General features: G+C 47.3%; 1 protein-coding gene across 1 annotated transcript; it reads left to right on the top strand.

The window, feature by feature from the left end:
• The first annotated feature begins 16,313 nt into the window (after nucleotides 1-16,313).
• LOC140070299 (vomeronasal type-2 receptor 26-like) lies at nucleotides 16,314-63,192 on the top strand. Its single transcript, XM_072116650.1, has 7 exons — nucleotides 16,314-16,447; nucleotides 19,813-20,104; nucleotides 43,765-44,148; nucleotides 45,570-46,199; nucleotides 53,120-53,350; nucleotides 57,881-58,004; nucleotides 62,276-63,192. Exons 1-7 carry the CDS (start codon nucleotides 16,314-16,316, stop codon nucleotides 63,190-63,192), a joined length of 2,712 nt encoding a protein of 903 aa, XP_071972751.1.
• Nucleotides 63,193-110,323: the final 47,131 nt, after the last annotated feature.

Raw genomic sequence — 110,323 nt, 5'->3', positions numbered from 1 at the left:
AGGTGGCCCTCCAGAAAATTGAATAGATTGAGTGCCTGTATGTGGCACTCCCAAAAATTGTTTAAAACAGAGGACCGGGTAGGTGGCCCTCCAGAAAAATTAAATGCATAAAGTACTATAGCTAGAGCCAGTGGGCCCTGTCAAAAAATAGCCAGTTTCCTCTGCTTTACTGTACAAAGAGGAGGAGAAGGAGGAAAATGAGGAGGAGGAGGAGTGGATAAATTATTCAGGTTGAGCTTCCTTCACCTGGTGGAGATTGGAAATTATGAGAAATCCAGGCTTTATTCATCTTAATAAGCGTCAGCCTGTCAGCGCTGTCAGTCGACAGGCATGTACGCTTATCGGTGATGATGCCACCAGCTGCACTGAAAACCCGCTCGGACAAGACGCTAGCGGCAGGGCAGGCAAGAACCTCCAAGGCGTACAGCGCCAGTTCGTGCCACATGTCCAGCTTTGAAACCCAGTAGTTGTAGGGAGCTGTGTGATCATTTAGGACGATGGTATGGTCAGCTACGTACTCCCTCACCATCTTTCTGTAAAGATCAGCCCTACTCTGCCGAGACTGGGGACAGGTGACAGTGTCTTGCTGGGGTGACATAAAGCTGGCAAAAGCCTTGTAAAGCGTACCCTTGCCAGTGCTGGACAAGCTGCCTGCTCGCCTACTCTCCCTCGCTACTTGTCCCGCTGAACTACGCACTCTGCCGCTAGCGCTGTCAGAAGGGAAATACTGTTTCAGCTTGTGCACCAGGGCCTGCTGGTATTCATGCATTCTCACACTCCTTTCCCCTGCAGGGATGAGAGTGGAAAGATTTTGCTTGTACCGTGGGTCCAGGAGAGTGAACACCCAGTAATCGGTGCTGGAATAAATTCTTTGAACGCGAGGGTCACGGGATAGGCAGCCTAGCATGAAATCTGCCATATGCGCCAGAGTACCAACGCGTAAGAATTCACTCCCCTCACTGGCCTGACTGTCCATTTCCTCCTCCTCCAACTCCTCCAACTCCTCTTCTTCTGCCCATACACGCTGAACAGTGAAGGACTCAACAATGGTCCCCTCTTGTGTCTCGCCAACATTCTCCTCCTCTTCCTCCTCATCCTCCTCCACCTCCACCTCCTCCGATATGCGCTTAGAAACAGACCTGAGGGTGCTTTGGCTATCAACAAGGGAATCTTCTTCCCCCGTCTCTTGTGACGAGCGCAAAGCTTCCGACTTCATGCTGATCGGAGAGTTTTTCAACAGGCCAAGCAGCGGGATGGTGAGGCTGATGATGGCGGCATCGCCACTGACCATCTGTGTTGACTCCTCGAAGTTACTCAGCACCTGACAGATATCAGACATCCACGTCCACTCCTCATTGTAGACTTGAGGAAGCTGACTGACCTGACTACCAGTTCTGGTGGAAGTTGACATCTGGCAGTCTACAATCGCTCGGCGCTGCTGGTAAACTCTGGATAACATGGTCAGTGTTGAATTCCACCTCGTGGGCACGTCGCACAACAGTCGGTGAGTGGGCAGTTGGAGGCGGCGCTGCGCTGCCCTGAGAGTGGCAGCATCTGTGCTGGACTTCCTGAAATGCGCACAGATGCGGCGCACCTTCGTGAGCAAATCAGACAGATTGGGGTATGTCTTGAGGAAACGCTGAACTATCAGATTTAACACATGGGCCAGGCATGGCACATGTGTCAGTCTGCCGAGTTGCAGAGCCGCCACCAGGTTACGGCCGTTGTCACACACAACCATGCCTGGCTTCAGGTTCAGCGGTGCCAGCCACAGATCAGTCTGCGCCGTGATGCCCTGTAATAGCTCTTGGGCGGTGTGCCTTTTATCGCCTAGGCTCAGCAGTTTGAGCACCGCCTGCTGTCGCTCAGCGACGGCACTGCTGCTGTGCCTAGAGCTACCGACTGATGGCGCCGTGCCCACGGATGGTAGTTCGGAGGAGGAGGTGGAGGAGGGGTGGGAGGAGGAGGAGGCATAGTAGGCCTGAAACACCTGGACCGAGGTAGGCCCCGCAATCCTCGGCGTCGGCAGTATATGACCAGCCGCAGGGTCAGCCTCCACCAAGTTAACCCAATGTGCCGTCAGCGATACATAGTGGCCCTGCCCGGCAGCACTCGTCCACGTGTCCGTGGTCAGGTGGACCTTGTCAGAAACGGCGTTGGTCAGGGCACGGATGATGTTGTCTGACACGTGCTGGTGCAGGGCTGGGACGGCACATCGGGAAAAGTAGTGGCGGCTGGGGACCGAATACCGAGGGGCGGCCGCCGCCATGAGGTTGCGAAAGGCCTCGGTCTCTACTAGCCTATAGGGCAGCATCTCCAGGCTAAGCAATCTGGAGATGTGCACATTAAGGGCTTGGGCGTGCGGGTGGGTTGCACTATATTTGCGTTTCCGCTCCAGCGTCTGGGGTATGGAGAGCTGAATGCTGGTGGATGCTGTGGAGGATCGTGGAGGCGACGATGGGGTTTTTGTGGCAGGGTCCTTGGCAGGGGGCTGACTATCAGCTGACACAGGGGAAGGAGCAGTGGTGTGCACGGCCGGAGGTGAACGGGCTTGTTGCCACTGAGTGGGGTGTTTAGCATTCATATGCCTGCGCATACTGGTGGTAGTTAAGCTAGTAGTGGTGGAACCCCTGCTGAGCCTGGTTTGGCAAATGTTGCACACCACAGTCCGTCGGTCATCCGGTGTTTCCTTAAAGAACCTCCAGACTTCTGAAGATCTAGCCCTCGCCGCAAGAGCCCTCGCCACGGGAGCTTCACTAGTTGACACATTTGGCGCTGATGCACCAGCTCTGGCCCTGCCTCTCCGTCTGGCCCCACCACTGCCTCTTCCAACCTGTTCTGGTCGAGGACTCTCCTCCGTCTCAGAAGCACTGTGTTCACCCGGCCTCTCAACCCAGCTTGGGTCTGTCACCTCATCATCCTCCGATCCCTCAGTCTGCTCCCCCCTCGGACTTCCTGCCCTGACAACAACTTCCCCACTGTCTGACAACCGTGTCTCCTCATCGTCGGACACCTCTTTACACACTTCCACTACGTCAAGAAGGTCATCATCACCCACAGACTGTGACTGGTGGAAAACCTGGGCATCGGAAAATTGCTCAGCAGCAACCGGACAAGTGGTTTGTGACTGTGGGAAGGGTCCAGAAAACAGTTCCTCAGAGTATGCCGGTTCAAATGCCAAATTTTCCTGGGAGGGGGCAGACTGGGGGGGAGGAGGCTGAGGTGCAGGAGCTGGAGGAGTGGCGATTTCGGTGACATGGGTGGACTGCGTGGAAGACTGACTGGTGGACAAATTGCTCGAAGCATTGTCAGCAATCCACGACATCACCTGTTCGCACTGTTCTGGCCTCAACAGTGCTCTACCACGAGTCCCAGTAACTTCAGACATGAACCTAGGGAGTGTAGCTCTGCGGCGTTCCCCTGCTCCCTCATAAGCAGGTGGTGTCTCACCCCGGCCAGGACCACGGCCTCTGACCCCTGCAGTAGTTGGACGCCCACGTCCCCGCCCTCGTCCTCTACCCCTAGCCCTCGGGTTAAACATTTTTAAAATGAGAGTTATAACTTTAATTTTTTTTTAACTTTTTTTTGTGTTTTTTGTTTTTTTTTGTGTTTTTGAGTTTTTAAAACCAAACGATGCTATCCTATTGCTATGGCTATTTTCTAGCCAAGTATGAAAGCACACTACTATGCCAGATGAGATGACGCAGAGTTATGAAACAAAATAAACGTAAAATAAAAAAGGAAAAATGGCAGACTGTGCCTAATTGAAATCCAACCCCTACTAAATTTTCCCACTTCGGTCTTTGCAATGGATATGTGCGTCACTAAGCGCAAAACACAGCGGTCGCAAGTCTCACTACAAATTGCTCACAATTGGCTAGTAGATGCACTGCAGCAAGTACAGCCACCAGCAGATCAACCAGAAATCAAATATATATAACGCTACTGTAGGCGTAAGTAAGCCGTTTAGATTCTCCTATGGCTATTTTCTAGCCAAGTATGAAAGCACACTACTATGTCAGATGAGATGACGCAGAGTTATGAAACAAAATAAACGTAAAATAAAAAAGGAAAAATGGCAGACTGTGCCTAATTGAAATCCAACCCCTACTAAATTTTCCCACTTCGGTCTTTGCAATGGATATGTGCGTCACTAAGCGCAAAACACAGCGGTCGCAAGTCTCACTACAAATTGCTCACAATTGGCTAGTAGATGCACTGCAGCAAGTACAGCCACCAGCAGATCAACCAGAAATCAAATATATATAACGCTACTGTAGGCGTAAGTAAGCCGTTTAGATTCTCCTATGGCTATTTTCTAGCTAAGTATGAAAGCACACTACTATGCCAGATGAGATGACGCAGAGTTATGAAACAAAATAAACGTAAAATAAAAAAGGAAAAATGGCAGACTGTGCCTAATTGAAATCCAACCCCTACTAAATTTTCCCACTTCGGTCTTTGCAATGGATATGTGCGTCACTAAGCGCAAAACACAGCGGTCGCAAGTCTCACTACAAATTGCTCACAATTTGCTAGTAGATGCACTGCAGCAAGTACAGCCACCAGCAGATCAACCAGAAATCAAATATATATAACGCTACTGTAGGCGTAAGTAAGCCGTTTAGATTCTCCTATGGCTATTTTCTAGCCAAGTATGAAAGCACACTACTATGCCAGATGAGATGACGCAGAGTTATGAAACAAAATAAACGTAAAATAAAAAAGGAAAAATGGCAGACTGTGCCTAATTGAAATCCAACCCCTACTAAATTTTCCCACTTCGGTCTTTGCAATGGATATGTGCGTCACTAAGCGCAAAACACAGCGGTCGCAAGTCTCACTACAAATTGCTCACAATTTGCTAGTAGATGCACTGCAGGAAGTACAGCCACCAGCAGATCAACCAGAAATCAAATATATATAACGCTACTGTAGGCGTAAGTAAGCTGTTTGGATTCTCCTATGGCTATTTTCTAGCCAAGTATGAAAGCACACTACTATGCCAGATGAGATGACACTGAGTTATTAAAAAAATAAACGTAAAATAAAAAGTAAATGGCAGACTGTGCCTAATTGAAATCAAACCCCTAATAAATTTTCCCACTTTGGTGTTTGAGGTGGATATGTGTGTCACTAAGAGCTAAACACAACGGTAGCAAGTCCCCCTGCAAATTCCTCACAATATGGTACTAGCTGCAAATAAAAAAAAAAAAGTACAACGTTATTGTAGCCCTAAGAAGGGCTGTTGGGTTCTTGGAGAATCACTCCTGCCTAACAGTAAGCTAATAGAACACCCTAACGCTTTCCCTGACCAGCAGCAGCTCTCTCCCTAGCGGCATCCAGACACAGAATGATCCGAGCAGCGCGGGCAGCGGCTAGTCTATCCCAGGGTCACCTGATCTGGCCAGCTAACCACTGCTATCGACGTGTAAGGGTACCACGTCATGCTGGGTGGAGTGCAGAGTCTCCTGGCTTGTGATTGGCTCTGTTTCTGGCCGCCAAAAAGCAAAACGGCGGGAGCTGCCATTTTCTCGTGCGGCCGAAGTATTCGTCCGAGCAACGAGCAGTTTCGAGTACGCTAATGCTCGACCGAGCATCAAGCTCGGACGAGCATGTTCGCTCATCTCTATTCTTTATCAATAAAGGACCGTGACTTCATCTGAATATTTACAGTTATAGGAGACATCTTGTCTTTATTATTGTACAAAAAGAAGAAGAGAGATTGTGTCTTATCGGGATTTCCATCATGTTACCTGAGTATACAATGTATATAGACATTCTCTAAGGTGGGAAAAACATGTCCCAAACTGGTCTTTTTAACAGGGAAGAGCAAAGTTTTAGAAACAGATGTAAAGAATTTGAGAACTTGGGGGAGGTTTGTTTCAATGTGGCAATGATGCATATCTCTGGGAATTACTTACATTATGCCCCTGTACATACCTCAAATTATTACCATACAAGATATAATATAAAACATATAGTAGATTTAACACTTTCCACAACATTCCCTCCATTTAAAGAGGATTTATCACTAGAGATGAGCGAGCACTAAAATGCTCGGGTGCTCGTTATTCGAGACAAACTTTTCCCGATGCTCGAGTGCTCGTCTCGAATAACGAGCCCCATTGAAGTACATGGAAGACACAAACATTTTTCAAGGGGACCAAGGCTCTATACAGGGAAGCTTGGCCAAACACCTGGAAACCTCAGAAGATGTTGGAAACACCACGGAAATGGACAGGAAACAGCACGGGCAGCATGCATGGATGCCTCTGAGGCTGCTTAAACGCACCATTATGCCAAAATTATGGGCAACAGCATGGCCATGACAGAGTGACAGAATGAGGCTAGATAGCATCTAAAACATCCAATAATTGACCCTGACACTATAGGGGACGGTATGCAGAGGCAGCGGCAGCAGCGGCAGGCTAGAGAGTGGCATGGCGACATACCCTAAATGGACTCAGGCTTCAAACCAATGGGTGGCAGAGAGGAACCAAAGGAGGTGAGCAAGAAGCGCTGAAATGATTTCCTCTGTCAACAAAAGGTTGACGGTATATTTAGTCGATAACACAGCATGGTGGCGACATAGTGACCAAGTTCCATAGCGTATCTGATGAAACACCCGAAAAATGCGCCTGACACAGCTCGTTTGATAAGGGGACGACATGTGGAGGCAGCCATGGAGACGACTTCCATGATTAAGAGTGACTACTGGGGCATCCATATTGCTTCTATGATTGAAACTTCAGGTCTCCAGCATGGCGGCGACAGATGGTCCGAGTTCCACTATGTATCTGGTGAAACACCTGAAAATTCTGCCTGACACAGCTCGTTTGATAAGGGGATGATGTGCTGCATATCCTCTCGTGCTCCAGCGTCTGGGGTATAGACAGTTGAAAGTTGCACATGGAGACATTGGTGGACGCTGTGGAGGATCGTGGAGGTGAAATGGACAGGAAACAGCAGGGGCAGCATGCATGGATGCCTCTGAGGCTCCCTAATCTTGGGATGGAGCTGGCGGTCCGCTGCCAGGCGAGCTTTCGCCTGTCCAAGCCCCTGTCTCTCGGCTCCTCTCCACCCAAAATGGGCCTGGGGGCCAGAAGCGTTTACTTTGAAAAAATTATAATTTTAAAAGCAGGCGGGGTCGTTTGAAAATTTCACCTAGGAATAATAGAATAGCATAGTGGTTCTATTTTTAATTGTTTTTCGGAAATGGTTCCATGATTAAGAGCGACAGTATGGGGCATCCATATTGCGCTGCTATGATTGCAACTTCAGGTCTCCAGCATGGCGGCGACCACAGCCTGACACAGCTCATTTGATAAGGGGACGATGTATGGAGGCAGAAAGGTAGTAGTAGTAGATTAAAGGTGCTGCAGTTAAAACTATGTTAGTTGGATCTTGGGATGGAGCTGGCGGTCCGCTGCCAGGCGAGCTTTTGCCTGTCCAAGCCCCTGTCTCTAGGCTACTCCCCAAACAGCACCTCAAAGAACCTTTTGTATAAGATCAAGTGTAGTAGTGTTCTTATAAGTTTGGGTTATGGCGGGTGAGGGGAATGTAAACAGATGCGCAAGAAGCGCTGAAATAATATTGGTAAATGATAAAAGTTTGCCAGTATATTTTGTGGATAACACAGCAGGGTGGCGACAAAGTTAACAAGTTTGATGTGGAAGCCATAAAAACAACCCAAAATTCTGCCTGACACAGGTCGTTTGATAAGGGGACCATGTATGGAGGCAGTGCACTAGTAGTAGATTAAAGGTGCTGCAGTTAATACTATGTTAGTTGGATCTTGGGATGGAGCTGGGGCTCCGCTGCCAGACGAGCTTCCGCCTATCCAACCCCCTGTCTCTCGGCTACTCCCCAAACAGCACTACTAAGAACCTTTTGTATAAGATCAAGTGTAGTAGTGTTCTTATAAGTTATGGCGGGTGGGGGGAATGTAAACAGATGCGCAAGAAGCGCTGAAATAATATCGGTAAATGATAAAAGTTTGCCAGTATATTTTGTGGATAACACAGCAGGGTGGCGACAGGGTGAAGGCTGCTATGGAGACAATTTAATTTGGATAGTGCCTGTATGTGGCAGTCCAAAAAAGTTTTCAAACCAGAGGAGCAGGTAGGTTGTCCTCCAGAAAAATTAAATAGATTGAGTGCCTGTATGTGGCAGTCCAAAAAAGTTTTCAAACCAGAGGAGCTATAGGTTGTCCTCCAGAAAAAAATAAATAGATTGAGTGCCTGTATGTGGCAGTCCAAAAAAGTTTTCAAACCAGAGGAGCAGTTAGATGGTCCTCCAGAAAAATTAAATAGATTGAGTGCCTGTATGTGGCAGTCCAAAAAAGTTTTCAAACCAGAGGAGCAGGTAGGTGGTCCTCCAGAAAAATTAAATAGATTGAGTGCCTGTATGTGGCAGTCCAAAAAAGTTTTCAAACCAGAGGAGCAGGTAAGTGGTCCTCCAGAAAAATTAAATAGATTGAGTGCCTGTATGTGGCACTCCCAAAAATTGTTTAAAACAGAGGACCGGGTAGGTGGCCCTCCAGCAAAATTAAATACATAGAGTACTATAGCTAGAGTCAGTTGGCCCTGGCAAAAAATAGCCAGTTTCCTCTGCTTTAGTGTACAAAGAGGAGGAGAAGGAGGAAAATGAGGAGGAGGAGTGCATAAATTATTCAGGTTGAGCTTCGTTCACCTGGTGGAGAATGGAAATTCTGAGAAATCCAGGCTTTATTCATCTTGATAAGCGTCAGCCTGTCAGCGCTGTCAGTCGACAGGCGTGTACGCTTATCGGTGATGATGCCACCAGCTGCACTGAAAACCTGCTCGGACAACACGCTAGCGGCAAGGCAGGCAAGAACCTCCAAGGCGTACAGCGCCAGTTCGTGCCACATGTCCAGCTTTGAAACCCAGTAGTTGTAGGGAGCTGTGTGATCATTTAGGACGATGGTATGGTCAGTTACGTACTCGCTCACCATCTTTCTGTAAAGATCAGCCCTAATCTGCCTAGACTGGGGACAGGTGACAGTGTCTTGCTGGGGTGACATAAAACTGGCAAAGGCCTTGTAAAGCGTACCCCTGCCAGTGCTGGACAAGCTGTCTGCTCGCCTACTCTCCCTCGCTACTTGTCCCACATAGGTACGCCCTCTGCCACTAGCACTGTCAGAAGGGAATACTGTTTCAGCTTGTGCACCAGGGCCTGCTGGTATTCATGCATTCTCACACTCCTTTCCTCTCCAGGGATGAGAGTGGAAAGATTTTGCTTGTACTGTGGGTCCAGGAGAGTGAATACCCAGTAATCGGTGCTGGAATAAATTCTTTGAACGCGAGTGTCACGGGATAGGCAGCCTAGCATGAAATCTGCCATATGCGCCAGAGTACCAACGCGCAAGAATTCACTCCCCTCACAGGCCTGACTCTCCATTTCCTCCTCCTCCAACTCCTCTTCTTCTGCCCATACACACTGAACAGTGAAGGACTGAACAATGGTCCCCTCTTCTGTCTCGCCAACATTCTCATCCTCTTCCTCCTCCACCTCCACCGATATGCGCTGAGAAACAGACCTGAGGGTGCTTTAGCTATCAACAAGGGAATCTTCTTCCCCTGTCTCTTGTGACGAGCGCAAAGCTTCTGACTTCATGCTGACCAGAGAGTTTTTCAACAGGCCAAGCAGCGGGATGGTGAGGCTGATGATGGCGGCATCACCACTGACCATCTGTGTTGACTCCTCAAAGTTACTCAGCACCCGACAGATATCAGACATCCATGTCCACTCCTCATTGTAGACTTGAGGAAGCTGACTGACCTGACTACCAGTTCTGGTGTAAGTTGACATCTGGCAGTCTACAATCGCTCTGCGCTGCTGGTAAACTCTGGATAACATGGTTAATGTTGAATTCCACCTCGTGGGCACGTCGCACAACAGTCGGTGAGCGTGCAGTTGGAGGAGCCGCTGCGCTGCCCTGAGAGTGGCAGCATTTGTGCTGGACTTTCTGAAATGTGCATAGATGCGGCGCACCTTCGTGAGCAAATCAGACAGATTGGGGTATGTCTTGAGGAACCGCTGAGCTATCAGATTTAACACATGGGCCAGGCATGGCACATGTGTCAGTCTGCCGAGTTGCAGAGCCGCCTCCAGGTTACGGCCGTTGTCACACACAACCATGCCTGGCTTCAGGTTCATCGGTGCCAGCCACAGATCAGTCTGCGCCGTGATGCCCTGTAATAGCTCTTGGGTGTTATGCCTTTTATCGCCTAGGCTCAGCAGTTTGAGCACCGCCTGCTGTCGCTTAGCGACGGCACTGCTGCTGTGCCCAGAGTTACCGACTGATGGCGCCATGCCCACGGATGGTAATTCTGAAAAGGAGCCGGAGGAGGGGTGGGATGAGGAGGAAGCATAGTAGGCCTTTAAGACCTGGACCGAGGTAGGTCCCGCAATGCTCGGCGTTGGCAGTATATGAGCAGCCCCAGGGTCAGACTCGGTCCCAGCCTCCACCAAGTTAACCCAATGTGCCGTCAGCGATACATAGTGGCCCTGCCCGGCAGCACTCGTCCACGTGTCCGTGGTCAGGTGGACCTTGTCAGAAACGGTGTTGGTCAGGGCACGGATGATGTTGTCTGACACGTGCTGGTGCAGGGCTGGGACGGCACATCGGAAATGTAGTGGGACGGCTGGGGACCGAATACCGAGGGGTGGCCACCGCCATGAGGTTTCGAAAGGCCTCGGTCTCTACCAGCCTATAGGGCAGCATCTCCAGGCTAAGCAGTTTGGAGATGTGGACGTTGAGGGCTTGGGCGTGTGGGTGGGTTGCACTATACTTCCTTTTGCGCTCCAGCGTCTTGGGTATGGAGAGCTGAACGCTGGTGGATGCTGTGGAGGATCGTGGAGGCGAAGATGGGGTTTTCGCACGGCAGGTGTTTGGGCCGGGGTCCTGGGCAAGAGGCTGACTAGCAGATGACACAGGGGAAGGAGCAGTGGTGTGCCCGGCCGGAGGTGAACGGGTTTGGTGCCATTGAGTGGGGTGTTTAGCATTCATATGCCTGCGCATACTGGTGGTAGTTAAGCTAGTAGTGGTGGAACCCCTGCTGATCCTGGTTTGGCACAGGTTGCACACCTCAGTCCGTTGGTCATCCGGTGCTTCTTTAAAGAACCTCCAGACTTCTGAAAATCTAGCCCTCGCCACGGGAGCTTGACTACGGGAAACATTTGGCGCTGATGCACCAGCTCTGGCCCTGCCTCTCCGTCTGGCCCCACCACTGCCTCTTCCAACCTGTTCTCGTCGAGGACTCGCCTCCGTCTCAGAAGCACTGTGTTCACCCGGCCTATCAACCCAGCTTGTGTCTGTCACCTCATCATCCTCCGATCCCTCAGTCTGCTCCCCCCTTGGACTTCCTGCCCTGACAACAACTTCACCACTGTCTGACAACCGTGTCTGCTCATCGTCCGACACCTCTTTACAAACTTCTTCCACTACGTCAACAATGTCATCATCACCCACAGACTGCGACCGGTGGAAAACCTGGGCATCGGAAAAGAGCTCAGCAGCAACCGGACCAGTGGTTTGTGACTCTGGGAAGGGTCCAGAAATAGTTCCTCAGAGTATGCCGGTTCAATTGCCAAATTTTGCTGGGAGGGGGCAGACTGGGGGGAAGGAGGTTGAGGTGGAGGAGCTGGAGGAGTGCTCACTTGGGTAACATGGGTGGACTGCGTGGAAGACTGACTGGTGGACAAATTAGTTGAAGCATTGTCCGCAATCCACGACATCACCTGTTCGCACTGTTCTGGCCTCAACAGTGCTCTACTACGAATCCCAGTAACTTGAGACATGAACCTAGGGAGTGTAGCTCTGCGGCGTTCCCCTGCTCCCTCATTAGCAGGTGGTGTCTCACCCCGGCCAGGACCACGGCCTCTGACCCCTGCAGTAGTTGGTCGCCCACGTCCACGCCCTCGTCCTCTACCCCTAGCCCTCGGGTTCAACATTTTCAAAATTAAAGTTTAAACTGTACATTTTTTTTTTTTTTTTTTAAACAAAACGATGCTATCCTAATGCTATGGCTCTTTTCTAGCCTACACGTAAAAGCACACTGCTATGCCAGCTGACGTTGTTATAAAAAATAAACATAAAAAAAAATAAATCAGCAGACTCTGCCTAATTCAAATCAAACCCCTAATCAATTGTCCCACTTCGGTGTTTGAGGTGGATATGTGTGTCACTAAGCGCTAAACACAACGGTCGCAAGTCTCCCTGCAAATTCCTCACAATATGGTAATAGCTGCACTACTAATGCCAGCAAGCCCAGCCACAAGCAAACAAAAAAAAAATAAAATATATAACGCTTTTGTAGCCCTAACAAGGGCTGTTGGGCTCTTGTAGACTCACTCCTGCCTAACAATAAGCTAATAGAACACCCTAACGCTTTCCCTGACCAGCAGCAGCTCTCTCCCTAGCGGCATCCAGACATCAGGGTCACCTGATCAGGCCAGCCAACCACTGCTATCGACGTGTAAGGGTACCACGTCATGCTGGGTTGAGTGCACAGTCTCCTGGCTTGTGATTGGCTCTGTTTCTGGCCGCCAAAAAGCAAAACGGCGGGAGATGCCATTTTCTGGAGCTGGCGAAATACTCGTCCGAGCAACGCGCAGTTTCAAGTACGCTAATGCTCGAACGAGCATCAAGATCGGACGAGTGTGTTCGCTCATCTCTAATTAGCACCAATGACGCCATTGTCAGCTCTACCATCCCCATTTTTTACCTGCTTACAAAAGTTCTTCAGACTATGATGGAGGAAGTAATGACACACAAGGAAGAAGAGGAGGAACAAGTGCCAGGGCAGACCACACTAGGCTTGAAGGTTGGTGGTCTGCCACTGCACTGTCCAGCCAAGTGTCATCACCAACAACAAGAGTGGACATCCTAAAATTTATTAAAGTATGGATCCCACGCAACCTGGTTTTGCCTGCTTGCTGTAATGTCTGTGTTTTTCTACTGCTTGAACCCTTCAAATCATCTGTCCATCTCTACTTAGCCAGTATATGTTTTAATCTAATTCTTCTTACTAAAGTTTACAATCCCTTTTGATCTTCTTTAATTAACTGATCCCTCTTGCCGAAACTTTCTCCCATGTGTCCTGCAGTTGAGTTAATTGTTTTACAATCTGAGATTGGCCTTGCCCCTTTCCTTATAGGTAGATTTCCCTAGATTGCCAAGCATATGGCTGCCTATTGCCTGAGTGCCTTACACACGAGTGTCAAGCCATATTACGATAATAGCAATAATAGAAACAACAATAAGAAAGGGCAAGAGAAAGGTAAACCTACAAATACCAATAAATCCCCATTCTCACTATCAAGCTTTTTTGTCAACCTCTTTCATGTCATCACACTTATGTTATCTGTTTTTCTTCTCTCCTTCCATCTACTAATTTCCTCAGTGACCACCATCCACATAATCTCTTCTATTCTTTCTTCATCTTCATACACCTCCCATGTACTCTATACTTTATCTGACCCCCATATTCTATCTGAGTCTGCTGTGAAGCAGAAATTACCCTCTCATAAAACAGTTAACCATCTCCTTTCTCTTCTAATCCTCCTCCTACTTATGGCAGAGAATATCTCTCCTAACCCTTGTCCTCTTTCTGTCAACTCCAAATTTCCACCAAATCAATATCCAGTGCATCCCTTCTTTTATCTCCCTCCCTCCTATAGCTTCATTCAAATGTGCCCAATCAGTGTAAATTATAATCTTGAGTACATTCACAACATGTTTCTATCTAAGTCTCTCGACCTGCTGGACATCACTGATACTTTGATAGAGCAGGGTGACTCTGCCTCCCCCGTTGCACCGTACTATAAAGGTTTGAAATTCTCTCACTCCTCCAGACCTGAGAATAGGCAGGGAGGCCACTGTGATCTTTCTAGGTCATTGCTCCTGTACTCTCTCTCACTTTCCTTTCTTTTGAAGTCTACACCCTCAAGCATTCCCACCCATTCTTCCTTTTTGAGGCTTTAGTATACTGTCCTTCTAGCTCACCCTACCAGTTCCTCAACCGCACTCCTTATTAACACCAAAGGTGCAGCCTCCTGTCACAGGCTGAAGATCTGGCCAATTACTTTAAAGAAAATCAACTGTATTTGCCAGGAAATAATTTCTCAATCTAACTCCATGAATCCCCTTTCATCCCTTCTCCCTTCATCCCTTCATCCCTTCATCACTCTCTTCTTTTGAGCCAGTCAACGAGGATGAAGTGTCCATGGTCTTTAACTCTGCTCATCCCACTACTTGCATCCGAGCTACCTACCTATGTACCTACAACATCCCCTCACGACTTATAGAGTCACTCTCCCCAGCAGTCACTTCTCACCTGACTTACATCTGCAACCACTTTCTAAAGTCTCCAATGATCTCCTCACTGCTAAATCCAAAGGTTATTATCCTCTCCTCATTCTTCTGGATTAGTCAGTAGTGTTTGATTCTGTGGACCACCAGTTCCTCCTCAGGATACTTTGCTTCATTGACCTAAAGGACACTGCACTCTTGTGGTTTTCTTCCTATCTCTCTGACCGCACTTTCAGTGTCTCTTTTTCTGGATCTCCCTGGTACTCTTCCTCTTACTGTTTCCTCAGGTTTCCTCAAGGCTCAGTCCTAGGTGTTCTCCTCTTTACCTTCTATACTGCCCCCATTGGACATCTTTGCTGATCGTTGCTGATGATACCCAGCTGTACACTTCTGCACGTTACATCACCCCTGCCTTACCCCAGGACACTAGTGACTGTCTCTCTGCTGTCTCTAACATCAAGTCCTCTCTTTGAAACTTAGTCTAAGGCTGAACTTCTTGTCTTTCCACCATCTTTTAACCCAGTGTACTCTGACCTCTCCATCTCTGTCTGTGGGATTACGATAATACTCAGTCAGCAGGCCCGCTGTCTTGGGGTTGTGCTGGACACCAACCTCTCCTTTGCACCATATATTCAATCTCTTGCTCGCTGTTGCCACTTACATCTCTAGAATGCAGATATTTCTTACAATTGAAACCTTCAAAATGCTACTGTAGCTCTTATTCACTCTTGCCTGGACTACTGTAACTCCCTACTGACTGGTCTTCGACTGACTGTTCTCCAATCTCTGATCTCTCTCCTCCAAACTCTCTCCTCTCCATCTATCCTTGATGCAATAGCCAGGCTTGTCTTCCAGACCAAACGCTACACACATGCCTACTGTTTGTGCCAGTCACTGCACTGATTGCCTGTCTCCTTCTGAATACAGTTTAAAATAATTACCCTCATCCACAAAGCTCTGCACAATGCTGCACCTCCCTATCTCTCTTCTCTCATCTGGGTCTATTGCCCAAACCATGTTCTTTGATCTGTCAGAGATGTTAGATTATTCTCAACCTTCATCTGAACCTCTACTCCCCAGTTGCAGTTAGTGAGTGCGAAAGGCGTGGTAAAAAGAGGAGTTTTAAGAGCATGTTTAAAAGTTTGGAGGTTGTGTATTAGATTGATAGTCCAGAGAAAGACAGAAAACAGCACAGCATGGGAGGAATTTAATTGGAGACAACATCTATTCAGCACCACTAGCTGAACCATCTGAGCCCTAAAGAAAAATCAAAAGGAGAGGTGTGGAGGAATTTAGTTAAGAAAAGGAGGGGTGAATTAGGGCAGAACACAATGAACATGTTATACTTTCCTCCGCCGGTGCCCCAGTTCACTTGTGGTCCCACCCTACACTGCCAAGTCTTTGTTAACAGAGGCCGTTAGTGTTTCCCTGGCAGAGTAGGGCGGGGCCACTGGAGTAAGAAAGCAAAAGATGTTTTTCTAGCCCCTCCCACCCAGCCGTATGCATAATTTTTTCTCCGTCCTGCACAACACCTATAAGAAACATACTCTTATCCATATACTGCATTCATGTCTCTGCAAGTGTTAATGAAATCCTTCTTCTTCTTATCTATATTTCTATAATCTACTTTTAACTAAGCGAAGAATAAATCTACTACCAGGAGACGTGAGGCCTGAGTGTAAGTTTAGTGCACATTGTGTTACAGTCTCAGCTCCTTCTATAAAATATGAGAGGATTTTCTGCGGCTTCAGTGTCACATGAGATGCTGCAGACGTTGCTGTTCGTTGCTACATTACTGAATGCTGGGAGCCCGGTATTATCCCTCCTTATCACACGATGTATTTTATTCCTTTCATCATTTCTTACGTTTCTGTTTTCTTTTCTTCCACTGAAAACTCTGCAAGGTGTTTTATTCCTGTGTGTGATTCTGTGTATATGCTCATGTCACACTGCACCTCCGGCCTGTAGGCTAAAGATGCAGCAAATACTCCAAGAGTATGAGTATGTACAGGATGGGGACATCATGATCGGAGGAGTCGTCAGTGTCAACCGCCAATTAAATGCAAAGTCTGTGGGTAGTAATGTCCTGGAAGCCATGTTGTGTTCCTAGTAAGTGCAAGGGCGTAATACAACATTCAAGGGTGTAACTATGGGGCCCAGGGTGTCAGGGGGGGGGGGCTGGATTTCTAGAATAGACAACATAGAATAGTAATATGTATAGCATTACTGTATTCAGTCTTCTTCCAGCATAAACATCTGGGGCTTATACATAATCCGTCCATGTGGAGGTAAATTACCGCGAGGTGTAGGAGAACCCAACAACTATTTTCTCATGGATCCCAACCTCTCCAAGGCCACCGTACACCACTAATATTACTAATGCAGGAAATAATTGTGTCAGTGGTGATTGTATCATGTAACAAATATATGAGGTTCTCTATATGTGCCGGAGGGTAAGTAATGGGGTGCACCTGCCGGTACGGCCACAGCCCGAGGCCATCGAGATGCTCATGTGTATTCCCTTTACACTTACTTGTATTTCCTGTAGACTCCTGTAGAAAGGTATAACTTCAGATTTATAAAAGTTGCTTTTACTTCAGCCGTGATCTAGAGGCCGACAGATCAAATGTAACCTGCACCGAGAAAGAGAATTGCGACACAACAGAAGAAGAAAATTATTTATTATTTTTCCATATTTATAATTTATATATTGGGGAGCAGTGGGACTTTTCCAATATTCTGCAATCGTTTTGTTGGCAGCTATTGCGTTGCTTTTGAAGCTTGACCGCACTCTACAATCTCAAAAATGAATAGCTAGTTGGCATGGAGCTCTACAATACAGTTTCTGTAGGTAAATAATAGGTGTCTGTCTCTTAAGGGAACCTGTCACCAAATGTTACCCTATTAAACCACCAGCCCGATCAGGTCAGAGAAGAAATGTCAATTCTAGAATCCTCATTATTCTGTGAAATCTCACATGTTACCTATTAAAAGTCTTCTCCAAGGTCATGTGACCATGAGCCGAGAAGAGTCAGATTTTGCCTGTTATGCGTCCACTTTAGAGGCTGCAGGGGGAGGTCACCTCACACGCCTCTATCTCCAGATGTATAGAACTAATCTAATATTTTAGATGGCATCAGGGTTGTTTTACTATTACCTCCCGGAGATATAGCAAGTTAAAGACAAAGGGAGATAAGGTAAGATATCGTGGGTGCATTGAAAAATAACAAGACTTTGGAGGTTAAGGAAAGATATTTCACATAAAAGGAGGAATTCGAGAAAATACATTGGGGCTCATTTACTAAGGGTCCACCGATAGCACTTTTGTCGGATTTTAGACATTTTGGGGATTTGCACCACTGTGACAGGTATTTATCTGGGGATTGTGTCACACATGATCGGATTGTGGTGCAGCTGCAAAGCTTTCATGCAACAGAAATCGGGGGCGGCCGCAGGACGATCCGACGATTCGGACACTAATTCAAATTGTGTTGCAACTAATGCACTTACATGCCCCAGGAAGAGGATGGTGAACTCCAGGGAACCTGAGCGGGGAAGCGACACATGCAGGATATCGGGCGCACGGTCTTTGCGAATCGTGACACAGTGCATTGACGTTGGAACTCCATCGGCTGGGTAAGTAAATTTGCCCCATTTTGTCCCCAACGGATGGGCTGGTAGATGAATGTGGTCAAACCTGGTGACAGGTTCCCTGTCCATAACTTCCTATGATCTTATTATTTTTCTGAGCATTAAAATACCATAATATACCCTAAAGCAGCGATGGCGAACCTATGGCACGCGTGCCAGAGAGGGCACGCAGAGCCCTCACTGCTGGCACGCGCCCCATCCTCCTAACCACTGCCAGGTGCGGACAACCACTGTCCACACCTGGTTGTCATGGCTGCTGGCAGTATCGGAGCTGCGCTCCGATACTGCTAACGGCCATGACAGAGCAGGGTGCTGACACTTCCTGCTCTGTCACTCCAATCACAGCAGCGCACAAGACGGTAAGCGTCCCAGCGCTGGCAGCGAAATGATGTCATTACGCTGCCAGCGCTGGGCACCTTACTCCGTGTGCGCTGCAGTGATCAGCCGGAGGAACGCCGAGCCTGAGGTGAGTTTTTTTTTTTTTTAACTCAGCGCATCCACGGGGCATAGATCAGCAGGAGGCTGATTTCCTGCCCGCTCCCGCCCCTCCCCTCCACTAAGCAACCGGCCCGAAACTCACTGCGCCGCTACCACAAGCCCCCGTGCCCGAACCCCAGCCCGCTATCGAACCCCTACCCCCCCCCCCCGCCCAAACTCCGCCCACTACTGCAATTTGCCTGCCCGAACTCCGGCCGCTCTCACTAACTCCCCCCCCCCCAACTCCGGTCACTGCCCCGCATCACCCCCTCCCCTGGAACTCATGCCTCATAACCCCATTGCCCCGAACTCCAGATGCTGCATTACCCCCCCCCAGCCCTAACTCTGGCCGCCCACCCTCTGCCCATCTACCCTACTGACCCCCCCGGAACAACAGACACCTGAACTTCTGCCCGCCAGCATGGCCGCCACCTTGGACAACCAAAGAGTAAGTAACATGTATTTCTATGTATGTATTTATGTATATGCATATTGTATTATATATTTATACCTGTGCATTTATATATATATATCTGTGTGAGGGCTTATTTTTTGCGTAACATATTTTACTTCTCATTTACTATTCCATGTCGTGTACTGGGAAGCTGTAGATTTTAATATTTTCGCTGTGCGCTCCAAATCATTTGTCTCCTTTATTCTTTGGTTCGGTCCTATCACAGTGATACCAGATTTGTAGGTTTTATTGTGTTTTAATACTTTTTCAATAATTAAAACAGTGTACGAAAAAGAAAATAGTTTCGCCATCTTGTGACGCTAATAACTTTAGTGCACGGAGCTGGGGAGGGGTGATTTTTTCTTAATGAGCCGTTGTTTTCATTGCTACCATTTTGAGGACTGCGTGACCTTTTGATAACTTTTTATTACTCTTTTATGTGATGTAAAATGGTGTAAAAGTGGCGTTTCAGTGTGTATAGGACTGCTGGAATCCGAGCTCAGGCAGTCCTGTGTAAATTGATTCTAAACTAAACCGTCAGTTTTCTGGTTAAATTGCCGTACTGGCACTTTGCCATAAGTAATTAGGTTTTGGGTTGCAGTTTGGGCACTCGGTCTCTAAAAGGTTCGCCATCACTGCCCTAAAGAATTATAGAAAGAAATAATGCTTTTAAGGGTCATAAGAGAGAGATGAACAGAAAAGATGACATTCAGGTCGTTGGTATTTTAGGTCTTATTAAGCCACAATACATAAAAATAAACCAAAATTAGAATAAATTGTGATTGTAAACCCCCCAACAAACTATGTACGGAGGAAATGGAATGTTACATAATAATAATAAGGCACAAACTTATCATAAATACTATAATCACTCATTCTCCTTATTTTACAGTCCTGAGATTTATCACTACAAGAATCTTGTGTCTTTCTTTTACGCTGTTGATGAAATCAATAAAAATCATTTCATTCTCCCAAACCTGACTCTGGGATATCACATCTATGACTCGTGTACAGACCCCAGGAAGGCGATAAAGAGCATCTTACTGATATTATCCGGACCCGGATACCTTGTGCCTAATTATTCCTGCACCCGGAAGAAGAAGGTTGTGGGTTTTATCGGAGATCATTTCTCATCCACCACTTTACCGATAGCTCAGCTCCTGGGGATATATCCGTACACACAGGTCAGTCACCCCAAAGCCACAAAATGTCAATTGTATTGAGTCATTTTATTTATTTTTAATCCACAGTATATGGATCTACAGTGTATAGAATACAATGTACAGTGTGTGGATTTTACCTGCAGATTTTTTTTTTTAATTTAATCATTTTTATTGTTTTTGTTATATGGACAAATGCAAAACATAGCCTTGGGTTACTCTGACAGATCGAGAAGGGTAGCAATTGGGTTTTGCTCACGCAAGAGCTTCATGAATGTCAGAGTCATGAACATTTATAAGCATAGGAAAGGAGGGGGGGTGGTAGGAGAGAGGGATAGAATGGGTATGTGCCGCTTTGATGGTCGAAACTGGAGAAGCTTAATTATTGTCGGTGTTCTTTGTAGTCCTGTAGTTTGCTTTATCCAGGGCTGTTTGTTTGGTTGTCCATGGAGAGTGTCTATAGAATTTTTTATAGTCCTCTTAGGTTTGATCTAGTGGGGATGTTGGCTCTTGACTCCAGCTTCAGTCTTAGTGGGTCTCGTGGCGGGTTGGGAAAGAGGGATGGGGAAGAGGGGGGAAGGGTGGGACAAGGGGTGGGGAGGAACTTTAATTATCTTGCACCACAAATGGATATATTGAGATCATAGGGAGATCATAGGACTATGCTTCTGTTGTACTCTTGCAATATCTATTTGTATGCAGGTTTATAACATAAATTAATATAACTTAACAACAATAGGTCCATCCGTGAGTCTTTAGTCGTTCCTAAAGTTAGTTTGAAGTTCTTTTCTTTAGGAGAAGTATATAACGTGATATGGGATCAGGGTAAAGTATGGTGTATCTGAGGTCGTTTTGTGTTGTATGAAAAGATATTAAGGTGAGAATGCAGTGTACTAACCAATTAATGTGCAAATTTATGATGTGAATGGTTTTCCCAGCTAACTAATTCTTCGATCCTACAGATAGTATCGACTTTCTCCTCCCATTCCCCTAAGGTTGGGGGGCTGTTTGTAACCATCTTGTTGGAATTACTAATTTTGCTGCCTGAATAAGCTGGGTAGTGCGATTCTTTATGCTTGGTTTCCATGTTTCGTGGGGTAATCACAAAAGGACAGATTCAGGGGTGAGCACTATTTTTTTCCCCAGAATTTGAGCAATTTGGTTTCCTATTTCCTTCCAAAAAGGACGTATTATGGGGCATCCCCATAGGATGTGGCCAAGACTTCCGGTATCTGTCTTGCAACACCAGCAAATATCTGTGTTTACTAGTTTTTTTTGTTTCAATATGGCTGGTGTGTTATCCCATCTTGTCACTGTTTTACAGGTGTTTTCTTGTAGCCTTACACATTTGGAGAAACCATGTGAATTTCTATGAATAGTTTTAATTTGGGTGTCGGAGAAGTTTGTATTAGGGTCTTTTTCCCAACTCGTGATGTATGCTGGTTTGACATTTGTGTTGTTGTTTAGAATGTAGTCATAAAGAATTGAGATTGCGCCTTTCGGGATAGAGTCTTTCTTTAGCCAAGATTCTAGCCAGGAGGGATCTTTTAAGATTGGGTAGCTTTTAAGAAGGGTTTCATGTGTTGCCTTGAGATCTGCTAATTGAATAAAAGTTAAACCCTCTTGTTGACCTTTTACTGTTTCGTTTAATTCCTCTAATGGCGTGAAGTGAAATTGTTTAAGAGTGGTCTGGGACCATGTGTTCCACATTTTAGAGTTTGCATCGTATTTTGGGTTGATCAGAAAGGGTAGAAGATTGCTAGTCATTAAAGGGGAAGGGTTGTTCAGGAGATTTTTGGGAGCTTAGGGATTGTAACGTGCTGATAGTTCCTGCAGTTATTGGATTTGTGCATTGTGTGATTGATTTAATGTTCCATAACTTTGCTAAATGTCTTGGGTCAGTTGTAGCTAATTCTATTTCTGTGCTTAGGTTTGAAAATTTGGGGTTGTGTAGCTGTGTCCATCTCTTAAGGTGTATTGCCCTCTGGTAGGTTCTAGCATCCGGCAAGCCAAATCCTCCATCCTGTTTCTTACGGATTAATCAGTCTTGTGCTACCCTCGCTTTCCTGCCTCTCCAGAGGAATTTGGAGAAAATAGTTTTGAGCTTGGAGAAGAATATTCCCAGTAGTGCTATTGGGATCATTTGGAATAAATATAATAATTTCGGCATCATGAAAGCTTTGAGCAAATTCTTCCTGCCCATCCATGAAACGAATGGGCGTGCATATGATTCCAGGGTAGATTGCATCTGGCTAAGCAGTGGGGCGTAATTCTCTTTATTGAGAGCTGATACATTTTTGGTTAGCTGAACTTCTAAGTATGTTAACCGTGATGGTTGCCAGTGGAATGGTGTGGTGCTTTGGAGTTTATTGACTATTGCGATAGGGGTGGAGATGTTGAGCGCCTCAGATTTTTCTAAATTAATTTTAAGGTTAGAAATGCTGCCAAATTCCTGAAATAACTTCATGGTCTCTGGGATTAATTGGGCCGGCTCTGTTGGCATTAATAATAGGTCATCTGCAAATGCTGCACTTAAATGGGTAGTTTTTCCGATTTTAAGACCCCGAATGAGAGGGCTTTCCCGTATGGCTTGTAGCAGAGTTTCCATCACTATTATAAAAAGTGTTGGTGAAAGTGGGCAGCCCTGCCTGGTCCCATTCCTAATCTGGAATGACCCTGACAAGGCCCCATTGACTTTTAAGCAAGCTGAGGGGTTCGAATATAATGACATCACTGCCTGTATAAACGACTGTGGGATCCTGAACTTCTTAAGTGCTGCTGTCATGAATTTCCATGAGACCCTATCGTATGCCTTCTCGGCATCAGTGCCAAGAAGGGCTAGGGGGATTTTCTTCATGGTGGCGTGGTGTATTGTGTGAATGACTCTAGTGGAGCTATGGTTCCCTTCTCTTCCAGGGACAAATCCAGTTTGCTCCTTATTAATCAGTTCCAGCAGGTACAGGCTTAGCCTCTGGGAAAGAAGTTTTGCCCATATCTTAATGACAGAATTTAGGTAACTACCGCAACTTTCCGGATTCTTCCACGGTTTGGGCAGGACAGAGATTGTTTCTGAGAGCGCGTGTTTTGGTAGCGGGACCCCCTTCTACAAGTGGGGTTGTAAAACGTTTGAAAATTTTTTATAGTAGCCCCGGAGAGAAACCATCAGGCCCAGGGCTCTTTTTTAGGGGCAAAGAGGATATTATCCTCCTGACTTCCTCCTCGGTTAGGGGTTTAGTCAGGTCTGCTTGTGCTACATTATTAAGAGATCTGTGAAGTTGGGGCATGCTGTCCCGCACCTAAGTTATATAAATCCTGGTAGAATTCACGAAACGCTTCCGCTATATCATTAGTTTTGGAGCATTTCTGAGGGTCTGTAAATCTTTCAATTTATCTCTGTAAAGTAATAATAGGTATTGTCTATTGTTCTGTGTATTGTTAAATGTAATTTGATACAAATAACTATATTTGGTGTCAAAGTGATTATTCCCCAAATACGTCACTCAGGGGACACCAGATGGACTCGATGATACTTATAGAAAGTCTCCTTTATTGCCGTCATCCAGGTTGCAGAATACAGGATACAAGATACTTGCACAGGTTATCAGTCACGTGTCCATGTCAGTCAGTGTATCAGTGAGAGTGTGTTCTGGAGATGGCCGGGAGGTTTCCATCTCTTCCCGTAGCTCTTCATATATCGTTATCCACCTGTTGTCTTTTTCATGTGTCTGTCAGAGACGTCCGATGTGAGAGTTTCAGTAGTGAGAGAGAAGTCCAGCTGTCGTAGCCCCGATGTAACAGCCTCTCAGTATCAGCTCTCGGTATCCGCCATGACACTGTCTGTCTGTCATATATAGTCATAGTAGAGGTGTGTTTTGTAGTGTTGGACGTTCTGTGTCCCTATATATGGTATTCATATATATTTAGACTTGATGCAATGTACACGAGCTCATCCCTTGCACCATATGTATGTATATCTATCACTTTAACTCTTCATGTTCTAATACAAGTGAATATTATGATATATACTTTTTAACAATCTCTGATTTTGGAGCGCTTTGCTGCTGACTCAATGGCAGAGATACGCGACAGTAGGCCCTGCAACTTTCCCGAACATCTGCAATCTGTTCTGCACTGTGTTCTTTCACTGTGCTTGTTCAGTTTGTAATTTTACAGAAAAATGCTCGGGTCTCCCATTGACTTCAATGGGGCTCGTTACTCGAAACGAGCACTCGAGCATCGGGAAATGTTCGGCTCGAGTAACGAGCACCCGAGCATTTTAGTGCTAGCTCATCTCTAGTTGTTACTCCTTCTATGTGTGGTTGGTACACTCAAGATGTTAAAGTGTGCCTATTGGTGTTTTTAAGAAGGTTTTGTTCTACCAATTTCCTCACTAGTTGTGGGGAACTGAGGTGGTGGGGCGTAGATAGGGTGTTGTGGTTCCTGACTGGGAGTGACACAAGTCAGCTACACCTATCTAGATTTGTATACCAAGTTTTCCAACTAACTCACTCCTAATGGGTAAGTGTGTCTGTGTTAACCTAAACGAGGTTGAATTGTAAGAAATTAAAAGTAGAAAAACTTAGAAGACATCATTTCTTCAGAGCCATTGCTTTGGTTCTGTTGTTCCTGAGCCTAGGATGTTATTTTCCTCTTGATTCTAGGTGATTTGGTTTTGCAGACCACTTCCCATTTTCCTACGTTAGGTAGGGCTGGCAGGTCCAGATGTTGCTCTGAGACTGGCATCCATGAGGGAATATCCAATGGAGCTGTTTCCAGAATGTCCCATGTAGAGATGAGCGAACATACTCGTCCGAGCTTGATGCTCGTTCGAGCATTAGCGTACTCGTAACTGCTCGTTGCTCGGACGAGTATTTCGCCCGCTCGAGAAAATGGCATCTCCCGCCGTTTTGCTTTTTGGCGGCCAGAAACAGAGCCAATCACAAGCCAGGAGACTCTGCACTACACCCAGTATGACGTGGTACCCTTACACGTCAATAGCAGTGGTTGGCTGGCCTGATCAGGTGACCCTTGGATATACTAGCCCCTGCCCGCACTGCTCGGATCATTCTCTGTCTGGATGTCGTTAGGGAGAGAGTTGCTGCTGCTGCAGGGATAGCGTTAGGGTGTTCTATTAGCTTACTGTTAGGCAGGAGTGAGTCTACAAGAACCCAACAGCCCTTCTTAGGGCTACAATAGCGTTATATATTTCATTTTTTTTGTTTGCTTGTGGCTGGGCTTGCTGCCACTAGTAGTGCAGATAGTACCATATTGTGAGGAATTTGCAGGGATACTTGCTACCGTTGTGTTTAGCGCTTAGTGACGCACATATCCATCTCAAACACCAAATTGGGACAATTTATTAGGGGTTTGATTTCAATTAGGCAGAGTCTGGCAGTTTCTTTTTATTTAAAGTTTATTTTTTGATAACTCAGCGTCATCTCATCTGCCATAGCAGTGTACGTGCATACTTGGCTATATAATAGCCATAGGAGAATCCAAACGGATTACTTAGGCCAACAATAGCGTTATATATTTTATTTCTGGTTGATTTGCTGGTGGCTGGCCTTGCTGTAGTGCATCTACTACCATATTGTGAGGAATTTGCAGTGAGACTTGGGACCGTTGTGTTTAGCGCTTAGTGACGCACATATCCATCTCAAACACCAAATTGGGACAATTTATTAGGGGTTTGATTTCAATTAGGCAGAGTCTGGCAGTTTCTTTTTATTTAAAGTTTATTTTTTGATAACTCAGCGTCATCTCATCTGGCATAGCAGTGTGCTTTCATAGTTGGCTAGAGAATAGCCATAGCAATAGGATAGCATCGTTTGGTTTTAAAAACTAAAAAACACAAAAAAAACACAAAAAAAACACAAATAAAAAGTAAAAAAAAATTAAAGTTATAACTTTCATTTTCAAAATGTTTAACCCGAGGGCTAGGGGTAGAGGACGAGGGCGGGGACGTGGGCGTCCAACTACTGCAGGGGTCAGAGGCCGTGGTCCTGGGCGGGGTGAGACACCACCTGCTGATGAGGCAGCAGGGGAACGCCGCAGAGCTACACTCCCTAGGTTCATCATGTCTCAAGTTACTGGGACTCGTGGTAGAGCACTATTGAGGCCAGAACAGTGCGAACAGGTGATGTCGTGGATTGCCGACAATTAGAGATGAGCGAACACTAAAATGCTCGGGTACTCGTTATTCGAGACAAACTTTTCCCGATGCTCGAGTGCTCGTCTCGAATAACGAACCCCATTGAAGTCAATGGGAGACTCGAGCATTTTTCAAGGGGACCAAGGCTCTGCACAGGGAAGCTTGGCCAAACACCTGGGAACCTCAGAAAAGGATGGAAACACCACGGAAATGGACAGGAAACAGCAGGGGCAGCATGCATGGATGCCTCTGAGGCTGCTTAATCGCACCATTATGCCAAAATTATGGGTAACAGCATGGCCATGACAGAGTGACAGAATGAAGCTAGATAGCATCTAAAACATCCAATAATTGACCCTGACACTATAGGGGACGGCATGCAGAGGCAGCGGCAGCAGGCTAGAGAGTGGCATGGCGACATACCCTAAATGGACTCAGGCTTCAAACCAATGGGTGGCAGAGAGGAACCAAAGGAGGTGAGCAAGAAGCGCTCAAATAATATCGGTACATGATAAAAGTTTGCCAGTATATTTTGTGGATTACACAGCAGGGTGGCGACAAAGTTAACATGGAAGCCATGAAAACAACCCAAAATTCTGCCTGACACAGCTCGTTTGATAAGGGGACCATGTATGGAGGCAGTGAACTAGTAGTAGATTAAAGGTGCTGCAGTTAAAACTATGTTAGTTGGATCTTGGCATGGAGCTGGCGCTCCGCTGCCAGGCGAGCTTTCGCCAATCCAAGCCCCTGTCTATAGGCTACTCCCCAAACAGCACTTCTAAGAACCTTTTGTATAAGATCAAGTGTAGTAGCGTTCTTATAAGTTTAGGATATGGCGGGTGAGGGGAATGTAAACAGCTGCGCAAGAAGCGCTGAAATAATATCCCTAAATGGTAAAAGTTTGCCAGTATATTTTGTGGATAACACAGCAGGGTGGCGACAAAGTTAACAACTTTGATGTGGAATCCATGAAAACAACCCAAATTTCTGCCTGACACACCTCGTTTGATAAAGGGACGATGTATGGAGGCAGCTATATGGACGACTTTTGGAGGTAGCAATGGAGACAACGTGTGGAGGCTGCTATGGAGACAATTTAATTTGGATAGTGCCTGTATGTGGCAGTCCCAAACATTTTTCAAACCAGAGGAGCAGGTAGGTGGCCCTCCAGTAAAATGGAATAGATTGAGTGCCTGTATGTGGCAGTCCCAAACATTTTTCAAACCAGAGGAGCAGGTAGGTGGCCCTGCAGTAAAATGGAATAGATTGAGTGCCTGTATGTGGCAGTCCCAAAAATGTTTCAAACCAGAGGAGCAGGTAGGTGGCCCTCCAGTAAAATGGAATAGATTGAGTGCCTGTATGTGGCAGTCCCAAAAATTTTTCAAACCAGAGGAGCAGGTAGGTGGCCCTCCAGTAAAATGGAATAGATTGAGTGCCTGTATGTGGCAGTCCCAAAAATGTTTCAAACCAGAGGAGCAGGTAGGTGGCCCTGCAGTAAAATGGAATAGATTGAGTGCCTGTATGTGGCAGTCCCAAACATTTTTCAAACCAGAGGAGCAGGTAGGTGGCCCTCCAGTAAAATGGAATAGATTGAGTGCCTGTATGTGGCAGTCCCAAAAATTTTTTAAAACAGAGGACCGGGTAGGTGGCCCTCCAGAAAAATGGAATAGATTGAGTGCCTGTATGTGGCACTCACAAAAATTGTTTCAAACAGAGGACCGGGTAGGTGGCCCTCCAGAAAAATTAAATGCATGAAGTACTATAGCAAGAGCCAGTGGGCCCTGTCAAAAAATAGCCATTTTCCTCTGCTTTACTGTACAAAGAGGAGGAGAAGGAGGAAAATGAGGAGGAGGAGGAGGAGTGGATCAATTATTCAGGTTGAGCTTCCTTCACCTGGTGGAGATTGGAAATTCTGAGAAATCCAGCCTTTATTCATTTTAATAAGCGTCAGCCTGTCAGCGCTGTCAGTCGACAGGCGTGTACGCTTATCGGTGATGATGCCACCAGCTGCACTGAAAACCCGCTCGGACAAGACGCTAGCGGCAGGGCAGGCAAGAACCTCCAAGGCGTACAGCGCCAGTTCGTGCCACATGTCCAGCTTTGAAACCCAGTAGTTGTAGGGAGCTGTGTGATCATTTAGGACGATGGTATGGTCAGCTACGTACTCCCTCACCATCTTTCTGTAAAGATCAGCCCTACTCTGCCGAGACTGGGGACAGGTGACAGTGTCTTGCTGGGGTGACATAAAGCTGGCAAAAGCCTTGTAAAGCGTACCCTTGCCAGTGCTGGACAAGCTGCCTGCTCGCCTACTCTCCCTCGCTACTTGTCCCGCAGAACTACGCACTCTGCCGCTAGCGCTGTCAGAAGGGAAATACTGTTTCAGCTTGTGCACCAGGGCCTGCTGGTATTCATGCATTCTCACACTCCTTTCCTCTGCAGGGATGAGAGTGGGAAGATTTTGCTTGTACCGTGGGTCCAGGAGAGTGAACACCCAGTAATCGGTGCTGGAATAAATTCTTTGAACGCGAGGGTCACGGGATAGGCAGCCTAGCATGAAATCTGCCATATGCGCCAGAGTACCAACGCGTAAGAATTCACTCCCCTCACTGGCCTGACTGTCCATTTCCTCCTCCTCCAACTCCTCCAACTCCTCTTCTTCTGCCCATACACGCTGAACAGTGAAGGACTCAACAATGGTCCCCTCTTGTGTCTCGCCAACATTCTCCTCCTCTTCCTCCTCATCCTCCTCCACCTCCACCTCCTCCGATATGCGCTGAGAAACAGACCTGAGGGTGCTTTGGCTATCAACAAGGGAATATTCTTCCCCTGTCTCTTGTGACGAGCGCAAAGCTTCCGACTTCATGCTGACCAGAGAGTTTTTCAACAGGCCAAGCAGCGGGATGGTGAGGCTGATGATGGCGGCATCGCCACTGACCATCTGTGTTGACTCCTCAAAGTTACTCAGCACCTGACAGATATCAGACATCCACGTCCACTCCTCATTGTAGACTTGAGGAAGCTGACTGACCTGACTACCAGTTCTGGTGGAAGTTGACATCTGGCAGTCTACAATCGCTCTGCGCTGCTGGTAAACTCTGGATAACATGGTCAGTGTTTAATTCCGCCTCGTGGGCACGTCGCACAACAGTCGGTGAGCGGGCAGTTGGAGGCGGCGCTGCGCTGCCCTGAGAGTGGCAGCATCTGGGCTGGACTTCCTGAAATGCGCACAGATGCGGCGCACCTTCGTGAGCAAATCAGACAGATTGGGGTATGTCTTGAGGAAACGCTGAACTATCAGATTTAACACATGGGCCAGGCATGGCACATGTGTCAGTCTGCCGAGTTGCAGAGCCGCCACCAGGTTACGGCCGTTGTCACACACAACCATTCCCGGCTTGAGGTTCAGCGGTGCCAGCCACAGATCAGTCTGCGCCGTGATGCCCTGTAATAGCTCTTGGGCGGTGTGCCTTTTGTCGCCTAGGCTCAGCAGTTTGAGCACCGCCTGCTGTCGCTTAGCGACGGCACTGCTGCTGTGCCTAGAGCTACCGACTGATGGCGCCGTGCCCATGGATGGTAGTTCGGAGGAGGAGGTGGAGGAGGGGTGGGAGGAGGAGGAGGCATAGTAGGCCTGAAACACCTGGACCGAGGTAGGCCCCGCAATCCTCGGCGTCGGCAGTATATGAGCAGCCCCAGGGTCAGACTCGGTCCCAGCCTCCACCAAGTTAACCCAATGTGCCGTCAGCGATATATAGTGGCCCTGCCCGGCAGCACTCGTCCACGTGTCCGTGGTCAGGTGGACCTTGTCAGAAACGGCGTTGGTCAGGGCACGGATGATGTTGTCTGACACGTGCTGGTGCAGGGCTGGGACGGCACATCGGGAAAAGTAGTGGCGGCTGGGGACCGAATACCGAGGGGCGGCCGCCGCCATGAGGTTGCGAAAGGCCTCGGTCTCTACTAGCCTATAGGGCAGCATCTCCAGGCTAAGCAATCTGGAGATGTGCACATTAAGGGCTTGGGCGTGCGGGTGGGTTGCACTATATTTGCGTTTCCGCTCCAGCGTCTGGGGTATGGAGAGCTGAACACTGGTGGATGCTGTGGAGGATCGTGGAGGCGACGATGGGGTTTTTGTGGCAGGGTCCTGGGCAGGGGGCTGACTAGCAGCTGACACAGGGGAAGGAGCAGTGGTGTGCACGGCCGGAGGTGAACGGGCTTGTTGCCACTGAGTGGGGTGCTTAGCATTCATATGCCTGCGCATACTGGTGGTAGTTAAGCTAGTAGTGGTGGAACCCCTGCTGAGCCTGGTTTGGCAAATGTTGCACACCACAGTCCGTCGGTCATCCGGTGTTTCCTTAAAGAACCTCCAGACTTCTGAAGATCTAGCCCTCGCCGCAAGAGCCCTCGCCACGGGAGCTTCACTAGTTGACACATTTGGCGCTGATGCACCAGCTCTGGCCCTGCCTCTCCGTCTGGCCCCACCACTGCCTCTTCCAACCTGTTCTGGTCGAGGACTCTCCTCCGTCTCAGAAGCACTGTGTTCAACCGGCCTCTCAACCCAGCTTGGGTCTGTCACCTCATCATCCTCCGATCCCTCAGTCTGCTCCCCCCTCGGACTTCCTGCCCTGACAACAACTTCCCCACTGTCTGACAACCGTGTCTGCTCATCGTCGGACACCTCTTTACACACTTCCACTACGTCAAGAAGGTCATCATCACCCACAGACTGTGACTGGTGGAAAACCTGGGCATCGGAAAATTGCTCAGCAGCAACCGGACAAGTGGTTTGTGACTGTGGGAAGGGTCCAGAAAACAGTTCCTCAGAGTATGCCGGTTCAAATGGCAAATTTTCCTGGGAGGGGGCAGACTGGGGGGGAGGAGGCTGAGGTGCAGGAGCTGGAGGAGTGGCGATTTCGGTGACATGGGTGGACTGCGTGGAAGACTGACTGGTGGTGGACAAATTGCTCGAAGCATTGTCAGCAATCCACGACATCACCTGTTCGCACTGTTCTGGCCTCAACAGTGCTCTACCACGAGTCCCAGTAACTTCAGACATGAACCTAGGGAGTGTAGCTCTGCGGCGTTCCCCTGCTCCCTCATCAGCAGGTGGTGTCTCACCCCGCCCAGGACCACGGCCTCTGACCCCTGCAGTAGTTGGACGCCCACGTCCCCGCCCTCGTCCTCTACCCCTAGCCCTCGGGTTAAACATTTTTAAAATGAGAGTTATAACTTTATTTTTTTTTTAACTTTTTTTTGTTTTTTTTTGTGTTTTTTGTTTTTTTGTTTTTTTTTGTGTTTTTTTTTTTTTTTTGAGTTTTTAAAACCAAACAATGCTATCCTATTGCTATGGCTATTTTCTAGCCAAGTATCAAAGCACACTACTATGCCAGATGAGATGACACGGAGTTAGTGCCTAATTGAAATCCAACCCCTACTAAATTTTCCCACTTCGGTCTTTGCTATGGATATGTGCGTCACTAAGCGCAGAACACAGCGGTCGCAAGTCTCACTACAAATTGCTCAGAATTGGCTAGTACATGCACTGCAGAAAGTACAGCCACCAGCAGATCAACCAGAAATCAAATATATAGAACGCTACTGTAGGCGTAAGTAAGCTCTTTGTATTCTCCTATGGCTATTTTCTAGCCAAGTATCAAAGCACACTACTATGCCAGATGAGATGACACTGAGTTAGTGCCTAATTGAAATCCAACCCCTACTAAATTTTCCCACTTCGGTCTTTGCTATGGATATGTGCGTCACTAAGCGCAGAACACAGCGGTCGCAAGTCTCACTACAAATTGCTCAGAATTGGCTAGTACATGCACTGCAGAAAGTACAGCCACCAGCAGATCAACCAGAAATCAAATATATAGAACGCTACTGTACGCGTAAGTAAGCTCTTTGTATTCTCCTATGGCTATTTTCTAGCCAAGTATCAAAGCACACTACTATGCCTGATGAGATGACACTGAGTTAGTGCCTAATTGAAATCCAATCCCTACTAAATTTTCCCACTTCGGTCTTTGCTATGGATATGTGCGTCACTAAGCGCAGAACACAGCGGTCGCAAGTCTCACTACAAATTGCTCAGAATTGGCTAGTACATGCACTGCAGAAAGTACAGCCACCAGCAGATCAACCAGAAATCAAATATATAGAACGCTACTGTACGCGTAAGTAAGCTCTTTGTATTCTCCTATGGCTATTTTCTAGCCAAGTATCAAAGCACACTACTATGCCAGATGAGATGACACTGAGTTAGTGCCTAATTGAAATCCAACCCCTACTAAATTTTCCCACTTCGGTCTTTGCTATGGATATGTGCGTCACTAAGCGCAGAACACAGCGGTCGCAAGTCTCACTACAAATTGCTCAGAATTGGCTAGTACATGCACTGCAGAAAGTACAGCCACCAGCAGATCAACCAGAAATCAAATATATAGAACGCTACTGTACGCGTAAGTAAGCTCTTTGTATTCTCTTATGGCTATTTTCTAGCCAAGTATCAAAGCACACTACTATGCCAGATGAGATGACACTGAGTTAGTGCCTAATTGAAATCCAACCCCTACTAAATTTTCCCACTTCGGTCTTTGCTATGGATATGTGCGTCACTAAGCGCAGAACACAGCGGTCGCAAGTCTCACTACAAATTGCTCAGAATTGGCTAGTACATGCACTGCAGAAAGTACAGCCACCAGCAGATCAACCAGAAATCAAATATATAGAACGCTACTGTACGCGTAAGTAAGCTCTTTGTATTCTCCTATGGCTATTTTCTAGCCAAGTATCAAAGCACACTACTATGCCAGATGAGATGACACTGAGTTAGTGCCTAATTGAAATCCAACCCCTACTGAATTTTCCCACTTCGGTCTTTGCTATGGATATGTGTGCTACTAAGAGCTAAACACAACGGTAGCAAGTCCCCCTGCTAATTCCTCACAAAATGGTACTAGATGCAAATTAAAATAAAAAAAGTAGAACATTATTGTAGCCCTAAGAAGGGCTGTTGGGTTCTTTGAGAATCACTGCTGCCTAACAGTAAGCTAATAGAACACCCTAACGCTTTCCCTGACCAGCAGCAGCTCTCTCCCTAGCGGCATCCAGACACAGAATGATCCGAGCAGCGCGGGCAGCGGCTAGTCTATCCCAGGGTCACCTGATCTGGCCAGCCAACCACTGCTATCGACGTGTAAGGGTACCACGTCATGCTGGGTGGAGTGCAGAGTCTCCTGGCTTGTGATTGGCTCTGTTTCTGGCCGCCAAAAAGCAAAACGGCGGGAGCTGCCATTTTCTCGAGCGGGCGAAGTATTCGTCCGAGCAACGAGCAGTTTCGAGTACCCTAATGCTCGACCGAGCATCAAGCTCGGACGAGCATGTTCGCTCATCTCTACCGACAATGCTTCGAGCAATTTGTCCAACAGTCAGTCTTCCACGCAGTCCACCCATGTCACCGAAATCGGCACTCCTCCAGCTCCTGCACCTCAGCCTCCTCCCCCCCAGTCTGCCCCCTCCCAGGAAAATTTGGCATTTGAACCGGCATACTCTGAGGAACTGTTTTCTGGACCCTTCCCACAGTCACAAACCACTTGTCCGGTTGCTGCTGAGCAATTTTCCGATGCCCAGGTTTTCCACCAGTCACAGTCTGTGGGTGATGATGACATTATTGACGTAGTGGAAGAAGTGTGTAAAGAGGTGTCGGACGATGAGGAGACACGGTTGTCAGACAGTGGTGAAGTTGTTGTCAGGGCAGGAAGTCCGAGGGGAGAGCAGACTGAGGGATCGGAGGATGATGAGGTGACAGACCCAAGCTGGGTTGAGAGGCCGGGTGAACACAGTGCTTCTGAGACGGAGGAGAGTCCTCGACCAGAACAGGTTGGAAGAGGCAGTGGTGGGGCCAGACGGAGAGGCAGGGCCAGAGCTGGTGCATCAGCGCCAAATGTGTCACGTAGTGAAGCTCCTGTGGCGAGGGCTCCTGCGGCGAGGGCTAGATTTTCAGAAGTCTGGAGGTTCTTTAAGGAAACACCGGATGACCGACGGACTGTGGTGTGCAGCCTTTGCCAAACCAGGATCAGCAGGGGTTCCACCACTACTAGCTTAACTACCACCAGTATGCGCAGGCATATGAATGCTAAACACCCCACTCAGTGGCACCAAGCCCGTTCACCTCCGGCCGTGCACACCACTGCTCCTTCCCCTGTGTCAGCTGATAGTCAGCCCCCTGCCCAGGACCCTGGCCCAAAAACCCCATCGTCGCCTCCACGATCCTCCACAGCATCCACCAGCGTTCAGCTCTCCATACCCCAGAGGCTGGAGCGGAAAAGGAAATATAGTGCAACCCACCCGCACGCCCAAGCCCTCAATGTCCACATCTCCAGATTGCTGAGCCTGGAGATGCTGCCCTATAGGCTGGTAGAGACCGAGGCCTTTCGCAACCTCATGGCGGCGGCCGCCCCTCGGTATTCGGTCCCCAGCCGCCACTACTTTTCCCGATGTGCCGTCCCAGCCCTGCACCAGCACGTGTCAGACAACATCATTCGTGCCCTGACCAACGCCGTTTCTGCCAAGGTCCACCTGACCACGGACACGTGGACGAGTGCTGCCGGGCAGGGCCACTATATATCGCTGACGGCACATTGGGTTAACTTGGTGGAGGCTGGGACCGAGTCTGACCCTGCGGCTGGGCATATACTGCCGACGCCGAGGATTGCGGGGCCTACCTCGGTCCAGGTGTTTAAGGCCTACTATGCCTCCTCCTCCTCCCACCCATCCTCCACCTCCTCCTCCTCCGAACTACCATCCGTGGGCATGGCGCCATCAGTCACTAGCTCTAGGCACAGCAGCAGTGCTGTCGCTAAGCGACAGCAGGCGGTGCTCAAACTGCTGAGCCTAGGCGATAAAAGGCACACCGCCCAAGAACTATTACAGGGCATCACGGCGCAGACTGATCTGTGGCTGGCACCGCTGAACCTGAAGCCAGGCATGGTTGTGTGTGACAACGGCCGTAACCTGGTGGCGGCTCTGCAACTCGGCAGACTGACACATGTGCCATGCCTGGCCCATGTGTTAAATCTGATCGTTCAGCGGTTCCTCAAGACATACCCCGATCTGTCTGATTTGCTCACGAAGGTGCGCCGCATCTGTGCGCATTTCAGGAAGTCCAGCACAGATGCTGCCACTCTCAGGGCAGCGCAGCGCCGCCTCCAACTGCCCGCTCACCGACTGTTGTGTGACGTGCCCACGAGGTGGAATTCAACATTAACCATGTTATCCAGAGTTTACCAGCAGCGCAGAGCGATTGTAGACTGCCAGATGTCAACTTCCACCAGAACTGGTAGTCAGGTCAGTCAGCTTCCTCAAGTCTACAATGAGGAGTGGACGTGGATGTCTGATATCTGTCAGGTGCTGAGTAACTTCGAGGAGTCAACACAGATGGTCAGTGGCGATGCCGCCATCATCAGCCTCACCATCCCGCTGCTTGGCCTGTTGAAAAACTCTCTGATCAGCATGAAGTCGGAAGCTTTGCGCTCGTCACAAGAGACGGGGGAAGAAGATTCCCTTGTTGATAGCCAAAGCACCCTCAGGTCTGTTTCTCAGCGCATATCGGAGGAGGTGGAGGAGGATGAGGAGGAAGAGGAGGAGAATGTTGGCGAGACACAAGAGGGGACCATTGCTCAGTCCTTCACTGTTCAGCGTGTATGGGCAGAAGAAGAGGAGTTGGAGGAGTTGGTGGAGATGGAAATGGAAAGTCAGGCCAGTGAGGGGAGTGAATTCTTGTGCGTTGGTACTCTGGCGCATATGGCAGATTTCATGCTAGGCTGCCTATCCCGTGACCCTCGCGTTCAAAGAATTTATTCCAGCACCGATTACTGGGTATTCCCACTCCTGGACCCACGGTACAAGCAAAATCTTTCCACTCTCATCCCTGGAGAGGAAAGGAGTGTGAGAATGCATGAATACCAGCAGGCCCTGGTGCACAAGCTGAAACAGTATTTCCCTTCTGACAGCGCTAGCGGCAGAGTGCGTAGTTCTGCGGGACAAGTAGCGAGGGAGAGTAGGCGAGCAGGCAGCTTGTCCAGCACTGGCAAGGGTACGCTTTACAAGGCTTTTGCCAGCTTCATGTCACCCCAGCAAGACACTGTCACCTGTCCCCAGTCTCGGCAGAGTAGGGCTGATCTTTACAGAAAGATGGTGAGGGAGTACGCAGCTGACCATACCATCGTCCTAAATGATCACACAGCTCCCTACAACTACTGGGTTTCAAAGCTGGACATGGCGCTGTACGCCCTGGAGGTTCTTGCCTGCCCTGCCGCTAGCGTGTTGTCCGAGCGGGTTTTCAGTGCAGCTGGTGGCATCATCACCGATAAGCGTACACGCCTGTCGACTGACAGCGCTGACAGGCTGACGCTTATTAAGATGAATAAAGCCTGGATTTCTCATAATTTCCAATCTCCACCAGGTGAAGGAAGCTCAACCTGAATAATTTATGCACTCCTCCTCCTCATTTTCCTCCTTCTCCTCCTCTTTGTACACTAAAGCAGAGGAAACTGGCTATTTCTTTACAGGGCCCACTGGCTCTAGCTATAGTACTCTATGCATTTAATTTTTCTGGAGGGTCACCTACCCGGTCCTCAGTTTTAAACAATTTTTGGGACTGCCACATACAGGCACTCAATCTATTCAATTTTTCTGGAGGGCCACCTACCTGCTCCTCTGGTTTGAAAACTTTTTTGGACTGCCACATACAGGCACTCAATCTATTTCATTTTTCTGGAGGGCCACCTACCTGCTCCTCTGGTTTGAAAACTTTTTTGGACTGCCATATACAGGCACTATCCAAATTAAATTGTCTCCATAGCAGCCTCCACACGTTGTCTCCATTGCTACCTCCACAGGTCATCTCCATAGCTGCCTCCAAAAGTCGTCCATATAGCTGCCTCCATACATGGTCCCCTTATCAAACGAGGTGTGTCAGGCAGAATTTTGGGTTGTTTTCATGGCTTCCACATCAAACTTGTTAACTTTGTCGCCACCCTGCTGTGTAATCCACAAAATATACTGCCAAACTTTTACCATTTACCTATATTATTTCAGCGCTTCTTGCGCATCTGTTGACATTCCCCTCACCCGCCATATCCCAAACTTATAAGAACGCTACTACACTTGATCTTATACAATAGGTTCTTAGAAGTGCTGTTTGGGGAGTAGCCTAGAGACAGGGGCTTGGATTGGCGAAAGCTCGCCTGGCAGCGGAGCGCCAGCTCCATCCCAAGATCCAACTAACATAGTTTTAACTGCAGCACCTTTAATCTACTACTAGTTCACTGCCTCCATACATGGTCCCCTTATCAAACGAGGTGTGTCAGGCAGAATTTTGGGTTGTTTTCATGGCTTCCACATCAAACTTGTTAACTTTGTCGCCACCCTGCTGTGTAATCCACAAAATATACTGCCAAACCTTTACCATTTACCGATATTATTTCAGCGCTTCTTGCGCATCTGTTGACATTCCCCTCACCCGCCATATCCCAAACTTATAAGAACGCTACTACACTTAACTTGGTGGAGGCTGGGACCGAGTCTGACCCTGGGGCTAGTCATATACTGCCGACGCCGAGGATTGCGGGGCCTACCTCGGTCCAGGTCTCAAAGGCCTACTATACCTCCTCCTCCTCCCACGCCTCCTCCATCTCCTCCTCCTCCGAATTACCATCCGTGGGCATGGCGCCATCAGTCGGTAGCTCTAGGCACAGCAGCAGTGCTCAAACTGCTCAAACTGCAGAGCCTAAGCGATAAAAGGCACACCGCCCAAGAGCTATTACAGGGCATTCCACATCAAACTTGTTAACTTTGTCGCCACCCTGCTGTGTAATCCACAAAATATACTGCCAAACTTTTATCATTTACCGATATTATTTCAGCGCTTCTTGCGCATCTGTTTACATTCCCCTCACCCGCCATATCCCAAACTTATAAGAACGCTACTACACTTGATCTTATACAAAAGGTTCTTAGAAGTGCTGTTTGGGGAGTAGCCTAGAGACAGGGGCTTGGATTGGTGAAAGCTCGCCTGGCAGCGGAGCGCCAGCTCCATCCCAAGATCCAACTAACATAGTTTTAACTGCAGCACCTTTAATCTACTACTAGTTCACTGCCTCCATACATGGTCCCCTTATCAAACGAGCTGTGTCAGGCAGAATTTTCAGGTGTTTCACCAGATACATAGTGGAACGCGGCCCATCTGTCGCGGCCATGCTGGAGACCTGAAGTTGCAATCATAGCAGCGCAATATGGATGCCCCATACTGTCGCTCTTAATCATGGAACCATTTCCGTAAAAACAATTAAAAATAGAACCACTATGCTATTCCATTATTCCTAGGTGAAATATTCAAACGACCCCGCCTGCTTTGTAAATTATAATTTTTTCAAAGTAAACGCTTCTGGCCCCCAGGCCCATTTTGGGTGGGGAGGAGCCGAGAGACAGGGGCTTGGACAGGCGAAAGCTCGCCTGGCAGCGGACCGCCAGCTCCATCCCAAGATTAGGCAGCCTCAGAGGCATCCATGCATGCTGCCCCTGCTGTTTCCCGTCCATTTCGCCTCCACAGCGTCCACCAATGTCTCCATGCGCAACTTTCAACTGTCTATACCCCAGACGCTGGAGCACGAGAGGATATGCAGCACATCATCCCCTTATCAAACGAGCTGTGTCAGGCAGAATTTTCAGGTGTTTCACCACATACATAGTGGAACTCGGCGCGTCTGTCGCCGCCATGCTGGAGACCTGCAGTTGCAATCATAGAAGCGCAATATGGATGCCCCATACTGTTGCTCTTAATCATGGAAGTCCTCTCCATGGCTGCCTCCAAATGTCGTCCCCTTATCAAACGAGCTGTGTAAGGCTCATTTTTCGGGTGTTTCACCAGATACGTTATGGAACTTGGTCACTATGTCGCCACCATGCTGTGTTATCGACTAAATATACTGTCAACCTTTTGTTGACAGAGGAAATCATTTCAGCGCTTCTTGCTCACCTCCTTTGGTTCCTCTCTGCCACCCATGGGTTTGAAGCCTGAGTCCATTTAGGGTATGTCGCCATGCCGCTCTCTAGCCTGCCGCTGCTGCCGCTGCCTCTGCATGTCGTCCCCTATAGTGTCAGGGTCAATTATTGGATGTTTTAGATGCTATCTAGCTTCATTCTGTCACTCTGTCATGGCCATGCTGTTGCCCATAATTTTGGCATAATGGTGCGTTTAAGCAGCCTCAGAGGCATCCATGCATGCTGCCCCTGATGTTTCCTGTCCATTTCCGTGGTGTTTCCATCCTTTTCTGAGGTTTCCAGGTGTTTGGCCAAGCTTCCCTGTGCAGAGCCTTGGTCCCCTTGAAAAATGCTCGAGTCTCCCATTGACTTCAATGGGGCTCGTTATTCGAGACGAGCACTCGAGCATCGGGAAAAGTTTGTCTCGAATAACGAGTACCCAAGCATTTTAGTGCTCGCTCATCTCTAGTCCCATGCTTTATTTAAGTCTCCTGCAGTTTTGATCCATCTTTTTCCACTTTTCATGAATGAGATCCCGAAAGGGTATAGCCATCTAAAGAGGATTCCCTGTTCTCTGAGGAAGTCTGTTAAGGGTCTCAGTAGCTTTCTTTTATAGAGAGTGGATGGAGCTAGATCTTGAAAGAAGGTAATTTGATGTCCCTCAAATTCTACCCCTTTTTTCTCTTGCAGTTTTCAAGATGTCTGCTGTATCTCTATAGCTCAGCAGCCCGCAAACAACATCTCTAGGTGGGTCACCTTGAGAAGGTGGAGGGCGCAGCGCTCTGTGGATTCTTTCTATTATGATAGTTTGTGCTCTTTCCTCTGAGAGCAACTCAGCGAATAGTGATCTGGCTTTTTCTTCTAGCTTGTCTTCTAGCTTAATCCTCACATTTTTCCTCCGGCTCCTGTTTTCCTGGTCCTTGATTTGTAGCAGAGCCATATTTAAGCCGTCTGCCTGAGCGGACATGTTATGTGCAAGCGCTGAGCTATGCTCTATAATGGCGGCTTGCGAGGTTTCCAGCGTCTCCACTCTCTGCCTCGTGGCCCGGACCTCAGCGTGGACCGCGGTAAGCTCTTTCACTACTGGTGCTAACTATTGAGAGAGTACCTTTTTTAGGAAGGATCTGGAGAGCGGAGCCACCTCTGATGTTTCTGCTAGGTCTTCTTGCTCCATTATGCTGTCCAAGTCGGAGTCTTCTGGTGCGTCTGACTCTGGCTGTATGGTCGGCGCCATCTTGGAGCCTCAGTCTTGTGGAGACTGGAGCCATTTCCTCAAGAATTTATAAAGATCTCCTTGTCCTTTTCTAGATCTCGGCATTCCCCATCGTACAGTGGACTTCTCTTTGTTGCTTTTACCCATTTCGGGTGAGTATAGCCGCTAAATTTCTGTGTAGCAGTGCTTGTATCTCCGGAGCTCAGCAATGAGCGTCCTCCATGCAGCTCAGTCAGGCTCCGCCCCCTTTACCTGCAGATTTTGAGTGGACTTTCTCTTCTTGGGTTTCCAGCCTTTAGGCCATAGTCTATTTATATCTGTTTTTGTCAACATAAAGCCTAGAAACATCTTGGAGCATCCATAAAAATTTCACAATCAGCAGGTACAAAAATAAACTTGTATAAATACTTCAAATAAACAACAATCTTATATCATTTTAATTTAGAAACTCAACCGTGTGCCCCTCTGCCTCTTTTACCTCCCGCGGCTTGGCGCGCACGTCCAAATCTCCTAGAACCCCGGCTCTGAATAAATTAAAGGGCAAGTGCACCATTAATTGGTTCTGACCGGCTGTCAATTCTGTTAAATAGCCAGCCCCTTCCTGTGTCCTCTGCCGAATCTTTGTGCCTTGTGCCTTGAGAAAGCTTTGTTCCTGAAGCTCTTTGCTCATGTTCTGATTTCCCATTATGACCTCGGTTCCGTTCCTGACTATGCTCCTTTGCTGCCTGCCCTGACCTGCTACGTCCCTGACTCGGATCCTGTGCTGCCTGCCTTGATTTCCTGCCTGTCCCCGACCACAAGTTTGCCTTACGATTCTGTACTTCGCCTTAGCCACCACCACGGACAAAGTCGTGTCTGTGCAACAACCTGGTGGTACCACGCAGCAGCAAGTACAATCCGCTTTGCAGCGGGCTCTGGTTAAAACTGGGTACCACTTAGACTCCGGTCCAAGGTGTCGGCTTACATCGTCAGTGGGTCCAGGGAGAACCTGCAGAAGGGTTTTATATGCAGTTCTTCATCCCCTGTTATTATTTGTGGCCAAGAAGGATGATTCTCTCTGTCTGTGCTACCCACTACCCCTGATCACGGAACAGTTTTATCAGTTTTATCGTCTATGTGGTGCCAAGCTTTTCACCAAGTATAACCTCATCTGCATACATGAAGGTGATGAGTAGAACACCACCTTCAATACTCGAGATGTGCTCTTTGAATACCTTGTTATGCCATTTTACACACCGGCGGTGTTCCAGGAGTTTGTCAACGAAATATTCGTTAAAGCGAAAATCGTTCCTGCAAGAGGTTAACGCCTCATCCTTTGGTGCTGGAGCCGTACTCACCCAGAAGGGGCCAAGAGCCAAAATCTGTGGGGTCCAGTTTGTTTCCCGTTTCTAGTGAGCCCTGTGTGGTCAACTACAAGTGAATTTGTACTTCTCATCTGATTACCATCCTCAGTCCAATGGACAAGTTGAGAGGGTTCATCAGACCCTAGGCCATTTTGTCTCTGCCCGACAGGACGACTGGTCGACCCAGCTACCATGGGCGGAGTTCTACTACCACTCTCTGGACTCTCCACCTCTCTCTCTTGCTGAGAGCTCTGATGTTCCTGCCGTGGAGGAATTGGACCAAGATCTCAGATCCATCTGGGAAAAAACACCTCTTTCTTTACTCTGGACATTCGCCTGCACCAAAACCCAGGAGGTCATGAAGCGCAGGTCTCCTCAAGTCTTCTCCCCAAATAACAAAGTATGTCTACTATGTACCACCGTTTGAAGATACCCACCTATAAACTTGGTCCTCAATTCCTGAGTCCATTTGTAGTACTGAAGCGTATCAATCCTGTGGAAAATAAGCTTCACCTTCCTTACACCATGCGCATCCCGAACTCCTTCCATGTCTCCCTCCTGAAACCAGTCATCTTGAACCGCTTCTCCCGACAGGTACCTCCTCCCGCTCCTGAGGCTGATGCAACTGATGTCTATGAAGTAAAGGAGGTCCTGGATATGAAGTTGGTCAAAGTAAAGAAGTTCTTTCTCGTAGACTGGAAGGGGTGCGGTTTGGAGGAGAGGTCCTTAGAGCAGAAGGACATAGCCTGGCAGGCACACATCTGGCGTGCTGGAGAGGAGGAGAGGTGATCGCTGCTCAGCCCTCCCCTCTCCATATAGAATAGAGCTACATGGTCTTTCTTATGGCCATAGATAGAGCACGCTCTCTCTTTTGCGGCCACAGCTCGAACCAGCGAGTATCCGTTGTGCTCACCATACCGATTTGCTATACACGCCTATGAGGGAAGTATATCCGGTATCAAATTTGCGGCCAGATATACATCCCCATACGTTCTTGTGAATGTACCCTTATACAGACATGTTTATACAATTACACACATTTATACACTGATATATACACAACTTTATATACTTATATAAACAAAAACAAAGTTCTACACTCGTATACTTGCACCCATACTGGCCGAATGGAAACCCGACGTATTCGGAAAAACCGCCGCATTTAAAAAACGGAAAATGTATCGCTTGGGACACGCTTACCTTCACTTGGTCCAGCTTGGTGAATTCCAGCGCGTTCAGATGCTTTTCAGCGCAGCAGCGCCACCTGGTAGACGGCGGAGGGACTACCTTCATAAATCCCGGCCGGACCCGAATCCAGCGCAGAGAACGCGCCGCTGGATCTCGAATTGGCCGGGTAAGTGAATCTGCCCCATAAAGTATACACACATACAGAAAAAGCACACACACACACATTCAGTATATAAAGCATATGCATACATACATACATACCATATACACCACATATACAAAAACCACATCATATATATATCGAGCGGGGCTGCTTGTTCGGGAGGAGGGGTTGGAGTCTCGGCCATGCAGGGGGATGGGCAGGTGGGGGGATGGTGTCAACTGTGGTGGGGGTGGGCGGCACGCCATGCAGCGGGAAGGGCATTCGGGGAAGCGGTCAGGGGGTGGTGGAGGCTATGCAGGGTTAGGCGATCACCTGTGCTGGGGGGTGGCGCGGCCATGCAGTGGGATGGATGGAGAAGCAGTCATCTGTGCCGCCGGTGGCTGGGTGGCTCAGGAGTGGGGGGGGGGTGCGCAGGGGGTGGGGACCCCTAGGGGGGGGCAAGATAATGAGGGCCATGGGGCTTGAGCCCCGGGAGCCCACCTATAATCCGGCCCTGGATATACTGGTAACACCCACGATCGGTGCTACCCCATATATTTTATAGTATTTGCAAGGATTGGACTAATTCTCTCATTATTTATCACACAGGTCAGTTACGGAGCTACAGACACATTGCTGAGTGACAGGAAGATGTTCCCATCTTTCTTCCGGACCGTTGCCGATGACTACACAACCTATTCCATTATATCTCACTTTGTGAGTTACTTTGGATGGACCTGGGTTGGAATTATATCCTCTGATGATGACGCTGGGGATAGAGAGACAAAATTACTGACGGATCTTCTCGGCAGTCGTGGCATCTGTGTGGCCTTTGTCCTAAGATGTGAAAGAAAGTTTCTCCAGAGAGGAGATGAGACCGTTTTATATAATTATATAGATAAAATCATTGAGGAGATAAAGGAATCATCTGCCCGAATAATTATAATATGCGGAACGTTTCATTTCTTCATGAATGCTATTTTTAATGAAATAGTAAGCGCCCTCCATGACAGGACCTTTATCATCAATCCCACCTTCTCCTCTCAGATTGTGACGATATATAATTACCAGGAGATATTCAATCTGAGTTTATGTTTTCAGCAGTGCTTACATGAAAAGCCTGAGATCAATCGTTACATGAGAAGTTTCCATCCTTTGACTAAACCAAATGACCAAATCCTTGAAGATCTCTGGATAATATATTTTCATTGCGCATCAGGAAAAAGAGGAAAGGACGGATGGTTCTCTGAATTTTATAATATTCCACTTCGTAAATGTAACGGATCAGAGAGATTGGATGACATTTCCCTATTTCTAACTCCTGGAAACATGGACCAAGTGTATCTCGCTGTCCATACCCTTGTCCTTTCAATACATAACACTTATTTTTATTATGGCCATAAATTCACAGAACATCAGATGTATCAACGCACACACAAGGTGAATCAGTTAAGGGGGATGTTTGAAGAAGTTATAGGAGAGGCTTGAGTTATTTGTTGTCCTGCCCTCCGATTTCTGTTGCGTACAAGCCAGCACCAATGCTCCAAAATCCGATCGCATGCGCCAAAATCCCAGGGCAATTCGGTGCAAAACGGAAATCATCGGGAAACCCAACGAAAATGTGTCCGGCGAACCCTTAGTAAATGAGCCCCAATCTTTTAATTATGGTGAAGGGACATGAGATTATCATTTATTTTAACATGTAATTGATAAAGGTTATGCTTTAACCACCCAAAATACTGTCACTACCAAAATCAGTGAATTGTCTAATTGTAGAGAGGTGAACAAGTCAAATACACATTGGCTGCTTGTGACCTGCTGTCTACTTTGGGTGGTTTCATCACTCTTGCCACTTGGATTGATTTTCGGTTTAAGGAGCACATCGAGAAGTTACGTCTTGAGCATACACCCGCAAGTCCGGGTTTGATGTTTGCCTCGCTTGGCACCTGCCTTCCAAGGGCTGCTGCAGCCTCTGGCCATGCCATCTGCAGAGGAACCCATGCAGGTGGACAGAACCCGACTTTCTCTCCAGGAATGCACCAGGCGACTTCAGGAGGACCTCGACCAGGACTTTGCAGATGTGTTCTCCAAGATACAAGCAGAACCTTTGCCACCACAGCGTCCCTACGACTGCCCTATGGATCTCCTGCCGGACGCCTCTCCTCCCTGCGGTCGGGTGTATCCTCTTTCAGTTCCTGACACTGCTTCAATGTCAGAGTATATCCAAGAGAACCTACAGAGAGGGTTTATACATAATTAATCCTTTCTGGCTGGTGCAGGCTTCTTTTTTGTGACCAAGAAGGATGGGTCACTCTGTCCTTGCATTGACTATCACAGTCTTAACAAGGTCACATTTAAGAACAGCTATCCGTTGCCATTGATCATATAGCTCTCACTGACTGTGTGGCTCTAAGGTTTTCTCCAAGCTGGATCTCTGTGGAGCCTACAATTTCATCTGGATCCTCATGAGTGACGAATGGAAGACAGCTTTTATCACCCGTGATGGACATTTAGAGTACCTGATGACGCCTTTCAGACTGTTTAAAGTGCCAGCCGTATTTAAAGAATCTTCAGGGAACTGCTGTATACTTGTGTCACAGTCTATCTTGACGACATTCTGGTATTCTCTCCGGACCTTGATTCCCACCAGTCCCACGTACAACAAGTTCTTGGATGCCTCCGGGCCAACCACCTCTATGCCAAGCTTGAGAAATTTCAATTTCGGCAGTGGAGCCTTCCTTTCTTTGGCTATATTATCTCCGACACAGGTCTCACGATGGATCCAGCCTAACTGTCTGCTGTTCTACAATGGCCACATCCCGAATTTCTTGGGCTTTGCCAACTATTACCGTCAATTTATCTCACATTTCTCGACTCTTGTATCCCCCATAGTGGTGCTCACCAAAAAGGGCGCCAATCCCCGCCTATGGTCTTCATCGGCTGAAGAAGCGTTCTCAAGGTTGAAATCTGCCTTTGCCTCAGCCCCAGTTCTCACTAGGCCTGATACAGAAAAGCCCTTTCATCTTGAAATCTGTGCATCCTCCGTAGTCTTTTCTCTAAGACTTTTTCCTCCACAGAGATTAATTACTCCATAGGAGATAGAGAACTTCTGGCCATCAAACTTTCCCTGGAAGAATGGTGATCTTCTGGAGGGAGCTAACCATCCGGTCTGTTTATATACAGATCATAAAAATCTCCTGTATCTCCAAACAGCCCAATGGGGCTCATTTACTGAGGGTCCAAACGCCACACTTTCATTGGGATTCCCGAATATTTCCATTTTGCCCCAAATTTTGGTGCAGGCGATCGAATTTTGGCACATCGGCGACAGCTTTCACGCGACATAAATAGGGGGCGTCGCCTTCGGACAACCCAACGGATTCGAAAAAAATGCGGAATGTAAAAAATTGTGTCGCAAGATCAAGCACTCACATGAACCAGGAAGAAACAGGTGAACTCCGAAGCACCTCGGCGCAGCAGCGACACCTGCAGGAACTCGGATGCACGACCTTAGTGAATCGTGCCGGACCCGAATCCTCATCGGACAATGCACGTGACGGGACCGGGTAAGTAAATGTGCCCCCAATTTCTCAACCCTAGGCAAGCCCGTTGGTCACTCTTCTTCTCATGTTTCAACCTTCTGATCCATTTCCGTCCTGCAGGGAAGAACATCAAGGCTGATGCCCTTTCCCATGTCTCTGATGCCATTGGAGAAGAGCAGGTTCCTTGGCATATTATTTCTCCTGAACAACTGGTTGTTGCTGCTCCAGACCACTTCTCCAAGATGTTCCATTTTCTGCCTCTGCCAGGTCTGCCATCAGCTCCTTGTCTTGCCAGCCTGTTCTTCACCCACATCTTCCGGCTACATGGACTTCCTGAGCACATTGTCTCTGATCGTGGGGACAGTTTGTTTCCCCGCTTCTGACATTCTCTCTGCAGTCAACTACAAATAAGTTTGGATTTCTTCTCAGTGTACCGCCGTCAGTCCAATGGACAAGTTGAGGGAGTTAAACAGACTCTGATGTTACCCCCGTCTTTTTGTTTCTGCCCGACAGGACGACTGGTCCGATCTGTTACCGTGGGAGTATTTCTCCTATAATTCCTTGGATTCCAAATTTTACGACTCCGCCCTTCTTCATTGTCTATGGGCAGCATCCTCGTCCACCTCACCCTTCTGCTGTGGAGGAATTGGTCAGAGATCTTAAGTCCATCTGGGAGCAGACTCGTCTCTTCCTACTTTAGGCGTCTGCCCAAACCAAGACTCCGGTGGATAAAAAGGGCTGACCCCCTCAGATTTTCTCTCTGGGGGATAAAGTGTGGCTGTCATCCAAGTATGTTCGGCTGAAGATTCCCAGCTACAAGCTCGGTCCTTGTTTCCCGTGTCCTTTTGAGGTATTGAAACGCATTAATCCCGTGGCTTACAAGTTACATCTTCCTCCCACCATGCGCATCCAGAATTCCTTCCATGTCTCCCTGCTGGAACCTGTCATCCTGAATCACTTCCCCAGGCAAGTACCTACTCCTGCTCCCTGAGTCCCTGCTACTGACATCCTCGAGGTAAGAGAAATCCTCCATATGAAGATGGTCAGAGGGAAGCGATTGTATTTTGTCAACTGCAAGAGGTTCAGGCCGGAGTAGAGATCCTGGGAGCCGGAGGATAACATCTTAGACCATGGTCTTCTACAGAAATTCATCCGGTCCAAGAAAGGGAGAAGCTGATGGGGGGGGGGGTGTGGTCACGGGTGCTCCTGCATCAAAAGAATCGGTCACGGGTGCACCCTTGCTCCTCCGTTTGGCCCTGGCACGGCTCTCAACTCTCCTTGATCCAGTGCTTGCTCCAACAGGCGAACGCACGTGGAGATTTAAAGGGCCAGAGAAGCGATAATTGCCACTGGCTGCCAATTCTGATAAAGTCTAGCCGCTTCCCGTCCTCCCTGTTGGATCTTTGTGCTCATGCCTTAGAGAAAGCTGTTACTTGTGACCTGAATTGATCTCCCGTTGTTACCTTGTACCTTGGACCTATTCCTGATTCTGCTCCTCCGCTGCCAGTCCTGACCTCCTGCTCTGTGACAGACCCTGAACCATTGACCCATTACCTATACCCCGACCTTGGCTGCCGCCGTGGACAAGTCGCGCCTGTGGAACATCCTGGTGGGACCACGCCGCAGCAAGTCCAATCCACTTTGCAGCGGACTCTGGTGAAAATCGGGTGCCACTTAGAATCTGGTCCCAGGTGTCGGCTTGTGTCATCGTCCGCGGTGGTCCAGGGGGTTCACTACCCCAGAAGCCTGACAGGTCTGCACACTCTGCAACCTGCGATTCCTGTCCGCGGAGAGACAAACCAGAAATTTGGGGTCCGCTCTGACAAAAGCTGTTGTGGAACATGACGTCATTAGAGAAGATTCCATTAACTTGTACCATTATATTCCATTAACCCAGTCTTTCAGGGGAAAACTGTCATTCTGGTGGTTTGTAACACATTTTATAAGATGTGTCATCTAGTACCTCTCAGAAAATTAACCACTGCTGAACTATAAACATTTTTGTTTATCCTGCATTTTCATGGCATTCCAGAAAATATTGGGGCACATTTACAAAGGGTCCGTGAAACGCATTTTCCCCAATTTTTCTGATTTGCGCTGAATTGCGCAGGAGTTTTTGGAAAACACGATTGGATTTTGGTGCATCGGCGCTGGCTTTTATGCAGCACAAATCGGGGGAGGGGCGTGGCATTTAAAATTTAAAATTGTGTTGCAAGACACGCACTCACATACACCAGGGAGAAGAAGGTGAACTCTAGCGGAACTGAGTGAAGAAGCGACACATGCAGGAAATTGGATGTACAATATCTATGAACCGCGGCAGCTCCGAATCTTCTTTGGACAACGCACCTCGGAGATCGCAAATGGTCGGATAAGTAAATCTGCCCCACTGCCCCATTTACAAAGGGTCCGAATCGCGCAGTTTCGTTAGGTTTCCCGTCGATTTCCGATGTGCATCGAATTGCCCCGGGATTTTGGCGCACGTGATCGGATTTTGCAGCACTGGCTTTCACGCGACAGAAATCAGGGGATGTTTCCTCCGGACAACCCAACGGATTCAGAAAAAATGCGGAATTTAAAAAAGAATTTGTGTCGCAAGATCAGCACCGGGATGAAGAAGGTGAACTCCGGCGGACCTTGGTGGATATCGGGCGCGCGGACCTTAGTGAATCCCGGCAGACCCGAATCCTGATCGGAGAACGCGCCACTGGATCGCGACTGGACCGGGTAAGTAAATGTGCCCCAGTGGGGGTCATTTATTATGGGCCCGATTCACTTTTTCCCGACGCGTTAACCGAATATTTCCGATTTGCGCCGATTTTTCCCTAAATTGCCCCGGGATTTTGGCGCACGTGATCGGATTGTGTCGCATTGGCGCTGGCATCCACGCGACGGAAATCGGGGATCGTGGCCGAACGGTAACCCGACGGATTCGGAAAAACCGCCGCATTTAAAAAAAAAAAAATTGGTCGCACGGCCCATACTCACATGCACTACGATGAAGACGATGAACTCTGGGGCATCTCGGCGGACCTCGGCGCAGCAGCGCCACCTGGTGGACATCGGGCGCAGGACCTTCATGAATCGCCGGAAGACCCGAACGCTAGTCAGAGAAGCCGCCGCTGGAACGCGAATGGACCGGGTAAGTAAATGTGCCCCATTGGGGCAGATTTATCAAGCAGTCTGAAAGTCAGAATATTTCCAGTTGCCCATGGCAACCAATCACAGCTCAGCTTTCATTTCACCAGTGCTCATGAATATTTTAAAGGGGAGCTGTGATTGGTTGCCATGGGCAACTGGAAATATTCTGACTTTCAGACTGCTTGATAAATCTGCCCCATTGTCTCTGATTGGGTTGTGCAATTTGCCTCTAAGATCTGGAGAAAAAATTGTGGCTGATTGGGAATCTCTCTGTCCCTTTATCTGCATTACATCCTGAGACTTATGGGCAGACAGAGAGATTTAATTTAAACGCTAAAGCAGTTCTAAAGGGTTTTTTTTTTTTCCTATACCCAAGAAAAATGGAAGTCAATTCCGCTGCTCGCTGAATTTGCCCTAAACAACAGGGTTAGCAGGGTTGCCGTTTTTCTGCAGTTATGGATTTAGCCTCAAATTCTCATCTTACAGGGACAGTGAGTGGGTTAACCCTGCCCCAAAGGCTTAATTGCATTGCACACATGATTTTGTTTAAAACCTGTTGGTACAGGGCAGGGAATGCCTAGCAAGAAAAGTAGTGGCTGTTTATCTCCATTAATCTGAAATGATTCAAATACCAGCAATTTGGAAATGCTCCTATTAAAATATCAGGGCTTGTACGTGTGATGTGCCAAACGTGCGCTCTCTCCATTACATTGGGGATGGAGAGCTGAATGAATAGTGTGGACAGGCATGGTCATGGTGTCCGTGGTGCTGCTGTTGGTGGTTGTGGTATCACATATTTTCTTGTGACAGGTTACAGGTGTCCCTCTCCGTGGCGGCACTGCCCTGTCCCCCGGCTAGACTAGACCGTGCACGCGTCCGTGCTCCCTAGGGTGCATGTACCCCGGCACTCAAAGATTTAAAGGGCCAGCGGACCGCTGATTAGCGCTGGAACTTCCAGATTTCCCATAAAGTCCGGCGACGCCCTTCACTCCCCGCTGGAACTTTGCGCTCATTAGTCTTAGAGAAAGCTTCCCAGTGTTGTTCCTTCAGACCATCCTTCTTTGCGGCGGGCTCTGGTAAAGACCAGGTGCCACTTAGATTCTGGTTCAAGGTTTCGGCTAGCACCATCTCCTGCGGTGGTCCAGGGGTCCACTGACCTCGAGTACTGACAGTAAGATCCAGCCAAGGTTGTAGGACCCACTAAGGTCCAGCTGGGAGAACACTTTGGAACCACACAGACGGTCAAAGAACTCTGAAATCAACAGTAGGGTGTAGTGTTTTTTAACGCTACATACATCTGAAATGTGTTCTTCACACATATTGTTCTTCATATACTATTGTGAAGAACACCGTTCGGCGCGCGTGTCTTCCGATAAGTTAGCAGATGGAACATCTGCAATGTGTTCTTCACTGTGTTCTTTCAATGTGTTCTATACTTAAATGATCCTGTGTTCACTGTTTTAATTGTATTTTTCACTGTTCTTCACTGTATTTCGTTAACTAAATGCTCGTTATCGAGCCGGCAAGATACTCTAGCCGAGTTTTATAAATACTCGAACAAGCATCAAGCTTGGACGAGTATACTCGCTCATCTCTAATGGTGAAGTTAGAAATGATTTTCTAACGATTCGTTTAGGCCACTGGGGACGAGGCAATTCATTTTGAATATCCAAAACATCTCTCTCTTGCACAGAAGATTAAAATGATCGTTCCCTTCTGGAACTTGTTCAATTGGTGTAACGGATTAAACTAAGAAATTCTGTTGATGGTGTGTGAATTAGGGTGGAGTGGGACCTTCTCTGGAAAATTATGAAAACTATGGTCTTTGGAATGGGATTTACGGGTGAAATTATTATATAGGGGTTTGCTTTAGAGTTGACAAGAATAAACATAATTCTTTATTCTGTCAAGCGCTGGCTATTGCCATTAGAAATAATTAGATTACAGGATTTGGGTGCAGGAGAGATGGAGAGGAAGAACAATTCCTATTGTTAACTTGTCTGAGGAATTTGGATAGGTTTAGTAGGGTCTCTGGTCTGGAAATTAATAAACAGAAATCTACACAGAATTTAAATGTCAAAACAATATTTTCTACCCCTAATGATATGTAAATAGAGCTGTATATGGTCCCTAAGTACAAGTTCCATACAGCAGCATGTCCTAGCAGTGAGACCTGTCTATAAGGAACAATGCAGCAGGGCAATGCAAATAAAATGTAATAAGCAGGACTCCATTAACATCATTGGACTATATAAGTTTATGTCAGGCTCCAGGGGTAGTGGACCCACTTGACCACCGCGGACGATAACGTAGGCTGACACCTGGGACCACAATCTAAGTGGTACCCAGTTTTCACCAGAGCCCGCTGCAAAGCGGGTTGGACGTGCTGCGGCGTGGTACCACCAGGTCGTTCCACAGGTGGGACTTTGTCCATGGTGGCAGCCAAGGCAAGGTACAAAGATAACAAGCAGAATTGTGGTCGGGGACATGCAGGAGGTAGAGACAGGCAGCAGGCGGAGCAGGATCAAAGACAGGAACAAAGCAGGATCACAACGGGAAATGCAGACACAGACACAAGGCAGGGACACAAGTTTTCTAAATGGCATAAGCATGCTGGGAGTGCTGGGAGAGAATGGCTTTTATGCAATTTTCTGGGGACTGCCAACACCAATCTGCAGTGTGCAGGCCCTTTAAATTTTCGAGGTCCGGCGCGCGCACACCCTAGGAGGCCGGATTCTGGTGCCGGTGCAAGGACAGGTAAGTGGCACAAGCCGGCGGGCAGCGAGGGGCACGGTGAGCCCGCGACCCGTGATATGGGTAGTAACGGGAGCACCCTTGACAGCTTACATACAGATTTTTTATACATTGCTGTCAAGGAAAGGATATTTTATCCTTGGTCCAGGCAGAGAGGTTAGGTGAGATCAGAGGCCCATTCGCGATCCAGCGGCGCGTTCTCTGCACAGGATTCAGGTCCGGCCGGGATTTATGAAGGTAGTTCCTCTGCCGCTGCGCTGAAAATCATCTCAATGTGCCGGAATGCACCGAGCTGGACCAGGTGAAGGTAAGTGCTTCCCAAGCGACACTTTTTCGGGTTTTAAATGCCCGGGGCAATTCAGGTACAATCGGCACAAATGGGAAATATTCGGGTAACACATCGGGAAAACGCGAATCGGGCCCTTAGTAAATGACCCCCAATGTTTTAATCACAATTGTATATGAAAATGTAAACAATATGTAAAAAAACTAAAAACTAACCAAATTTACTTGTATCCTTATAAAAGGTCCATAAATATGTCAAATCATTGATGACTGGACCGGAATTTGGGTTTGGGAAGAAAACTTTTACAGACAAAGGAGATTTAGGCGCCAGTTTTGTGATCTATAATGATATTTTGAAAGAAAGGAATTACATGTCTAAGCACTTTATTGGATATTACGATGTGACCTCTGAGGAGGGTCTGGATTTTACCATTTTTAAAGAAAATATAAAATGGAAAAACATAGAAAATAAAGTAAGTTCTCATTCTTGTGCCATTTATTATACATTTTGGACATTATAGGAGGAATACACTGCTATTATGTGATTTGATAGGCAGCAGTTAGATTATGGTGAACATTCTACCATGAATTGGTGAGGGTTGTGATGGTACGGAGGCTGTGATGCAGAAGACAGTCACAAGGGAGGAGGCTGTGATGGGGAGAAGGCTGTTATGCAGAAGACAGTCACGTGGGAGGAGGCTGTGATGTGGAACGAGACTGTGATGCAGAAGGCAGTGATGTGGGAGGAGGCTTTGATGTGGGAGGAGACTGCTCCACCATCACAGCCTCCTCCGCATCACAGACTCCTCTTTCATCACAGCCTCCTCCCCATCACAGCTTTCTCCCAATCACATCCTCCTCCCCATAACAGCTTCCTCCCCATCACAGGAGACTGTGATGGGGGAGGAGGCTGTGATGGAGGAGGAGGCTGTGATGTGGGAGGAGGTTATGATGGGGAAGAGGCTGTGATGAGGGAAGAGGCGGTAATGGGGAGGAGGCCGTGATTAGGTTGTGATGGGTAGGAGGCTGTTATGTGGGAGGAGGCTATGATGGAGGAGAACACTGTGATCTGGAAGAGGCTGTGATGGGGTGCAGGCTGTGTTGGGGAGGAGGCTGTGATGTGGAGGAGGCTGTGATAGAGAGGAGGCTGTGATGAGGAGGAGGCAGTGGTGGGGAGGATACTGCGATGGAGGAGGAGGTTGTGATGGGGAAGAGGCTGTGATGGGGAGGAGACTGTGATGGAGGAGGAGGTTGAGATGGGGAGGTGGCTGTTATGTTGGAGGAGGCTATGATGGAGGAGGACACTGTGATGGGAGAGGAGGCTGTGATGGGGAGGAGGATGTGATGGGGAGGTGGCGGTGATAGAGAGGAGGCTGTGATGAGGAGGAGGCTGTGGTGGGGAGGAGACTGTGATGGAAGAGGTTGTGATGGGGAAGGAGGCTGTGATGGGGAGGAGGCAGTGATAGAGGAGGAGGCTGTGATAGAGAGGAGGGTGTGATAGAGAGGAGGCAGTGATGAGGAGGAGGCTTTGTTGGTGAGGAGACTGTGATGGAGGAGGAGGTTGTGATGGGGAGGAGGGTGTGATGGGGGATTAGACTGTGATGGAGGAGGGGTTTGTGATGGGGAGGAGAGTGTGATGGGGGAGGAGGCTGCGATGGAGGAGGAGGCTGTGATGGGGAGGAGGATGTGATGGACAGGAGGCTGTCATGTCTAGTAGGTTGTTATAGGGAAGATGCTGTGATGGGGATGGATACAGTGATGGTGGAGGAAGCTGTGATGGAGGAGGAGGCTGTGATGGGGAGCAGGCTGTGATGAAGAGGAGGCTGTGATGGAGGAGGAGGCTGTGATGGGGGAGGAGGCTATGATGGAGGAAGAGGCTGTGATGAGGGAGGAGGTGGTAATGGGGAGGAGGCCGTGATTAGGAGGAGGCTATGATGGGGAGGAGGCTGTGATGGGGTGAAGAATGCGATGGGTCGGAGGCTGTGATGGGGAGGATACTGAGATGGAGGAGGAGGTTTTGATGGGGAGGAGGCTGTTATTGGGGAGGAGTCTGTGATGATGGGGGAGGCTGTGATGGGGAGGAGGCTGTGATGGTGAGGAGACTGTGATGGAGGAGGAGGTTGTGATGGGGAGGAGGCTGTTATGTGGGAGAAGGCTATGATCGAGGAGGACACTGTGATGGGGACGAGGATGTGATGGGGAGGAGGCTGTGATGAGGAGAAGGCTGTGACTGGGAGGAGACTGTGATGGAGGAGGAGGTTGTTATGGGGAGGAGACTGAGATGGAGGAGGAGGTTGTGATGGGTAGGAGGCTGTGATGGGGAGGAGGCTGTGATGGAGGAGGTTGTGATGGGGGAGGAGGCTGTGATGAGGAGGAGGCGGTGATAGAGGAGGAGGCTGTGATAGAGAGGAGGGTGTGATAGAGAGGAGGCAGTGATGAGGAGGAGTCTTTGATGGTGAGGAGACTGTGATGGAGGAGGAGGTTGTGATGGGGAGAAGGGTGTGATGGGGGATTAGACTGTGATGGAGGAGGGGTTTGTGATGGGGAGGAGAGTGTGATGGGGGAGGAGGCTGCGATGGAGGAGGAGGCTGTGATGGGGAGGAGGATGTGATGGGCAGGAGGCTGTCATGTCTAGTAGGCTGTTATAGGGAAGATGCTGTGATTGGGATGGATACAGTGATGGTGGAGGAAGCTGTGATGGAGGAGGAGGCTGTGATGGAGGAGGAGGCTGTGATGGGGAGGAGGCTGTGATGGAGGAGGAGGCTGTGATGGAGGAGGAGGCTGTGATGGGGAGGAGGCTATGATGGAGGAAGAGGCTGTGATGAGGGAGGAGGCGGTAATGGGGAGGAGGCCGTGATTAGGAGGAGGCTATGATGGGGAGGAGGCTGTGATGGGGTGAAGAATGCGATGGGTCGGAGGCTATGATGGGGAGGATACTGAGATGGAGGAGGAGGTTGTGATGGGGAGGAGGCTGTTATTGGGGAGGAGTCTGTGATGATGGAGGAGGCTGTGATGGGGAGGAGGCTGTGATGGTGAGGAGACTGTGATGGAGGAGGAGGTTGTGATGGGGAGGAGGCTGTTATTGGGGAGGAGTCTGTGATGATGGAGGAGGCTGTGATGGGGAGGAGGCTGTGATGGTGAGGAGACTGTGATGGAGGAGGTGGTTGTGATGGGGAGGAGGCTGTTATGTGGGAGGAGGCTATGATCGAGGAGGACACTGTGATGGGGACTAGGCTATGATGGGGAGGAGGCAGTGATGAGGAGGAGGCTGTGATCGGGGAGGAGGCTATGATGGGGAGGAGGCTGTGATGAGGGAGGAGGCAGTAATGGGGAGGAGGCAGTAATGGGGAGGAGGCTGTAATGTGGAGGAGGCTGTGCTGGAGAGGAGGTTGTGATGGGGAGGAGGATGTGATAGGGAGGAGGCTTTGGTGGGAAAGGAGGCTGTGGTGGGAAAGGAAGCTGTGATGGGGAGGAGGCTGTGATGGGGAGGAGGCTGTGATGGGGGAGGAGGCTGTGATGGAGGAGGAGGATGTGATGGGGAGGAGGCTGTGATGGGGGTGGAGGCTGTGATGAGAAGGAGGCTGTGATGGGGGAGGAGGCTGTAATGGAGGAGGAGAATGTGATGGGGAGGAGGCTGTGATGGGGAGGAGGCTGTGATTGTGGAGGAGGCTGTGATGGTGGAGGAGGCTGTGATGGTGAAGGAGGCTGTGATGGGGAGGAGGCTGTGCTGGTGGAGGGGGCTGTGATGGTGGAGGAGGCTGTGATGGTGGAGGGGGCTGTGATGGTGGAGGAGGCTTTGATGGTGAAGGAGGCTGTGATGGGGAGGACGCTGTGATGGTGGAGGGGGCTGTGATGGGGGAGGAGGCTTTGGTGGGAAAGGAGGCTGTGGTGGGAAAGGAGGCTGTGATGGGGAGGAGGCTGTGATGGGGAGGAGGCTGTGATGGGGAAGGAGGCTGTGATGGAGGAGGAGGATGTGATGGTGGAGGAGGCTGTGATGGTGAAGGAGGCTGTGATGGGGAGGAGGCTGTGATGGTGGAGGGGGCTGTGATGGTGGAGGGGGCTGTGATGGTGGAGGAGGCTGTGATGGGGAGGAGGCTGTGATGGGGAGGAGGATGTGATAGTGGAGGAGGCTGTGATGGTGAAGGAGGCTGTGATGGGGAGGAGGCTGTGATGGTGGAGGGGGCTGTGATGGTGGAGGAGGCTGTGATGGGGAAGGAGGCTGTGATGGGGAGGAGGCTGTGATGGGGGAGGAGGCTGTGATGGTGGAGGGGGCTGTGATGGTGGAGGGGGCTGTGATGGTGGAGGAGGCTGTGATGGGGAGGAGGATGTGATAGTGGAGGAGGCTGTGATGGTGAAGGAGGCTGTGATGGGGAGGAGGCTGTGATGGTGGAGGGGGCTGTGATGGTGGAGGAGGCTGTGATGGAGGAGGAGGCTGTGATGGAGGAGGAGGCTGTGATGGGGGAGGAGGCTGTGATGGGGGAGGAGGCTGTGATGGGGGAGGAGGCTGTGATGGGAGAGGAATCTCTTTTGTGGATGCACTAGAGCCCTCCCTGGACATTTCATTCACAATCTGCTTGGCTACTGAATGTGCAGCAGTCTCTATTCTATAACATACACTGGGATGTATAATTTTCTCTCTTGGAGCAGGAGATGGAAGGAAATTTCTCCCTCTCTCTGTTATCTGTTAATTTCTTTTACATCTCAGCTTTTTTCCGAAAATTCATTCTTTTTGGGAATGTTGCTCAGTTAGTACAGTACATGTGTATCTCAGCACCTTTATCTGCTCCTGATACTGCAGCCTCACAGGTTGTTGCCTTTCTATAGGATTTTTTGAAACTTACATTTCATTTTCCTGATTTTAAATGATAGAAATCTCTTGAGTAATTATTTGGCACTGAAATGATTGCACATTTTTCTCTAATAATTAGTGTTTATTTGTCATTATCTATTTGACACCAATGCAAAATTTTAGTGCATTCTTGGAACCTTTCTTCTTTCTACAGGTCCCAAAATCCCAATGTTCTCCGAGCTGTTTACCTGGACAGAGGAAAGTGCCGTCTCCTAGTATCCACCTGTGCTGTCATGACTGTGCCCCATGTTCAGACGGAGAAATCTCTAATGTGTCAGGTAGATTCTATGTAACATCTCTGTAATCCAGTGACACAAATATAACACCATAAGGATGAGACCAGCAGTGATGTACACACATTGGGGCTCATTTACTAAGGGTCGCAGATTGCACTTTGGTTGGACTGTTCACAGTTTTCATGGATTACAAGGCTTGGACAGATAGGTAACAGGTGTCTGCACTGGGATTCCGTCACACATGATTGATTTCTGCAGCAGCTGCGCTGCTTCCATGCGACGCAAATCGGGAGAAGGGCCATCGAACGATCCGACTGATTGGGACTGAGTGCGGGATTTAGCTTTCAAATCTTTCGATATTAGTGACTGCTGGAAAAAATTACACATTTTTAATGCACTTTATTTAATATTAAGCTGTATATGAGCAGACCAGAGGTGTAGGTTCGTGTTCCTCCACTTCCGAAGATATTGCTGGATTGGCTGCTAAAAACCCAATCCTGTAATAATTTGATGGCCCTAGTCATGGGTGTGATGGGGGACATCATGGATAATCATAGCCAGGGCTAGTTGTTAGGGACATTACATTATTGCCAGATTGGCTTTTAAGCAGATAAATTGGAAATATGGGATCCTGGGTTGGAAGGAACACGCCCAAACGCTTAAACCCAAACCTACACTTCTGGTTATTTCTTCTACAGCTCTACTCTTATCTGTATAATCACATTGTTTTCATACCCACATGAATATACACACCAACTACTTAGTTATAGAGCTGCATGCTTTAATCTATAGACATGTACAGCCCATTAACCAGTAAATTCCAAATGATCAAACAATCATGAATATACAGCACCAAGGGCGTCGCTAGGTCAAAAGATCCGGGGCCCTCGCCTTGGATCTTTTGGCCAGAGCCCCGGATTTTCCAGGGTGAGCACGAGATTTGTCCTGCTGCCCGGGCATCCTCCCCTCTCTCATCACGATCTGTGTCCTCAGGACATAGATTGTGATGAGAAGCTGCACAGTGCACGCTGCTTTCTCCTGCAGGACCTCTGATGATGTCACAATCACATGACCTGCAGGGAGAAGCAGTGCACAGAGCTGCATGAGTGAGGTGAGAGGGAGAACATGGGGGGATCTGTGTGTGCACATTACTGAGGTACATTACAGGGGGCAGTGTGGGGACACTACTAGTGACCTTACAGGGAGGCTGTGTGGGGACACTACCAGTGACATTACAGGGGGGCTGTGTGGGGACATTACAGGGGGGCTGTGTGTAGGGAACATTACTGAGGGACATTACAGGGGGCTGTCTGTGGTGACAATACTGGGGGACATTACAGAGGGGCTGTCTTTGGGGACACTGCTGGGGACCTTACAGGGAGGCTGTCTGTGGAGACATTACTGGGGACATTACAGGGGGCTGTGTGTGGGAGACATTACTGGGGGGATTTGTTGAGGAGATTACAGGGGGGCTGTGTGCGGACATTACTGGGGACTGTGTGTAGGGGACATTACTGAGGGACATTACAGGGAGGCTGTCTGTGGGGACACTACTGGAGACATTACAAGGGGGCTTGTGGGGAAATTACAGGGGGGGCTATGTGTAGGGGACATTACTGAGGGACATTACAAAGGGGCTGTCTGTGGGGACACTACTGGGGACATTACAGGGAGGCTGTGTCTGGGAGACATTACTGGGGGGATTTGTGGGGGACATTACTAGGGGACTGTGTGGGGACATTACTGGGGGGGGACATTTCTTGAGGCATGTTCACACGTGGCAGTAGGACAGGCCTCGGTTTGCCCTCACATGCGATAACGAGCGTGTGGTGTCTTGTATTTGTTTAAATGCAAACGTGTATTTTAGGAGAGTGTTAGGGGCAGCAGCAGGATAACACTGTCAGGGTGTGTTCACATGTTGCAGTTACAATCAGTTTTGAGGTGGTTTTAGGTGCAGTTTTGTTAATTGAACAGGTAAAAGACCTGATCTGAACGGGTGAATTTGAGTTTGAAGGGGAAACCTGTTCCACATTTGTAACTGTAACATGTGAATGCACCTTCAGAGAACCAAGATTTTGGGACAATGAAGGACATAAGATATCTGTGTGGTGAACTCCACAGGAAAGAAAGATAGCTAAAGAGGAGACATGGTGGTTCCGGGCCTCATAGTGAAATTGACACGTCACCTGCAGTCGCTGCATGTAACAAGTAGGGATTTCTCCTGTGGTTTCTGTAGCTGCATATACCCTCAGTAACGTTGTTATTGGCACAACCAAATGTGAGGGGGTTATGCACAGGAGCAGGTATTACTGAAAGTGCGATACACATGCATTGGGGCCCATGTCCCAGATCTTTTACCGCCCTAACAACGCTCCTGTACAGCACCATTGTATTTTACAGCAAATGAACCAAAGTACAACTGGTGATTAAAAATGAAGCAAAAGAGTGAAACAATATAAAAACTTTACTTAAACCAGTAGCTGATACCAGTCTACATAATTATGTATATAAACCCACTGGAGGAATACTCCTATATATGGCTCACCAACAGACCAATGGATAGATCTAGAGGGCTCACCTTGTGGTAGTGAATATGGTCAGAGGATTGATACTCTATATTGCTCTTTTAAGGCCATGAATGAAGTTATGATTCTCAGCACAGAGTAGTTTTTGTGGTAAGTCATACCAAGAAACAAATGGAGTTGATAGACAAGTAAAAAAAGAGAATGGTGGATAAATGTCAAATTAAGGCAAGGATCCACATGATACATACAGTCCCTGACCCTATATCACCCATTACCATAACAGGAACCTATCACACCCTATGGAAGTGTAGGGCACATAACAAGTTCATGTTGGAACTTTTGGAAATTCATTGACTCACAATTAATTCACTTTTGACAGCAAATTGTACCACCAGCTCAGGGGCACAGCCATGGGTATCTCGTGCGCACCCACATACGCCAACTTGTTCCTGGAATGGAGAGAATGTTGCTGTGTCTTTAGTGAAGGAGGGGAAGGCCAAATAGACACTGATATGCTGAGCCTTTGGGCTCGTTTAATTGGTGATATATTTATAACGTGAGAAGGCACCAATGAACAGTTTGATAAGCTGATAAATGATCTGAGCAGCAATACATCGGGATTTAGGTTCTCCTATGAAATTCATACCTCTCGTATCCTATTTCTTGACACCTTGATTCAAAAAAATGTCAATGGTGAATTGAAAACTACTATTTTGAGAAAACCCACGTCCACAAACTCTTTCCTGAGAATCATACCACCCACCGGCCAGGAAAAGAGGCATTCCCTTTGGGCAATACCTTCTTCTTTGAAGGAATTTACCTTCAACCTTTTAACAGACTAAGTATCTTCATTAGAGATGAGCGAGCACTAAAATGCTCGGGTGCTCGTTATTCGAGACAAACTTTTCCAGATGCTCGAGTTCTCGTCTCGAATAACGAGCCCCATTGAAGTCAATGGGAGACTCGAGCATTTTTCAAAGGGACCATGGTTCGGGAATAAAATGTGTAATTTAATTGAAAAAGAATGTCTTCTGATAAGTTAGCAGATGTATGCAAACATCTGCAATCTATTCTTCACTGTTCCGCGCGTATATTATCTCCCGACAAGTTAGCAGATGTGAAGAACAGTGAAGAATAGAATAAAAACAGTGAACATAGGATCATTTAAGTGAAAAACACAGTGAAGAATAGATTACAGATGTTCGGCACATCTGCTTACTTGTCGGGAGAGGAGATACGCTGTCCCGGGATCCGCTCCTCTTCTTCCACTGAAGTCTCCCCGATGTCTCCCTGCTGCCCGATGTCTCCCTGGTGCCCGATGTCTCCCTGCTGCGCGCGATGTCTTCCTGCTGCGCGCGATGTCTCCCTGCTGCGCCCGATGTGTCTCTGCTGCGCCCGATGTGTCTCTGCTGCGCCCGATGTCTCCCTGGTGCCCGATGTCTCCCTGGTGCACGATGTCTCCCTGCTGCCGTTCCGCGTGTATCTTCCGACAAGTAAGCAGATGTGCCGAACATCTGTAATCTATTCTTCACTGTGTTCTTCACTGTGTTTTTCACTTAAATGATCCTGTGTTCACTGTTTTTATTCTATTCTTCATTGTTCTTCACTGTGTTTGTTTAATTAAATGCTCGATCTCGAGCAGGGGAAATACTCGTCCGAGCAACGAGCCATTTCGAGTACCTTAATACTCGAACGAGCATCAAGCTCGAACGAGTATACTCGTTCATCTCTAATCTTCATCCAAGGTTTCTGAGTAATGAGCTTCTCTCTTTACATTTTGTTTTGTAGACAGTAAAGACTGCATGAAATGTCCAGAAGACGCGTGGCCAGATGACAACAGAACATTTTGTTTAGTTAAAGAGATTGAATATTTATCTTATACTGAGGACATTACAATAGGGTTTTCCTGTTTATCACTTTTTTTCTGTATTTTGACTATTTTCATTCTTTCAACATTTATTTCAAATCGTGACACCCCAATAGTGAGAGCCAATAACAAGAACCTGAGCTTCGTTCTCCTGGTCTCCATCATGCTGAGCTTCCTCTGTGTCTTCTTGTTCCTCGGTCGTCCTGTGGATATAACCTGCATATTACGTCAGATCTCTACTGGAATATTCCACTCAGTGTCCATCTCCTCATTGTTGGCCAAGACCATCACGGTTTACATCGCCTTCAAAGCCACCAGGCCTGGAAGTGTGTGGAGAACATGGACTGGAGTGAGACTCCCTAATTGTGTGCTCCTGATCTGCTCCTCGGTCCAGGTTGTCCTCTGTATGAGTTGGGTGACCCTCTCGCCTCCCTTCCAGGAGCTGGACACACACTCTTATAAGGAGAAGGTCGTAGTTCAGTGTAATGAAGGGTCAGATCTTTGGTTCTACTCTGTCCTGGGTTATATGGGGGTCCTGGCTGCGGTTAGTTTTATTACAGCTTTCTTAGCCAGGACATTACCGGACAGTTTTAATGAGGCTAAGTACATCACCTTCAGCATGCTGGTGTTCTGCAGTGTCTGGATTGCCATGATCCCGGCTTATCTCAGCACCAGAGGGAAATACATGGTGGCCGTGGAGATATTTGCCATCCTGACCTCTAACGCTGGGCTGCTGGGATGTATATTTCTCCCCAAATGTTATAAAATTATATTTATGCCAGAAATAAATACAAGAAATCATATACTAGACCCAAAAAATACAATGTTACATAAATGATTCTGGGCAAACCTATACTCACGGAGGTGGTTTTGACCTTTTTCATACTGACCTCTAATGTTTGGCTTTTAGGATGTAAATGCTTCTCAACTTTTCTCCAGACCTGAGATAAATTAAATGTAATAAAGTAATCACCATATGATGCACATAGTAATGAAATTCTCATTCTTATTTGAGAAATGTTGCATGTTTTCCTTCTTAACTTAAAAAGGTTCTTTCACCCCCTCATACTGTATCACATGCTGTAGAGGCTGCTGCAGAGATTTAGGGGCACTTGTAATTTTCTTATTTTGCATAAATCTCAATCCTAGTATCTGACCATTCTACAAATTCTGCTAATATTCTGTTGACATTGGGGCTCATTTACTTACCCGGTTACGCGGAGTTCACGAAAGTGCATTGCCTGTCGATAAGGCCCTGTGCGGTGATTCATTAAGATCATGCGCCCGATATCCTGCATGTGTCACTTCCCCGCTCAGGTCCCTGGAGTTCACCTTCTTCTTCCTGGTGCATGTAAGTGCATTTTTCGTGTAAAATTCCCCTGTGTGGCGAGTCACTAAGATTGTGCGTCCGATATCCTGCATGTGTCGCTTCCCCGCTCAGGTCCCCGGAGTTCACCTTCTTCTTCCTGGTGCATGTAAGTGCTTGGCCTTGCAGCACAATTTGAATCTTAGATCCCGCGCTCAGTCCAAATCAGTTGGATCCTCCAAAGACCCTCTGATTTCTGTTGCATGAAAGCAGTGCAGCTTCGCCACAGTCCGATCACGTGCCACACAATCCCAGCGCTAAAATCCAGCGCTCAGTCTGGATCAGTCGGATGCTCTGCTGGCTCTCCCCCTAAATTAGGCCGCAAGGAAGCAGTGCAGCTTCGCCGAAAAAGACAGAGTGCGCCAAAATCTCAGTGCAGACAATTCATAAATACCTCTGCAATCCCAGAAAAAGATGCACAGTCCGACAGAAGTGCGATGTGTGACTCTTAGTAAATGTTACCACCCCTAGCTGGAGTAGTAACCCTTTCAATACCAGTAACCTTCAATGAAGAAAATTCTCCTTTGTGTATGTTGTGAAAATGTGTCGATAAGTAGGAGATGTTCCTATCCGTGTGTTTAGAGCCATCTGTAATGTGCTCTGCAATTCTTTTTTTAAGGGGACGAACAGTGCTTCCAATATAATGTATATTGCAGTGTATAAAGTATATAGGGGGTCATTTACTAAGGGCCCGATTCGCGTTTTCCCGACGTGTTACCCGAATATTTCCCATTAGTGCCGATTTCCCCTGTATTGCCCCAAGATTTTGGCGCGATGGATATCGGGGGGCTTGGTCGAACGAAAACCTGACGTATTTGGAAAAACCGCCGCATTTAAAAACGGAAAATGTGTCGCTTGGGAATCGCTTACCTTCACTTGGTCCAGCTCGGTGAATTCCAGTGCATTCAGATGCTTTTCAGCGCAGCAGCGCCACCTGGTGGACGGCGGAGGAACTACCTTCATAAATCCCGTCCGGAATCGATTCCAGCGCAGAGAACGTGCCGCTGGATCATGAATGGGCCGGGTAAGTAAATCTGCCCCATAAAGTATTGCAATGGGCCAGGTAAACTACATGTCTAGTGTTGCAGTTTATATATGTCTTAATATTCCTAGACTTGTTAACATGTATGGAGAAAAAAGATTTTTTATTGGTCATGAAATAGCAGACATTGCACCTGTTGCCCCCAATTGCATAAGATCCTTTAACGCTCAACCATGTGTCTGCACTGTCCTGTACCTTAGAGGAAAAATTAGATGGTGAAACGACATTCCCCACCGCGCGGGCTCTCCGCGAGACAAACTGACAATCTGGGTGCAGATTACTCTTTAGTTTGGCATCAGCAAATAATACCGGTAAGTATTATCTAATTATATCAGTAACTTCATTGAAATCCGCACTGTATGTAGCGGAAAAAATAACTTTATGTGGGATGGACTCAGTATTTGTCAGTACTGCTGCGTTTCCCTAATAAAGATTCTCTGGTCCTGCTCTCAGCAATGTTAATTGCTCTCTTTATATTGCCATCCCAGTATCCTCTCTCTTTGAGCCTATTTGTCGTAGTAATAGTAATTAGAGATGAGCGAGCACTAAAATGCTCGGGTGCTCGTTATTCGAGACGAACTTTTCCAGATGCTCGAGTGCTTGTCTCGAATAACGAGCCCCATTGAAGTCAATGGGAGACTCGAGCATTTTTCAAAGGGACCATGGTTCGGGAATAAAATGTGTTATTTAATTGAAAAAGAATGCCTTCTCATAAGTTAGCAGATGTCTGCAAACATCTGCAATCTATTCTTCACTGTTCCGCGCGTATATTATCTCCCGACAAGTTAGCAGATGTGAAGAACAGTGAAGAATAGAATAAAAACAGTGAACATAGGATCATTTAAGTGAAAAACACAGTGAAGAATAGATTACAGAAGTTCGGCACATCTGCTTACTTGTCGGGAGAGGAGATACGCTGTCCCGGGATCCGCTCCTCTTCTTCCACTGAAGTCTCCCCGATGTCTCCCTGCTGCCCGATGTCTCCCTGGTGCCCGATGTCTGCCTGCTGCCCGATGTCTGCCTGCTGCCCGATGTCTCCCTGGTGCCCGATGTCTCCCTGCTGCCCGCGATGTCTCCCTGCTGCACGCGATGTCTCCCTGCTGCGCGCGATGTCTCCCTGCTGCGCGCGATGTCTTCCTGCTGCGCCCGATGTCTCCCTGCTGCGCCCGATGTGTCTCTGCTGCGCCCGATGTGTCTCTGCTGAGCCCGATGTCTCCCTGCTGCGCCCGATGTCTCCCTGGTGCGCGATGTCTCCCTGCTGCCGTTCCGCGTGTATCTTCCGACAAGTAAGCAGATGTGCCGAACATCTGTAATCTATTCTTCACTGTGTTCTTCACTGTGTTTTTCACTTAAATGATCCTGTGTTCACTGTTTTTATTCTATTCTTCATTGTTCTTCACTGTGTTTGTTTAATTAAATGCTCGATCTCGAGCAGGGGAAATACTCGTCCGAGCAACAAGCCATTTCGAGTACCTTAATACTCGAACGAGCATCAAGCTCGGACGAGTATACTCGCTCATCTCTAATAGTAATACATTCTTTTGAAAATGCCTGTGTGGTGCTACAGTTTATTCGTGCTCAGATAAATTCTCTTACTGGGAGACTCTTAATTACATGTCACGGATGGCAACTCGAGGCTTGTAGTATGGAATTACCACTGGTTTTCTTACAATATAATTCAGAGTCTATGATTCCAGTAGTAATATTCCCCCGTAAAGTAACATCCAAAAACGCTTGAGAATGCCTTTATAGATAAGGCGAAACGTCGCTCTTATGGTGGAATAAAATCTTCACTTTTTCATCTATCTTGGAGTGCTGCTTCATCCTCTTCATTCCTATCCAAAAATGTGGTGTTGGCATTCCTAATGTTGTGGGTAAACTTCAGATTACAGACTTTATTGTTGACATACGTCATGAAATCAGTAATATATGCAACATGACCCCTCCAAATAAGCAGACCATTGTCTATATATCTTCCATAAAAATAAACAAACAATTATTTTTGAGCAATACATGAGTTACTGTAAGTATATGTCTGCATATGATGTTGTAATGCTATAAGTGCTTTTTCATGTGGTATACAAGTGTACAATGCTGAAATGTCACATGTAACCCACACACAATCCTCATGCCAGGTGATATTCGACATTAATCTAAGGACCTGTTTCGTATCCTGTAGGTAACCTGGCATTAGTTTAACTAAAGGTGGGAGTTGTTGGTCTAGCCAGTTGCTAAGACGCTCCAATAAGGAATTAACCCCTGAGATATAAGGACGTAGGGTTGGTGGGAAGGTCTTTATGTAACTTCGGGAGGGCATGAAAAATAGGACAGAGGGGATAATCAGGTATAAGATACCCAGCCTCTTTTTGTTTGTGTAAATTTTATGTGACACACCAATTAATTCAAATTTCTGTGTGGAATCACTATTGAGGTGTTCATAGATTTAGGTGATGCTCTCCCGGGTTTTGGAAAACAAAAATCGGAATCCACCCCATCACCCGAATATTGTCTCTAGAAACTGTTTACTAAAGTAAGCAGCTTGCTAGCCCTACCTCCAGTAATAGCAGTGTTAAATTGCTAGCTGAGGTAATGATGATATAAAAATTAAAGGTATTGCACAAAAGGTACATTTGGACTTCAATAATGGGTTTGTTCTTTTGGAGTCTGGGGCATTGGAATCCACAGATTTAGCATGTGTGCCAATATGAAGATGCTTCAGTAAAGTATGAGATTGAGTTAGGAAGCACTGTGAGTTAAATAATAGTACAAGATATTCCCCACTATGGAATAATTATCACTTGAAAGAGATGTGGTAATTTTACCCCCTAACGCTCTGCGCCGTAGCTCTACGGCGCAGAGGTATAAGGAGTGTATGAAGAGGGCTCAAGGGCTGAGTCCTCTTCATACAAAGGTGGGGGTTTTTGCATATTGCAGCAAACCCTCACCGCTAATAACCACTAATCTGGCTTCTGCAGATTCGTTACAATGAGCCAGTGGCTCATTGTAATGAATGAGCTGCAAAAATGCCATATATTGCAATACAGAAGTATTGCAGTATATGGTAGGAGCGATCTGACCATCTAGGATTAATGTACCCTAGATGGTCTAAGAAATAGTGGAAAAAAAATTTAAAAAAAAGTTTAAAAATTAAAAAAAATTAATAAAATATGAAAAATTCAAATCACCCCCCCTTTCCCTAAAACTGATATAAAACATAATAAACAGTAAAAATCACAAACATATTAGGTATCGCCGCATCCCAATCTATCAAAATATAAAAACGGTTACGGCCGGCGGTGACCTCCGAGGCGGGAAATGGCGCCCAAATGTCCGAAATGCGACTTTTACACCTTGTTACATCACATAAAAAATTAAATAAAAAATGATCAAAACGTCGCACAGACCTGAGAATGGTAGCATTGAAAACGTCGCCTCATTTTGCAAAAAATGACACCTTACAAATCTCCATGCACCAAAGTATGAAAAAGTTATTAGCGCCAGAAGATGGCAACATTTTTTTTCTTTTTTGTACGCATTCGTTTAATTTTTGAAAATGTATTAAAACATAATAAAACCTATATAAATTTGGTATCACTGCGATCGAACCAAAAAAATAAAGCTGAGGTGTTATTTTGAGTGCACAGTCAAAGTCGAAAAAACTGAGCCCACAAGAACGTGACGCATGTGCGCTTTTTTTTTTCCAATTTTTCCACATTTGGAATTTTTTTTCAGCTTCGCAGTACACGGCATGTTAAAATAAATAACATTACGGGAAAGTTATGGATTTTTGAAGGTAGAGAGCGAGAAATGAGCGGAAAAACCCTGCGTTCTTAATTAAGGGTCAGAAATTTCAGGAAGATAGGGGTATTAATAGCACAATTTTTTGTGGACCGGAGACTTGCACAATATAGGGGATAAATATTATTATCAATATATTCAGTTATAGAACTAAAATTATAAGCAAGAGACAATATTTAAGGGTAGATAGGAATCACGTTGTGGAGTATCTAAAATTAACAAATATATTTCTGCAAATTTCTATGATAACAGTAAAATAAAGTGGGAAGAAGACATTGGAGCCCTTTCAGAAACACAATGGGCAAGTATATAGAAGAAGGCTGGAAGTTTGGCTATTTAAGAACCCCTTAAATAATGCACATTAAACTTGTGTACAGATTATATTACACCCCAAAAAAGATTAATAATTTTAAGAGAATATAGACATAAAAGTGCCTTAGATGTCAGGAACTCAGTGCAGATTTTTTGCATATGGTTATGGACATGTAGGTGGGTTTTACAATTCTGGGAGGAAGTTCATGTAGAGGTATGTAAAATCTCTGGATTAATTGTCCCTAAGTCACCGGACGTGTTGGTCCTTGGAAACACCTCTGATATAACTGATTCCAGAGATGAAGTTCAATGGATGGTGGTGGCCCTACAGGTGGCCCTACAGATAGATAGATGTGTGCTGACCTACAGATGGAAATCAACCAGATCTCTAGTGATTAAAGATTTGTATAACAGATTGAATAGAATAAAAAGATTTGAAAAAATTCAATATAGGCAAGGAAAGAGAGTGTCTGGTAAAAGAGATGGCTGGATAAGGAAAGCGAAGAGACATGAAGTTCCCTATCTAGAATTTTTTTTTCTCTCCATTTCTTACCAAGTTAGGCTGGGGTGGGATATAGCGGGGGGTAGATATTATATGGATTAGTGGCAAGAATATGCATGCTAATGGTATTTGAAAGAATTGATGGATACATATTCTTGTTTAAATGTTTAGATATATGTACTAAAATGAAATCTGGAATTATGTATCTAACGCTTGCATAATTAGAGTAAAAGTCATATTCTTGTTTTTCTGGTGTTTTTGTTAATTATTGTATATGAATTTGAATAAAGAATTTAAAAAAGGCACATAATTATCAAAAGAACAAGTAGAAAATTTTGGTAATTTTGCGAAATGAAGGTTGTAGCAGCGATACATGTAACATGCGGATGTTGCTGTATTCCTTGCATCAGAGGACTTCTTAAATAATTTATAGATACATCAGTCATCTAAACTATGTATGTACAGTTAATACCAATTCTGTACAATGAGTGAAATAGTAAGGAATTATAATTGGAAACAAGATATGACCCTTTTACCCTTTGGGGAATTCGGTGAATAAAATTATGTGACAGCTAGAGATGAGCGAACATACTTGTCCGAGCTTGATGCTCGTTCGAGCATTAGCGTACTCGAAACTGCTCGTTGCTCGGACGAGTATTTCGCCAGCTCGAGAAAATGGCATCTCCCGCCGTTGTGATTTTTGGCGGCCAGAAACAGAGCCAATCACAAGCTAGGAGACTCTGCACTCCACCCAGCATGACGTGGTACCCTTACACGTCGATAGCAGTGGTTGGCTGGCCTGATCAGGTGACCCTGGGATAGACTAGCCGCTGCCCGCGCTGCTCGGATCATTCTGTGTCTGGATGCCGCTAGGGAGAGAGCTGCTGCTGGTCAGGGAAAGCGTTAGGGTGTTCTATTAGAATAGTGTTAGGCAGGAGTGATTCTACAAGAACCCAACAGCCCTTCTTAGGGCTACAATAACGTTATATATTTACTTTATTTTGGTTTGGTTGTGGCAGGGCTTGCTGCCACTAGTAGTGCAGCTAGTACCATATTGTGAGGAATTTGCAGGGAGACTTGCGACCGCTTAGCTCTTAGTGACACACATATCCACCTCAAACACCGAAGTGGGATAATTTATTAGGGGTTTGATTTGAATTAGGCAGAGTCTGCTGATTTTTTTTTTTTTTTTACGTTTATTTCTTTTTATAACTCAAAGTAATCTGGCAAAGCAGTGTGCTTTCAGTGTAGGCTAGAAAATAGCCATAGGAGAACCCCAACGGCTTATTTAGGCCTACAATAGCGTTATATTTTCCTTTTTTTTTGGTTTGCCTGTGGCTGGGCTTGCTGCCACTAGTAGTGCAGCTAGTACCATATTGTGAGTAATTTGCAGGGAGACTTGCGACCGTTGTGTTTAGCTCTTAGTGACACACATATCCACCTCAAACACCGAAGTGGGACAATTTATTAGGGGTTTGATATGAATTAGGCACAGTCTTCTGATTTATTTTTTTTTACGATTATTTCTTTTGATAAGTCAAAGTCATCAGGCACAGCACAAAATCCAGTTTTGTGCTGTCAGTGTCGGTTAGAAACTAGCCATAGCAATAGGATAGCATCGTTTTGTTTAAAAAAAAAAAAAATGTTTAACCCGAGGGCTAGGGGTAGAGGACGAGGGCATGGACGTGGGCGTCCAACTACTGCAAGGGTCCGAGGCCATGGTCCTGGGCAGGGTGAGACACCGCCTGCTGATGAGGGCGCCGCAGAGCTACACTCCCTAGGTTCATCATGTCTGAAGTTACTGGGACTCGTGGTAGAGCACTGTTGAGGCCAGAACAGTGCGAAGAGGTGATGTCGTGGATTGCGGACAATGCTTCTAGCCATTTGTCCACCAGTCAGTCTTCCACGCAGTCCACCCATGTCACCGAAATCAGCACTCCTCCAGCTCCTTCACCTCAGCCTCCTCCCCCCCAGTCTGCCCCCTCCCAGCAAAATTTGGCATTTGAACCGGCATACTCTGAGGAACTGTTTTCTGGACCCCTCCCACAGTCACAAACCACTTGTCCGGTTGCTGCTGAGCTATTTTCCGATGCCCAGGTTTTCCACCGGTCGCAGTCTGTGGGTGATGGTGACATTATTGACGAAGTGGAAGAAGTGTGTAAAGAGGTGTCGGACGATGAGGAGACACGGTTGTCAGACAGTGGTGAAGTTGTTGTCAGGGCAGGAAGTCCGAGGAGGGTGCAGACTTAGGGATCGGAGGATGATGAGGTGACAGACCCAAGCTGGGTTGATAGGCCGGGTGAACACAGTGCTTTTGAGACGGAGGCGAGTCCTATAGCAGAACAGGTTGGAAGAGGCAGTGGTGGGGCCAGATGGAGAGGCAGGGCCAGAGCTGGTGCATCAGCGCCAAATGTTTCACGTAGTCAAGCTCCCGTGGCGAGGGCTAGATTTTCAGAAGTCTAAAGGTTCTTTAAAGAAACACCAGATGACCGACGGACTGTGGTGTGCAACCTGTGCCAAACCAGGGTCAGCAGGGGTTCCACCAATACTAGCTTAACTACCACCAGTATGCGCAGGCATATGAATGCTAAACACCCGACTCAATGGCACCAAGCCCGTTCACCTCCGGCTGGGCACACCGCTGCTCCTTCCCCTGTGTCATCTGCTAGTCAGCCCCCTGCCCAGGACCCCGGCCCAAACACCTCCCGTGCGAAAACCCCATCTTCGCCTCCACAATCCTCCACAGCATCCACCAGCATTCAGCTCTCCATACCCCAGACGCTGGAGCGCAAAAGGAAGTAAAGGAGCAACCCACCCACACGCCCAAGCCCTCAACGTCCACATCTCCAAACTGCTTAGCCTGGAGATGCTGCCATATAGGCTGGTAGAAACCGAGGCCTTTCGAAACCTCATGGCGGCGGCCGCCCCTCGGTATTCGGTCCCCAGCCGCCACTACTTTTCCCGATGTGCCGTCCCAGCCCTGCACAAGCACATGTCAGACTACATCACCCGTGCCCTGACCAACACCGTTTCTGACAAGGTCCACCTGACCACGGACACGTGGACGAGTGCTGCCGGGCAGGGCCACTATATATCGCTGATGGCACATTGGTTTAACTTGGTGGAGGCTGGGACCGAGTCTGACCCTGGGGCTGGTCATATAATGCTGACGCCGAGGATTGCGGGGCCTACCTCGGTCCAGGTCTCAAAGGCCTACTATGCCTCCTCCTGCTCCCACCCCTCCTCCACCTCCTCCTCCGAATTACCATCCGTGGGCATGGTGCCATCAGTCGGTAGCTCTAGGCACAGCAGTAGTGCCGTCGCTAAGCGACAGCAGGCGGTGCTCAAACTGCTGAGCCTAGGCGATAAAAGGCACACCGCCCAAGAGCTATTACAGGGCATCATGGCGCAGACTGATCTGTGGCTGGCACCGCTGAACCTGAAGCCAGGCATGGTTGTGTGTGACAACGGCCGTAACCTGGTGGCGGCTCTGCAACTTGGCAGACTGACACATGTGCCATGCCTGGCCCATGTGTTAAATCTCATAGTTCAGCATTTCCACAAGACATACCCCAATCTGTCTGATTTGCTCACAAAGGTGCGCCGCATCTTTGCGCATTTCAGGAAGTCCAGCACAGATGCTGCCACTCTCAGGGCAGCGCAGCGCCGCCTCCAACTGTCCGCTCACCGACTGTTGTGCGACGTGCCCACGAGGTGGAATTCAACATTAACCATGTTATCCAGAGTTTACCAGCAGCGCAGAGCGATTGTAGACTGCCAGATGTCAACTTCCACCAGAACTGGTAGTCAGGTCAGTCAGCTTCCTCAAGTCTACAATGAGGAGTGGACGTGGATGTCTGATATCTGTCAGGTGCTGAGTAACTTTGAGGAGTCAACACAGATGGTCAGTGGTGATGCCGCCATCATCAGCCTCAGCATCCCGCTGCTTGGTCTGTTGATAAAACTCTCTGGTTAGCATGAAGTCGGAAGCTTTGCGCTCATCACAAGAGACGGGGGAAGAAGATTCCCTTGTTGATAGCCAAAGCACCCTCAGGTCTGTTTCTCAGCGCATATCGGAGGAAGTGGAGGAGGATGAGGAGGAAGAGGAGGAGAATGTTGCCGAGACAGAAGAGGGGACCATTGTTCAGTCCTTCACTGTTCAGTGTGTATGGGCAGAAGAAGAGGAGTTGGAGGAGTTGGAGGAGGAGGAAATGGACAGTCAGGCTAGTGAGGGGAGTGAATTCTTGCGCATATGGCAGATTTCATGCAAGGCTGCCTATCCCGTGACCCTCGCGTTCAAAGAATTTATTCCAGCACCGATTACTGGGTATTCACTCTCCTGGACCCACGGTACAAGCAAAATCTTTCCACTCTCATCCCTGGAGAGGAAAGGAGTGTGAGAATGCATGAATACCAGCAGGCCCTGGTGCACAAGCTGAAACAGTATTTCCCTTCTGACAGCGCTAGCGGCAGAGGGCGTACTTGTGCGAGACAAGTAGCGAGGGACAGTAGGCGAGCAGGCAGCTTGTCCAGCACTGGCAGGGGTACGCTTTACAAGGCCTTTGCCAGTTTTATGTCACCCCAGCAAGACACTGTCACCTGTCTCCAGTCTCGGCAGAGTAGGGCAGATCTTTACAGAAAGATGGTGAGGGAGTACGTAGCTGACCATACCATCGTCCTAAATGATCACACAGCTCCCTACGACTACTGAGTTTCAAAGCTGGACATGTGGCACGAACTGGCGCTGTACGCCTTCGTGGTTCTTGCCTGCCCTGCTGCTAGCGTTTTGTCCGAGCGGGTTTTCAGTGCAGCTGGTGGCATCATCACCGATAAGCGTACACGCCTGTCGACTGACAGCGCTGACAGCGCTGACAGGCTGACGCTTATCAAGATGAATAAAGCCTAGAATTCTCAGAATTTCCATTCTCCACCAGGTGAAAGAAACTCAACCTGAATAATGTATGCACTCCTCCTCCTCATTGTCCTCCTTCTCCTCCTCTTTGTACACTGAAGCAGAGGAAAATGGCTATTTTTTGCCAGGGTGAACTGGCTCTAGCTATAGTACTCTATGTATTTAATTTTTCTGGAGGGCCACCTACCCGGTCCTCTGTTTTAAACAATTTTTGGGAGTGCCACATACAGGCACTCAATCTATTTAATTTTTCTGGAGGACCACCTACCTGCTCCTCTGGTTTGAAAACTTTTTTGGACTGCCACATACAGGCACTCAATTTATTTCATTTTTCTGGAGGACCACCTACCTGCTCCTCTGGTTTGAAAACTTTTTTGGACTGCCACATACAGGCACTATCCCAATTACATTGTCTCTATAGCAGCCTCCACACGTCGTCTTTTTAGCTGGCTCCACACGTTGTCTCCATTGCTACCTCCACACGTCATCGCCATAGCTGCCTCCAAAAGTCGTCCATATAGCTGCCTCCATACATGGTCCCCTTATCAAACGAGCTGTGTCAGGCAGAATTTTGGGTTGTTTTCATGGCTTCCACATAAAACTTGTTAACTTTGTCGCCACCCTGCTGTGTAATCCACAAAATATACTGGCAAACTTTTATCATTTACCGATATTATTTAAGCGCTTCTTGCGCATTTGTTTACATTCTCCTCACCCGCCATAACCCAAACTTATAAGAACACTACTACACTGGATCTTATACAAAAGGTTCTTAGAGGTGCTGTTTGGGGAGTAGCCGAGAGACAGGGGCTTGGATTGGCGAAAGCTCGTCTGGCAGCGGAGCGCCAGCTCCATCCCAAGATCCAACTAACATAGTTTTAAATGCAGCACCTTTAATCTACTACTAGTTCACTGCCTCCATACATGGTCCCCTTATCTAACAAGCTGTGTCAGGCAGAATTTTGGGTTGTTTTCATGGCTTCCACATAAAACTTGTTAACTTTGTCGCCACCCTGCTGTGTAATCCACAAAATATACTGGCAAACGTTTATCATTTACCGATATTATTTCAGCGCTTCTTGCACATCTGTTTACATTCCCCTCACCCGCCATAACCCAAACTTATAAGAACACTACTACACTTGATCTTATACAAAAGGTTCTTAGAAGTGGTCTTTGGGGAGTAGCCGAGAGAAAGGGGCTTGGATTGGCGAAAGCTCGCCTGGCAGCGGAGCGTTAGCTCCATCCCAAGATCCAACTAACATAGTTTTAACTGTAGCACCTTTAATCTACTACTAGTTCATTGCCTCCATACATCGTCCCCTTATCAAACGAGCTGCGTCAGGCAAAATTTTCAGGTGCTTCACCAGATACATAGTGGAACTCGGCCCATCTGTCGCCGCCATGCTGGAGACCTGAAGTTTCAATCATAGCAGCGCAATATGGATGCCCCATACTGTCGCTCTTAATCATGGAACCATTTCTGAAAAAACAATTAAAAATAGAACCACTATGCTATTCCATTATTCCTAGGTGAAATATTCAAACGACCCGGCCTGCTTTGAAAATTATAATTTTTTCAAAGTAAACGCTTCTGGCCCCTAGGCCCATTTTGGGTGGGGAGGAGCCGAGAGACAGGGGCTTGGACAGGTGAAAGCTCGCCTGGCAGCGGAGCGCCAGCTCCATCCCAAGATCAGGCAGCCTCAGAGGCAGCTATGCATGCTGCTTCTGCTGTTTCCTGTCAATTTTGCCTCCACGATCCTCCACAGCGTCCACCAATGTCTCCATGCGCAACTTTCAACTCTCTATACCCCAGACGCTGGAGCACGAGAGGATATGCAGCACATCATCCCCTTATCAAACGAGCTGTGTCAGGCAGAATTTTCAGGTGTTTCACCAGATACATAGTGGAACTTGGCCCATCTGTCGCCGCCATGCTGGAGACCTGAAGTTGCAATCATAGCAGCGCAATATGAATGTCCCATACTGTCGCTCTTAATCATGGAAGTCGTCTCCATGGCTGCCTCCACATGTCGTCCCCTTATCAAAAGAGCTGTGTCAGGCTCATTTTTCGGGTGTTTCACCAGATACGTTATGGAACTTGGTCACTATGTCGCCACCATGCTGTGTTATCGACTAAATATACCGTCAACCTTTTGTTCACATAGGAAATCATTTCAGCGCTTCTTGCTCACCTCCTTTGGTGAAGCCTGAGTCCATTTAGGGTATGTTGCCATGATACTTTCTAGCCTGCCACTGCTGCCGCTGCCTCTGCATGCCGTCCCCTATAGTGTCAGGGTCAATTATTGGATGTTTTAGATGCTATCTAGCCTCATTCGGTCACTCTGTCATGGCCATGCTGTTGCCCATAATTTTGGCATAATGGTACGATTAAGCAGCCTCAGATGCATCCATGCATGCTGCCCCTACTGTTTCCTGTCCATTTCCGTGGTGTTTCCATCCTTTTCTGAGGTTCCCAGGTGTTTGGCCAAGCTTCCCTGTGCAGAGCCTTGGTGCCCTTGTTAGCATCGGGAAAAGTTCATCTCGAATAACGAGTACCCGAGCATTTTAGTGCTCGCTCATCTCTAGTGACAGCCTAACAGTAGTCTTTTGTTACTGAAGTACCTAAACCCAGGAAGGAAGCATCATTTCTTTGCTCAAAAGGAGAGAAATTTATATGGCTACCTTATATTTATATTTAAGTGAGATAACTTTTAGTTAAAAAGATACAGTGGCCCTATTTTATTAAAGCTTCTGCACCATTTTTTTCAATGACTTTGCACTTTTAAGACCAAACTACTTGCAAATGTATTTATGAAGTGTCCGTCACACACCTGTGTTGAGGCTGCACTATAACCGAAGCAATACAAAATTTTGCACATAAAGGGGTATTCTGGTGCAGAGTAGGACCATGCACCACATTTATCATGCAGTGTCCACCTAAATTGTGTTGCATGTTGCATGTTAAAGGCGCACCAAAATAAAATTGGTGCATTCTTCAGGAGCAGTGCAGAGGGCTGCAGAAGCATCAGAGAGGACGGACGGTTCTATACTGGGTATGCAGTGGTCACACAGCATGAGATAGTAAAAGCACAAACACTCCCTACTCATTTATCAGCATAGAAGACAGAGCTGACGGCACTCATTTAATTTCTCAGAGGATCATAGGGTAAGCGTTGCAACATATACACTGACTATAGATATGCTTTTGGAGTGGCCTATGATTATGGCCCAATTTGGAAAGCTAGGGATTACCTCACATAAAGATCCCTTATTAAACATGCATACATCATTAAGCAACTAATGAATTCCCTGTTAATTCTTAAGGAGGTTGCCATATTAAATGTAAGAGCTCATACAGAACTTAATTCAAATAAAACACTTGTCCATGACAAGGCAGACAAAGCTGCAAAAAAGTTGTGGCAAGGAAGCCAAGGGAAACAAGCCTCAAGATTACTTGAAACTTAGACCTCAATCATCTCTTCAGATAAGACTCAAAGAGGTAAAATAGATGTAGAACACCTACTTATACAGAACATGACTGTCAGCAGCAGAAGCATGTTTTGGCCTTAGGATCTGCATAGACAGCATTGGAGTATTGGAGTACCGGATGAATCTAAAGCAAGAAATCAAATAGTGTTTGAGTCAGTTCTGTTTTGTTGCGTTACACTCAACAAAAAATTAGATTGGATAAATTATATAGAATAAAATAAACAAAGATTAATAAACTGAACCATGGATGTGATAAAGTGAATAGCAGAACAACTTGGTCGATATTCTACTAAGGACATGGTGGAAAAGAATGTCCTTACATATCTTGTTTGCTCAGAGAGGAGGGGTTTGAAAATTGTTGGGTACTTATTGTACTTTTATACAAAACTGTACTGTAGCAGATGGAAGTGTAACTAAGGCACCAGAGGGTCATACACCATTATCAGAAGAACTGGCAAAAAATTCTGGTATCCACAACAACTTTTCAAATTGGCTTGAGTCATGGTTGTGAAAGTGGAGCCACCTGGTGTCAAGTCTGTTCATCTTAGTGACAGTTGTAGCAGCGATACATGTAACATTAACACAGTAGTCTTTTTCTACTATAGTATCTAAAGCCGGAAGGAAGCATCATTTCTTTGCTCAAAAGGAAAGACATTTTTATGGCCACCATATAATTATATTTTAGTGAAATACCTTTTAGTTAAAAAGATATAGTGGCCCTATTTTATTAAAGCTTCTGCAACAATTTGTTGTACTTTGCACACTCTTTTAAGAGCAAACTGCTTGCAAATGTATTTATGAAGTGTCCGTAACACACCTGTGTCGAGGCTGCACTATGCCCAAAGCAATACTAAATTCTGCACAAAATGGGGTGTTCTGGTGCAGAGTAGGACTATTTATCATGCAGTTTCCAGCTGAATTGTGTTGCATGCTCTATGATAAAGGTGAACCAAAATAAAATGGGTGCATTCTTCAGGAGCAGTGCAGAGGGCTGCAGAAGCATCAGAGAGGACGGACGGTTCTATACTGGGCATGCAGTAGTCACACAGCATGAAATAGTAAAAGCAAAAACACTCCCTACTCACATATCAGCATAGAAGGCAGAACTGAAGGCACTCATTGAATTTATCAGAGGGTCAGAAAGTAAGCATTGTAACATATACACTGACTCTAGATATGCTTCCAGATTGGCCCATGATTATGGCCCGATTTGGAAAGCTAGGGATTACCTCACATCAACAAGCTCCCCTATTAAACATGCAAACATTACTAAGCAACTAATGAAGCCCCTGTTACTTCTAAAGAAGGTTGCCATATTAAATGTAAGAGCACATACAGAGCTTAATTCAAATAAAACACTTGGCCATGACAAGGCAGAAAAAGCAGCTAAAGAGGTGTCAAGGAAGCCAAGGAAAACAGAAGCCTTAAGATTACTTGAAACTTAGACTTAGATCATCTCTTCAGAAAATACTCAAAGAGGTAAAAATAGATGTGGAGTATTTGTGTATGATTGATTGAATTTGAAGCAAGAAAATCAAATAGGGTTTGAGTCATTTCTGTTATGGGGGGGGGGGGTTACAGTCAACAAAAAAGTAGATTGGATAAATTATATATAACATAATGAACAACAATTCAGAAACTACACCAGGGATGCAATAAGAGGAATAGCAGTACAACGATGGTCGAACTTCTCTAATAACATGATGGTAAAGGATGGCCTCATATATAGGTTGTTTGCTCAAAGAAGAGGGGTTTGAAAATTGTTTGGTACTTATTGGTGTACTTTTGTACCAAACTGTACTGTGCCAGATGGAAGTGTAACTAAGGCACTAGACTGTTGTACATCATTATCAGAAGAACTTTCAGAAAATTCTGTTATTATAGAATAATTACATTTTATCCATATTAAGAGATATACAAATATAAAAATATACATGCCAAATAAACAATATGAATCAGTTATACAAATTAGCCAATGGATTGCAGAAAAGGTTGAATAAATACTTGTCCAGCTGTTATAGTATTCATGAACTGCTATATACCTCAATACAGTGAAAACAAATACATAATGTCCAAAGAAATATGATCAAGGATATTAGGATATTGTATGAATCCTCAGTGCAACATGCTTACAAATCTATATCTCTAATGATTAAAAACAAATGTGTACAATATGTAACACAAATATTTTCTCTGCAATTCCAGGCCGGGATGAAATACGGGTGGTCCCCTACTTAAGGACTTCCAATGATTCCTTTGCCCCCTGTGACCTCTGTTGAAGCTCTCTTGATGCTTTATTTTAGTCCCAGGCTGCAATGATCTTTTTTTTTTTATCAAATAAAGTTTTTACTAAAGACCTTCACCGTCTCTATTTTCCATTTGCAAAACAGATAGACATGACACAAAGACAAACCAAAAAGAAAAACAATCAGTTTGCCCGATAGTCCTCAACTGTTAGAGAGTCCCAGTAGTCACAGTCTAGATTTAGATTTGCTCTAGCAATGAACTCAGAAAATTTGGGCGGTTCAGCATCCACCCAGTGGAAAGCAATTAATTTTTTTGCAACTTACAGTAGTCATAGAACCGCCAGCTTGTGACTCTCCATTACCGTTAGATCAGATACATGACCCATGAAGCAAATAAGTGGGGTACACTCTACAGTAGTGGAGAACATTTTATCGATTAAAAAAAGGACTTTTGTCCTGTATCTCGGTAGTTTAGGGCTATTCCACATGAAGTGAATCAAATCGGCAATAGATGTGTTATACCTAGGACAGAGGTCATCCCCCCTACAACCCATTCGGAATAGTCTGGCCGATGTGAAATACACCCTATGTATAAGTGAGACAGCCAATGTGCTTCACTAACTGACACCTTTGGGGCGAGCTTCAATACCATCCTCTACTGGTTTCCAGAAATACTGACAACATCTGTCTCCCATTTGGAGTATTTTCCCAGGGGGAATTGTTTGAGGTGTGCTTCTTGTTAATAAGAATAAGTTGGATGACATTATCACCTCTGCAATCATCTCTGCAACTACATTATTTGAGAATAATTTGAGAGCCCCAGACCGAGATTGTTGCATTATAGCATGCATGAACTGTAGGAGGGGATAAAAACAAGATCAATGAAGGTTAAATTCCAATTGCAACTGTTCAAAAGATGTTAAATCTGCTCCCTCGTAGAGTTTAGCTACACTGAACACTCCCCTAGCAATCCATTGAGGGAACGGATGCAGTTTGCCTAGTTCAGGGTAGGTTACCATGGGCCAAATGGGGGTGTAAACCATATAGCCATCCATCCCCAACAAATGTCTACTCTTCCACCAGACCCTATCTATAAGTGTCAGTGTCACCAAGTTTTTATGTGCAGACCTAAACATCATTACCTCTAGGCCCTCTAACAGTCTAGAGGCACGTGCCTGAGTAACTTTAAAAAAAAAAAAAAAATCATTAATTTATCATTTTTTATAACAGGAAAATACAAAGACAAAATAAAAATATAAACAATAAGCAAAATAATCAACACAACAATTCATACACAAAACTCCAGAGAGAAAAAAAAAGAGAAAAACCCCTCCCTCTTCTCTCTCCATCCTCAGCGCAGGCTATCGTCAACGTCAACGTCCCATCAAAGTGCTGTGTTCCTCTGAATTTCTAAATCTTATAAATCTATTACCCCCAGGGTGGCACAATGATATAGTGTGAAGGTGGCATCAGCAGCAGCAGGAGCCTGCAGGGCGGCACAGTGATATAGTGTGGAGGTAGCGTCAGTAGCAGAAGTAGCCCGCAGGGTGGCACAATGATATCATGTCAAGGTGGCATCAGCAGCAACAGGAGCCCACAGATTGGTAACATGATATAGTGTGGAGGTGGTGGACGATTCCAGTCCCTGGTAAAAAGGCTGAGGCAGGTAGTTAGAACCCAGACCCAGACGCTTGGAGGAGGCGTCATGGCTGATATAATCTGATGCATAACGCATTGGTGAGTTGAAATCCTGGCTGATCCAAGCCTGATTCATCTTGACAAAGGTCAGTCTCTCCACATTACGGGTGGACAAGCGGGTTCTCCTTGGGGTAAAAATGGCCCCCGCCACACTGAACACCCGCTCTGATGCCACACTACTGGCCGGGTAGGATAGATTCTCTACTGCAAACTTTGCAAGTTGTGGCCACGCATCAAGTTTGGCTGCCCAGTAGTCCATGGGATACTCTAACTGAGGTGGTAAAGTGTGGTCCAAGTAGGCCACCACCTGCTGGTGCAGGGTCTGCTCCATGTCCTGCTGCTGCTAGTGGCGGCTACCCTCCTCAATAGGCGGGTGAAGGAAATTGCTCATTAAGGAATCCAGACTTAAGCTGCTGCTGATGGAACTGCTACTGCTCCTAACCCCCCACCTCCCCACAGCAGCCGTGGTAGTAGTACGGGAGCGATGACTGCCAGGAATCCCCCAGTCAGACCTGACAGAGGATGAACAATGGCGCACATAGGCAGCGGCCAACTCTGTGCTCAGTATTTCTCTATAGTATGCCAGTGGTTGTACCCTCTCAGCAGCTGGAAAAAATCACCCATTTTTGACTGGTAGAGAAAGTCCAAGAGGGTGGAGAGCAAAAGTCATCCCTATGCCGGATGTTGACTATTCGACTGTCACCAGTTAGGCAAAGCGGCATGCTGTGGGCCATCTGCGCAAGTGACTCTGAGGAACTCCCGGCCTCCATCTCCACTGTATACTGCCACAGCGCTTCTGGGTTATTTGCCTTGTTTTTTTACCTCCTTTGGATGCTCCTGCTCCTCTTTTCTTGTCACCTGAGTAGAAAAACCAAAAAATTGCACCAGAGTTTGCTTGTGCTTCAATGTCCCCCTCCAGTTCACCTCCCACCGGAATCATGTGATCATGAGATGTAGTTCCACTTCTCCAGTGCCCTGACCAGACAGATTTTGTAGCATGAGTTCCAGAACATGAAGCAGTGGAATGATGTTATTCAACCTGCAGTCCTGGTGACTGACAAATAACGTGGCCTCTTCAAAGGGCCTGAGCAAACGGCAGGTGTCACGCATGAGCTGCCAGTGGCTGACATAAAAGTTACACAGGGGAGTACTCCGGTCCGCTTGCATCATCAAAAAATCATTAATGGATTTTCTCTGTTCATACAGGCGGTCTAACATATGGAGGCTTGAATTCCAATGGGTGGAAACATCGCATATCAGACTACGTTGGGATAGGCCAATCTGAGGCTGCAACTCGATGAGGGTGTGCTTGGCTTTGTAAGAATGGCTGAAGTGCGTGCTCAGTGTCCTGGCCTTTTTTAGAATGTCTTACAGATGGGTGGAAGACTTCAGGAGAATGTTGACAACCAGATTGAACACATGCGCCATGCAGGACGTATGGACCATCCCTCCTTGGTGCAGTGCGGACACCATGTTCCTCCAATTTTCTGTCACCATGGTTCCGATTTTTAGTTGTCGCGGAGAAAGCCACACATTGATTTCTTCTTGCATGAAGCAGAGCAGTTCCTCCCCTGTGTGACTTCCTTCACCCTGGCAAACCAAGTGTAGAACTGCATAACACCACTGTGTGCTGCACATGTGGTATTATGGAGCAGCCCTTTTGTAGTCTGAGGTGGTGGTGGAGCAGGAGGAGGAGGAGGCAGACACTGGCGCAGGAGCAGCAGTTTGACAACGTTAAGGAGAAAGCGCCAACCCTTGAGGAAGTTGTTGGTGTGGCTGGGCGGGAAGCACATTCACCCAGTGGGCTGTAAAGGACATGTATTGGCCCTGACTATAGTTACAGCTCCAAACTTCCGCACTGCCGTGCACCTTGGAAGAAACTGATAAACTCAAGGACCGGCCCACCTTCTGTTGTACATATTGTTGAAGGGCTGGTACTGCCTTCTTGGAAAAAAAATTGTGGCTTGGAACTCTCCACCTCAGTTCGGCCCAAGCCCTTAGTTCTCTGAAGGGTGCAGAGTCCACAACTTGGAAAGGAAGAGACTGCAGTACCAACAACTTCGACAAGTGTATGGTCAGCTTCTGCACCATGGGATGGCTATACTCATAGAGTTGTCTCTTTGTAATCACCTCGCACCAGGACTGCTGGCGCCATGTGTAGTGGGGATCAGGAGCATCTGGACCGGGAGATGATGTCAAAGGCAAACAGCTCCCATCAGCAGAGGTGCTGGAGCCTTGACTTGCTGAAACAGCATGTGTGCCACTAGGTGCTGCTGATGTTGCTTCGCCTGCAGGATGGATCAAATCTGACACCCATCTCTCCCAGGCCATTGGATGGTGATGCTGCATTGGTGCCGCAGGATAATGGTGCCAACATTAGCTCCCTGGCCACGCTTCACTTTCTGCCCGCAGATATAACATATACCCACGCTTGGCTCCTCTAGTCCCCTTACAAAAAACTGCCACACCACTGAGGTGGTAATTTTACAGCCAACACTCTGCACTTAGCGACTACTACCGCTGCTGCCTCGCTGAGTCCCTGTGCCACTGCTTACTTGGACCTGCGAGTCGGTATTTGTACCCTGCGGACGTTTGGCTGCAGTTCTCCAACTGCTGCCATCCTGCTGACTCAAGGCCTCAGTAGCGACTTGCTGCTTGCTCCGCTGCCTGACATGCAAGCTGACACTCTCTTCACCCGACGATGATGAATCCCTGCTACACTAAGCTCCCAAGTGCGATTGGCTACATCATTGTCAATTTGCCTTTCCCGGTCACTGCTACTCTCCTCACTGGTGTCAGTATGCACAGCCTGCCTACTGCAGGAAGCAGCGGATGTCTGCCCCTCCTCTTCACTGCCAAGCAGCTGCAGACTGTCCTCAAACACTTCGTCCACGCTGAATAGTGGCTCGGAGCAGAGACCACCTAGTAGCTCTCTGGCTAGTAGCTCTCAGGAACAGGGCAGAGGCTGGTTGAGGACAGGTGAGGGCCGCTGACCTGCTCCTGGGCCATGCCAACTCTTGGCTGGGGTTGTCAGATGTTATATTTGAGGAATTGGATGACCTAGTCAAACATTAAACAACCTTTGGGTTTTTAAACAACACACTGCCGCTAGATGACAACGGTAGTTCTGGCCTCACAGAGTCACCCCTGCAGTGACGTCCCATTACTGTGCTGCCACCTCTGCCTGCTCCACCTGCCACCTTTCTGTCTCACATGGTGGTTTCTAAACTATATGGATTTCACACGTAAATCTGGCTCTAAACTATAGCCCATAGCACATGCAGTGTAAAATATCGGGATTGCAAATGGCCGACAGTTTTTATAGGGCTGTGCGCCTGTGTGACATCACATAAGCCTGCCGGTCACTGATTGGCTAACAGGTCTGCAGATGTCATCGGGGGTGTTCCTTTCTCCTTCCCAGAGTTCTTTGCCCCATGTAACACGTTGTGCTCATGCTCATTTAGCAGAAAAAAGAGGGGAAAAAAAACTTTGTTCCCGCGAATCAGCGTAAACTTTGGCTTCGAGGGGAATAAAATTTTAGTGGAATTGCTATCGAATTCTACTGCGTTAGAATTGATTCACCCATCTCTAGTCATAATCTATGGAATCATCTGATGTTAGTATAAAAAGATTGCGTTCTTTGATGTTATAGTGGAATCTTGGCTCTCAGCTCAGTCCTTTCGAGCTGGCACAGACATTACCTTGTCAGGCTGCCTTCCCGCTTCGCTTATTTGGTAAAGTTGGACTCTGTAAGTGCACATGCACGGCTGTAATGTGCGTGTCATACTAAAACACAGCATTGTTTGAAGACCAAAACACGCTCCCTATGCATATTTAAGCATGGCACAACGATCTACAACACCCTACAGGCTCTCTGCAGCCAGGAAACACCTGTTTTTTTAACATGATTTGCTATGATTCGATTTGGGTTGAATCACATTTTTTCGGACAATCTGGCAAACTTATCAGGTTCGTGTACACAGGTTGTCTTTTGATGAACTTCTTGTACTTTTGAAATGTTTTTAAACTTGTAATTGTTTGTGTGGTATATGGATTGTATGTTGAATAAATTGTTTTATGTAACTCTTATACAAACCATCTTGGCTTTTTTTCTTTTGATATATAATGGGTCAACACTTGTAGGTGTTACCCCCTGCTTTCTGATAACAGTTTAGCTCCAATGCTTAGTGGTTGCCTATACAGGTAATTACACCTGTACATGAAAAACTGGCCAAGTAAGGAATTCGGAAACCTTTCTAAATTGATTTATAAAAGAGCCATAGGATTTGATGCTGACTATAAGAACAGTTCCTCCAGATGGATTATTAAACATTCAAGAGCCAGGACTGATTTTTGGTGGATGTGTGGATAGAGGCAGAGGCTCCCCATCGGATGGCAAGAAAATTGTAGTTTGGCTCATTTTCTTATTTCCTTCAATCTATTTCCAGCCTAAGATTTTTAAAGATGAGAGAAAAAGTCCTGAAAGTTATGTATCATTACTGTATGTATCGTTATTAACCTCTTCCCGCTCAGCGTCCGATATATCGGACGCTGAGCTGATGCCGGTTTGGCTCAAGATCTGAGCCGAACCGGCATCGGGAAAGACGGGGTGCCGGCTGTGACTGATAGCCGGCACCCCAGTGTAACACCCGCGATCGGAGTTGTCTCCGATCGCGGGTGCTTAACCCGTTAAATGCCGCGGTCAGCGCGACCGCGGCATCTAACATGTATCTGGGGGGTCTTTCCCCCACGATCGGCCCCCCGAACCGTTTTCGGGGTGCGCCGATCGTTGCTATAGTAACTCTGGGGTCCGATCTGGACCCCAGAGTTACCTGCAAGAATTGCCAGTAAGATGGCGTCTGTGACGTCATCTTACTGGCACAGTGCCAGCCTATGCAAGTGTATAGGCTGACACTGATAATACTCTGCAATACATGAGTATTGCAGAATATTATCATGAACAAGCAATCAGAGGATTTCTTGTTCATGTACCATGGTATAAAAGTGAAAAAGTAAAAAAAAAAATGTTATTCAATAAAAAAATAAAGTAATAAATCACTAAAAATGCCCAAAACCCCCAAAACATATAAAGAGACATATAACTAAAAAAAAAGTCTAAATCATAACACAAACCCCACATATATAGTATCACCGCGTCCGCAACAACCCGTAGAATAAAAGTAAATCATTATTGAACCCCCACGATAAACGCCGTAAAAAAAAACTGCTATAAACCTTCCAAAAATTATGATTTTTAGCTATTCAATCCCACAAAAAATGCTATAAAATGCGATCAAAAAACCATGTGTACTCCGACATGATACTGGTGCAAAGTACAACATGTCCCGCAAAAAACAAGCCATCAACCAGCTCCGTAGCCAAAAAAGTAACAATGTTATGCCACTTGGAAGACGGCAATACATAAATGATAGATTTTTCCCCACATTAGGGTTTTGTTTGACAAATTTAGTAAAACGTAAGAAAATATATTCAAGTCTGGTATCCCCGTAATCGTATCAACCCATAGAATAAAGATAACATGATTATTAGTCTATACGGTGAACACCAAAAAAAAAAAAGAGTAAAAAATCCAGTACAGAATTGATGCTTTTCTACTCCTGCCCTCAAAAAAAGTTCCTAAATTTTCAACAATAGGTGATACCAACCCCAAAATGGTAACAATGGAAAAAGCATCTCATCGCGCAAAAAAAATGGCATCACATGGCCCCAATAACGCAAAAGCAAAAATTTTATAGCCTTCAAAAGGGGCCAATGAGGAAACTAAAATCCTGGCAGCTGCAGGGCGCTCCTTCCCTTCTGCGTCTCGCTGTGCGCCCATAAAACAAGTAACGGCCACATGTGGGGGGTCTTTGTACTCAGGAGAAATTGCAGAACAAATTGTATGGTGGGTTTTCTCTTTTTATATTTTGGAAATGTGTAAATTTTAGTGCTAAATGAACGTATAAGGGAACAATTTGACCATTCTAAATTTCACCGCCATTTGGATTCAATTACTATGAAGATCTCAAGGGGTTAACAATCTTCGTAAAAGCGGTTTCTGATAGCTTGAGGGGTGAAGATTTGAAAATGGGTGGTTATATACGGGGGTTTTGATGCTAAATATGTAAAATTTCATTCCAAACTGTATTTATCCCCAAAATAGTCAATTCTGAAAATCCGGAAAAGCGATATTCTTTTTGTAAGCCGCGTGACATCAAAATAAATTATCCAGACATATCAAAAATTATGAAAATGTAAAGTAGACAAATGGGAAATGTTATTCAGCAACTTATTTAGGTGGTAAATCTATCTGCCTGGAAACGCAATGATTTTGAATTTCGAAAATGGCAAATTTTTCAAAAAATTTATCATATTTTCTTTTTTTTTGTAAATAAACGCAAAACTTATCAGCCAAAATTTACCACTAAAATGAAGTACAACATGTGGGGAAAAAACAATCTCAGAATCGTTTTGATAAGTAACAGTGTTCAAAAGTTATAACCATATAAAGCGACGCAGGTCAGAATCCAAAAAAATCGGGCTGAGCCTTAACCTGCAAAATGGCTGCGTCCTTAAGGGGTTAATTGGGACCTGGAGGATCGTCTAAGGTGACGTCGGGGTAAAAGTCCCATTATCCAACATGTGACCGGATTATTCATATCATTTATAATAAAAATAGGTTTGTTATTTATAGCAGAGATGTGATTAAGGGAATAGCAGACTTTTCTGATTGCATCATAGAACAAAATAACCATAAACATGTTATTAAATGTGTTTAACCCCTTAAGGACGCAGCCATTTTGTAGCTTAATACTCAGCCCTATTTTTTGTATTCTGACCTGCGTCGCTTTATATGGTTAAAACTTTTGAACACTGTTTTGAATACTTATCAAGCGATTAAGAGATTGTTTTTCATCACAGAGGGAAGGGGTTAATGTTGTTAATGTTGTTGTGTATTACTATTCCCAGTAACAACTCCTGATGGCAGCATCACCAAAATCTTGGAAGGATTCACCTCCCTCACTGAGAACTCAGGTAAGTGCAGCTCTTATATCTAGTCCATGAATCCCTCTGGCAATGGATGTGGTCGTGTTGATGATTGTGTTGTATTCTGTATGAGATAATCTATTCAGTCCCTAATGGCAGTTCTATTACTAAGATTACTAAGAAGTAAAGAAGAAGATGTATACAACAACTTGGAGATACCGTATGATGATTAAGAAACTCAAATATGAATTGATAAGAACTAAAAACTTAAAGAGGCCCTGTCACCTGACAAAATCTCTCTAGCAGCACTTACGAAAGTAAGTAGCTCCCTAGGCCTACCCCAGTAATAGCAGTCTTATGTAGCTGGCTTTATCAGAATATACCGATAAGCTAGCAAACACTACAATACATAGCCCTCCGAGGAGACTGCAGCATGGAGCCTGGTGGTCACCACCGGGCTATCGTATGTGAGGGGGGAGAAGGGTCCAGGGGAGGAGTTGAGGAGACGGGAATGCCTCGATAAAGCTAGCGATTTAACACTGCTGTTACTGGGGTAGAGCCAGGGAGCTACTCACTTTAGTAATTTCGGGTGACAGGCCCTCTTTAAATATATAAAAGGAGGGAATGTTGTGGAAAGTGTTAAATCTACTGTATGTTTTATATAATATCTTTTATGGTTATAATTTGAGGTATGAACAGGGGCATAATGTAAGTAATTCCCAGAGATATGCATCATTGCCACATTGAAACTAACCTCCTCCCAAGTTCTCAAATTCTTCACATCTGTTTCTGTTTGGGACATCTTTTTCCCACCTTAGAGACTGTCTATATACATTGCAGACATTGTATACTCAGGTAACATGATGGAAATCCCGATAAGACGCTCTCTCTCTTTATGTACAAGAATAAAGATGAGATGTCTCCTATAACTGTAAATATTCAGATGAAGTCATGGTCCTTTATTGATAAGGAATATTATCCTAACAAATATACATAGAACTTCTACAATTCCAATATAATTACACATCTACATAATTGCATCAATGATAAAAACTAACAATGTGATTGATTCTTTATTAGAGGTTTATTCTACGATCATTGTGGTCAATCATCAGAACTATAATTCTTACATCCGGATAAACATAACATCAGTGAATGTGATTCCATTATGGGCAGAGAATGGCTGTAATCCTATATAACTGAGGTAGGACTGTACATGTATCAGGGAGCAGAGTGTGAATATTACAGCCTGATTCTATTAGAATAAAACTATCACTATGTAGATGCTTTATTTTTGGGTACAGTTTGGTTGCGCTATTCATTTTAGCAGTTGATATAGATGTAATGTAATTGTAGATACAGAACAGTAACACTCACTATATATAACAGTATGATAATTATCACAAAATGATAGAAATAGCAATAATATTATTAATATAAGTATATAAATGTTACTATGTTATTTTTATTTCTCTCAGATTCTACCTGTTACTGTTTGGCTTCGGGGAACTCCTTTTCATCACTATTTTATCATCTCACTGCTTTCAATAGTTTTTATTGATTTTAACAAACTAGAGCATGAAATCGAGTGCACTTAGTAAGGATAAGACATTGAACAGCTGGTCACATACATCTTACATCACAAAGTTACATATCCGATGTTATATGTTCTCATATAATAACTATATATATATATATATATATACCGGGCATCTTTAAGAGTTGCTTGTTCATTCAAAATTATACATTCAAATGAATAATAAGAAATAAATAATAACTAGAACAAAAAGTAAAAGAAAGAAGAAACTCTTGCAGGGGGTTATTCTTAGAGTAAATTCTTACAGACCAAAGTAGGGGGGGTGGTTCTACTTATTGTATTATAAATCAACCGCCCATATGGAAGACATGAAGGAATTGTGGGATCACAGGAAACCATAAGCCAATGCCGCTTCTTGTGATCATATCAGTGATAAGATCTTCTAGTGTAAGAATGAAGCAGATTTCCATCTCCTTGTTATCAGGAATCAGTAATTGTAAGGATGTTGGTTGCCAGCATTTTGTTGGTATAACGTAACGGCAAGTCTATTAATAGCAGTGATCCTTTGGGGTTTGCAGAAAGTCTGCATTGAAATAATTCACTTAATAATTGAAATACTCTGTGCCGAAAATGAGATATATGAGGACTAGAGATGAGCGAGCACTAAAATGCTCGGGTACTCGTTATTCGAGACAAACTTTTCCCGATGCTCGAGTGCTCGTCTCGAATAACGAGCCCCATTGAAGTCAATGGGAGACCCGAGCATTTTTCAAGGGGACCAAGGCTCTGCACAGGGAAGCTTGGCCAAACACCTGGGAACCTCAGAAAAGGATGGAAACACCACGGACATGGACAGGAAACAGCAGGGGCAGCATGCATGGATGCCTTTGAGGCTGCTTAATCGCACCATTATGCCAAAATTATGGGCAACAGCATGGCCATGACAGAGTGACAGAATGAAGCTAGATAGCATCTAAAACATCCAATAATTGACCCTGACACTATAGGGGACGGCATGCAGAGGCAGCGGAAGCAGCGGCAGGCTAGAGAGTGGCATGGCGACATACCCTAAATGGACTCAGGCTTCAAACCAAAGGGTGGCAGAGAGGAACCAAAGGAGGTGAGCAAGAAGCGCTCAAATAATATCGGTACATGATAAAAGTTTACCAGTATATTTTGTGGATTACACAGCAGGGTGGCGACAAAGTTAACATGGAAGCCATGAAAACAATCCAAAATTCTGCCTGACACAGCTCGTTTGATAAGGGGACCATGTATGGAGGCAGTGAACTAGTAGTAGATTAAAGGTGCTGCAGTTAAAACTATGTTAGTTGGATCTTGGCATGGAGCTGGCGCTCCGCTGCCAGGCGAGCTTTCGCCAATCCAAGCCCCTGTCTCTAGGCTACTCCCCAAACAGCACTTCTAAGAACCTTTTGTATAAGATCAAGTGTAGTAGCGTTCTTATAAATTTAGGATATGGCGGGTGAGGGGAATGTAAACAGATGCGCAAGAAGCGCTGAAATAATATTGGTAAATGATAAAAGTTTGCCAGTATATTTTGTGGATTACACAGCAGGGTGGCGACAAAGTTAACAAGTTTGTTGTGGAAGCCATGAAAACAACCCAAAATTCTGCCTGACACAGCTCGTTTGATAAGGGGACCATGTATGGAGGCAGTGAACTAGTAGTAGATTAAAGGTGCTACAGTTAAAACTATGTTAGTTGGATCTTGGCATGGAGCTGGCGCTCCGCTTCCAGGCGAGCTTTCGCCAATCCAAGCCCTTGTCTCTAGGCTACTCCCCAAACAGCACTTCTAAGAACCTTTTGTATAAGATCAAGTGTAGTAGCGTTCTTATAAGTTTGGGATATGGCGGGTGAGGGGAATGTAAACAGATGCGCAAGAAGCGCTGAAATAATATCGGTAAATGATAAAAGTTTGCCAGTATATTTTGTGGATTACACAGCAGGGTGGCGACAAAGTTAACAAGTTTGATGTGGAATGGCCTGTAATAGCTCTTGGGCGGTGTGCCTTTTATCGCCTAGGCTCAGCAGTTTGAGCACCGCCTGCTGTCGCTTAGCGACGGCACTGCTGCTGTGCCTAGAGCTACCGACTGATGGCGCCATGGCCACGGATGGTAATTCGGAGGAGGAGGAGGTGGAGGAGGGGTGGGAGGAGGAGGAGGTATAGTAGGCCTTTGAGACCTGGACCGAGGTAGGCCCCGCAATCCTCTGCGTCGGCAGTATATGACCAGCGCCAGGGTCAGACTCGGTCCCAGCCTGCACCAAGTTAAGTGTAGTAGCGTTCTTATAAGTTTGGGATATGGCGGGTCAGGGGAATGTAAACAGATGCGCAAGAAGCGCTGAAATAATATCCCTAAATGGTAAAAGTTTGCCAGTATATTTTGTGGATAACACAGCAGGGTGGCGACAAAGTTAACAACTTTGATGTGGAATCCATGAAAACAACCCAAATTTCTGCCTGACACACCTCGTTTGATAAGGGGACGATGTATGGAGGCAGCTATATGGACGACTTTTGGAGGTAGCAATGGAGACAACGTGTGGAGGCTGCTATGGAGACAATTTAATTTGGATAGTGCCTGTATGTGGCAGTCCAAAAAAGTTTTCAAACCAGAGGAGCAGGTAGGTGGCCCTCCAGAAAAATGTAATAGATTGAGTGCCTGTATGTGGCAGTCCAAAAAAGTTTTCAAACCAGAGGAGCAGGTAGGTGGCCCTCCAGAAAAATGAAATAGATTGAGTGCCTGTATGTGGCAGTCCAAAAAAGTTTTCAAACCAGAGGAGCAGGTAGGTGGCCCTCCAGAAAAATGAAATAGATTGAGTGCCTGTATGTGGCAGTCCAAAAAAGTTTTCAAACCAGAGGAGCAGGTAGGTGGCCCTCCAGAAAAATGAAATAGATTGAGTGCCTGTATGTGGCAGTCCAAAAAAGTTTTCAAACCAGAGGAGCAGGTAGGTGGCCCTCCAGAAAAATGAAATAGATTGAGTGCCTGTATGTGGCAGTCCAAAAAAGTTTTCAAACCAGAGGAGCAGGTAGGTGGCCCTCCAGAAAAATGAAATAGATTGAGTGCCTGTATGTGGCAGTCCAAAAAAGTTTTCAAACCAGAGGAGCAGGTAGGTGGCCCTCCAGAAAAATGAAATAGATTGAGTGCCTGTATGTGGCAGTCCAAAAAAGTTTTCAAACCAGAGGAGCAGGTAGGTGGCCTTCCAGAAAAATGAAATAGATTGAGTGCCTGTATGTGGCAGTCCAAAAAAGTTTTCAAACCAGAGGAGCAGGTAGGTGGCCCTCCAGAAAAATGAAATAGATTGAGTGCCTGTATGTGGCAGTCCAAAAAAGTTTTCAAACCAGAGGAGCAGGTAGGTGGCCCTCCAGAAAAATGAAATAGATTGAGTGCCTTTATGTGGCAGTCCAAAAAAGTTTTCAAACCAGAGGAGCAGGTAGGTGGCCCTCCAGAAAAATGAAATAGATTGAGTGCCTGTATGTGGCAGTCCAAAAAAGTTTTCAAACCAGAGGAGCAGGTAGGTGGCCTTCCAGAAAAATGAAATAGATTGAGTGCCTGTATGTGGCAGTCCAAAAAAGTTTTCAAACCAGAGGAGCAGGTAGGTGGCCCTCCAGAAAAATGAAATAGATTGAGTGCCTGTATGTGGCAGTCCAAAAAAGTTTTCAAACCAGAGGAGCAGGTTGGTGGCCCTCCAGAAAAATTGAATACATTGAGTGCCTGTATGTGGCACTCCCAAAAATTGTTTAAAACAGAGGACCGGGTAGGTGGCCCTCCAGAAAAATTAAATGCATAAAGTACTATAGCTAGAGCCAGTGGGCCGTGTCAAAAAATAGCCAGTTTTCTCTGCTTTAGTGTACAAAGAGGAGGAGAAGGAGGAAAATGAGGAGGAGGAGGAGTGGATAAATTATTCAGGTTGAGCTTCCTTCACCTGGTGGAGATTGGAAATTATGAGAAATCCAGGCTTTATTCATCTTAATAAGCGTCAGCCTGTCAGCGCTGTCAGTTGACAGGCATGTACGCTTATCGGTGATGATGCCACCAGCTGCACTGAAAACCCGCTCGGACAAGACGCTAGCGGCAGGGCAGGCAAGAACCTCCAAGGCGTACAGCGCCAGTTCGTGCCACATGTCCAGCTTTGAAACCCAGTAGTTGTAGGGAGCTGTGTGATCATTTAGGACGATGGTATGGTCAGCTACGTACTCCCTCACCATCTTTCTGTAAAGATCAGCCCTACTCTGCCGAGACTGGGGACATGTGACAGTGTCTTGCTGGGGTGACATAAAGCTGGCAAAAGCCTTGTAAAGCGTACCCTTGCCAGTGCTGGACAAGCTGCCTGCTCGCCTACTCTCCCTCGCTACTTGTCCCGCAGAACTACGCACTCTGCCGCTAGCGCTGTCAGAAGGGAAATAGTGTTTCAGCTTGTGCACCAGGGCCTGCTGGTATTCATGCATTCTCACACTCCTTTCCTCTCCAGGGATGAGAGTGGAAAGATTTTGCTTGTACCGTGGGTCCAGGAGAGTGAATACCCAGTAATCGGTGCTGGAATAAATTCTTTGAACGCGAGGGTCACGGGATAGGCAGCCTAGCATGAAATCTGCCATATGCGCCAGAGTACCAACGCGTAAGAATTCACTCCCCTCACTGGCCTGACTGTCCATTTCCTCCTCCTCCAACTCCTCTTCTTCTGCCCATACACGCTGAACAGTGAAGGACTCAAAAATAGTCCCCTCTTGTGTCTCGCCAACATTCTCCTCCTCTTCCTCCTCATCCTCCTCCACCTCCACCTCCTCCGATATGCGCTGATAAACAGACCTAAGGGTGCTTTGGCTATCAACAAGGGAATCTTCTTCCCCCGTCTCTTGTGACGAGCGCAAAGCTTCCGACTTCATGCTGATCAGAGAGTTTTTCAACAGGCCAAGCAGCGGGATGGTGAGGCTGATGATGGCGGCATCGCCACTGACCATCTGTGTTGACTCCTCAAAGTTACTCAGCACCTGACAGATATCAGACATCCACGTCCACTCCTCATTGTAGACTTGAGGAAGCTGACTGACCTGACTACCAGTTCTGGTGGAAGTTGACATCTGGCAGTCTACTATCGCTCTGCGCTGCTGGTAAACTCTGGATAACATAGTTAATGTTGAATTCAACCTCGTGGGCACGTCGCACAACAGTCGGTGAGCGGGCAGTTGGAGGCGGCGCTGCGCTGCCCTGAGAGTGGCAGCATCTGTGCTGGACTTCCTGAAATGCGCACAGATGCGGCGCACCTTCGTGAGCAAATCAGACAGATTGGGGTATGTCTTGAGGAAACGCTGAACTATCAGATTTAACACATGGGCCAGGCATGGCACATGTGCCAGTCTGCCGAGTTGCAGAGCCGCCACCAGGTTACGGCCGTTGTCACACACAACCATGCCTGGCTTCAGGTTCAGCGGTGCCAGCCACAGATCAGTCTGCGCCGTGATGCCCTGTAATAGCTCTTGGGCGGTGTGCCTTTTATCGCCTAGGCTCAGCAGTTTGAGCACCGCCTGCTGTCGCTTAGCGACGGCACTGCTGCTGTGCCTAGAGCTACCGACTGATGGCGCCATGCCCACGGATGGTAGTTCGGAGGAGGAGGTGGAGGAGGGGTGGGAGGAGGAGGAGGCATAGTAGGCCTGAAACACCTGGACCGAGGTAGGCCCCGCAATCCTCGGCGTCGGCAGTATATGACCAGCCGCAGGGTCAGACTCGCTCCCAGCCTCCACCAAGTTAACCCAATGTGCCGTCAGCGATATATAGTGGCCCTGCCCGGCAGCACTCGTCCACGTGTCCGTGGTCAGGTGGACCTTGTCAGAAACGGCGTTGGTCAGGGCACGGATGATGTTGTCTGACACGTGCTGGTGCAGGGCTGGGACGGCACATCGGGAAAAGTAGTGGCGGCTGGGGACCGAATACCGAGGGGCGGCCACCGCCATGAGGTTGCGAAAGGCCTCGGTCTCTACTAGCCTATAGGGCAGCATCTCCAGGCTAAGGAATCTGGAGATGTGGACATTAAGGGCTTGGGCGTGCGGGTAGGTTGCACTATATTTCCGTTTCCGCTCCAGCGTCTGGGTTATGGAGAGCTGAACGCTGGTCGATGCTGTAGAGGATCGTGGAGGCGACGATGGGGTTTTTGTGCCAGGGTCCTTGGCAGGGGGCTGACTATCAGCTGACACAGGGGAAGGAGCAGTGGTGTGCACGGCCGGAGGTGAACGGGCTTGGTGCCACTGAGTGGAGTGTTTAGCATTCATATGCCTGCGCATACTGGTGGTAGTTAAGCTAGTAGTGGTGGAACCCCTGCTTATCCAGGTTTGGCAAAGGTTGCACACCACAGTCCGTCGGTCATCCGGTGTTTCCTTAAAGAACCTCCAGACTTCTGAAAATCTAGCCCTCGCCGCGGGAGCCCTCGCCACGGGAGCTTCACTACGTGACACATTTGGCGCTGATGCACCTGCTCTGGCCCTGCCTCTCCGTCTGGCCCCACCACTGCCTCTTCCAACCTGTTCTGGTCGAGGACTCTCCTCCGTCTCAGAAGCACTGTGTTCACCCGGCCTCTCAACCCAGCTTGGGTCTGTCACCTCATCATCCTCCGATCCCTCAGTCTGCTCCCCCCTCGGACTTCCTGCCCTGACAACAACTTCACCACTGTCTGACAACCGTGTCTCCTCATCGTCGGACACCTCTTTACACACTTCTTCCACTACGTCAAGAAGGTCATCATCACCCACAGACTGCGACTGGTGGAAAACCTGGGCATCGGAAAATTGCTCAGCAGCAACCGGACAAGTGGTTTGTGACTGTGGGAAGGGTCCAGAAAAAAGTTCCTCAGAGTATGCCGGTTCAAATGCCAAATTTTCATGGAAGGGGGAAACTGGGGGGGAGGAGGCTGAGGTGCAGGAGCTGGAGGAGTGCCGATTTCGGTGACATGGGTGGACTGCGTGGAAGACTGACTGGTGGACAAATTGCTCGAAGCATTGTCGGCAATCCACGACATCACCTCTTCGCACTGTTCTGGCCTCAACAGTGCTCTACCACGAGTCCCAGTAACTTCAGACATGAACCTAGGGAGTGTAGCTCTGCGGCGTTCCCCTGCTCCCTCATAAGCAGGTGGTGTCTCACCCCGCCCAGGACCACGGCCTCTGACCCCTGCAGTAGTTGGACGCCCACGTCCCCGCCCTCGTCCTCTACCCCTAGCCCTCGGGTTAAACATTTTGAAAATGAAAGTTATAACTTTAATTTTTTTTTAACTTTTTTTTGTGTTTTTTTGTGTTTTTTAGTTTTTTATTGTGTTTTTTTAGTTTTTAAAACCAAACGATGCTATCCTATTGCTATGGCTATTTTCTAGCCAAGTATGAAAGCACACTGCTATGCCAGATGAGATGACGCTGAGTTATGAAAAAATAAACGTAAAATAAAAAGGAAATGGCAGACTGTGCCTAATTGAAATCCAACCCCTAATAAATTTTCCCACTTCGGTCTTTGCGATGGATATGTGCGTCACTAAGCACTAAACACAGCGGTCGCAAGTCTCACTCCAAATTCCTCACAATTGGCTAGTAGATGCACTGCAGCAAGGACAGCCACCAGCAGATCAACCAGAAATAAAATATATATAACGCTATTGTAGGCGTAAGTAAGCCGTTTGGATTCTCCTTTGGCTATTTTCTAGCCAAGTATGAAAGCACACTGATGAGATGGCGCTGAGTTATGAAAAAATAAACGTAAAATAAAAAGTAAATGGCAGACTGTGCCTAATTGAAATCAAACCCCTAATAAATTTTCCCACTTTGGTGTTTGAGGTGGATATGTGTGTCACTAAGAGCTAAACACAACGGTAGCAAGTCCCCCTGCAAATTCCTCACAATATGGTACTAGCTGCACTACTAGTGCCAGCAAGCCCAGCCACAAGCAAACAAAAAAAAAAAAGTATAACGTTATTGTAGCCCTAAGAAGGGCTGTTGGGTTCTTGTTGAATCACTCCTGCCTAACACTATTCTAATAGAACACCCTAACGCTTTCCCTGACCAGCAGCAGCTCTCTCCCTAGCGGCATCCAGACACAGAATGATCCGAGCAGCGCGGGCAGCGGCTAGTCTATCCCAGGGTCACCTGATCTGGCCAGCAAACCACTGCTATCCACGTGTAAGGGTACCACGTCATGCTGGGTGGAGTGCAAAGTCTCCTGGCTAGTGATTGGCTCTGTTTCTGGCCGCCAAAAAGCAAAACGGCGGGAGCTGCCATTTTCTCGAGCGGACGAAGTATTCGTCCGAGCAACGAGCAGTTTCGAGTACGCTAATGCTCGAACGAGCATCAAGCTCGGACGAGTATGTTCGCTCATCTCTAATGAGGACATGACCATAAAATATGATACAGGGTTCCTCTAGCTCCACAGCCCCTCCAGCAAAGGTGGCAGGTACCAGGACACATGTCAGAGGTACAATACCAATTGAGTATACAGGCAGTACCAAAACATCTTTGACTGGGGTTACAATTAGAGATGAGCGAACATGCTCGTCCGAGCTTGATGCTCGGTCGAGCATTAGCGTACTCGAAACTGCTCGTTGCTCGGACGAATACTTCGCCCGCTCGAGAAAATGGCAGCTCCCGCCGTTTTGCTTTTTGGCGGCCAGAAACAGAGCCAATCACAAGCCAGGAGACTCTGCACTCCACCCAGCATGACGTGGTACCCTTACACGTCGATAGCAGTGGTTGGCTGGCCAGATCAGGTGACCCTGGGATAGACTAGCCGCTGCCCGCGCTGCTCGGACCATTCTGTGTCTGGATGCCGCTAGGGAGAGAGCTGCTGCTGGTCAGGGAAAGCGTTAGGCTGTTCTATTAGAATAGTGTTAGGCAGGAGTGATTCTCCAAGAACCCAACAGCCCTTCTTAGGGCTACAATAACGTTCTACTTTTTTTTTTTTTTTTGCATCTAGTACCATTTTGTGAGGAATTAGCAGGGGGACTTGCTACCGTTGTGTTTAGCTCTTAGTGGCACACATATCCACCTCAAACACCAAAGTGGGAAAATTTAGTAGGGGTTGGATTTCAATTAGGCACAGTCTGCCATTTTTCCTTTTTTATTTTACGTTTATTTTGTTTAATAACTCAGTGTCATCTCATCTGGCATATTAGTGTGCTTTCATACTTGGCTAGAAAATAGCCATAGGAGAATCCAAACGGCTTACTTACGCCTACAGTAGCGTTATATATTTGATTTCTGGTTGATCTGCTGGTGGCTGTACTTGCTGCAGTGCATCTACTAGCCAATTGTGAGCAATTTGTAGTGAGACTTGCGACCGCTGTGTTTTGCGCTTAGTGACGCACATATCCATTGCAAAGACCGAAGTGGGAAAATTTAGTAGGGGTTGGATTTCAATTAGGCACAGTCTGCCATTTTTCCTTTTTTATTTTACGTTTATTTTGTTTAATAACTCAGTGTCATCTCATCTGGCATAGTAGTGTGCTTTCATACTTGGCTAGAAAATAGCCATAGGAGAATCCAAACGGCTTACTTACGCCTACAGTAGCGTTATATATTTGATTTCTGGTTGATCTGCTGGTGGCTGTACTTGCTGCAGTGCATCTACTAGCCAATTGTGAGCAATTTGTAGTGAGACTTGCGACCGCTGTGTTTTGCGCTTAGTGACGCACATATCCATTGCAAAGACCGAAGTGGGAAAATTTAGTAGGGGTTGGATTTCAATTAGGCACAGTCTGCCATTTGTCCTTTTTTATTTTACGTTTATTTTGTTTAATAACTCAGTGTCATCTCTTCTGGCATAGTAGTGTGCTTTCATACTTGGCTAGAAAATAGCCATAGCAATAGGATAGCATCGTTTGGTTTTAAAAACTCAAAAACACAAAAAAAAAAAAAAAACACAAAAAAAAGTTTAAAAAAAATTAAAGCTATAACTCTCATTTTAAAAATGTTTAACCCGAGGGCTAGGGGTAGAGGACGAGGGCGGGGACGTGGGCGTCCAACTACTGCAGGGGTCAGAGGCCGTGGTCCTGGCCGGGGTGAGACACCACCTGCTTATGAGGGAGCAGGGGAACGCCGCAGAGCTACACTCCCTAGGTTCATGTCTGAAGTTACTGGGACTCGTGGTAGAGCACTGTTGAGGCCAGAACAGTGCGAACAGGTGATGTCGTGGATTGCTGACAATGCTTCGAGCAATTTGTCCACCAGTCAGTCTTCCACGCAGTCCACCCATGTCACCGAAATCGCCACTCCTCCAGCTCCTGCACCTCAGCCTCCTCCCCCCCAGTCTGCCCCCCCCCAGGAAAATTTGGCATTTGAACCGGCATACTCTGAGGAACTGTTTTCTGGACCCTTCCCACAGTCACAAACCACTTGTCCGGTTGCTGCTGAGCAATTTTCCGATGCCCAGGTTTTCCACCAGTCACAGTCTGTGGGTGATGATGACCTTCTTGACGTAGTGGAAGTGTGTAAAGAGGTGTCCGACGATGAGGAGACACGGTTGTCAGACAGTGGTGAAGTTGTTGTCAGGGCAGGAAGTCCGAGGGGGGAGCAGACTGAGGGATCGGAGGATGATGAGGTGACAGACCCAAGCTGGGTTGATAGGCCGGGTGAACACAGTGCTTCTGAGATGGAGGAGAGTCCTCGACCAGAACAGGTTGGAAGAGGCAGTGGTGGGGCCAGACGGAGAGGCAGGGCCAGAGCTGGTGCATCAGCGCCAAATGTGTCAACTAGTGAAGCTCCCGTGGCGAGGGCTCTTGCGGCGAGGGCTAGATCTTCAGAAGTCTGGAGGTTCTTTAAGGAAACACCGGATGACCGACGGACTGTGGTGTGCAACATTTGCCAAACCAGGCTCAGCAGGGGTTCCACCACTACTAGCTTAACTACCACCAGTATGCGCAGGCATATGAATGCTAAACACCCCACTCAGTGGCAACAAGCCCGTTCACCTCCGGCCGTGCACACCACTGCTCCTTCCCCTGTGTCAGCTGATAGTCAGCCCCCTGCCCAGGACCCTGCCACAAAAACCCCATCGTCGCCTCCACGATCCTCCACAGCATCCACCAGTGTTCAGCTCTCCATACCCCAGACGCTGGAGCAGAAACGCAAATATAGTGCAACCCACCCGCACGCCCAAGCCCTTAATGTGCACATCTCCAGATTGCTTAGCCTGGAGATGCTGCCCTATAGGCTAGTAGAGACCGAGGCCTTTCGCAACCTCATGGCGGCGGCCGCCCCTCGGTATTCGGTCCCCAGCCGCCACTACTTTTCCCGATGTGCCGTCCCAGCCCTGCACCAGCACGTGTCAGACAACATCATCCGTGCCCTGACCAACGCCGTTTCTGACAAGGTCCACCTGACCACGGACACGTGGACGAGTGCTGCCGGGCAGGGCCACTATATATCGCTGACGGCACATTGGGTTAACTTGGTGGAGGCTGGGAGCGAGTCTGACCCTGCGGCTGGTCATATACTGCCGACGCCGAGGATTGCGGGGCCTACCTCGGTCCAGGTGTTTCAGGCCTACTATGCCTCCTCCTCCTCCCACCCCTCCTCCACCTCCTCCTCCGAACTACCATCCGTGGGCACGGCGCCATCAGTCGGTAGCTCTAGGCACAGCAGCAGTGCCGTCGCTAAGCGACAGCAGGCGGTGCTCAAACTGCTGAGCCTAGGCGATAAAAGGCACACCGCCCAAGAGCTATTACAGGGCATCACGGCGCAGACTGATCTGTGGCTGGCACCGCTGAACCTGAAGCCAGGCATGGTTGTGTGTGACAACGGCCATAACCTGGTGGCGGCTCTGCAACTCGGCAGACTGACACATGTGCCATGCCTGGCCCATGTGTTAAATCTGATAGTTCAGCGTTTCCTCAAGACATACCCCAATCTGTCTGATTTGCTCACGAAGGTGCACCGCATCTGTGCGCATTTCAGGAAGTCCAGCACAGATGCTGCCACTCTCAGGGCAGCGCAGCGCCGCCTCCAACTGCCCGCTCACCGACTGTTGTGCGACGTGCCCACGAGGTGGAATTCAACACTGACCATGTTATCCAGAGTTTACCAGCAGCGCCGAGCGATTGTAGACTGCCAGATGTCAACTTCCACCAGAACTGGTAGTCAGGTCAGTCAGCTTCCTCAAGTCTACAATGAGGAGTGGACGTGGATGTCTGATATCTGTCAGGTGCTGAGTAACTTTGAGGAGTCAACACAGATGGTCAGTGGCGATGCCGCCATCATCAGCCTCACCATCCCGCTGCTTGGCCTCTCTGATCAGCATGAAGTCGGAAGCTTTGCGCTCGTCACAAGAGACGGGGGAAGAAGATTCCCTTGTTGATAGCCAAAGCACCCTTAGGTCTGTTTCTCAGCGCATATCGGAGGAGGTGGAGGTGGAGGAGGATGAGGAGGAAGAGGAGGAGAATGTTGGCGAGACACAAGAGGGGACCATTGTTGAGTCCTTCACTGTTCAGCGTGTATGGGCAGAAGAAGAGGAGTTGGAGGAGTTGGAGGAGGAGGAAATGGACAGTCAGGCCAGTGAGGGGAGTGAATTCTTACGCGTTGGTACTCTGGCAGATTTCATGCTAGGCTGCCTATCCCGTGACCCTCGCGTTCAAAGAATTTATTCCAGCACCGATTACTGGGTGTTCACTCTCCTGGACCCACGGTACAAGCAAAATCTTTCCACTCTCATCCCTGCAGAGGAAAGGAGTGTGAGAATGCATGAATACCAGCAGGCCCTGGTGCACAAGCTGAAACAGTATTTCCCTTCTGACAGCGCTAGCGGCAGAGTGCGTAGTTCAGCGGGACAAGTAGCGAGGGAGAGTAGGCGAGCAGGCAGCTTGTCCAGCACTGGCAAGGGTACGCTTTACAAGGCTTTTGCCAGCTTTATGTCACCCCAGCAAGACACTGTCACCTGTCCCCAGTCTCGGCAGAGTAGGGCTGATCTTTACAGAAAGATGGTGAGGGAGTACGTAGCTGACCATACCATCGTCCTAAATGATCACACAGCTCCCTACAACTACTGGGTTTCAAAGCTGGACATGTGGCATGAACTGGTGCTGTACGCCTTGGAGGTTCTTGCCTGCCCTGCCGCTAGCGTCTTGTCCGAGCGGGTTTTCAGTGCAGCTGGTGGCATCATCACCGATAAGCGTACACGCCTGTCGACTGACAGCGCTGACAGGCTGACGCTTATTAAGATGAATAAAGCCTGGATTTCTCATAATTTCCAATCTCCACCAGGTGAAGGAAGCTCAACCTGAATAATTGATCCACTCCTCCTCCTCCTCATTTTCCTCCTTCTCCTCCTCTTTGTACAGTAAAGCAGAGGAAACTGGCTATTTTTTGACAGGGCCCACTGGCTCTAGCTATAGTACTTTATGCATTTAATTTTTCTGGAGGGCCACCTACCCGGTCCTCTGTTTTAAACAATTTTTGAGAGTGCCACATACAGGCACTCAATCTATTCAATTTTTCTGGAGGGCCACCTACCCGGTCCTCTGTATTAAACAATTTTTGGGAGTGCCACATACAGGCACTCAATCTATTCAATTTTTCTGGAGGGCCACCTACCTGCTCCTCTGGTTTGAAAATTTTTGGGACTGCCACATACAGGCACTCAATCTATTCCATTTTACTGGAGGGCCACCTACCTGCTCCTCTGGTTTGAAAAATTTTTGGGACTGCCACATACAGGCACTATCCAAATTAAATTGTCTCCATAGCAGCCTCCACACGTTGTCTCCATTGCTACCTCCAAAAGTCGTCCATATAGCTGCCTCCATACATCGTCCCTTTATCAAACGAGGTGTGTCAGGCAGAAATTTGGGTTGTTTTCATGGATTCCACATCAAAGTTGTTAACTTTGTCGCCACCCTGCTGTGTTATCCACAAAATATACTGGCAAACTTTTATCATTTACCAATATTATTTCAGCGCTTCTTGCGCATCTGTTTACATTCCCCTCACCTGGCATATCCTAAACTTATAAGAACGCTACTACACTTGATCTTATACAAAAGGTTCTTAGAAGTGCTGTTTGGGGAGTAGCCTAGAGACAGGGGCTTGGATTGGCGAAAGCTCGCCTGGCAGCGGAGCGCCAGCTCCATGCGCATCAGCCGCTTCTTGCGCATCTGTTTACATTCCCCTCACCCGCCATATCCCAAACTTATAAGAACGCTACTACACTTAACTTGGTGCAGGCTGGGACCGAGTCTGACCCTGGGGCTGGTCAAATACTGCCGACGCAGAGAATTGCGGGGCCTACCTCGGTCCAGGTCTCAAAGGCCTACTATACCTCCTCCCAACCCTCCTCCTCCTCCGAATTACCATCCGTGGGCATGGCGCCATCAGTCGGTAGCTCTAGGCACAGTCAGTGCTCAAACTGCTGAGCCTAGGCGATAAAAGGCACACCGCCCAAGAGCTATTACAGGGCATTCCACATCAAACTTGTTAACTTTGTCGCCACCCTGCTGTGTAATCCACAAAATATACTTGCAAACTTTTATCATTTACCGATATTATTTCAGCGCTTCTTGCGCATCTGTTTACATTCCCCTCACCCGGCATATCCTAAACTTATAAGAACGCTACTACACTTGATCTTATACAAAAGGTTCTTAGAAGTGCTGTTTGGGGAGTAGCCTAGAGACAGGGGCTTGGATTGGCGAAAGCTCGCCTGGCAGCGGAGCGCCAGCTCCATGCCAAGATCCAACTAACATAGTTTTAACTGCAGCACCTTTAATCTACTACTAGTTCACTGCCTCCATACATGGTCCCCTTATCAAACGAGCTGTGTCAGGCAGAATTTTGGGTTGTTTTCATGGCTTCCATGTTAACTTTGTCGCCACCCTGCTGTGTAATCCACAAAATATACTGGCAAACTTTTATCATGTACCGATATTATTTGAGCGCTTCTTGCTCACCTCCTTTGGTTCCTCTCTGCCACCCATTGGTTTGAAGCCTGAGTCCATTTAGGGTATGTCGCCATGACACTCTCTAGCCTGCTGCCGCTGCCTCTGCATGCCGTCCCCTATAGTGTCAGGGTCAATTATTGGATGTTTTAGATGCTATCTAGCTTCATTCTGTCACTCTGTCATGGCCATGCTGTTGCCCATAATTTTGGCATAATGTTGCGATTATGCAGCCTCAGAGGCATCCATGCATGCTGCCCCTGCTGTTTCCTGTCCATTTCCGTGGTGTTTCCATCCTTTTATGAGGTTCCCAGGTGTTTGGCCAAGCTTCCCTGTGCAGAGCCTTGGTCCCCTTGAAAAATGCTCGAGTCTCCCATTGACTTCAATGGGGTTCGTTATTCGAGACGAGCACTCGAGCATCGGTAAAAGTTCGTCTCGAATAACGAGTACCCGAGCATTTTAGTACTCGCTCATCTCTAGTTACAATTATAAAGTATACAGTTTCAACTTACATACAAACTCAACTTAAGAACAAACCTACAGAAACTATCTTGTACGTTACCCGGGAGCTGTCTGTAGTTTTTATGGCCGCTTCAACCTGTAAACAAGTTTTCAAAGATTTATAAATTTAACGAAAAAGCTTTGATCCATTCCTGTTGGGAGATAACAATGTCTAGTGTTTTTTTCCAACTTTTAAGTGGATGTGATTTTGAAAAAGTTAAATTATTAGTGATGGCGGAAAAGAGCGATCGAAGCATCTAGGGACAGCTTCCCTTTAGCCCGCCAAGCATTGACGAGTAATGAAGGATAAATGTGAGTAATAAGATAGAAAGATCTTTCCAAATCCAGACTCTAAGTTATTATTCTCGTCTATCGTATTCAAGGTTTTCCAACACAGAATAATTGCTCTGACAGTTGTAGAGATTCGTGGTGTGATACAGATTTGTCCTATTTTCGCTAAAATAAATTGACAAATATTTATTGTATACAAATATATGAATATTATACGGCCCATCTGTCTTGTTTGTTATCCGTTGTTGGTCATCATGTGAAACTTGGCTCCAGCATCAGAGGCTGTATGTATGTACTACATGGTGCACTATTCATACTCGTCCGAGCTTGATGCTCGTTCGAGCATTAGCGTACTCGAAACTGCTCGTTGCTCGGACGAATACTTCGCCCGCTCGAGAAAATGGCATCTCCCACCATTTTGCTTTTTGGCGGCCAGAAACAGAGCCAATCACAAGCCAAGAGACTCTGCACTCCACCCAGCATGACGTGGTACCCTTACACGTCGATAGCAGTGGTTGGCTGGCCAGATCAGGTGACCCTGGAATAGACTAGCCCCTGCCCGCGCTGCTCGGATCATTCTCTGTCTGGATGCCGCTAGGGAGAGAGCTGCTGCTGGTCAGGGATAGTGTTAGGCTGTTCTATTAGAATAGTGTTAGGCAGGAGTGATTCTACAAGAACCCAACAGTCCTTCTTAGGGCTACAATAACGTTATACTTTTTTTTTTATTATTTGCTTGTGGCTGGGCTTGCTGGCACTAGTAGTGCAGCTAGTACCATATTGTGAGGAATTTGCAGGGGGACTTAGCTCTTAGTGACACACATATCCACCTCAAACACCAAAGTGGGACAATTTAATAGGGCTTTGATTAGAATTAGGCAGAGTCTGCTGATTTTTTTTTTTTTTTACCTTTATTTCATTTTATAGCTCAAACTCATCTTGCAAAGCAGTGTGCTTTCATTGTAGGCTACAAAATAGCCATAGGAGAACCCCAACGGCTTACTTAGGCCTACAATAGCGGCGTTTTTCCTTTTTTTTGTTTGCTTGTGGCTGGGCTTGCTGGCATTGGTAGTGCAGCTAGTACCATACTGTGAGGAATTTGCTGGGAGACCTGCGACCGTTGTGTTTAGCTCTTAGTGACACGCATATCCACCTCAAACACCGAAGTGGGACAATTTATTAGGGGTTTGAGTAGAATTAGGCAGAGTCTGCTGATTTTTTTTTTTTTTAGCTGTATTTCATTTTATAGCTCAAACTCATCTTGCAAAGCAGTGTGCTCTCATTGTAGGCTACAAAATAGCCATAGGAGAACCCCAACGGCTTACTTAAACTTACTTAAATAAACACAATTTTTTTTTTTTTTTCAAGTTTACACTTTAATTTGGAAAATGTTTACCCCGAGGGCTAGTGGTAGAGGACGAGGGCGTGGACGTGGGTGTCCAACTACTGCAGGGATCTGAGGCCGTGGTCCTGGGCGGGGTGAGACACCACCTGCTGATGGGGGAGCAGGGGAACGCCGCAGAGGTACACTCCCTAGGTTCCTTAATGTCTCAAGTTACTGGGACTCGTGGTAGAGCACTGTTGAGGCCAGAACAGTGCGAAGAGGTGATGTCGTGGATTGCGGACAATGCTTCTAGCCATTTGTCCACCAGTCAGTCTTCCACGCAGTCCACCCATGTCACCGAAATCGGCACTCCTCCAGCTCCTCCACCTCAGCCTCCTTCCCCCCAGTCTGCCCCCTCCCACCAAAATTTGGCATTTGAACCGGCATACTCTGAGGAACTGTTTTCTGGACCCTTCCCACAGTCACAAACCACTTGTCCTGCTGCTGAGCTATTTTCCGATGCCCAGGTTTTCCACCAGTCGCAGTCTGTGGGTGATGATGACATTATTCACGTAGTGGAAGAAGTGTGTAAAGAGGTGTCGGACGATGAGGAGACACGGTTGTCAGACAGTGGTGAAGTTGTTGTCAGGGCAGGAAGTCCGAGGGGGGAGCAGACTGAGGGATCGGAGGATGATGAGGTGACAGACGCAAGCTGGGTTGAGAGGCCGGGTGAACACAGTGCTTCTGAGACGGAGGCGAGTCCTATAGCAGAACAGGTTGGAAGAGGCAGTGGTGGGGCCAGACGGAGAGGCAGGGCCAGAGCTGGTGCATCAGCGCCAAATGTTGCCCGTAGTCAAGCTCCCGTGGCGAGGGCTAGATTTTCAGAAGTCTGGAGGTTCTTTAAAGAAACACCGGATGACCGACGGACTGTGGTGCGCAACCTTTGAAAAACCAGGATCAGCAGGGGTTCCACCACTACTAGCTTAACTACCACCAGTATGCGCAGGCATCTGAATGCTAAACACCCCACTCAATGGCACCAAGCCCGTTCACCTCCGGCCGGGCACACCACTGCTCCTTCTCCTGTGTCATCTGCTAGTCAGCCCCCTGCCCAGGATCCCGGCCCAAACACCTCCCGTGCGAAAACCCCATTTTCGCCTCCACGATCTTCCACAGCATCCACCAGCGTTCAGCTCTCCATACCCCAGACGCTGGAGCGCAAAAGGAGGCATAGCGCAACCCACCCACACGCCCAAGCCCTCAACGTCCACATCTCCAAGTTGCTTAGCCTGGAGATGCTGCCCTATAGGCTGGTAGAGACTGAGGCCTTTCGAAACCTCATGGCGGCGGCCGCCCCTCGGTATTCGGTCCCCAGCCGCCACTACTTTTCCCGATGTGCCGTCCAAGCCCTGCACAAGCACGTGTCAGAGAACATCCTCCGTGCCCTGACCAACAACGTTTCTGACAAGGTCCACCTGACCTCGGACACGTGGACGAGTGCTGCCGGGCAGGGACCGAGTCTGACCCTGGGGCTGGTCATATACTGCCGACGCCGAGGATTGCGGTCTCAAAGGCCTACTATGCCTCCTCCTCCTCCCACCCCTCCTCCACCTCCTCCTCTGAATTACCATCCGTGGGCATGGCGCAATCAGTCGGTAGCTTTTGGCACAACAGCAGTGCCATCGCTAAGCGACAGCAGGCGGTGCTCAAACTGCTGAGCCTAGGCGATAAAAGGCACACCGCCCAAGAGTTATTACAGGGCATCACGGCGCAGACTGATCTGTGGCTGGCACCGCTGAACCTGAAGCCAGGCATGGTTGTGTGTGACAACGGCCGTAACCTGGTGGCAACTCTGCAACTCGGCAGACTGACACATGTGCCATGCCTGGCCCATGTATTAAATCTCATAGTTCAGCGTTTCCTCAAGACATACCCCAATCTTTCTGATTTGCTCACGAAGGTGCGCCGCATCTGTGCGCATTTCAGGAAGTCCAGCACAGATGCTGCCACTCTCAGGGCAGCGCAGCGCCGCCTCCAACTGCCCGCTCACCGACTGTTGTGCGACGTGCCCACGAGGTGGAATTCAACACTAACCATGTTATCCAGAGTTTACTAGCAGCGCAGAGCGATTGTAGACTGCCAGATGTCAACTTCCACCAGAACTGGTAGTCAGGTCAGTCAGCTTCCTCAAGTCTACAATGAGGAGTGGACGTCAGGTGCTGAGTAACTTTGAGGAGTCAACACAGATGGTCAGTGGTGATGCCGCCATCATCAGCCTCACCATCCCGCTGCTTGGCCTGTTGAAAATCTCTCTGGTCAGCATGAAGTCGGAAGCTTTGCGCTCGTCACAAGAGATGGGGGAAGAAGATTCCCTTGTTGATAGCCAAAGCACCCTTAGGTCTGTTTCTCAGCACATATCGGAGGAGGTGGAGGAGGATGAGGAGGAAGAGAAGGAGAATGTTGGCGAGACAGAAGAGGGGACCATTGTTCAGTCCTTCACTGTTCAGCGTGTATGGGCAGAAGAAGAGGAGTTGGAGGAGGAGGAAATGGACAGTCAGGCCAGTGAGGGGAGTGAATTCTTGCGCGTTGGGACTCTGGCACATATGGCAGATTTCATGCAAAGCTGCCTATCCCATGACCCTCGCGTTCAAAGAATTTATTCCAGCACTGATTACTGGGTATTCACTCTCCTGGACCCACGGTACAAGCAAAATCTTTCCACTCATCCCTGGAGAGGAAAGGAGTGTGAGAATGCATGAATACCAGCAGGCCCTGGTGCACAAGCTGAAACAGTATTTCCCTTCTGACAGCGCTAGCGGCAGAGGGCGTACTTCTGCGGGACAAGTAGCGAGGGAGAGTAGGCGACCTGGCAGCTTGTCCAGCACTGGCAGGGGTACGCTTTACAAGGCCTTTGCCAGTTTTATGTCACCCCAGCAAGACACTGTCACCTGTCCCCAGTCTCGGCAGAGTAGGGCTGATCTTTACAGAAAGATGGTGAGGGAGTACGTAGCTGACCTAAATGATCCTAAATGATCACACAGCTCCCTA

This window comes from Engystomops pustulosus, chromosome 7, assembly GCF_040894005.1.
Source record: "Engystomops pustulosus chromosome 7, aEngPut4.maternal, whole genome shotgun sequence".
NCBI classification, from domain to species: domain Eukaryota; kingdom Metazoa; phylum Chordata; class Amphibia; order Anura; family Leptodactylidae; genus Engystomops; species Engystomops pustulosus.
The sequence above is the reverse complement of the archived record's forward strand: the minus strand, read 5'-3'. Positions and strand labels throughout refer to the sequence as shown.

Excerpts from the sequence above, each read along its gene's own strand:
- LOC140070299 (XM_072116650.1), top strand. The coding sequence starts at position 16,314 with ATGCAGCAAATACTCCAAGAGTATGAGTATGTACAGGATGGGGACATC. Across the intron at positions 46,200-53,119 it reads TTGAAATCTGTGCATCCTCC|GTCCATAAATATGTCAAATC; the intron begins GTAGTCTTTTCT and ends TCCTTATAAAAG. Across the intron at positions 53,351-57,880 it reads GGAAAAACATAGAAAATAAA|GTCCCAAAATCCCAATGTTC; the intron begins GTAAGTTCTCAT and ends TTCTTTCTACAG.